We start from the raw sequence: 143,315 nt of genomic DNA, 5'->3' as shown, positions 1-143,315 counted from the left end.
TGTTTCTCTCTCTCTCTTTCTTCCTCCCTCCCCCCCCAAAATAAAAAAGAAAGAATCTTAAGAAAAAAAGATGGGGAAAATAAGGCAGGGGTGGGCAAGAGTAGGTTTACATAATACAAATAAATAATAATATAAGAATAAACTTTCACACTCTCACAACTGTAAACCTTTTGCCCACTCCTGTATAACCCAATGCATGGGCTTGATTTGACAATTAAATGAATACATACACACGCATACATGTATGTGTGTGTGTGTATATATATATATGGTGCTTAGAACAATGTCCGGCACATAGTACACTTCTAAGTACTTGTTCAAGAATGTTCCAAACCCTGGGTTACAACTATATTCTATGAATCTAAGGGAATCCTTGGATCTCATAAGGAAAACTCAAGGACAATAGCCAAACCAGGCTCGGGTGACTCTACCCGCCTAGCAACAGAATGTGGCGAGCGAGGTAGGGGCAGCCATGGACATTCAAAACCTAAAACAGTGAGTAAAGGGCTACTGAAGCCAGACGGGTTCCAATCCTGCCTCTATAACCAGTGAGGCAGGTGACTTTGAGCAAGTCACTCCTAAGCTCTCTGCTCAGCTGACTCCTTTGTAAAGAGGCTATCACAGCACCTACCATACAGGTTGGCGAGGAGTAAATGGAACCATCTATTTCTTAGCACAGGCAGCACACTATTCTTATTAGCTCTGTCACTCGGCTCATTCACACATGGTCTCAGGGCATCCAAATTCTTTCTGCTCTTTAGGCCTCAGTTTTCCCATCCTCATGCCTCGGGTAGAAGAGGGAAGAGCAAGGAGAGTTAACCTTTGCGGGACACCTATCCTGAGGTCAAGAGACGTCTCTGTTGTTAGCCCCGGCAGGGGCGGCTAGACTCAGATCAGCTGGATCTGGTTCCAAATTCACTCACCAAGCTGCTTTTCCTCACCAGTTCCATGGGAAAAGCCCTTCGAGAGCTATCTAGATTAAAGCCATACCCTTTGAAACTCAAGTTTCAAGAGATAAAAGATCCCCTGGAGTGATCTCGCGTGCCGCTGAAGTCCCAGGAAGACACTTTTTAACTAGCGCTTGGGACAGTGATGCCCTTCGCACATTTTAAAAAGAACCACGACCTTCAGCTCCTCCCCCGCAACCCGGCCCCCAGCTGCGAGAGCAACACCCCCCGCCCGGCCAAATGTGCCTGGCCCAGCGCCAAGCCCGCCCAGGGTGGGGGCATCCGCGTGTAGAGAGGACGAAACCAACGTATCCCAAAGCTTGGGGTCCTTGGCTGACCTGGCGCGGCTCCCGAGGCTCGGCAAAGGCTTCTTGTCGTCTCTTCCAAGTTCCACTTTACAGTCGGCTGTCTCTTCACCGGGAGTCCGCGGATGCTGATTTGCTCCGTAGGGTCCCAAGGCTACTAAGGGACACCCGGTGATACCAGGGGTGAGGCTTTACGGATACCGATTTATTGGAGGCACCTGGAGACCCAAGGCGGAGGGAACCTGGAAATAAGGCAGGAGTCCCCGGAAAAAAAGAGGCGTTGTAAGAATGGGATGTGGGGGTGAGGGCCGTCCTGGGACGGTAAGGACCAGATTCCCCCTGACCCGGGGCCCCCGCCCGTACCAGCCCCGCGGCCCTGCGCTACCTGTGCGGCCGCCGGCGGCCCGCGCGCAGTTCAGCGCTGCCCGCCTGGAGCGGAGCGCACACAATGAGGAGCTTTCAGACGTGGCTGCGGTCCCGGAGCCGGCGGGCGGGAGCCAGGACGGGAGGGAAGGAAGAAAGAAGCCGGTTGGCCCCAGGGTCCCGCTACCCTGCCCACCACTGACTGAGGGGCCACGCCTCGGGGGAGGGGCAGCTGCCCAGGGGCAGGCGTAGGAGGGCCCCGGAATAGAGGGGCACAGGTGGGCTTTGGGGGCTGCAGGAGGCGCAGTTTGGACGAGGATGTCAAAGGGCGCGGGCAGTCACCTCTCATCTCGCTAATTGACCAAATCAGTTGTCGCCTTCTGCAGTCCTGAGAAAGGAGGCTCCCAGGAGCAGAAAAAGCTCTTGGGAAGGAAAATGAATCTTAATCTTGCTCCTCCTCGCTCTCGGTGGCATCCTCTCAGCGAAGTGACTTGGAATCCAAACCGGCTTCCCACACCCCAGCCTCAGCCCTCAGCCAGGTCCAAGGCTCCTCGATGCCGGGCAGAGCTGGCTGTCTCCCTCCTCTCGTCCCCTCTCCGCTCTAGCCACCAGAGCAGCAAGTCCGTCTAAACACAGGATCCCTTTCGATAAATAAAGCAGATCCCCCCTCCCCTAACACACACAGATAACAGAGTGGCGTCCAGGCATCTGAAAATGACAGACAATTCTGACCTCTGGTAATCCGTGGTGGGTTCTAAAAGAAGTCTCTGCTGCTGGAGTATAGATTAGTGCATTCTTTCCAGAATGTGGCTTGGCAAGAAGAGTTAAAATCCTTAAGAACGGTCACAAGCTTTTGGAATTGGTAATTCCCTTCTAGGATCTATCTTAAGGAAATAAACCAGCAACAAGGATTTATATACAGAGTTCACAGAAGTGTTATGACAGTAAACAAAAAGTAGAAGTACTGCAAAAGATGAGAAAGGTATGTACCAGAATACCAACAGCGGTAACTTCTGGGTAGCAAAGTTACAGACAACTTATTTTCTTCATTTTTCTGTAATTACACATTTCCCCCAGTAGGCATTTAGAACTTCTCTGGTGAGAAAGAAACTTTTTTTAAAAGCATGAACATGAGAGAAAGAAAAGAGAAGGTAGAGGTTGTCTTACTAAACTTTCATGACGGGACCTAAGCGGGGCTTTAATGGCTTCATCTGATTCAAACAGAAACTGGATAATCTTTGGCAAAATTAGGGATTGCCCCCTCCAAATACTGAGTAATTTTCTCAGACTGACTTAGCTCTTGGTTACAGCTCAGTTGATAAAATTCTGTATATTTCTCACCTTTTCTTTCAACTACACTGTGTGATTCAGGTTGAGAAGCTACCAACATCTGATCTGTAAACAAAATAACATTCACCAGACACAGTTGTAATTTTCCAGCCTGTGGTTTCCACATGCCATGTGGATTCCACCAAAAACTCACATGTACTTGAGGCTGGACCAGAGGACTTTTGCCAAAGAGCTAACAAAAGCTCCAAGGTCTTTGGGCAGAGCCCTGGCAGAGCAAGGCTGCTGGTGAGTAACTCGGAGAAGTGTGTGCCACCTCTGCCCTCCCCATTCTTCCCCTTCCCCAACCCTTCCCCTCTAAAAAGCCACACGCAGCCTCCATTTTGAACATTTTAATTAGAAAGTTACAAAACAGCATGGTTCTTTATACAAATGTTGCATTAAAATAATAAAATGCAAAGCAATGTTTACACATCTTTATATGTCTTTCCATATCTCATTTCCTTCTGGTAATTCAGAAAATTCAGCAACCAATTTTCATTTAAATCTTAAAAACAAAAATTTTAGGCATATAAATAGGCTGCCCTAAATTTTAAAAGAAAATCAGAAGGGCCAGTGTTAGGATATTTATGTACTTGAATACTTCAAATTAGCTTTGTTTCCAAAACACTTACTTTGGCCAGCCTGAAAGAGAAGGTGCGTTGGAAATAACAACTGAATCTCCAAGGTAAACTGAGGCACACACCGAAGTGTGTTTGTGAATGGGCACGAAGCACAGGTCATAGTGGCTATGTCCTTCCAAAACCAGTAACATCTCCGGATCATAAAGCAGATCCATCTGTCCTTTTAGGAAACTGCATGTTTTCTCAGGACGGGAACAAAGAATCAGTCTTCTGTGCGCAACAAAGACCTGTCCCAGCACTCCTCTCCTGCAGACACTCGCTTAGTCATGAGCGTAATCTGGCTGGACTGCTTGTCACTGCGATTGGCCAGGCTGGACTGAGCTGCCGAGGCTGGCATCCCCTCATTCCCCTCGCTGCTCCCTGTGTGTCCTCCCCAAAGCTGCCGGCTCTGATCGGCACCCTGTTCCTTCGTCAAGGGAAATACAAGGAGCTGGGCTTCCCGCGAGCCCTCCAAATAAACTCTGTGGTTGTCGGGCAGGGAGCCAATACCAACAACAGGTCCTCTGTCACCCATGTCTTTTTCAGGAAGGGGGAGGGGCTGTTGAGTGGAAAGTGTCCAGGCTGTTGGGTGAGGGCCAGAGAGAAAAATCCTGTTGTTACAATCCTTGCTTCCCCCACTGCTGCTGAGAGGATTGTGAATGAAACAGCACTTCTGACTTCAGCCTGCTATTCCAGGAGCACAGACAGAGGGCAAAAGGCAGGGCAACGAGCCAGCCACATAAGGGCAGGAGAAAGGGCTTTTCAGCTGAGCTAATGACAGACGATGTCTGTTTGACTGCGGGCAGGTGGATGGTTCTAGTGTCCTCAAGTTGCTCACCCTCACGTGCATGCACACATGTGTTCGTGAGCACTCACACTCTTCTCTCTCCCCTTCTCTCCAATTCTCCAGTTAAAGGCCTCTCAGTTCTGGAAGTCAGAGTTCTGAATGGGAAATTGAGGTGCCCAAGAGTAGAAAGTGCTCGTGATTTGCGTACCTGCCATGAGAGTCCTGAAAAAGAGTAAAATGGTTTACAACTGGGGGAAGAAATGCATAGCATGTTTCTCAGTTCAAGAAAAAGTCTTTGCTGGACCAGAGACGGGACTCTCTCCAACATGTCTAAACTGATAGTAGCTTTCTCCTGAAATCCAGGTCTAAGGGGAAAAAAAAAAAAAAGCAGGAAGCAAATTACAGCCTTTGGGAACCCTCAGACCTTTCCACAAACTAGTCTCCGATGATTTTGAAAGGCACTTAGGAGATATGGAATTTGTGTAGGGAAAAATTAGAAAGAACTCATCTTTGTCTCTGGTAAGAAAAGCACACATGCTGATACATGTCCATGGGCTCTTTTCAGAAGGGTCCTCAGATGGCAGTTCTTAGAAGACAATATGAGGTAGCCAGGGTCCTGCTTAGAGTTTTCGGTGATGGTCTTCTTATGATAAGTGCTCCTTACACAGCTCTCCTTGGGGCATTGCTGTTACAGGGATTGTGGTGACCACTTGATTTTGAAACACAAATCTTTTTATTCTTTCAAATATCCAGAGGAAGATAAGTAGGATACTGACATACTGGATCCAGGCAAACTTTATAATTTCCCAGAATCCTGGTAGATAAGTATATATAGTTAAGGAATCTCATATGACATTTTCTAAGTAAATGTTAAAGTTTAGACAGGATATGGCAAAATGTTTCAAATACCTTTAAGATAAAGGGGATAATAAAATGTTATTAGGACATACATATGGATGATTCTGACCTAGAAGAACTGCTCATGAAGGAATAAAACAGGAAATGAAATTTTTCCCCTGTATAAACAACAGAATTGTTTGTGTGGGGCTACAATGCTGTAGCAATTTCCCATCTAAGACTTCCCACATGTGTTTCTTCTTGGGACAAGTAAGGAATCCATTTTTCTTTTTTGAAACTGAGCTACTGTTGTCTCCCTAACAGAAAGGATATGAAATGACTTCCACGGGGTATCGGATGACAGCATTAACCACAAACGGAGCTTCGGCGGCCCTTCCCACCAGCCAGATGGGGTTGGGGTCAGTCAGGATGGTGGTAACTGCAATACAATCAGGAATTAGACAGAATATTGAGGGCTGTGAAAATACTATTTTGACCTCTCAGGAAAACTCTGTATTTCAGAACTCATCTCAAGGAAAGGATTCAAAAGAAAGTGAAACTGAATGTGAAAGGTGGCTCATACACTATGTGTTCAAATACTTATCAAAATGCTTATGTTAAAAAAGCCTGGATGCTCAATGTCACTAATCATCAGAGAAATGCAAATTAAAACCACAATGAGATATCACCTCACACCTGTCAGAAGAGCTATCATCAATAAATCAACAAACAACAAGTGCTGGTGAGGATGTGGAGAAGAGGGGACCCTTTTGCACTGTTGGTGGGAATGCAGATTGGTGCAGCCACTGTGGAAAGCAGTATGGAGATACCTCAAAAAATTAGAAATGGATCTGCCTTTCAACACAGCTATCCCTCTTCTTGGAATATATCCAAAGGAACCCAAAACACTACTTTGAAAGAACATGAGCACCCTTATGTTCATTGCAGCATTATTTACAATTGCCAAGCTGTGGAAGCAGCCCAAGTGTCCATCAGTAGATGAGTGGATAAAACAATTATGGGACATTTACAGAATGGAATACTACTTGGCTATAAAAAGGGAGAAAATTTTACCCTTTGTGACAGTATGAATGGACCTAGAGAACATTATGCTAAGTGAAATAAGCCAAGCAGAGAAAGACAAATACCATATGATTTCACTCATACATGGAATCTAATGAATAAACTGAACTAACAAAGAAAATGGGAACAGACTCATAGATGGAGAGCAGGAAGACAGCTACGGGGGGGAGGAGGTGCGGGGGTGGAGGGATTGAGTAAAAAGGGGAAAGAATTCATGGACATGGACAACAGGGCCATGATTGCTGGAGGGATAAGGGGACTAAGTGGTAATAGAAAAAAATACAATAAAGATTAAACTAAGAAAACAACAATGTGGAAACAGTCTATATGTTCTTCTGTAATTCTTGATTGGCTAAGCAAAGGAAATCTACGCTACCACTAAAAATAATACCAATTAAAATTTTGTAGCAGCATGGGAAAATATTTATATTACAAAGTATATAAAAATAAACTGGATCCGAAAGTGTCTCTAAACTATGATAGCAGCTGTACATACATAAAAAGATTTGCATACAAAGACAGGAAGGAATAAAGAAAAAAAACTCAATTTGTAGTTTTCTAAGTTTAGTCAATGTGTTTAGTTTTAAAATTTGTTTTTAAAATAATGCTGTTAGTGTATTACATAAAACCAGGAAGAAACACTGGAATTGCCGTCCCCCCCACTTGTTACATGTCCGTGTGGTATCCATGATGTCTGGTTGCCAAGCTACACTTTAGTGCCTTTAGAGAAAACCTCAGACAATCAGCCAAACGAGTGAAGTCGAGCATATGGGATGGCCTAACAGCCCCACCTCTGTAAGGCACAGCACACCCTTCCTTAGAGCCAGAACCTTGGGTGCATCGCATCTACTCTCCTAATTCAACTGCTGACATGGGGTGAGTCACTCGCCTTCCCTATTTCCATTTCAAAACTATGGACAGTAATTTGCCTTTTTTAAGTAAGTGTGGTAAAGGGAGCACCTCAATTCAGCTTCCATTTAAAAGAAAGGAAACCCATCAAACCAGTGGTGGGGTAAATATGACAATTAAGCGGCACTTACCTGCTGAATCATAGAAGTGGGGACAGGGTAGAGTGTAGGTCTTTAGGTCAGGAGGAAAAGGACAAATGCTGGTAGCCTGTTTGCCTCCCATCACTGAGTATTCACCGGTTTTGACATTTTCATCAAGATAAGGGTTCCAATTCTGTGTTTCTCCAGAGCCCCCACCATCCTGGAAAATCCTTGACAGATACCCAAATAAAACTTACTCACCATTCCTTTCTTGATAGGCAGCAACAATGTGGGTGAGGTCATAGTCATAGGCAAAAGGGCTGGTCCCGTTGATCACTGACACCTGGGATACAGCAGGAGGACCAGGTATGAGCGCTTGAGCAGCTTCTTCTCAGGTCTGTCTGTCTTCCTGCCCACCAAAGCAGGTCTCAGGGACTACCTTCTTGTTTTTGGTGGCCTATTCCAGTATCAACAATCCTTTCTCCAAGGATGAACCAACTCTTTCGCAATTATTTATTTACTCTCAATCCTTCTCCTTGTGGGATGGAAACAGGGGTCAATATCCACCTTTTATAGGTTTTATAGGTTTTAAAGCTATTTATAAAATACCTCTCCATTCCAATGGGAGAAATAATTCCTTTAATTTTTAAAAATGGACCGTATTTTCTGCCCTTGTTGGTGTGGCTAGGTTGGTTGGGGCATCCTCCAGTAACCGAAAGGTTGCAGGTTTGATTGCCAGTCAGGGCACACACTTCGATTGCCCAGCGGGCCACATATGGAAGGCAACCAATCAATGTCGTTCTCTCACATCGATGTTTCTCCCTCTCTCTCCCCACTGCTTCCCCACCCTCTAAAAGCAATGAAAAAATGTCTTGAGGTAAGGATTGAAACAAAAATAGACCATATTTTCAACTCCCTTGTCTTTCCTTACTCTTGTCTGGATGCTCACTAATTTATCTCTTCTAAATGTGGATTTGGAAATAAGATGAAGTGCAAAGAGTGAGTATATAATCCTATAAAGAAAGCAACTTCCTGCCCTCAGATATCATATTCCTGTTGACATAACCTTCAAATAAAAAGTGATATGGGTTTCTAGGTGAAGACAGGACTTAGAATGCTGAAAACTTAGGGGATGCATTAAAAACATGTAAAAACAAACAAACAAACAAACAAACAAGAAAAGGTTCCAGTCCAGGATAGCAAGAAAGGAACTTCCTGAACTCACCTCCTCCCACTGACACACTGAATCCACAGCTATATATGGAGCAATTCCTTCTGAAAGAAATCTAGAAACGAGTTGAGTGACTCCTACACATTGGGCAAATGAGGAAATACCATCACCCACACCTAAACAATCTTAGCACATCCCGACTACTAAAAACAAAGAAGGCATCTTGGACAATGACAAAGGTTTAAGAGGAACCAAGAGCTCCGGCTGGGCTGATTGGTAAGATTCATTTCCTACATTAGACCACTCCACCAAGACTGGGAGAGAGGGATGTTTTATCTAATGCACAGAAACCAGCACAGAGAGTCAAGGAAAATGAAGAAATAGAAAAATATGTTCCAAACAAAAGAACAAGAAAGAACTCCAGAAATAGACCTTAATAAAATGGAAATAAGTGATATATCAGATAGAATTCAAAATCGCAGTCACAAAGATGCTCACTGAGGTTAGGAGAACGATACATGAAAAGTTTAAAAAAAAAGACACTGTAAGAAAATCACAGGCAAATATAGATGCAAAATCCTCCACAAAATATTAGCAAACCAAATTCGATGCCACAACCAAGTAGGATCTATACCAAGGATGCAAGTATGGTTCAACATCCACAGATCAATATATGTGATACATCACATTAACGAAATGAAGGATAAAAATCATCTCAAGAGATGCAGAAAAAGCATTTGATAAAATTCGACATCCATTCTTAAAAAAAGCTCTCAATAAAGTGGGTACAGAGGGAATGGAAACATACCGCAACATAATAGAAGACATCTATGATAAGCCCACAGCTAACATCATAATGGAGAAAAGCTTCTCCTTTAAGATCAGGAAGAACACAAGGGTGCCCACTTTCACTGCTTTTATTCAGCATAATACAGGAATTCCTAGCTAGAGCAATTAGGCAAGAAAAAGAAATTAAAGTCATTCAAATTGGAAAGGAAGGAGTAAAACTGTCTGCATATGACACAATATTAAATGTAGAAAGCCCTAAAGACTACATCAAAAAACCTGTTAGAACTTATGACTCACAAAATCAATACACAAAATCATTTGCATTTCTATACACTAACAATAAAGTATCAGAAAGAGAAATTATGAAAAAAATCCCATTACACTGTATCAAAAAGGACATAAAACATGTAGGAATAAATTTAACCAAAGAGGTGAGAGGAAGATCCTGTACACTGAAAACTGTAAGATATTGATAAAAGAGACTGAAGAAGATACAAATGAATATACAGATATTCTGTGCGTGTGTGTTAAGAGAATTAATGCTATAACGTCCATACTACACAAAACCATCTACAGATTCAATGGAATCCTTATCAAAATTCCAGTGGCATTTTTCACAGCTATAGTAAAAACAATCCTAAAATTTGTATGGAACCACAAAAGACCGCAAACAGCCAAAGCAATCTTGAGAAAGATCAAAGCTGCAGGCATCTAACTTCCTGATTTAAAACTATATTACAGGCGCGGGGGCAGCAGGCCCGCTTCTCTACGTGGGCCGCGCGCGCGCATACCAAGTGCGGGTGGCCTAGGGCGCGTGTAGAGCCACCCGCCGCAGGCCTGGGCCAGACGCCAAAGCAGCGGGGTCGTTGTGCTGTGAAAAAGACATCGGAAGCCGCCCTAGCGACAGCAGGTGCGGCCTCTTTAGCCCCAAGCGCTGGGCGAGTCTAGGCTCGCACCTAGCCCTTCCTGGACCTAACGCCAAGCAGCGACACTGAGTGGGCCTCCAACAACGGACCGGAGCTGCGGGCAATGGCGGCGTCCGCGGCCTCCGCAGCCTCGATGGCCGTGTCCCGGCCCATAAAGGGGATCCTGAAGAACAAGAGCTCTGCGATTTCTTCTGTGGTGACCTCCAATGAAGAGCAGCCCGGCAGGAGTGTCGAGGAACAGAGGAAAAAGTCCCAGAGGTGGGATGAAATGAGCATCCTGGCGACATATCACCCAGCAGACAAAGACTATGGTTTAATGAAAACAGATGAACCAAGCACTCCGTACCATCGTATGGTAGGTGGTCATGACGATGCAATGGGTGACTCAGAAACCACTCAAGCCCTGACCCCAGACAGACTGGCTAAGAAACTGGCTGCTGCTGAGGGCTCGGACCCCAAGTATCGGGTACATGAACAAGAAAGCAGTGATGAAGACTGTGACTTCTCACCTGAGGAACAAGGTAAAAAGTCTTTATTGAGTGCCTGCTGTTTACTCTTCTGTAAGTGCTCAGGAGGAAATGTGCACGGGGGAGAAAAGACCCAGCTTCAGGAAACTTCCACACCAGCTATAGAAAAAAAGCGACAGTTTGAAATGAAAAGGAAGCTTCACTGCAATGAAGGACTGAATATTAAATTAGGTAGGCAATTAAGTTCTAAAACCCTAGATAATGATGAGGAAGATGAAGAAATGTCAGAGACTACAGCTGGAGAAAGTATGAATATGAAAAAATCAAATCAAGGATCTACTACGGGTGACCAACTGCAAACCAAATCACAGAGTTCAATAGAAGAGATTTGTTCAACACTGTAATTGTCTGATACAAACCCTGTTACTATATTATACTGCTTCTTGTTCTCTGCAATTCAGGACTTAAGTACCAAAATGCATACCAGTTATTATATGTTGCCAGGAATTAAATAGACTAATTAGACTGGAAATGCCTAATTGATACATATATTCTTGTGCCTAGTACTTCACCACAAATACAGTATAATATCATCACTCTAAAACTGCACTACTTTCGTAAGAACACTGGTTAATTTGTATAAGATATAGTTTTTTATGCTTGGAGGTTAGTATCTTGGGGAGGGGGAGAGGATCTAATTTATTTTCTTCCCTTCTAGATGTGATAGCTCTTATAAATTTTTAAGTCAAAATCCAATTGGAACAACAGATTATAGAGGCTGATAAATACTCAGTCTGAAAACTATTTTAACACATGTCTCAACCTGATTTATCTATTTAATTGAAAAGGATGATTATAAAAGTTACTGTTGAATTTTCAGGCCTAATACCTTTAAAATTCCTTCTGAATTTCTTTATGTTTAAAAGGAAAGACTGAATTATTTCTCATCAAAACTAGCTTTATTCACAAATAAATTATCAGGTTGAACTTGCACTAATGGCTGCTCTTTTTTTGTAAACTCGATTGGCAGACTTCAGATCATTTAAAATAAATGTAATTATAACATAGTCTCAGCATTCCCTTTATATGCCTGTCCTAACCACCTGCCTTTGTTTCTTACTTCTTTCCACATATACACACACAATAGTTCTTTACCTTTATAAAGGGGCATGAAGATTGTCATGACATTAGGAACCCTTCCCTCACATATTGTATCCTTTACTCAACAATGAAAATCTTATTTTGACTATCAGTGCCTCTTTTTTCCTACTAATACATGGACAAAACAGACTTTAATAGCAGCAGTACTATAGACAGGAAATATAATTCAACTCCAGGATTTCTACACTACTTTGATTTACAGCTTGCTAATTAAATTGCTATTACCAGTTGATTGTTTGACTTAAATAGACCTTAGGAAACAAGTGAGATTCTTTGGCATGATGGGAAAATTGGGTGTAGGCAGTGGTATGATAATAGTTCCTGAGTGTAAGGACAGAAGTAATCCTGAACACAATTTAAGAACTTTAATCCCTACTTTAAGGGAATATGATAATGTATGCTAGACAACTGTACTGTATTCTAACACAGTAAGGTTGAGATTCTTTTTTCTCCTGAAATGAAGTGCAGTTCCTGTGTATCTTGGTTTACTAATAATTTATTTTTAGTCAATTATTTGTATCTTGATTTTTTGATAGTACGAAAAGAATCTATTATATGAACAGACTTTTAAAATAGTTTCTGTATATTATATATATGAAATGCTTTTATTGAACAGCTTATCTTCCACTTGCAAGTTTATAGAAATATCAATATGTCAAAATAAATAGAAAGCGAGGAGGGAAAACTATATTACAAAACTATGGTAATCAGAACAGTATGGTATTGACATAAAAACAGACATATCAATGGAACAGAATAGAGAATCTAGAAATAAACCCACCAATATATGCTTAGTTAATTTTTGACAAAGGAGCCAAGAATACAATGGGGAAAGAACAGACTCTTCAATAAATGGTGTTATGAACACTGGACAGTCACATGCAAAAGAATGAAACAGGACTCCTATCATACACCATACATACAAATCAATACAAAATGGTTGAAATTTCATTTAAGACCTGAAACTGTAAATCTCACAGAAGAAAACGGGGTATGCTTCCAGACATAAGTTCTGGCAAAAAATTTTTTGTATTTCATACCAAAAATACAAGCAACAAAAGGAAAAATAAGTGGGACTATGTCAAACTAAGAAGCTTCTGCACAGCAAAGGAAACCATCAACAAAAATCAAAAGGCAACTTACAGAATGGGAGAAAATATTAGCAAATAATATATCTAATAAGAGTTCATACCCAAAATACAGGGTCCAGCAGAAGTAACACCTGCTTGAGTGTGGCTGGCAGGGTAATAACGTAGATGTAATAATTTACAGTTTTAATTTGAACACTTCACCTAAAATGTCATCTGGTGTGCTTGAGTGTGATATTGTAATGTTATAGAATTACATGCTTATGATTTTGTAGTAATGAAGGGACATTATTTGTGCTGGACCCTGTATATAAAGAACTCACACAATTCAATAGCAAAAAATAAAATAAATAAATTTGCTTTTAAAAATGGGCAGAGGAATCAAATAGGCATTTTTTCCAAAGAAGACATACAGAAGGCCAACAGGTACACAACAAAGTGCTCAACATCACCATCATCAGGGAAATGCAAACCAAAACCACAATGAGGGATTACTTTAGGACACTTACCAAAAAGACAAGAAATAACAAGTGTTGGCAAGGATGTGAGAAAAAGGGAACCCTTGTTCACCGGTGGTGGGAATGTAAGCTGGTGCAGCCACTATAGAAAACAGTGCAGAAGTTCCTCAAAAAATTAAAAATAGAGCTACCATATGATCCTGAAATCTCACTTCTGGGTATATATCCAAAAGAAATGAAAACAAGATATTGAAGAGATATCTGCACTGCCATGTTCACTGCAGCATCATTTACAGTAGCCAAGATATGGAAACGACCTAAGTGCCTATCAACGGATGAATGGATGAAGATGTGATATATATATTCATACATGAAAAAGAAAGAAATCCTGTCATTTGCAACAACATGGATGGATCTCGAAGGCACTATGCTAAATAAAATAAGCCAGATAGAGAAAGATATATACTGCATGGTATCACTTATATGTGGAATCTAATAAAAAGTCAGACGCATAGAAATAGATTAGAAAATTGGTTGTCAGGTGCTTGGAGCTGGGGGCAATGGATAAAGGGTAAAAGTACAAAGTTTCAGCCATAAGATGAATAAAGTCTGAGGATCTAATGTATAACATGATGACTATAGTTAATAATAATATATTGTATAATTGAAATTTGCTAAGAGAGTAGAACAAAATGTTCTCATACATATACTAAAAAAGATAAAGATGTGTGGTGATGGATGTGTTAACTGAGAGGAATCCTTTCACAATGTGCACATCTATCAAATCATCATAATGTATACTTTAAATAGCTTACAGTTTTATCAATTATACCTCAATAAAGTTGGAAAAAAAAAAAAAAAGCAAAGACCACTTCCAAGCTAAAAAGAGTGCCATATTAAGTTTTTATCTTATAGTCCTCCTTTTTCTTTTCTTTTTTTTAACTTACATTGATTGTAGCTACGGTGACCATAAATCCTACTTTGAAACGGTCCTGCAATAACTGATAACATCCTTCTTTCCTTTTCAAAAGTAGCCCAGCCCAAATTATACAGCCCCCCTTGGGGTATAATAAAAGTTAGTCATAATGAGTGTTTAGATGCATGAGTTCTGGCCTCAGACGGACAATTCATGGTTCTGTTACTCTCACGCTGTGGGACTCTGGAAAAATTAATTATCCCCTGCCAGTCCCAGTTTCCCCAAGTGTAAAACGAGACTCCATTCTTTCAACAAATATATCTGAGTACTTATGATATGGCAGGCACTGTTTAAGGCACTGGGGTGAAAGTACAGATGTCAGTATAGCATAGATGCTGAGGGAGACAGCAAAAAAAAAAAACAACAAACAAACAAAAAACAAAACTGAAAATATATCTTTAATATTTCCGGTGGAAGAAAGTAAATCTAGGTAACGGAGAAAGATGGTGGAAAGGAAGTGCCTGGGAAGGACTGTGTTCAGAGACATTTGGACAGGGAACTGAATGGAGTGGCAGATTAAGCTATATGCATCCTTGTCAGAGGGAAACGCAAGTGCAAAACCCTTGAGGCAGCAGCCGCTTTGTGGCACAAAGGCCAGTATGGCTAGAAAGGAGCGGAGGGGAGAGTGACAGGACAAGCAGCTGCAGAGCTGGGAAATGCAGAGTAGACTTTTCCTGGGGTTGCTGTGATGAATAAATGAGATGATATATTTAAACCTCTGAACTCAGGATTGACATATATTATGTGCTCAATAATCAGTCATTAGTATTATTTTTGAAATGTTTTACATAAACTGTAAAAGATCACCTGCAATATGGTGTGTGTGTGTGTACATATCCAAAAGCAATTAAGTATTTGGTTCTTAGATAAAAACAAAGATTTTCTTCTCTCTTTCTAGATGTAAATACAGGCATGTCTGTCTCCATATTTTGAGAATTTCCTCAGAAATCCTCTTCCATGCCCCTAACAAGAAACACTATTTCCCATTTCCATTTTTGCCCTCTTCAAGAAACTGATAAACACTGACATGTAGAAACAAAGGAGATGGACCAGAAGCATCCTTACGTTGTATCGAACATCTAGGCCACTGTAGCTTAGGGGCTGCTTCTGCTGCAGCCTTAGGTCTCCGTTCACATATAACTGGGACCCCGGAAGAGCAAAGGAGGACTGGAGAAATGCCATGCTCTGCATCACGAATGTAGACATCCTCTGAAATCATTAGAGGGGGAGACAATATCAATTTCGGTCAGACCTTAAGGGCTCTGGGTTCTAAGCGCCCACCTGTCTAAGGATGAAGTTTAGTGGTTACTCACATACCTGGTTTAGCTATGTAGGAAGCATTCTGCACAGAATGCTCTGAGCTGTTAATAGTTTGTACAAATTAATATGACCCTAATGAAACACATTTAATCTGCCTAAGTTAAATCCCAAAGAACACCTCAGAAAAGAGCCTTTTTCTACAGTGTGGGTTTTCCTAAAAATCAGAAAGAAGGCTCTGATCTATTAAAAGACAAAAGGGAGAGGATAGGCTTCCCTCAGGAATTGACTCACGTGCAATTGGTAGGAGAAAGTCAAGATGAGTTGCACACCAAGAACATGCTCCGTGGACTGCAGCGGAAGCTCCAGTTTAAAATGCAACATGTCCATTTTCCCATCCTGGTTCCTGTCTTCTTCTCTAGTCTAGGAAACCCAAAGAGGGCCAGTGACCCTGGTCCTTATTAAGTCAGGAAGAATCCACATCACAGTTGTGAATACAAAATGACCCATTGTTCTGCTATACACAGGTATTATCTCCCTCATCAAAAGAAAGAGAAAAATAAATATGTATAAGTGGATCAATATTGGGAAAAGAGACAGAATCTTCATACTTCTGCTTCTCATTTATTTAAGGGCCATGCTGATTGGGGAATTTGAAGTGGCAATAACAATAAACATCTGGATGGCATTTTTCTTTTTGAGTTGTCTCGTTTGACCGTTTTTTGTTTTCTTGCTGGCATCTTCTGAGTTTGTATGGAAAATTTAAATAGCACATCAGAATTGACTTCTGCCCTAGCTGGTGTGTCTTAGTGGATTGAATGCTGGCCTGCAAATCAAAGAGTCACCAGTTCGATTCCCAGTGTAGGGCACATGCATGGGTTGCAGGCCAGGTCCCCAGTAGGGAGCATGCGAGATGCAACCACACATTGATTTTTCTCTTTCTCCATCCCGTCCCTTTTCTAAAAGTAAATAAATAAATAAATATTTTTAAAAAATTATTGGAAAAAAAAATTGTATTCCACTTGTCTAGAAAATAAACTAATACTAATAATTTTGTATTCCCCAGACTCAGCAAAAACAAAAACAAAAAAAGAAACAAAAACAAACAACCCACCAAGCTCTATCTATACATCCTTAAACCACAAGTGTCGTTGCTTCAGATTCTTGATGTTGGACCACATCTCATTACTGTCAGCACTTTAAAGCCTACTGCATCTTTTAGTACCAATCAATAAAATGAAAAAAGCAACTCTGGAAAATCACTATGCCATTAAAACTACACAGATACTTTATAAATTATGGACATGAAAAGTAGGGAAAACAGATCTTAAGAGGGAAAAATACTAAATTACAGCTCATAAAAACACTGGTACCCAGTCTTGATATCTACAGCCTTGTCTCATAGTGATCCTAAAACGACTAGAAGGAAGGGATGGTTACTGACATGTAGTCACTGCTTCCTTGACATGATTCCTTGGCACAACTCTGGATCTTGTTGCTACAACTGATCCTTTTTCAGTGTACGTTCCCAGAAGGATTTTACTATGGAGTATCAGCATTCCCATCTGAACTCTCCATCTACTGATTCATTTTTATTTCCACCAATATCATTATGCAATGAAGAGAGTCTTTGTTCTTATACAGATATCTGTTTTCAGAAACTTTCAATTATTTCTTTCCTTCTAGACAATAATGTCCTTATCCTAGGACTTGTATAGAGAAACCTGCCCTCTCTCTTCTGTTGGACACTATTTTCTCTGTCCTGTTCCATCAGCTTCACAGGTGCAGGGGAGGGATATCTGTTACCAGGGATGATGATCGAGTTACTGAGGCAATTGTGTATTAGCAATTATGATTAGAATAGAAAAGAGGCTGCCTTGTCTTTTCATGAATCTTCTTCAGTTGGTACCTGGGAAGACTTGGAAGACAAAGTCGACTTAGCTCTCTAAAATGATCTCCATCTTTTGGATCCTTAGTGTTAAACAGAAAGACAAAGATTAAATGTCAAAAGTGAGGATAGTGGCCAGGAGGGAATTCCCAGAAGAACACAGACTCCAACACAGTGTGTGATGGAGAGAAAAGCAATTCATTTGACTTTGAAAATAAGTCTAAGCTAAGCAGAGCAGGCATTATCCCTGTTGTATAGAAGAGAACATCAAGGCTCAGGGAGGTGAAGGGATTTATTGGGTATGGCTAGTAATGGTAAAGATAGGACTTGAAACCACATCTTTGACTTCCGATCTGGTTCCTTCCAGAGCTAAAATGTCCAGACAAAACAAAGCAAAACAAAACAAAAACAAAAAACCAAAACAACTCAAGATGTTGGGTGGGACAAATATTTTTGCAAAAGCCAGCATCAAAAGTATAGGTCTGTATACTTGCTTGTGCACACACTTTGACTCCAAGTTCAGAGAAGACAGAGGTCTGACATAGCACCATAATGAGCATCTACTTGTTAAGTTCACTCATTAATCTGTCAAGTATTTTTTGAGGACCTGCTTTATGCCAGGCACATAGTAGGTGTCAGGAATATAATGGCAAATGAAATAGACCAAGTTCCCGCCACCACCCTCCACCCCCGGCCAAGGGAGCTTATATTGCCTGCCATGGAGGCAGACAATAAATCAATAACCAAGTAAATACATACCAATATTAGGTTATGATGAGTGTCACAAAGAAAAATGAAACAGACTAAAATTAGAGAATCATCAGTATAAATATTTTTTACAGAAAATATTCAAGAAGACCTGACTGTTGGAAACCTGAATGAAGTGAAGTGAGGAGGCATGGAAATATCTGTGGAGGGGTAATCCAGGCTAACAAAGTGAACATACACTGAGTAAAAGTGGGTCAGTGTTTAAGACAGTGTTACCAGGCCAGCGCAGCTGAGCAGGAATGAGACAGAGAGCAGTGGATGAAGAGGGTCACAAAACAGCCATGGGGGTAAGAGAGGAGGCAAACGGTGCATCCCCCACAATGACCTATCACCAAGTTAGAATCTCACTCCTTTAAGAATGGCAAGTTGGGCTACATGTCTACACTATTACTTATTAGTGAAATCAATGATCTAATTCCATTTAGTTCAAATCAATTTTAATACATGGGCATCAGCTATAAAGGCAGGCATTCAAAGAGTTAATACTTCTTTAACACAAGTTCAAGGTTATTCTAAAATCAAATTGGTGTGTCTGGCTAAGATAATTCATAAATCATACCATCACCTTATTTCTGTAAGGTATATGTGCAATTTGGAACAATGTTTATATTCACTGATTGTTCCATCTGATCCCACTGCATATCCCAGGAGAGGGATATTCTTATTAGTAATAATAAGAGAGGTAGGTACTACATCATGTTCTTTATGTAGACAGTTACATTGAGGCCGAGAGAGGGTATGGAACCCAGTGACAGAATTGGGTCTAGCATTTAGGTTTGCTGACTTCTGATTCAGTGCTCCTCTGTAACAGCCCACAAGAACCATAATTTCAAAGATTTTTGATGGTTTAAGGAGGATAATCCTTTCTGTAAAGGATTATATGAAATCAATATTAATATACTACATAGGATAAATATAGCCATTGTTGTATTTAGTCAGGGCATATCTGTCTACCTATATGAATCAGAGAAACAGAAACCAGCCCTGGTTGGTGTTGCTCAGTGGATTGAGCACCGACCTATGAACCGAAAGGTCTCTGGTTTGGTTCCTAGTCAGGGCACATGCGTAGGTTGTGGGCCAGGTCCCCAGCGGGGGGCGTGCAAGAGGCAAGAATAGCTATATCTCTCACACATAGATATTTCTTTTTCTCACTTTTTTCCTCCCTTCCCCTCTCTAAAAATAAATAAATAAAATCTTTAAAAAGAAAAACAGAAACTAAAGTTATTTTAGTGGAGAACTAAAAAGGCAAAAGGGAATGCTGTGTTAACACAGAGCAGGTAACCGCAGGAAGCAGCTCTGGTGCCTGAGGCTGGAGAAGGAAGGGAAGAAGCTGGCATTACCGAATGGAGCTGGGACTCAGTCCTCAGGAAGGGTTTCCCAACTGGCTCTGGTACTTCCAGAGTCTGGAGGAGGAACCCACTAGAGGGAATCAATAAAGCTGGAGGAAAGACTTACTCCTTCCTGTTTGTAATCACCCCAGCAATGGTCCTTCACCCTGACAGTGGCAACTGGTTGCAATTTTGTTTTTTCCTATTCCCAGAATAAGGCTCATCATGCCTCCCTCTGGCCGAACCTAACAGGGAGTTAGTGGACAGAGGAAAATGCATTTTTCAGCATCTCAGCATGAGCATCACAAAACAGAGGGATAGGAGGGTGGATTTGGAGCTGAAACAAAACCTAAAATCAACACACCATCTAACTGTAAGAGTTGCTGTAAATTTAAGGAGTCTAATTGTTTCCAGACATCCTGACTTGCAATATTTTTCCCATCAAGGATTCTACAGGATCTCATGATTTGTTTTCAAACCTTTCATTCTTTTGAGTCATATTCTTTTATTAAAGGTTAATTTCCTAGTTTATACCAGTGTTCATTTTACGATATAGTTGTCATCATTGAGTGTTCCATTTTTTTTTCTTTTTGTGCTGAAAATATTCTGGGTCTCCTGCAAAGTAGGGACCACTATTTTGGGGCTCCTAGACTCATTGAATTCTTGCTACCTGTATTTCAATGACTCTAAGATATATATCATCAATTATAAAATGCACCATTATTTTATGTACCAGTAAGGAAAAATAATTCCAGTTAAACCATGACAATGTTTCTAATCACTTATTTATTTTATACTTATTCAAAGAGCTGTCAGTGTGCTCTCCCCGTATACCCATACCTTTCCCTTCCCTCTCTTCTTCCCTCTCAGGTGTGCTTCTCCTAAATTCTAAACAACCCATGAGACTTGCAACCAGGGGAGAAGCAGCAGTTCAGCCCCCAGGCGAACCCCCTGAACTTGTCTCCAAGGCCCCTCTTCTCCGACTCTCCAGGGAGCTGGCAGCAGCCCCGCCTCTGCTCCCTTCTTTCCCATAACATTTCTGAGAGCTGAAGCAGAGCACCACCTAGTCCTTCTCCTGTGCTTCTTCTCTCCTAAGCCCTTTCTTATTTCACTGTTCCCAGCTTTAATAAACATACTCTCAAGCTGAAAAAAATAAAGAGCTTTTAGACTTAGGCATATCTATATCAGATATCATACTTATGCACACAGAAAATTATAAGGGAAACAAATTGATCCAGGGGTTCCTAGAACTTCTTTATATCATAATTCTTTTGAATCACTTTTTGACTCAATGATATTCATACTTTTCTATGCAATTTTGTCCTTTGTGCTTTCAAGCACATTGGTGATAAAGCATTTTAAAAAATTTCATAAAATCCATTGGTCCGGGCTCTTGAGCAGGCTTTAAAATTATGTGAAGCTAGCCTATTTTGAAATGCCTCTTGAATCATCTGTTATCCACTCTCCATTTGGCTCTTAGGGGTTAAAATAATAGTATTTTACTATCTTACTATTTTGTCACTTATATCTCAGTAAAGCTGAAAACAAGAATGTTTTACCATTGTCTCTGGGGTTTTCTTTCATGTTGCTGAAGTCCCTTCTGAAACCTTTAGTGCTGTCACTTTTGATGTTTGCACATGTGTAGGCAATGCGGACTATGCAAAGCCTGTCTCCTGGCCAACAGCCATCCTAAGATAACATGGACAGGAAGACACACTCTGATTTGAGATGTAAAAAAAAAAAAAAAGAAAAGAAAAAAAAAGGTGCCTCAGACACATGGATTCTCTACTCATCTTCCTATAGTCTTCAGCCCCCATATTCTCAGATGCCTTAAAGAGCCAAGTCAGCATCATTGAGAGAAAAGATCTAGCTGTGTTTTTTCTTTTCTCATTTCTAACAACAAGAAACAACTTTTAAAGCATTAAAAACAAAGGGACTTTAGAGATGCTGTCCCAGGTGAACTGACCAAAGCAGAAGCAAGGTCATTTCTGACTTGAGGTATTTTCCCAAATTAGCAACAGAAAAGCTAATGCTTTTCTCAGCACTTAGTCAAACTTTGATCTCAAACCACTGCTTCCTTGGCTTCCTGGCTGTTTCCCGGTTGGGCTGCAGTCAGTCTAGGTTTATGGTCAGAGTTAGAAAAGTAAAGTATTTTGTTGCAGTAAGGGTTAAGAATTTAAGATATGGAACAAGAAATCCTTGAGCTCAGCCAGGAAGGTGGCAAATCAATAACTGAGAAAGACTATAGATGACAAGGTCATGCGTTACTTACAGACACTGGCCAAGAATGGAAGGGGGAAAAGACTAAGAAAAATGAGCTTTGGTTTTGTGTTTTAGAGTGCAAAATTATCTGGTATTAAAGAGGATTAATACTTCTGGGCACCATAAAAATGAGAGGTAGTCTTTCCCTGACCGGGTAGCTCAGTTGGTTAGAGCATGGTCCCGATACACCAAGGGTGCAGGTTAGATGTCTGGTCAGGGCACAGGCAAGAATCTACTAATGAATGCATTAATAAGTGGAACAACAAATTGATGTTTCTCTCTCTCTGAAATCAATAAATACAAATATTAGAAAAAAATACAATAAAGATTAAATTAAAAAATTTTTTTAGGTAATAAAAGGTAGTCTTGGCTTTGCATATTTAAAATTAGAACACGTACACACCAGAAGCAGGGGAACATGGGCAGTGCCTCAAGGGAGCAGTTTCTGGTTACAGAGATAAGAGGCCAACTAGCAGTCCACCTGGGGAGTCAACCAGTTGTAGTGCATGAACAAGTGAAAAGAACAAATAAGAAAAACCTAACGCTAAGTACTTGTTTTTAGGATTATTTTAAGTTTTCATGGTTATTTCTCAGACTCAAGTAACCAGAAGAGCATGATTGAGAGGAACACACAAATGTCAAAACAAACAAAAACATTGCTACTCAAAATTTAAAAGACAGGGAATGCTAACCTAAAGTGCAATTAATATGTTAAACATCTGTTTGTTTGGAATTTTTAAAAAATGCTTTTGTTTTCACTTTGGGAAAGGAAACATGCACATGGAAGGTAAACATAGTTCCATACTGGCCTTTCATCCAGTCACCCTTCCTCAGATGCATTGTAATCTCAAATAAGAATAAAAATGGGCAACATGTCATGATTAGTGAGAAGCTATTGAAAGAAATTAATCTCCTACTCCACTTCTATTTTTGAAACCAATTTAAAAGTCCACCCCCATGGCAAATGTTTTCATCTCATTTCAGGCATTCTGTTGACTTCCCACAAGAAGAGGTAAAAATTTCATTTTCTTCCCAGAACAATCCAACACACACACACACACACACACACACACACAGACACCCCCTCCCCCCCAAACAGAGTTAAATTCTCATTTGACTATGTAAGTCCTATTCATGACTAATTACCTTTCTCACTTATTTCTTAGTTTTTACTTCTCTGGAGTTAATAATTATTTTACTTGCTTGCTTAGTTTTCCTTGTACTTACAAATTTCAACAAACAATCTCTACTGAAATTCCTCACAATTTGATCTCTATTCAAAATCTTGTTTACTGCAATATTCTAATAGTGAAAAAGTGGAAACAAATCAAATATCCACCAACAGGGAACTGGTCAAACCCATTATAGTTCCATATCATGAAATACCTTGTAGATCTTAAAAATAATAAGGTTGGTTAAAAAGTATTGATACATGTATCGAACTGAGCCTTTAACTTCATGTCATTAGATATATCAGGAATCAGAAAAATATAAGAATATTTAAAGTAATTAGAAAGAAGTAATCTGAATCACACTTGGTTTGTAGTTATTCATGTAACTAATCAAATTTACGTTTCTCCCCATTTTATTTGGTTGCTGGAAAAAATTCTGAAAAAAATTTTTTTTCAGCTACACAAGTTTGTCTTGCAGGCCAATCATCTCACGGATGTTTACAGAGATTCAACTTCAGAAGAAGGAAACCAGAATTTTCATACTTCTAAAGGAAAACGTTTTCCAAAAATGAGCAGGAAAGGAGTGCTTGTAAAGGAAGCACTCACCTGAAACGAATACTAAATTATAGACAGTTAAATGCTTCATTTTCATCCTGGACAGCTGCAGGATGGAGCAGCATCTAACGAGAGAAGCCCAGGGAAGAGAGAGGGCAATTCTGGGGAGGTGGCTTATCCAATCAGGGCCTAGGCTTCCCGGTGTCAAGTCTGCAAAAAAATGTCTGCTCTTTCCGTTCCGAGTGTTTAGATGCACAACTCCAGCAACACTACGGGGACAAGAACACCGCTCGCCCTTCACGTCTCATAAAGGAATTTTCGTAACCACCCTTCTATCAGGCCAGGTGCATGTCAATGACAGGAGCTAGAAACAGGCTGCCCCAGGCTTCTAGGCAGCTTGGGGAAGTTTAATGAAACAAGAGATTTACTTCCCAGTAAGTTAAGCATTTGTTCACAACTTACCGTGGGTCCGCGAACACTGAAGACCTAAGCGGGGCTCTCCCGAGGCCGGGCCCTTCGCCCCCCCGCCCATCCCTCCCCCTACCCAGTCTCACTGAGCAGCTAGGCCCCGGAAGGAACCACGCACCGAAACAAGTGGGACGCGCAGGTGATCCCCCTGCAGCCGGTTGAAGGCGGGGAACGTGCTCCAGGCGAGGAACCCGCCGTGCTCGGGTCCCAGGAGGGCCAGGAACAGCACCTGGTGCTGGAAGCGAACGGTCGGCTGCTCCTCGTAGCTGCTCCGCTTCAGCCAAAACCCTGGGGTAAAAGAGGGCGGGAATGTCAGGAAGGCCGGCGCGAGTGCAGCGGGACCGCGGGAGCTGCGGCGCGCACCGACCACGGGGCAGGCTCACCGTGGCTCCGGAAGGCCACCAGCAGCGGCGGGATGTACGTGAGCGCGGTGGCCAGCAGCAGGAACACCGCGGCCTTGGAGCAGAGTCCTGCGCGGTAGCCGCGCTCTACTGGTTGAGAAAAGAGCTCGTAGAGAGCCATGAGGGCAGCACAGTGTGCGTTCGCCGGCTTTCAGACCCCTTCGCGGTTGGGGTGGGACAACCAAGTTTGGCTTCTCCTGGTTGCCATAGCCTTGGTCGCCACGGCAACCAACCACGCAAAGAACGGAACCAATAGCAAGGACGCGGGGCCCGGGCAGGGTTGGAACCAATGAGGGGCGGTGCCCGGGGGGCGGGGGGGGAGACGCTCCACCTCGCTTTACACGTTGCGTGCGTTTCCCCAAAGGCTAAAAACAATGTTTCTCTGCGCCAAAATCGTAGCTGTCGTGTTAATAGTTGCGTAAGGTAAGTTTTTCATAAAACTTGACTCCGAGTAAATATTTATGTGTCTCGTTAAGTATGAATCAATGGTTAAGTCTAGAGTTCCAGCACACCTTACATTGCAGAAAAGCACACAACATAAACGTGTCCACGGTCTTGGACCTGGTCCTGTGCTAAGGTCAAACCCAGGTCCCTTTGTCTCCAAATTTTCTGTTGTTTTCACTATATTCAATAGCAGCACAGACAGTGAAACAGGACATAAACCTCCCAGTTCTTTGTAGAATAAAGAATAATTACTACACAGGACTGTTACACTTTGTTAACCTGTTGGGTACAAGCTTGGCTACCGACTTTAGGGGAAGCTGTGGTCCTCCCAACAATTAACATTGGCTTATCACTGAATTGAGTGCTCCCACCTCCTGCTCCAAATCAGTATTTCGAACATGGCAGAAGGATTTTCTTTTCTTTTTTTTTAAAAAAAACCATGGTTCATATCCAAGTTCATCAAAAGGTCCTGAAGGATCACATTACAGTGCCAAGAGTGTGAGGTTTGCACTTATAGTGAAGTCCAGTAGTTTATGTTCTTATTTTGAAGGCAACCTAGAAGTGGCTTTTAAATGAAGAGAACAGCCAGATCCTAACAGAGAGAGAGAGAGAGATCAAGACATGCCCATCTGGAAAAACTGTCCGGGATCCATACGACAGTCCAAGATGACAATGTCATCAGCCAAAAGATGCTTTTAACATCCGGTCTAGTACTACTCATTCTTGCTTTAAAACTTTTCTGGGTGTCAACACAACTCTTATACACAGCAATTGTATTGATTAAATCTTATGTTATTATTGTGAGACTATTTTGTATCTGTGCTTTAAGTGGATGACTTTCATTTATTTAAATAACCATTAAAATAAGATTCTAAAATAGATGGTTCCACTGTAATCTGAGAGTGACTGTGCTCTGGAAGAAGTGTTTGCCTTCAAAGCTCCTTCTTTCAGCAGAAGGAAACACATATTGTAGCTAGTGTTAGCTTAGTCACTGCTGAAACAGGAAGGTGACTGCTAAGAATTTAGGTGTATGAAGTGCTTCAGCCTCCGTGAGATACCATGAGCTTCAAAAAACTATTTAACAATATTTACTCTCTGTTGCCATGATTTGAGGAAGATAGTCTTTGTGGTTTTATTTCAGTTCTTCAAGGCAGAACAGTAGATTTTTAAAAAAACTGCTAAAAATCTTTATATATTGTGCCATTTTCACGCATTCATGACTTTTCAATTTCCATATCTGTCATTGTCTTGTGTTTCATACAATTTACCTCCAAGGACAAAAAGAGTTGTTTTCTTAAAACTACACATTTTAATCATATTCTGTTCCTTTCTAGATGCTCCCATTCAGGGTCTTTTGAATCAGTTTAGAACTCCTGAATGTTTACTTCAAGGCTTTCCAGCATTTCTTTTACCTTGGCATTTACCTATATCACTGAACCTGTGGCCTCCCATTTTCCTCTTCTTACTCCAGCTTTTGTTTCTATCTGTTCAGGAAAGTTTATTCTTTGAAAAATGCACCCTTCCCAAAACAAATTCACACTTTTCTCTGAAGTCTTTCTCAATAATCCTCCCTTGGCTTTGTGTCAGCCCCATTGCCCTAAGCCATCCCTCAATATCCATGTTCACACACCTCTCCAAGATTTGAAATTTATTCTGTATGTTTTATAGGTCTGTTAATGTGTAAATTGCATATATTCATTATCCTATTTCTTCTCCTGACTCACTTCTTCAACTAACCACCCCCTCAAGGAAGGCATCCAGTGTCCTTAGGACATTCAATAAGCCAAATATAATTAGTCAGTAGGTAAAGAAGGTGATATTATGAATATATATATATTCATACACATATCAAGGCAGGTCAGAGAAGCTGGTTAGAATGGTGAACTGGAAAGAAACATCATGAAAGCAGGTAAAGACAGAAAATAGACAATGCACATTGAAATCATCAGGTGTCATGCCTATGGATTGGTGAGTTCCTGTGAGAAGTGTACTAAGCTCTTCCATGTTCAAGGTGGTGTACACATGCTTTGGGTTAGGACACAATGACCAGCTCTGTAAAAAGGGTTTCAGTCCAATTTCTAACTCTTCCACTGATTCACTCTCAGATGGTGAACAACTATTTTCATTCCTCAGTGCTTAATTCTATTTGCAAAAAATGTATATTTATATTTTTCACTCACTCTGTAGCTAATTCCATCAATTCAATAACTTCAAATACTTCTCTCCTGAATTTGAGATTCATAGATCCATTCACCTACTCTACATCTTCATTTGGATGTGTTTCTTGGATATCTTATACTTAATATATTCAAAACAAAACTCTTAAAAATTTTTTCTCTTTTATTGATTCTAGAGAGAGGGAAAGGGAGGGAGGAAGAGAAGGAGAGAAACATCAGAGTGAATAGAAACATCAATCGGTTGCCTCTTGCAGGTGCCCTAACCAGGCACCAAGCACTGAACCCACAACCCAGCCATGTGCTCTGACTGTGAAATTGAACCAGTGACCTTTCAGTTTGCAGAACAACACCAAACCAACTGAGCCACACTGGGCAGGGCCAAAACAAAACTCTTAATTTGAATTGGATCCTCAAGTTGAACCCACCCTATTTTAGTAAATGGCAATTCCATTCTTCAAAACATCTTGACTTTGACTTGTCTCTCACACCTCATATCCAATTTATCAGCAAATTTTATCAGCTCTACCTTCAAAATATATTTATAGAGTACAATTGCTTCCCATCACCTGCACAGACACTTCCTTGGTTTAAGCCATCATTTTTCACCTAGATTATCACAATAGCCTTTTAAAAATTGATTTTGGAGAGAGAGAAAGGGGGAGACAGAGAGGGAGAGAGAGAAATCAATTTTGTTGTTCTACCTATTTATGCATTCATAAATCAAATATAAGGTTGATTCTTATATGTATCCTGACCAGGGATGGAACCCACAATCTTGGTGTATTAGGACAATGCTCTTATCAACTCAGCTCTCCAGCCAGGGCCTCACAATGGCCTCCGGGCGCTGCCCCTTGCTTCCATCCTCAATCCACTGTAGTCTACTGTCTACACAGAAGCTAGCCTGATCACTTAAAAAGGAAAGCTATATCAGGTCACACCTCTGCTTACCATGAAATTAATCCAAAGATCAACACTGTTTTGTTCTAGATCTTTTAATCTCACCTCCTAAGACATTCCCCTTGTTTATTCAGCTCCAGCCACAAGGGGTTCCTTCCTGCTCCTGGAATATGCCAACCACTTCATCTAATTAGCATTCTATCACACCATCACTCTCTAGTCAGCAACAGTGTTTTATTTTTCTAAGCAGCACCTATCATTACCTGAAATTTATTTTTTGTCTTGTTTCACTAGAATGCAAACTCCATGAGAGCTGTTTTTCCCAACACCTAGAACAGTGTTGCTATATACACAGCAACAGTAATATTTGGTATGAAATTCAAAGGATTTTTCACTTCTTTAAAAACTAGCAAGCAAACAAAAAACCATTTTGGTTGCTCAGAAACACAATTTTAAAATAACAGAAATAATTTTAGAATGAAACTAGATTCCACAGCATCTATCAGGATTTCAACTGCAGGAAATGATGACTGATGATGTTCAAACATACAGGCCTTTCAGGTGCATCAGAATCACAGGTATGTGGCAAGGATCGTGTGCCCAATTAAGTGAATATTCTTGTTACATATTCACCAGCTCATAAACATATGATGACCTAGAGCAGACTGACCAGATGACTTGGCTAAGAAGAAAAGAATGACATCACTGGAGATCCTGAAATCTCAGGCACATGACACATACACATAGAGCTTAGGCTGTGATTCAGAATCTCGCACTGACTGCTAAGGAAGCCCATTTATGAACAGCTATCAGGATAATTCTCCAAGTCTGAAAGTCACCTCTAACTCCTCTGCCTATTAAGGTTAAGGGGTCTTTTTGTAATCAGTATGTGATATTACAGTTTTCAAATGCATGTCTGATAACTTTTCTTAAATGTTTATTCAAACACATATTCATGAATAAAGGAAGGAAACTGGATTTGTTTAAACCCAATTTCTAGACCCAAGGCAACCTATCATGGCTGTCCTTAATACTGAACCCCAGGACTGTCGTCGGTACTCCTCCCCACGGTCCCGCATGGAGCCCCCACCCTGTTAATCCACACAATATTCTCCAGACTGTCAGTGCCCTACCAGGGGTGTCCAACCTGTGGCCCAGGGGCCGCATGCAGCCCAGGACAGCCGTGAATGTGGCCCAACACAAAATTGTAAATTTACTTAAAACATGAGGGGATTTTTTGTGATTATGTGTTGCAATGTATTTAATGTGTGGCCCAAGACAACTCTTCTTCTTCCAGTGTGGCACAGAGACGCCAAAACGTTGGACACCCCTGCACAGAACCCGTCCCTCCCGCATCATTAATCACCAGAGACCCCTTTTCTGTCATTCATACCAACAAAATCCCCCTCTTGTCACTGATGCCCCCGTCAGATTTCCCTCACGAACACTTCTCTAAACTCTATCCTGTCAGCCAGACCTTCAAACACCCCTCCCATTACCAACGTCTACCGAGACACTACTGCTATTACAATTCCCTCACATAAGCCCCTGGCGCCCCCAGGGTACACCCCACGACGCCCTCTCTAGCCTTGCTTCTTTGCGAGCGGCCTCCCCCTCTTGGCATCGCGTCAGGGGGAGAGGCGCCGGAAGCCCCGCCCCTGCCGGTTGCTAGGCGCCAGCAGCCGGAAGTCCCGCCTGCTGTGTAGTCGCCGCCGCCGCCGCCGCTGTCGTTGTTGTTGTGGTTGGTGCTCTGAGCTCCGCGGCTCCGAGAGCCGGCTGAGTCCCTTCCCCGCCGCCGCCATGAAGTGGATGTTTAAGGAGGACCACTCTCTGGGTGAGCGTCGGGCCACTGGCCGGGCGGTGGGAGCAGGCGCGGCTGGTGGCCCCCTCCCCCACTGGGGCGGCTCTGGGCTGGGCCGGGCAGGGCGGATGCTGCTCTTTGGGCCAGCGTCTCCGAGACTCCGGTCCCCCGACGGCCGCCCGCAGACCCCGTGCCGCCTTCGGGAGACCCTCCCGGGAGCCAGGGGACCAAGGAGCGAGGCAACTGGGACGCTCGAACGAGGGTCCGGGGCGTGTGTAGGTCGCGGGGGGAGGAGGGAAGTGGGCCCGGGAACCGGTCGGCGGGCAGGCGCGACTGTCATCCCTGTATGTTTCTCCCACAGAACACAGATGCGTGGAATCCGCGAAGATCCGAGCAAAATATCCGGACCGGGTTCCGGTGAGTGGACTCCCCGCCCCTTCACCTCACTATCACCTCTATCTTCTAGTACTCGTGATAAGGCCCAGACCATTCAACAGTTGACAAGTTGAGGTTCCAGTCTCGGTTACGGTAGCAGCTGGGTCAGATCGGATTAGGGGTTGCCCGGGCCCGAGCCTGAGGGGCCCGAGCCTGAGGGGCCCGAGATGGTGCTGTTTAGGGTGCTTGAGCGCTCAGTCTCCCGATCTAGGCCAGTGAGCTGCCTGAGTCTCTGGGCTCCCTCGGCAATTATGTAAGAAACAATATTCTAGGACAGGGCAACAGGTCACTGCTACTTCGGGGAACGGTGATGGAGAGGGAGACTGTCACTTTGGTCTTGGAAGTGGTAACTTTAGTCTCAGGACAGTCTCACGTTTAACTTTGAGCCCCCATCTTTACCTGACTTCTAGCTCGCTTTTCTCACTCTGACCCTGTTATCCTTTCCTGACCAAAAAACCTGAGAAGCCCCTGAAAACCCCTTGTCCCATGGTTTTCTCTGAGTAATAAATATGATCTTACATTTCTCCCATGGTAGGGGAGGTGATTCCTATAATCCTTACTGATTTTTAAAGGTTGTCAGGTTTGTTATTGTAGCTCATTGCTTGTGAACACTTTCTTTGGAGAGGGGGCAGGAGGGACAAATTTGAAACCTGGTTCAGAGAGAAGCTAACAGGCCAAATGAAGAGCTGGGCTCTTGGCTGGCTCGGATTGCCAATTCCCATTAGTCCATCCATTCTCATTTCCTGTATTCCTAGGGATCTTAATTCCCCTGTAGTGCAGATCCATTCTGGGGTCTTGGAATTACAAGGCTGCAGAGAAAACTCCCACAGATAATCCACCGTTTACCCAAACAAAATGTTCAAAAGCTTTGTATTAAAGGCTGTTGTTTCTCTGATGCATGCAGAGATCAGGGATGAGAAATATAAATAGTTGACCACAGAAAAGCACTTACTGTTTGCCTATAACACATTTATATTGGTTCTTAACTCCAGAGTGTGTGGTTTATTAAGTCAAGGGCATATTTCTTCATGTTGTGCAGCTTCCCACCCACCTCCTTGCCCACACACTATTTTCCTCAGTTCCCTAACAATTCAAGGCCAGAGCCTCACAAAGACAGGACAAATCCAGTTCTGACCTCTCTTTGCTTTTCCAGGTAATTGTGGAAAAAGTCTCAGGCTCTCAGATTGTTGACATTGACAAACGGAAGTATCTGGTTCCTTCTGACATCACTGTGGCTCAGTTCATGTGGATCATCAGGAAAAGGATCCAGCTTCCTTCTGAAAAGGCAATCTTCCTGTTTGTGGATAAGACAGTCCCACAGTCCAGGTGAGGGATGTTTACTGGTATTGGCCATCTGCTTGGCTACTTACAGAACTCAAAATTTTGGAGGTCTGAAAATTCTTATGGGTCCTGACTAGAAACGTGGATTTTGTGCTCCCTAACATCAGGAGCTGAAGGAAAATAAGGTCTGTGATATGGGAGTGTACTTTGGGTTAAGAAAATACACTGCTCATTTTTCAGCTCATTTCATCTTGAAAACAAGACCTGGATTTAAAAAAAAAAAAAAAAAAAAGGATGAAATCCAGCCTTAGACCCCCAAGAATCCTTGAAAACAGTTGATGGCTTTAACTAAGGCCTAAGCCACTAGTAGAGCTGTAGCCTGAAATGGTTTTCTCCAAGTGACTCATTAACTAAGTCCTGTCATTCTCCACCAGGAGCTTGTGTGCCTTACTGAGAGGTTCAGCTTTCGTTGATCACTCTGCTTGCTTACTCTCCAAACTTAGTCAACTCCGCAGCTGTGAGAGTCCCTAGCTGCACCTGATCTTCAATACGCTAAAATGGCTGCTGTCCAGCAAAGGGCTCTGAGGTCTCTCTACAGACTTAAGCCTCTGTTACTGCCATCTGTTCTTACTGTCAAGAGTCCTGACTGGACAGAGGAAGATGGACGGGCTCAAGTCTAATTCCCTGGTCCTTTCCCTTATTGACTGAATACTTCTAGGCCCTGTGCCAGATGCTGGCCCCCTCTTCCCTGAGGGTGAGTTCCTGGCTGCATCTCATCTTTGTGACCTAAACTAAGTTTCATTTATTTTGTTCCCCCCTCCCGCCCCCCAAAGTAGTACTTCTAAAAGCTAAGACTTTCAGAAGCCCTGGGAAATAGCCTAATGTGGCCCAAAAAATGTTCCTTTTGAAAAATCCTTGAAAGCCCCAGAAGAAGTCTAGGCCATATCTTAGTCCTTTCCCTCTGAAAGGTAGAAAACTCTTTTTTGATCTCAAAGAGGTTAAATCTTCATATCACCTGCAATTTCTGCAAGTCTTGGTGACTCTGTTTCCTCCTTCCTGGAGGTGGCTTCTTTAGTGGGAGGAAGTAGGTGACTATGACCTGTGGCACTGAGTTTATTTCCTTGGATTCTGATCCTCTGATACTTAAAGGAAATGAAGCAGGTTTCTGGGGCCATTATAACGACTCAGTGTTAATCTTGCCATTAAAATGGCTGCAAATTTTAGCTACTACCCCCTCCTTCCATTATCCCTGAGATATAAATAGAATTGGAAATAAAAAGTGATTCTCAGGGCAACAGAGGCTACTTCAGGGCCATTTTCTCTCCAACCTGGTAAGAACCTGCCCGAAAGCAGATTTACACCAGTGATCCAAGTCAGAATTTTAGAGTCACTGGTGAGGGCCACTTTGTCCATGCCCTCAGTGCCTTTGGCCCCAGTTAATGACCCCTTGCCCCACACTTAAAGCAGCAGTGTTTTGTTTAGGGTTTGTTCTTAAAAGACACATTTGTTTACAAACAACAGGCCTGTGACATCACGGGGCTTTATGCAAATACTGATCACCTGATAGCACAAACGGAATCGCCACGGGGTCTCCTTCCTAAAGCTGGTGTGTGACTCATCTGCTCCCTCTCCTTCCCCAAAGCAGTTTAGCAGCCTTTTTCTCAGTGCTTTCCACACTCCTTAGGGAAGCCCAGAGCCTCTCTCAGCCTTCAGTTAGTGCTTGCTGCCTTCAGAGAGCCTGGGAAATGAGCTGAAAAAGGATGAAGTCAGCCCTACGGGAGCCTTTCCCCATCTGGTAACAGACAGGTCTGCACAAGGATCCCTTATACCTGAGGCTTCCGTTACACCTGCCTTGGAGCAGAACTTTGAGAGAGTGTTCTGAACACAGGTGATCACCCTGTAGAATCTTGTGATTATTGTTTTGTATTAAAATGTTGATTCTAGAAATAGAAGCAAGTCCCTAAGAGTTTTACTTCCTAAGTTCTTTCTGAGTTCTGTTTTTTAAAAAGGGGCAATCTCAATTACCTTCTCACATTTAGCATTGGAAAGTTAAATTCTCTCCCTAGGTTCTTGCATCCAGGATCAGGCCAAAAACAAAAAGAGAACTGTGGGTTGGTGCAGGCAGAACCTGAGAAAGCACATAAGTTTCCCAGTCATGGCATTGGAGGGGAACCCGCACCTGGCAATGGTGCCTACTTTTGGGTCTTTGTTTCGATTTAGAACACAGACAAGAGTCTTGTTAATCCCGTTTTAATAGAAACAGGAGTATATTATTAAATAAAATGTCTCTAGGATGTGATAATTTGAGAATGTTACATTGGTAAACCTGTGCTGTTTAACATACGGTATTTAGTGGCTTCTGGATCTTAAGGAGATACTAAGTAAAAGGAAGTTGTGATGCCTTATAGTCCTTTCAAACTATGTAGAACTGTGCTTAAATCAAGCACTTTCCATCATTTCTGGGTAAATACGTCTTCAGTAATGGGGTTTATTTCAGCCAATGAACAAGGTTTATTTATATCAGAAAAATCTGATACAAGGAACAAGCAGTGATTAATTTTCAATTTTTTAGAATCTCGGGAGTCCTCATGGTCATATTACCTTTCACTTTGAGGCCAGTGTCTTTCCAGGATCCACAGCAGTGCTCATTGCCCTCCCACCTCTCCCACCTGTCCTCCCCCTGCTGGAAAAGAGACAAGTGTAGGTCCAATGGAAACACATGCGCTTCAGAGCAGATGGGTAGCCAGGTGTGCCTATCAGTCCAGCTAATTCATGAGTCAGGCTGGATCCCACAGCCTCCATGACCTGACCTTGGTTGGGTGAACAAGAGAAGGTTCTGCAGGGAATGGGCATCCACACAGTTCTAGGTCAGTCTCCCAATTTATAGGCTGTTGAGTAGCGTAAAACTAATGTTTTCCTGAGCATTCCTGGATATGGATTCCCCAGAAAGCTCTTGGTTAGTTTGTTTGGATATGTGACCTTGAATGGGGCAGTGGGAGACAAGGTTTTAAGGGGCAATTTAGGTTCATTCCATTCAGTACTTCAAGGTCCCACCACACCTTAGATTGGCTCCATGGCCTGAATCTGCCATTGGCTTTTCCCATTTCTTTCGTCATCAGACTCAGAGCTTGGAAGGTGGGGAGTACCCCTCGTCCTCAGCAGCACCCTTCTGGGATGAGTGCATGTAATACTGGAGGCCACCTTTGGGTGTCTTCTGCAACCAGTAGCTTAGGCAGGAAGCCTTGGAGTTGAAGTGCTGTTTGTGAGCTGTCAGGCTGTCCAGCGAGCCTGTGCAGATTAGTCAGACACACACATCAGAGCCAGCTCTGTGCTTCGGGATCCTCAGGCGTTCCAGCAGTGGGCTGCTCGGTGCTGTGTGGCACGGCCTCTGCCAATTCTGAGAGGGAAGGTCATCTTGGAGGCTATGGAACGTGTCTTAACTGACACAGCAGCCTTCTGCAATAAGACTGCCTGCTGACTATTCGTTCAATGGGACTTAAAACCTGTTTTAAAAAGCTATATTTGTGACCCAGCTCTTTTTGGCTCCAGGCCAAGTTACTCTGATTCTGTATGGCCTGGTACTACTGTGCTGTTTTCAAATCATCCTGCACAGATGTGCCTGTCTTCTTTCATGGTATCCAGTGAAGCTTCGAAATCAGGCATTCAGTCAGGAGCTGCTGAATGGAGTGTCTAGCTCTAGCATTGAGCATTGTTAGTTTTCAAGTTCTGCCAAAGGGGTATCCTGAGTATAAGGATGCAGTGCTACTGCCAACTAAACTTTCCACACAAAGCTGTGTGACAAAAGGAGAACAGTGAGAGGACTCTTGAAGTCATTAGGCACAGCCATCTTGTTGTCAAATTACAGGATCTGAAGGAGAGAGTGCTAAGAGCTGGCTACTCACTGTGTGATGCAGAGGCTAGCTGCAGTGGCCTTACCTGGGACTTCTTAGAAATGCCACGGGCCCCGCCTTGGGCTTCTGGTGATTATGTATGCACATTTGTTTGTGTGAAGAGCACTGTGTAAGGAAGATCCCTGTAGAAGGTGCAGAGATGCTGACACTGGGGCATTAGATTTAGCTGTGTATGTACTTGGAGGTAGCATAGGTGGTGGTAAGAATGTCTCCTGGTTTTGTGACCTGGGGTAAGTTATTTAACCTCTCAGCCTCCATTTTATCTATGACCTATGGATTATGATAGTAGTTGCCTCTTAAGATTGTTGTGAGAATAAAGAGTTAATGTATGTATGTAATGCACTTAGAACAGTGCTTGGCATGTCCGTGTTTGTTGTTACAGTTAGGATTTTTATGATCAGCCTCCGTAGCTGCTATGGCATTGGCTAAGCAAATTTAAAAAAAAAAAACCAAGCTTTATTTTAAAGACATTGGAATCCAAAGAGAGGAAGTCTCGTGATTATCCCCACCTCCTATGTCAGAGTCTCAGAGCCTCAGAGCCTCCTGCCTTAGGTGGTGGTGGTTTCAGTGGTCATCATTCACTGTAGACAGAATAGAGAGTCTGGTGTGGGACACTAGTGTTTATAAAGCTACTCAAGTATTTCTAATTCAGCAGGTCTTCCAGCTTGCTAGGAAAGCAGTAGAACTTAGTCTGTCAGGTGGAAGCAAACTTGATATAGGCACCAAGGGGTGGCTGCCTTTGAATTGCACACAATATCTGTTACTTCTGTGTCCAAACCCCAATGGTAATAGTAGTAGGGAGGTGGTAGGGACAGGTCTCATTAAGGTCACCCTAGACATTTGGACAAAATGGGGCAAAGGGAGTTGTGGTCACAGCTGTAGCTATTTTCATCCTAGCCTCATTCTGAGGAGTGTCAGAGAAAAGTGGAGCTCCTTGGGGCATTCCCAACCACCAGGGTAAAAGTCTTGAGAGACTCAATTACTTGTTCAAGCCCTTTGCTCGTTGCTCCACTTCCTGTCGTGTTACTCTGTTTCCTGATCACATGTCTCTTAAAGATAAGCATCTTAAAACAAAACAAAACAAAAAAAGGACAAGCATCTAGCCCTGGCTGGGTAGCTTGCTTGGTTAGAGCATCATCATACACCGAGGTTGCAGGTTCGGTCTTGGGCCAGGACACATATGCGACTCAATCAATTAATGCATAAATAAGTGGAACAAATTATCTCTCCCTTTCTCTGTCTCATTCACTCAAAAAGGTCAATTTAAAAAATATATTTGAAAAAAGACAAGCATCTATCTTCCTTTGGCAAAGGGACTGGTTCTCAACCTGGATACACGTGAAATTATTTTTAAAACATGCCGGTGCCTGGGTCCTACATCTCCAGAAGTTCTGATTTAATTGGTCTGGGGTGGGTTTTATGCATGGAGATGTTTTTAAAGCTCCCCAGTGTTTCTGATGTGCAGCCAGGGTTGAGACCCACCATTCCAGGTGTTCTCATGAGCAAGGGTTCCTCCCTTTATTCACTGCTCCCCAAGTCCTCGCAGATTCCAGGGCAGTGCTGTGGTCAATAGGAATGGCATGCAAACTACATTTGTAATTTTAAGTTTTCTAGTAGTCACATTAAGAAAGAAAAAGAAATGTGAAATTAACTTTAATGTTTTATTTATCCAGTGTATCAGAAATGTCATTACACATAATCAAAATTGAGATATTTTATATCCTTTTTTTCATAGTAAGTCTTTGAAATCTTGTGTATGTTTTATACTTACAGCAAATCCCAATTCAGTGAGCCACATTTCAAGTGCTGAATGTAGTTAATGGCTACTGTATTGAACAGTAAAAATATGGGACATTTCTATCATAGCAGAAATTTCTAGCAGACAGTGCTGTTCCAGGGAGTCCCTATTTTACAAATTCCAGGTTAAGAGATCCTCACAAGGAGCACTGTTTCATTGCACAAGATGCTGATGACAGGCTATTTCGTATTCATACCCCCGCTTTGTTACTTAATAATTCTTATCTACCCACACAGGCAACTGGGCTGAGCTTGAAAATGGGTAGGAAGAATAAGAAAGGAAAAGCTCCCCTTTACAAATGTAGCCTGTGTCCCTCTTTACATGGAGGTCCCACACAGCCTGCCAGGAGCACAGCAGCAGAGTGGGGCAGTCACTGCTTCACCAGCCCGAGGCCCTGGACCCCTTGTTATGCACACCAGTGGCCCTTCTTTTACTGAGTCCTGCATTTAGTGTCTCTGTGATCTGTGCAGGCTAGTGACCTCTGATGTCTCTGGCTGGCTCTCAGACTGCTGCTACTTTACTGCTGGTTCTGGTCAACCTTATCACTCATGGTTGCACTGATTTGCACATGTCTTCGACTCCTCCTCATCTCTAATAGTACAGTCAGTGGATAGAGCTCATCCGGGGTTCCAGGTGTTACTAGTCTTAACTCAAGCTGGTACAGCTCAGTCTCATGACAGAGAACTAGAGTAGCTCTCCTCGACTGCAGTCTGGTTTATGGCTTAGGGAAAGCCAGCTTTCCTACCCACATGTTTAGTTTGAACAGTATCTACTTCTGGAGGGTTCTTGAGGAGGTTGGGCAGGGCTTCTTTGGACCCCAGATACAGTCTGAGAGATGTTTGCATTACCTGTGAGGAAAATAACTTGGATGACGCTGACACAGGTCTCTGGGACACAGGGTTTTTGGTGAGGGTGCTTCCACTTGTACTTACATGTTAGGTACAAATTAGAAATAGTAATAAATCAGCCTGAGGCAGGAGGTGGCTCTGTGAACTCTTCCTTTCCTTAGTCCTTTACCCATACAGGGGTGGGCCTCGTAGGCTCTTAATTTTGCTTAGCTTTTTTCCCCTGGCCCTTGGCATTCAGAAAGCATTCTAAATGTACTAATCAGTGAAGGCCACTCAAAGAGCTAGGTGGAGTTGGCCTCTGAAGGAGTTACTTTGTGTGAGGGGGCGTGCAAATGGCCTTGCTTTGGGGCAGGAGAATGGAGATTTGATTCTAGTCTTATGATTCCCAGAGGCCTAATTTACCTTAATCTTTTGTGGCTCCAATTACCTTCTTTACGACAGGAATGTAGTGCTACTGAAATCTAATTTCTTTTTACCACCTACCACCAAAGGTGTGGGAGAGAGTAGCTAGTTTGAGTAGTCAAGTTTCTATCCATAAGTTTTCCTTCTGCCAACACCTAGACTCAGTAAACAAAACCACTTCTCAGTGGTTTTTTTTCCTTTTAAAAACTTTATTTCAACATAACTATGCTTACAGAAATACACTCATTGGTTAATAGAATGCAATTTAAGTTTAACTTATTTTACATGATTTGGACCAAAAACTTGGTTTAAGCAGTTAAAAAAAAAAAAGGATTTGCAATCAGGTTTATTTTTCATTTACTACAGATGTATATGAAAGATTCTCTATCAAATGCTGCGAAAGCAGGTGGCAAGAACCTTGAGAAATTAATCCTTGGTTTGTTTCTGAAAAATAACATAGATTTTTCTGAAAGAATTTATAAATTAGTGCAAAAAAACAGTGTTGCAGTGTTTCAATGCCAGTTTACAAAGTTCATTAACTAATGGATGCTGAAAATGGTAGAGAGAGCCAATGGATACATGTTCAATGCTGTTTTTGTTTTTCTTTTTCAAGCTTAACTATGGGACAACTTTACGAGAAGGAAAAAGATGAAGATGGATTCTTGTACGTGGCCTACAGTGGAGAGAACACGTTTGGCTTCTGAGAGCCAGTGCTGGGCTAGGTGTATCGTACATGCTTGTGTATCTTGTAAATAGGCGGCCGTTTTCAGTTACTATACCAGATCCTCTTCATATTAGACCTATTAGTGCATTTGTAACTGGATTGATTTCTTAATATATTGGAAGGTTTTTGTTTCCTTAGACTAGTAAATTATCATACAGAGTTTTATTTTGAGTTTTTCTTTCTGTGAACTGTCCTCATGGCTATACTCTACAGAGGTCTTGTTCCTCTGGGAATCATATTTAATGAAGGTATTTCCATATTGAAGTGAGATAGGTGGGGCATTAAAGCGAAAGGAGGGAAATGATGCATTTATTCTGGATTATGTTTGAAGTGTTAGATGGCTAAGTATTAAAAGCATCCAAATTAAATCCTTAGCAATCAGAACACTTGCTTCACTAGATTTTGCCAGCTGCCAATCGGTTGGACTGAGCTAATCTGTTCCTCTTTCTGAAACTATTAAGGTAAATAATTAATAAAACTTCCTCTTATGAAGGCATTGCAGTGTGACCATGTCCTTTATTCACCAACTTTTAGATGTGTCAGAGAAGTAGCTCCCATGCCTGCCAGGCCAGGAGGAAGGTTTGTGGGAACATGACAACACAGCCAGGAAGGAGGAGCAGTGGCCGGTGTCATAAAGAGGGACTTTTTTTTTAAAGTGGTTAATATGTTCACATGGTTTATAATCAGACCTCTGTAAAGAAGGTACACATTGAGAACTCCCCCCATTGTCTTCTGACTACCCTAACCCTATACCTATGGGAAACTACTTTTACTGCCTTTTTATTTCTTTTTAGTATTTGTTCTTGGAAGTACAATTAAATACAAATATATATTCTTGTTTTTCTTACACAAAGGGAAACACATTATATAATTATGTATATTTTTTTTTCGTTTAACCTTTTATTCATTTCTACAGCAAACTGTATTGAGCTGTGTGGATATATGATTATTACTTAACAAGTTTCCTATAAATGGCATTTGGGTTGTTTGCAATCTTTTACTGTTACATACAGTGATAGAATGATGTCTATATACATATAGTCTTCATATGTACCTGTATTTGTTTAAGGTGCTGCTCTTCTATCCCTTCTTTCTAAAAATCAAGATTTAGATTTTTCCAGGCCCATGAGTTTTCATGATTTTCTAAGAGGAAATGCTAACTTCCTAAATCTTTCTCAGAAGATACATGGAATAAAGAAACCATGTATCACCCAGCAATCTAAGAACATGTAGTTAAAATGACTGTCAAATTTCTACTGGGGAAGAAACAAAAACCTTTAGTTTCATCTTCACCAAATTATATAAGCAACCCGTCAAAGCTCTCTGTCCGCTTCCCAGTTGGGATCAGAAGAAACATTCTTGTCATAAACATCTTCTTGGTCTTTCCCAAACCTGACCCAAGAAGGACTGTGGTCAAAGTAGGAACAGAAACTGACCTCTGAGTGAGCAAGGTGAAGGGGAAGGAACAAGTTCTGTGTTACAAGGAATCTTGTTGGCAGTGACATAACACCCAGCTCAAACTGGCTTAAGCTCTAAAAAGGCAATTTATATTTCAGCTGTCAAATAAGGATGGTTTACTGGCTTTAGGCATAGCTTGAACCAGAGACCAAATGATAACATCAAAACTCTTTATCTCTTGGTTTTGTTTTCCTCTCTGTTGACTTCATTCTCAGGCAGATTCCTTCCATGTTATGGCAAAGGTGGCCTCCTCAGCTTAGCAACTCCAGGAGAAGGAAGAACATTTTTTCTGAGAACAATGTCAAAAGTCCCTGGGAGGACTCTGGCCTTGCTTGATGTACTAAATAAACAGCCCCCTGCTTGGGGGAGGGGCTGATGGGAAGGAATGGTGACCCCCTTCTTAAGCATGTGATCAGAGTTATTCAGATATGAAGGAAAGACAGCTTAACAAAGGCCTTTTGACCTGTTTCACAACCACAAGCCCACAAATGTAACTAAGAAGAAACAGAGTGAAGAAGAAAATCAAAAGGCAAGTGTCGTTGAAGCCAACTGTGTTTTTCTTTTAAAAGTAGTTTATAGTTAGCATTTATTGAGTACTAAACTCACTGGGATACAATGATTTACATACATTATCATGGGTGATCTTCCAAAAGCCCTCAGAAGATAGTGTAATTCCCACAGTCATACTGCTACCAAGTGGCAGAACTGAGATACCAAACTTGAGATTTAAGAGGAAAGACAATATTGGCAGGTTCATATTTTGTGATATTTATTTCTATTTACAATGTGCCCCACCCTACGGACACTGAGGTACAGATATGAATAGAGCATTACCCCATCCTTCAGAAGCTTAGGGTCTGGTGATAAACCAACACATGAATAATTACAAAGCAATGTAAGTGCTATAATAGTATTGGAACAGAGGAGAGAATAACTCTTAGCCATAAAACTACTGAAGAAATCAGACTTATCTGTAATATCAATCAATCAAAATGGATTTGTCAATCTTGCCTGTAAAATGCAATATCTGAGTGAAAGATTTTAAAAATTAGTAAATAAAATTCAGCGGTATACTTAATCATCCACAGGTAGAACTTAGCTCAAGAATGGGTTACATAGTTCATCATTATGTCTATTAATATAGTATACCAAATTAACAAAGGAGATTCTATGATATAGATGAAGGAAAAGCACATGAACTAACTCAAAACCCATTCATAATTTTTAAAAAACCTCTTAGCAAATTAAGACTAGAGGGGAACTTATTGATAAAGAATTCATAAAAAAATCTACAGCAAGTGTATATATTATATAAAGCTATGGCAAATAGGCAGTGTGGTACTGACATTGGGATAGACAAATCCACTGGATGGAACAAAATCCAGAAATAGGTCTGTGTATAAAACATGTCAGAGGTGCATGACAAATCAATAGGGAGATGATGAACCAGTCAACAAATATAAATGGTACTGTGAAAATTGGTTACTTAACATGGTAAAATTTAAGACGCATTCCCATTAAAAATAGGAACTAAAGGAGGAAGTCTGAAGGGTGAGCTTTATGGTGTGTAAATTACATTGCAGTGAAGCTGTTAAAGTCTGTCGCTGTTTTTATTGAACACTGTTCTGGCATAAAACCAATACAAAAGAGGAAAAGTAAATTAGCATAAAAATCAGAAAGGAAGACTGTATTTATATGCAGACAATGGTAGTCGACATAGAAAAATCCAAGAGAATCTATAAAAATTGGAACAAAGTTTAGCACTGTTGCTGGATACCACATCAGTTACAAATCCTGATGATGTTTCTACATACCAGTTGTAACCAATTGGGGAGTATGTTAAGAATAAAGATCTCAATAGGAGAAAAATTCTATAAGCATATAGGAATAAATTTAATGTAAGGTATGGAAGACCTTCATGAAGAGAATAACCTAAATAAAAGGAGAGATATACTGATACACCATATTCAAGGATAAGAACAACCAATATTGTAAAGATGCATACACCCCCAGATTAATTGAGTTTAATGCAAGAAGGGTCTGATAATGCTAGAAGCCATCCAAAAGAGCAGAAGGCCAAGAATAACCAAGAAGTGTCAAGAAAAATGAGCTAGGGAGACATAGACATGTATTTGCAATAATTAAGACTGTGCCATATAACAAGGGTCCCCAATCCCCAGGCCACAGACTGGTAGCACAGCAGGTGGTGAGCACTGAGCAAGTGAGCAAGCAAAGCTTCACCTGTGCTTACAGCCGCTCCCCATTGCCTGCCATACTGCTTGAGCTCTGCCTCCTGTCAGATCAGTGGTGGCATTAGATTCTCAGGAGTGCAATCCCTGCTGTGACCTGCGCCCGTGAGGGAGCTACACTGCACACTCCTCGTGAGAATCTAATCCCTGATGATCTGAGGTGGCGCAGAGTTGGTGATGCTAGCACCGGGGGGAGGGGGGGGTCGGGGGGGGGGGTGCGCGCGGCTGCAAGTACAGATTTCATTAGCAGAGAGGTTTGACTGCACAGAGACCATAATAAATCAATTGCTTGCAGACTCATATCAAAACGCTATCAGTGAGTAGCAAGTGACAAGCCGCATCTGGTGGCAGGCTTTATAGTGGCAAGTGAGTCAATCTACTTCAATTCTACAGCTGCATCTGGTGGCAGGCTCTTCGTCAGAACCCAGCAATTATTTTAGTTTGCATGTGGCCCACCCATTATTTTATTTACCACTTCTGTCCACGCCTCTTTCCCACACTGCGCACTTGTCTCAGTCACAGTTTTGGTAAGCCCACACGCTAACTCCAGCCAAAACGAGTGAAAAACAAATGTCACTGGAGAGCTTCTTTGAAAAGGCGGAAAGACCCAATGAGGAAGACTGCTGACAAAAACAAAGTTGCCTTTAAAAGAAAATACTGAGTGTGACTTAAATTTTGGGTTCATTGTAGCAGGAGATCCTCTCCAAGCCTGCTTTGTATAATATGTGGCAACCAGCTATCCAATGAAGCCATGAAAACTTCGAAACTGCTTCAACATGGAGACCTGCATTAAAAGCCAAGCCTTTGGAGTTTTTCAAAAGAAAAAAAAAGTGAACATGAGGAACAGAAGCAATTATTGAAGGCGATGACTTCATCAAATGTGTCTGCATTGAGAGCACCATTCTTAGTGGCTAACCACATTGCTAAAGCTAAGAAGCTCTTCACTACTGGGGAGGAGTTGATCCTGCCCGCTGCTAAGGACATGTGTTGTGAACTTTCAGGAGAGGCTGCAGTTCAAAAAGTGGCATTGTGTTCCTCTTTCAGCCAGCACCATAACTAGACAAATTGATGAAGTAGAGGATATTGAGGCACAATTGTTAGAGGATTAGTGAGTCACAGTGGTACGCAGTCCAGGTTGATGAGTCTACCAATGTTGACAACAAGACAACAATGCTTGTTTTTGTACAATACATTTTTCAGGAGGATGTGCATGAGGATATGTGTACTTTTGTTGCCAACCAACACCACAGCTGCAGAACTATTCGAGTCTTTGAACGATTACATATCAGGCAAACTAAATTGGTCATTTTGTGTCAGTATATGCATAGACGAAGCGGCTGCCATGACTGGATGGCTTTCTGGTTTGCTACCTGGGTCAAAGAGGTCACTTCTGAATGTGAGTATTCGCACTATGTCATCCCTAGAGAAATGCTGGCTAGCCAAAAAAATGTCACCTGAACTTAACATTTTGCAGGATGTGATTAAAACTATCAGCCACATTCAACGAAGTACCTGCCCTTAACTCACATCTGTTGGTTCAACTCTGTGAATAGGTGAACGCAGAACACACACGTCTTCTCTTATACACAAAAGTGAGATGGCTTTCTACAAGTAGACCACTGGCCAGAGTTTGCGTTACAGGAGCCACTCCAGAGATTTCTATTAGAAAAACGGTCACCACTGGCAGCACATTTCAGTGACACAGAATGGGTCGCAAAACTTGCTTACTTATGTGCCATGTTTAACCTGCTCAATGAACTCAATCTGTCACATCGGGGGAGAATGACAACTGTGTTCAAGCTGGCAGATAAAGTGGCTGCATTCAAAGCTAAACTGGATTTATGGGGGTGATGCGTGAACACTGGGATTTTTGACATGTTTCAAACAAGAGCAGAAACATGAAAGAGACTGAGCCAGGGCTTGCTTTCTCCCAGCTGGTGCATGATCACCTATCTCAGCTTTGAAAAGAGTTTGAGCACTTCCCAACCAAAAAGACCCCTGACCTGGGAAGGAATGGATCTGCAACCCATTTGTGAATAAGCCAGATGAACTGACTTTGTCTGTGCTAAAGGGGATCAACTGCTTGAGATCGCAAATGATGGTGGCCTTAAAAGTACATTTGAGACAAATTCAAATTCCCATACATTTTTTATTAAAGTCAAGGTGGAATATCCTGAGATTGCCACAAAAGCACTGAAAAGCCTGCTTCCATTTCCAACATCCTATCTTTGTGAAGCAGGGTTTTCCGCAGTGACAGCCACCAAAATGAGATTTTGGAGTAGGCTGGACATAAGCAACACACTGGGTGTCACTGTCTCCCATCACCCCCAGATGGGATCGTCTAGTTGCAGGAGAACAAGCTCAGGGCTCCCACTGATTCTACATTATGGTGAGTTGTATAATTATTTCATTATAGATTACAATATAATAATTATAGAAATAAAGTGCACAATAAATGTAATGCACTCGAATCATCATCCCACAAATACCTCCCACCCCAGTCCATGGAAAACTTATCTTCCATGAAACCAGTGCCTGGTGCCAACAAGGTTGGGGAATGCTGCCATAGAGCACAGAGAGAAATAAACCAGGGAACACAACAGAAACCCAGAAACAGACTCCCATTTAAAATATAACAGCGATGGCATGAAAATCAAAGGGGAAATGATGAACTAGTTAATCCATGATTCTATAATTGGTTATGTATATGAAAAAATAGATTCCTATGTTGCATCATGCCTAAAATAAATTCAAGGTGAATTAAAGATCTAAATGTAGAAAAATCAAAACTTAAAAAAATCTGAAAGGCATGCCCTCCTTGGGGCATGCCCCGTTGAATCTTATTTTTGAGTGAATTTTCTTTCTCCTAAACTCTAAGGAACTGCGAGACTTGCAACCACGGGGGAACAATGGGCGGCAGCAGCTGGTCCCTGGATTGACCCCCTGAACTTGTCTCTGAGGTCCCCTTTCTTCCGACTCTCCAGGGAGCTGGCAGCAGCCCTGCCTTGGCTCCCTTCTTTCCTGTGACATTTCTGAGAGCCAACGCAGCCCACCTCGTCTCTCTCCTGTTGCTTCTTCTCTCCTAGGCCCTTCCTTGTTTCACTGTCCCCAGCTTTAATAAACATACTGACAAAATCTTCTAAAAATCTAGAAAAAATTAGAATATCTGTGACCGTGGAGTAGGGTGATCGTTCTCAGACAAGATACAAAAATACAAAAATAAAGGAAAAGATTGATAAATTTAAGTACGTTAAAACTAAAAATCTTAAAGTAAAAAAAAAACTTGTATATAAAAAAGGTACTATAAACAAAATTAATGGAAGCCATAGAATGGGTGAGAATGTAGCAGCTGTCCACCAAAAAAAGAATTAATATTCAGAATAAAAAAAAAAACCTCTCCCAATTGAAGACAACATAAAATCCTTAACTTCACCGAAGACTACGGAATATATTGTACATTGCACTGACTCTAGAGTGTGCCTTTCACAAACACTACAATGTGAAGAGTGCCCCCTAGAGTTGTGCACTGTACAAACTCTACATTAAAAGATACAAACTTACATTATATTGTTGGTGGCCCTGTGAAAATGCAAAGGCAAGTAAACTATGGGATATCATTTCATACTCATCAAATTGGCTGAATAGAAGTTACAACATAAAAAATGTTAGGGAGTATGTGAAGCACCCGGACTGCTGTGAGTGTAAACTAGTACCATCGCACTGGAAAGCAGTTTGACAATATCCACTAATGTTGAGATTCAGATAACCCACATCCTAGGAAATTCCTTGCCTAGGTATACACCTTAGAAATAGCCCTACCCATGTACCATACATGTGCAAGAAAGATCACGGCAGCCTGGTTTGTATGAGCAAAAAATTAGAAACCAACTAAATGTCAATTAACAGGAGAATGGAGACTAGACATATGGCATATTCATACAAAGCAATACTATAGAGCAGTTAAAAGGAATGCCCTAGACCTACACTTGTCAAACATAAATAAGTCTCCAAAGTGGTGCTGATGAATGAAAAAAGCAAGATGCAGAAATATATTCAGCATATCATTTCTATAAAGTTGAAAACCATCAAAACAATTGTACGTATTGTTTATAGAAACAAACTTATGTAATAGAAGTATAAGCCATGCAATTCAGGATGATGGTTCCCTAACGGAGGGAGGGGAGTAGTATCAGGGAGGTGTAAATGTGGGATTTCAAATGCAACTAGTCATGTTTTATTTCTCCAGAAGTAACAACCTGAAGCAAATAGAGCAAAATGTTTACTGGTATTGTGTGGTGGGTGTTATCTTTTCTATTGTCATGCTTGAAATATTTCATAACTTTTTCTTTTATGTTACACAGTGATAATAGAGATTGGGTCCTTCTCAAAGAAGATCACCTGGTGCTCCATTTCTCAATCCCCTGAACCCCTCGGCCAAGGAGAGGCTGGCTTCCACTTCCCTGGCCCCGCATTTGCGGAGGTTACCAAAGATAACCTTGTCCCCCAAAGGGGAACAGAAGGATGACAAGGTTCTTAGTTCTTACCTTATTTCTCTCGCTTTTAATGTATTCTACACTTTATGTTACTCCCTCCTTAAAGCTCCTTACTGCCTTCTTCCTGATTTTCCTCGGGCCTCTTTCGTGATCGCACTCCTTCCTCTGCCTCTCGGCCGGCTCCTAAGCTCTCTATGCTCCCCAGGGTTCAGTCCAGAGTCCCCTTTTTCTTTTCATTCTATATATATTCTCTCTGTAAGATTTTACTCAAATCCATGTCTTCAAAGATTTCCTATAGAGAATCCAAAATCTCTACCTCCAGCCCATCTCTCTCTCCTGAGCTCCAAACCAAGTCCCTCCAAATGCTCACTTGAGGTCCTTTATCCCTTGATATCACAGAAATCTCAAACTCTGAAACAGCTCATTGTCCCCTGCCTGCATCTCCTGCCCCACAAGACCAGCTGCTCCTCCTCTCCCCCTGCACGGCACCACATTCCACCCTATTACCCACACAGGTCTACAGCCAAAAGCCATCCTTGTTCTGCTACACTAGAAGTTACGAATTGAAGGCCTGTCTGTATGTGGCTCCCAGATATGTACATACAAATCTAATTTTCTTGTTTGTCCTGAAAAAATTTGGAAGATCTGACAGCATTGGATGGAATAAAATAATGTCTCCTCATTGGGTAAGGAATACATTTCTCAGTTCATTTTGCCTCCTTTCTTTAAGGTTCCTACACCTAGAAATATTTGGGTTTGCAACCTTTGCACCACAGTTTATGTGCTATCCTTTATTTTATAACAGAATTTCTCCAAATTATATGCAAACAAAATACTAAGCCAGGCTGGCCCTTAATTTTCATGAAAGAGGCAAACAGCTGGGCTGCATGATCTGCCTGTGTCGGCAGCCATGAGTGAACACAGTTGTCTGGAGCCGCTTGGGACTGTGCTGCTGCTCTATCACCCCAAGGCCTTGTTCTCCTGCTGCCGGCTGACTTCCCAGCCCAGGAGGCTTTGCTATGCTAGGATAGAAGGGCATTCACAATGGCACTGGATAAGTGAAGAACAAAAGTAAAACGTGAAAATACCAACTGGAAAGGCACTCACTGGAGGTCAGGACAATTACAAGTGGCAGCAATAAAAAAAGAAGTTGATGAAACCTTGGGGTGGCTGGTGAATATACATCGAGAAGAACTCTTCTTTGTCTCAATTATCAGCATCTAATTCAACAAAAATGGGTGAACTAGGTTGTGTGCATCTATTGCTAGGCAAAGGTTGGGTTGCCGGGGGTATAGTTTCTCAGAGATTTCCTGAGAGGTTGCACATAAAGGTTTTGCTCTTGAACCGAAGAAAGATGCTGGAAAGGGGCTGTTGTCAAGGGGGATGGTTTCACCACCAAGGGACCCACCGTACCTCTCCCCATGGAGACACTGTGGGTTCCGCTGCGCTTTTCATTCTCTGGGCTGCCTGAGCAAACAGCCATCACTGTTTCCATTGTGAGCTCTCCTCCTTCTGGAGCCAAGCCCAAGTTCAGGGAACATGTGTTTGAGACTACCGTTTGGCAGCCTGGCTCCTCACTTGGAGCGACTTTCTGCCTTTGCCTTTTCCCCATCAAGACACGCTCCTGCATTTGGAGGTTGAAACGCAGTGCTGAACACGCTTAGTTCTAAAAGCTGCTTCCTAATCCTGCTGGCTCATTGGGAACAGAGACCAAAAATCCACACCCAGATACAGAAGCCAGATGACTGAACTAAGATAAGAATTATTTCCATCCTTCCTTGCTGCAGACATTACTGAGGTCACATGTGTCTCCATGCGTCAATGGGCTCAGTTTCCTGGAGAAAATTACTCTTTTGTCTTATCTACCCCGTTAAGAATTTTTATGAGAAGTCTTGCCTCACAGTTGAAAACATTGAACATCCTGATAGTTGGGACCTTATTTTGTAAAACAGGTGACAAGTTAGAAGTCAGAGATTAAATACTTTCCCTACCCTCATATAGGTAGTGGCAGAGTTGGTACGAGAAACTAATTACTTGAATATACAGACTATAAGAGCTAGGTTTTTTTCTTTTTTTATATTTTTAAATTGAAGTATAATTACATATAATAAAATGGACAGATTTTATAAGTGTAGAGCTTAACACATTTTCACAAACATTTATACTCATGTACTCAGCACTCCAATCAAAACAGACTGTTTCCATCATCCTAGAAAGTCGCCTTGGGACTTTTTCCATTCAACCCCAATCTCCCATCGTCTTCCACCACTGCTTTTACTTCTATCCCCTTGGATCAGTTTTGGGGCCCCACTTTTAAGAAATGAAAATTGAATTCATGCAACTTTGCCTGCAGCCTTGAAGTGTCTCTTTGCAGAATTTTCCTCCCACTTTTGGACCACAAGTACTACTTAAGCATTGTTTTATATCCCTCTGGAAAGCCTTCCAGGAAGTCAGCATTAGTCCCAGTATAGACCCATTAAGGTTTAAAGGAATTCACATTTATAGGTTATGAAGGCCAATTATGACTCCTCGACATGTGATAGAAAAAGAATTCTTTCTGGACAATAGAGTTGCTTCCTGCAAAACATCTGCCTTCTTGCCTCTTACTGTAGCCAGCCACTCCTTTGGGGTAACTGCCTTTGTTTCTATGGCAAGAATTGCTTGAGTCCTTGAAAGTGAGCGCATGTGCATGCATCTTCCTACTTGGAAGCCATTTCCTGGTGTCCATAACCCTCCTGCCGCAGGGACTCCTCTTAACAGCTCCTCTGACTTCCCCAGACATCACAGGACAGTGGTGGCTGAAAATGTAATAGCCAGCAAGGGGACTGAGAAACTGGAAACCGGGTTCTACGAACTGGAAAACTTGGAGTAAGGCTTGCTCAGAGAGCATTGTCTGGAAGCCAAAAAATGTGGCCGAGGCCCAGGTGAAGGCAGCCTTCCACGAGCCACGGACACGACCAAATCAGACGAAGTTTGCTTCTCTTTTCACTGGAGTGCTGGCTGCCAGACGGGGTCATTTTCACCACAGCAGATTTGTCTCCCCAGACGGTGAGCTAATGCTTGGCACTGGCAAACTCCATAAAAAAAAGGCATTTAACCCCAAGCTTTGAGGAAGAAATGACTACATGGAATATATACACAAAATTAAAGCAAGCCAAGTTGTAAAAATTCTAACAAAAAAGAATAAAAATGATGTGATGCACACACTCACTACATTAGAACCCACTTGGGAACACAGAAGCAGCAACGCTGAAAGTGTAAACTCCCCCAAAAGAGCCAAACTCCCGATGACATTTTGTTGGTAAAGAGCTAATTCTGTGGAATTATAAGCAGCGCTGCCAAAAGCATATGGTGAGTCCCTCTCTCCTATTCTTTTGAATATTTTCTGGTGTTTCTACAGTTTAAAAGAGGGAAACATTTTTTCACTTTTTTAATTCCTAGAATGTATTTTTAAAATAAATATTATACTAACATGGTTCAACATTTTAAATTTATTTTTTAAAGATTTTGCCCTGGCTGGCATGGATCAGTGGATTGAGTGCCTGCCTGCGAACCAAAGAGTCACTGGCTCAATTCCCAGTCAGAACACATGCCTGGGTTGTGGGCCAGGTCCCCAGCGGGGGGTGCGTGAGAGGCAACCACACATTGATGTTTCCCTCCCATTTTTTCTCCCTCTCGCTCTCTCTAAAAATAAATAAGTAAAATCTTTAAAAATATATAAATTAAAAAATGGAAAGAATAGTTATGCTGGGGGGGTGGAAACAGAGGGGAGAAAGTAGGATGGAAGACCTTTCTAAATGTATCATTTCTCTTCTTCTTTTTGCCTAATAACTGAAAACAAAATGAAACCAAATTGACTGCAGATTTGAAACAGTAACTAGAGAAGAACTATTTCAAGTAACTTTAAAACACTCACAATCCTTAGACCAGGGTTTCTCAACCACAGCGCTGTTGGCATTTTGGGCCAGACCACTCTTTGTTGCAGGGGGGTGTGGCCCTGTGCACCACAGGATATTTAGTACCCAAGGATCAGGTGAGCTTCCCTGACTGGCAACACTTAGAACGTGCTGTTACACTTTGTTGCTGGGAGCATTAAGTGCTGGGTAGCCAACTCCACTGGAGTGTTGTAACATATAGGAGGAAGGGCACACTGTGGCACAAGGAGCAACACCCGGAAGCACAGGGAGCAACGCGGAAACTTGGGCAAGAGCCTTTAATGTGAAGGGGAAGCAAGGGGCAAGACCAGGTGAGCAGGCTTGAGATTGGCTAGTTTGACTAATTTCAGTGTACCCTGATGCACAGAAGCTGTTCCTAGTTTTCTGGTACCTGTACCTGGGGTGATTAGGGCAGGTGGAAGGTGGCCCAGGGTATGATCCCCCAGAAAGGAGATGTTTGGAGTATGGGCCCTGGATTGGTTGGTTTGCATAGAAAAGATGCGCTCACAGGTGAGTCATTTACTATCTTTAGGGCTGGGCTAGTCCTGTGAGGGGCATTCTCTCCCCAGCTGGAAAGGCCTCTGGTGCCAAAGCATCAGAAACACATGGTTAACAGAGAGGCGACAACTAGAAGCTCATACCTGCTTTCTCCAGGACTTCGCCCACATATCTTTCCCTTGTGCTGACTTTAATTCTTTCACTGTAATAAATAGTAATTATAAGAGCTTTTCTGAGTTCTGTGAGCCTGTCTAATGAATCACAGAGCCTGAGCATAGCCTTAGCGACTCTGACACAGCTGCTAAAACCATTAGGTGAAAGGGTAAAAGGGAACTTCATAATGGGATAGATCAGGCTAATACCATTGCTTAGCAACAGCAAGTGGGACAACCAGATGTTTTGTTCTTGACATGATGCAACAGAAGTATGCAGAATCACCTAAGAAGTATTTGTGTCAAATGAACTGAATCTAAATATAAATCTAATCAGGCCTCTCCATATGACTGCAAATTTGTAAGAAATAAGAAATATGGGGAACTAAGGAACATGTTATAAACTTTGGAGGAAATGTACAGCTAAACCCAGGATGGGGGAGATTCCACAGAACAAATGACCTATTTGTTCAACACATAAAAGGAGAGTGAACTGTTATAGATTTAATGAGGCAAAAGACAAATAATTCAAATGCATTGTGTGGGCTTTGTTTGGATCCTAATTTAAACATATCAATGGTCAGGACATTAAAAATTTTTTTTTTGATGGATGTAATGGAATAAAGTTACCATTCTAGACATGATTTCTAGCTCATCTTTTTTTTTTTTTTTTTTAAGATTTTATTTATTTATTTTTAGACAGAAGGGAAAGGAGGGAGAAAAAGAGGGAGAGAAATATCAATGTGTGGTTGCTTCTCACATGCCCCCTACTGGGGACCTAGCCTGCAACCCAGGCATGTGCTCCGACTGGGAATTGAACCAGCAACCCTTTGGTTGGCAGGCCAGTGTTCAATCCACTGAGCCACACAAGCCAGGGCTCTAGCTCATCTTAAGAGTATTTTTTTCCATTGCTCAAAGCATTCTTTTATAGAACCTTCTATTAATCTTGTCATGGTGAAACCCAACCATTGCATTCTTAGAAACATCTTATAAACTGCTTTCCCTACTTCTCCTCAAGGGAGAGAACTGGAAGAGAACCTAGTCTGGTGAAACGTCCTACCTAAATGTTGATTCTTCCTTAACAACACCAGTCAAGGAGTGTGTAAAAGCTGTTTCAGGGTCATTGAAACCCACCTTACACAATGACCTTACACAAGCTCATTGATTTCAAGGACTGTGTTGATCTGCCAGTCAGGCAGTTAGCAAACATTTGTTGAATACCTTCTATGTGTGTATGTTGTACTAGAGGTAGTGATGCATAAATGAAAACATAGAATAACATGGAGAGTCCAGAAATAAATCCTTGCTTACATGGTCAATTAATCTACTATAAAGGAGGTAAGGATGTACAATGGGGTAAAGACAGTCTCTTCAATAACTGGTATTGTCAAAACTGAACAGATACTTTCAAGAAAATTAAATTAGACCATGTTCTTATACCATATACAAAAATAAACTTAAAATGGATTAAAGACTTAAATGTTAGACTGAAACCATAAAACCCCTAGAAGAAAACAGAGTGGTAAAGTCTTTAATGTTGCTCTTGGCAACATCTTTTTGGATATATTTTGTCAAACAAGGAAGCAAAAGAAAAAATAAGCAAATTAAACTACAACAAACTAAACTGTTTTTGTACAGTAAAGAAAACCATCAACATAATAAAAAGACAATAAACTGAACTATGTCCACAAATCCAAAATATATAAAGAATTCATACAACGTCAAAAACAAAGAAACAACCCAATTAAAAAATGGGCTGATGACCTGAACAGACATTTCTCCCAAGGGGACATACAGATGGTCAACAAATGTATGAAAAGATGCTTGATGCCACTAATCCACAGGGAAATGAAAATTAAAACTCACACCTGTCAGAATGGCTATCATCAATAAATCAGCAAATAACAAGTGCTGGCAAGGATGTGAAGAAAAGGGAAGACTTGTTTGTACACTGTTGGTGAGATTGTAAATTGGTGCAGTCACTATGAAAAATAGTATGGAGATTCCTCAAAAAATTAAAAATAGAGCTGCCATATGATCCAGCAATTTCACTTCTGGGTTTTTATCTGAAGAAAAGAAAAACACTAATTCAAAAAGATATATTTATCCCCCTGTTCACTGAGGCATTACTAGTTAAGCTAAGATATGCAATCAACCTAGATGTCCAAAAATAGGTGAATGAATAAAAAAGATAAGATACACACACAGAGGAATATTTTTCAGCCCTAAAAAAGAATGAAACCTTCCCATTTGTTACAACATATATGGACCTAGAGGACATTATGCTAAGTGAAGAAGTTCAGACAAAGACAAATACTTATGATCTCACTTTTAATGTGGAATCTACAAAAATGAAACAAACAAAACAGAAACAGTCCCATAGAGAACAGGCTGCCGTCTGCCAAAGGAGAGAGGGTGAAGGAATGGAAATGAAAATAATTAAAGGCTGTGGTGGGCATTAAATTAATAATATATGTTAACTGACAAATATTTTTTGATGACCTAGTACATTCCTAGGGCTGTTTTAGGCATGCAGATAAGCTGTAAATAAGACAAAGTTCTCATCTTCAGGGAACTTCTGGCCAAAAGACATTTTTGAGACAATAGAGGAAAACTGAACACACACTGCAGAGTAGATATTAAAAAATTATTGTTAACTTTTTTTGGGTGAAATATAATGGTTACAGCTTGCTTTAAAGTGTTCCAAGAAAAAAAAATGAAGGGGAGGTGGGGAATAGATCAGATAACAGCATAAAGCTAGGTGAGGGGTACATGAGGTCCACTAGTTTTTGTATCTATTTAAAAATTTCTATTACAAGTTTTTTAAAAAAGTATTTAAAAATTAGAAACAGTTGTCAGTAAAAACACATAATCTAATTAAACATGAAATTTTAGAACCTGCCAATATTGCAGAGATATGATTTTAGGTAAGATTCTAAACTTAGGCTTTAAAAGATTAAAGTAAAATTAAAATGTAGAAATTTGATGTCTAATAACCATTTTTAGCTCTTGAGAAAATAGGCAGAGCCCACGGTGAAGCTGTCTTTCATCTGTAGTTTTCAGAATTTTCCCAGCCTCTGTTCTTAAGTCTAAATTTAGGGGTTGTTTTATATTTAGATTTTTTTTTTGGTGCAAATTTGACAAAATTACCATAAAATTTAGGGATAAAAATTACCTCCTTATATTCTCCTATAAATCTTTATCCTTTGAAATAGAATCTCATAAGAGAGTGAGGCATAATCTTTTGTGGATAAAAGTTCCTGCCAGTTGACGTATCCTCACTGCTATTATAACATGGGATTAGGGGTCAGGCAAAGGATCTCTCTGATTAAAGTGGCATGTGGGAGAGCATGGCCTTCAGGCAGTGGTGTTTTTACCTTTCTTTCCTGCTATGTAACAGGATTTCTTATAAAAAAAAAAGTCAAAGATAGCTTGTTATGACAAACTATCCTTCTGTAGTTTTTATTTTTAAATAATTTTTTAATAATTTTTTAATATTTTTAATAATTTTTTAAAGATTTTGTCTATTTATTTTTAGAGAGAGGAAAAGAGAGAGAGAAACATTGATGTGTGATAGAAACATCCACTGTTTGTCTCTAACATGAGCCCAACCAGGGACCTGGCCCACAACCCAGGTGTGTGCCCTGACTGGGAACTGAACTGGCGACCTTTCGGTTCACAGGCTGGCACTTGATCCACTGAGCCACACCAGCCAGGGCACTTCTGTAATTTAAAAAAATGTAAGAAAACACACATACAAACTTGTATGTGAATGTTCACAGCAGTACTATGCACAATAGCCAAAAAGTGAAACAATGTTCATCAACTAATGATTAGATAAACAAAATGTAATATATACATACAACTTATTCCATACAAAGAAATAAAGTAATGATTCATCGTACCAATTCATGTTACAACATCATGAATCGCAAAACATTATGTTAAGTGAAAGAAGCCAGCCACAAAAGATCATGTATTATATGATTCCATTATGTGAAATATTCGGAATAGGCAAATCTAGAGACAAAAAGTAGATTACTGCTTGCCCTGGGGTTAAAGGGCCTGAGGGGAAAAGGGAAGTTTACTGCTAACAAGTACTCTACAGAGTCGAACAGTGTTCCCCCAAATTCAGAACAAAAAATATTTAAAAATTGATTGTGGCGATGTTTGCTTTGTACAATCTGAAGAAAAACCAGAGTATGTTTGCACAACTTGTTGGATATACCAAAACTACTAAAATGTATACTTTAAATGGGTTACTTTTATGGTATGTGAATTATAACTCAATAAAGCTTTATATTAAAAAATATTTAAAGCTATAAAGAAATGCTGAAGAACTGACAAGCACCTTGAGTAATCTCAACATGGGGAGCTTTTACTGTCAGGCAATAATTTAGGGTGTGAAGAGTTAAATACTAGATGTTAGTTAAACAGGCTTGGTTGCTAGATCTGTTGCTGATTTAGTCTAAGGACTTTTGGCCTTTTAGACAGTACTCTTTCCATTGAAAGTCACAGAAAACCATCTCAAACAGGCTTTCTCAAAACAATAGGAATTTATCTCATATAATTGAAGTCCAGGGTGGGCACTAGCATCAGGCATCTGTTTCGTTCTGTTGTCTTCATTCTAAAGCTGGCTGTCTCTATGTGGTAGGCAAAGTTCCAAGAGTATGTGGCTCTCCCAGCTCCTGATATGAGGGGAGGGGGAATCTTTCCTGATATCTCTTGCAATAGTTCCAGGACTGGCCAAGGCTAGATAGCTCACATTCCTGGGGCCAGGAATAAGGTTTCCTTCAACCAGGTCTCATGGTTGCATGGTTTCCCATTGAGTGGGAAAGGGTGGCTCTCTGAAAGAAGAAAAACTGGGTATATAAAACATATGTCTGCTGTGCCAGGCAAAGCTCTAGAACTTGCAGAGATTCAAACATTATCTCAGCCCGCTATATACTTGCTGAATTAATGTAGTAACACACAAAAGAGAGCATCACTTTTAAAGTATCCTATTTCAAATTCTTATTCCACAATTTTGAGAAGCAATAAAACACAAGTTAGGAAGGATGCCAAGGTCAATAGTGAGATGCCATTTTAGCAGTGAGCTGCTTCAATCAAGTATAGATTGTTCCACGTTCTGGAATTCCATCCCTCTTACACAGAAGAGATATGTTGCTCTGGTAGATGGCAGACTTTTTGTCCTGATTCAGCCACAACAAAAGCTAATGCTTGTCCAGCACAAAGGAAGAAGGTGGTCCAGCAGGATGGGCTGGAAAGTACCTTGCTACCAGTAAGCTCTTTGCAAACTTTCCCTTCTCATTTAAATTGGTGATAATCTGGTGGGTTTCTGATCCAGGATCCAAATGCATGCTTCCGGAGTGTGCTCCAGGCTTCCTGGTAAGCAGATGCAGCCTCCTTGTACTCTTGGTATGTCTCTAGCTTCTGCATCCTAATGCACACAGTACCACCAAGCAAACAGTTTCTCATTGGACAGCTCACCACCATGGACAACAAGACACCTGAGCAATCAGCTGGACAGATTCATTACAAGAGACTTAAGAACAAGAGAATTTTGGTATGCTTGCTTTCCTAGAGAGACTCTATCTCCTTTGCAGGGAATTCACTACAAAAGAACATGGATTAAAACAGGCAAGAATGAAAAGAATGCTAGTTTTGTCTGGTCCTGGTGAAATCAGGTAAAACAAAAATAACTATCATTTTTTGGTTGAAAGTTTTCTAAGTGTGTATGATTTCCACCAGAGGATACAGCCATTAGAAACTTCTCGACTGCATTTTCCCTAACAAAGCAAATCACTTTTCATTTCATCCATACTCTCCTCCTATGTACCGATAGCCGACCCCGCTCCCAATCCCCTAGTCAGCTCTGACTGCTAAAAAATGGCTGATATGTTGAGTACTATTTGTAATACTTATATCTAGTTTTAAAAGATTTTCATTGCAACAAAGACTCCTCTCTCTTTTGACCACACTTGAGTCAAGCTCCTCCCAGCTCTCTTCTCCACTTGGACCTTCAGCTCTGTCCTTGTATCTTATGGTTGAAGAAACTGACACTCATGTCTTATTGATCCAATTTTATCCTGCTTCTTAGCTCACTTCAGCAGAGCTAAGTTGCTATTTGCAGCAAAAATTGATTTCAGTTGCTTGATCAATTTCCTACAGCGTTTTGTTGGTTAATGGGTGGGATCTATACATATGACAATGTTAAACCTTACCTGAGCCCCGAGTTCCTAAAAAACAGCTGAGAAATCTCCCTGCCACCCTCCGTGTTCTGGGACATGGCTGACTGCAAACAGCTGTCCTTCCTCATGACTTAAGACTCATGGATGCCCCCATTGTTTACCTATCACAATGCCAGACACAGACCCTCCAAATTCTCATTCTTTCTCCCATAACGATTAGCTGAATTCACTGACCAATCTTGACAACATACCTGCTAACTTGACCGACTCTTAGTTACATGTCTCTCCTTATCCCAGGCCTCAGAGCGTTGATCACCCTCCTCCTGAGCCAGCCTCAGAGTGTGTAACAACCCCTTAACAGCCCCTCCTGAGAACCAGCTGACAGCAAGAAGAGACAGTTCCTGTTCAATTGTCCTGTCACACCACTGGCTCATCTCCTCCCCCCACCCCCACCCTGCCCCTCCCTGTTCCAGCTGTTCAGCCTCATTCACCTCTCTGTATAAAAGAAAACCCCTTTCCATTTGCCCTTTGAAAAACTTACAGAGCTGCTGATTGGAGAGTTCTTGCTACTGCATTCATCTCCTATTGCAATAGACCCCTCTTACTACAATGATCCTTTTGAGTGAAGTCTCTCTTTACTTAAGTCCAGATTTGTTTTTAATACACAGACTGTACAGAAACCCACCCAGTTCCAGTTTGATTCATTTTCCTAGACAAGAAACAAACAAACTGACCATGAGTGACTGGAGGGCATCAGTACTAACCACAGCATATGATGGTGATAACAGTGGCTAGCTGGATACTCCTCTGCTTCCCCATTGCTGTATAATAAAGACTTTGGCTGGTCTTTGTTACCAGTTCCTGGGAGGGAACCTCTCAACCTTAGAATTTCCCAGGGGATAGGACTGTCTTTGTTATTCATGGTGGACCCCTCAGATCATCCCTAAGTTTATGTTTAACAAGGTGACTCACAGTGGCCCTAGAGAGTTTCAGGATGGGGCAGGCCATGCCAGAAAGACCAACCATGAGATTGGAGACTTGGAGCACCAAATCACCAGTATCACCATAACCTCGTAAGATGGGAGGAGGAGATAAGGTTGAGTTCAATCACATCATGTGAACTACAATTCGATCAATCATTCTTATTGATAACCTCCTCCCTGCCACCTACAACTCTGAAGCTCAAGTCAGCTTCCTGGTTGGTGCTGAAAGAGTGATACATCCTGAAACTTTGAGTTTGGGACCCTGCCAGACCTTACCCTATGTGTCCTTTCTTTTAGCTGGTCCTAGCTTGTACTCTTTACAGTCAAAGGTAATTGTAACTATAGTGCTTTCCTGAATTCTATCAGTTGTTCTAGTGGATTGCTGAACCCGAGTAGGTAGTGAAAATCCCGAGTTTGCAGTCAATTGGTCAGAAGCGTGAGTGACTTGGGGCCCCCAAGCCTGTGGCTAGCATCTGAAATGAGGGCAGTTTGTAAGGACTATGCCCTTTATCCTGTGAAATTTGGCCCAACTCTGGGTAGTCAGTGTCTGAACTGCACCCACCCACCTGAGGTGGTTTTATAGTTCTCTACATTCCTGTTTGGAGAGTGATTTCAGTCATGGAGTTGCAGTTCACAACCACTGATGTGAACAAAAGAAAAAGAGACTTGAGCCCTGGCTGGTGTTGCTCAGTGGACTGAGTGTCAGCCTGTGAACTGAAAAGGTGGTTCGTTTGACTCTTGGTCAGGGCACATGCCTGGGTTGTAGGCCAGGTCCCCCGCAGGGGGCGTGCAAAAGGCAACAGGTGGATGTTTCTCTGGCACACGGATGTTTCTCTCCCTCTCTTCCTCCCTCCCTTCCCTGCTCTCTAAAAATAAATAATTTTTAAAAAGTAATAAAAAATAAAAAAATAAAAATAGATAATAAATAAAATCTTAAAAAAAAAAAGAAAGAAAAAGACACTTGACATTCCTAACTACACTGCTCTACAAGCGCTCATATTTCCACAATGCTTTCTGTCTGACGGCAAAATGAAGGGAGGGCCTGGAATGTTCCTAAACCCAATTCTACCCTTAGTCTCTTGTGACTTTGTACCACCAAACTACCTGTCCTCCACACCTCAGATCATACACGAGTCTGCAAGCAGAGCCATGGGAATAGAAGAGCATGTGGTCAGGAATAAGTGCCCACTGGCCTGCTGAAACACCACTCCTGCTTAAAGCCTCCTGCTACTCAGAGCCGGAACTAAACCAGAAGTCTTCCTAAATATGAAAAAACATTGGTCAATACCATCACCTGAGGGAGTCTGGCCACTTGTCCTCTGAAATACTGCTTAGCAGCTTCTGGAACGATCTAAAGAGTTCCACTTTGCTGATTCGAGATCTGTTTGGAAAAAGACGAAGAGGATTTATTAAGTGTTTGCTATGTACCATGTCCCTATCAAAGATAGCAGGCTTCACGAGGTTTTGGATGTGCCTGAACCCCATTTTGGGAGAAAATCGAGACCCAAGGGTCTGATTAGGTCAAGGCACAAAAATGAATCTCATCTTAAGAAATGTCATCAGCATGAAATCATCAAGGTGACAGGTTCAAATGGGATAAAGGCAGAGGTGAAATTACTAAATTCCCCCCAGGATACCTATCAGCCATGTTGGCTAACTCCTTTCAGGGGAGCTGGCCCCTTAGGTAATACTACTTAGAAGAAATTAAAAGCTTTGTTTCAGAAGCCTGAATGCTTCGACTTGTATATAGTCCAATTCGATGAGCCATCTAAGGCAGAATCTCCAAACTACCTCTTGGGCATTAAGGACCTTTGAAGGCCAACCTATTGCTTCAAACAACAAGCTTCACAGAAGTCACTGTTTGGAACAGTGAAGAAAGTGAGTATGGATTCCTTACCAGCCCACCTGGGCCTTCTTGGTTTGGCCCATCCAGGTTGGCTATGGCCTGGGTTGTATGCGTGCCTCTTACCTTTCCCTCATATACACAATGAGCTGATCTAGGAGTTGGGAACTGTTGTGTGTGCCCACAATGTATAGTCTCACTTTTACACACCATACCCTTCACTGTCTTCACAAATTGTACTATCAGCTTGGACACAGTGGTCATACCAGTACCTATGATATAAAGGGTGGCACAGTCTGCCAAGAAACTCCCTTACTTGGCTGGTACCTAGCCTTCTGAAGGAAGCACTGCTTAAAGCAGAACCCTGAAGCCTCACAGGCTGCTCTTTCCTGGGCCTTAATTGTGGTAAGTGGTTGTTGGCACTCAGGAACATAAAGCTGTTTTAACATTTAAAAACCTCCAAAGTCAAAAAACTAATGGAACTCATTAACAGATTAAAGGAGAAAAGTAATATAACTATAGAAAAATGTATGGAGAAAAATCATTTGTTAGAATTCAACATCTACCAAATGAATTAAAACCTTTTACCAATGAGGACTAAGTAAGGTATTTAAATTCACAGAGGGTATCTATAAAAACCTACAGCAAATATATGTCCTTAAAATCATGAATAAGACAAGGGTCTTTCTATTAGTGCTTTTATCCAACATTATACAGTAAGACAAGAAATAAAAGGAATAAGGATTGAAAAGCAAAAAACAAAGCCATTATTTGCAGATGAGTGTGGTACTGACAGTTCTAGCCAGCAGAGTAAGTCAAGAAATGAATGGAATGGAAGATTAGAAAGGAAATACTACTTGCAAAAGATTATCTATATTAAAAAATTCCAAAAGAATTCCCAGATAAATTAGCGGAATAATAAGCATTAGTGAAGCTGCTGGATACAAAAACTGCAGCAGAGAGAAACAAAAAACTGGTTGTGATAGCAATGCTCAGAAAATGAAATAAAAATTACTTTAAATAGCATCTACAACAGACAAACTGTAAGATGTTGATTCTTGCCTCCTGGAATTCATGGGTCTGTGCAACCTCCCTGCGCCCCTCACCCTGAATGGGGCTGACCTGTATGAGTCTGCATGTTAGGAGGCTGCAGATGCAGTGTGACTTCTGAGGCTAGGTCATAAAAGACACTGTGGCTACTGCCTTGCTCTCCTGGATCACCTGCTCTGGGGAAAGCCAGACACTGTGTTGCAAAGATGAACACTGGTAGCCTTACGGAGAGATCCAAGTTGTGAGGAACTGAGGCACCATGCAGACAGCCAGAGCGGACCTGTCGGCCACATGGGTGAGCCATTTTGGAATCGAATCCTCCAGGCACAGTCAAGGCTTCAGGTGACTGCAGCCCTGGCAGGCATAATGGCCTGCCACCTCGTGAGTCCCTGAGTCAGAGTTATCCAGCTAAGCTCCTCCCAAATTCCTGACCCACAGAAACTATGAAACAATAAATGTTGACTGTTGTTTTAAGCCCCTAAGTTTGGGGGATAACCTGTTATACAGCAAGAGATAACTAATATAACATTTAAGGAATAACTCTAATAAAAGGTATGAAAGATTTATATGAAGAAAATTAAAGTTTACTGAAATATATATACATACATAAGAAGACCTAGGAAAGCTATACATATATATGTAATTTTTAAAAACATTTATTTATTTTTCTTTAGAGAGAGAGGAAGGTAGGGAGAAAGAGAGGGAGAGAAACATCAACGTGAGAAACATCGATTGGTTGCTTCTCATCCATGCCCTGATAGGGGACCAACCCGGAACCCAGGCGTGTGCCCTGAAAAGGATTCAAACTGGTGACCTTTCACTTGGTGGAATGACACCCAACCAACTGAACCACACAGGTCAGGGCTGTAATTCTTTTTAAAGGTTACACATTCACATCAATATTTCCAATCTAGCACTGTCTTTAACATACTCAGATATACTTAAATTTATTTTTTAATCCTTTCATCTTTTATAATCCAATGAGCCATATAATGATTATCTAGGTTGTTTGGTATGTGGACAGAGAGGGGAAGAGAATTTTCTACTTTAGGGCAAAGGAATTTGCCTATAAGAGGCAGAGTAAAATTAAGCTTCTTAAAAATGAGGGTTCTGTTATCTCTTTGTTGGTAAAACACCCACACACACACGATTTAAATAAAATAATTCCTGCCCTCGTTGGTGTGGCTCAGTGGATTGAGCGCCAGCCTGCGAATTGAAAGACTGCCAGTTCAATTCTCAGTCAGGGCACATGCCCGGGTTGCAGGCCAGGTCCCCAGTTGGGGGCATGGGAGAGGCAACAAACTGATATATCTCTCAAACATTATGTTTCTTTCCCTTTCTTTCTCCCTCTCTTCCTGTCTCTCTAAAAATAAATAAATAAAATCTAAATAAACTAAAAAAATAAAATAGTTCCTTTAGTGTTGCACTAGTATATTAAGTGTTTCTAATACCCCAGTCTGAGTTCATATTCCCTATAGTTCTAAAGAAGGTGGTCCCTGGATGTCAGCATTCAGGAATGAGCAATGGGAAAACCCGGTTTCTTCCCAGCAGTTGCTGGTCTTTAGAATAAAAGTAACTGACTCACAAATAATATGAAGCATTATTTGACAAATGAAGAGAAAATCAATCTTAACAAGACATCTACTGCAAGCCCTGCATCATGTTAGAGGCATTCTCTTTCATTCAATTCTCACAACAGTCCTGGGCAATAGATACTGTTGGTTACCCTTGCTTTATTGCTGCAAAAACAGAGGCTCAGAGAGATAATTTTCCCAGGTTCACACAAGCAGGGAGAAAGGAGGCCAGAAACTCCAAAGCATCTACTCTTTCCAAAATATACCTCCTTCCTGTATGGAGTTTGCCTTCTAATTGGAGAGGCATCCACAATGTGCCAGAGACCTCAGATCATCTACTCCGAAATCCTTCTTTTACAGATACGAACACACTGAAGCCCAGAGAACAACTAGACCTGTTCAAAGTAGCCTGGATAGCTGGAGACAGAGCAAACAGGAGGACAGCAGGCACGCCCAATCGCACAGAGAGCAAAGGTGCATTGGGAGAGGCTGGAAACCATTACGATGGGATTTAAAGAAAAGGTTGTAATTATGAGCCAGAAGGGAGCAGTGGCTGAGCTGAGTTTTTAACATGAAAGAGGGTGTGGATTTATAGTGAAGGAGAGCATTTTAGACTTAAGCAAAGCAGCAAACCAAAACCACAGTCGGAGGGTAGGGCCCGTGTGCGTAGCTGCTAGCCTGTCACCACAGCTCAACAGGAAACACGTGGTCCCCATCCCTCATGACCTGCTCTGCTCCCACAGCCTTGGTCCCCTGAGAGGTGCTAACAGTGTTGTGAGGCCAGGAAGGCACATAGGGAAAAATGTCCAAAAACCTCTACCCACAACATTTTCGTAAATATTACTCAAGTCAATATGCTAGGCCACCAAGGAGTCAGGCCAAGTCTGCCACTTAGGCTGTTTGAAAGCTGGTTATTGGCTATAAAGAATAAACCTTTTTTTTTTTTTTTAAAGTCTAATAAGATGTAAGTTGTCATTGTTTGGGTTGAATCAGGCTAATAAACATGTCAAAAAAATCCATCTGTGAAATTCAATTATATCTCTATAAAAGCATAATACAAAAAATGGAAAATCAATTTAGAGTGAAAAAGACAACCTATAAATTGTGGGAGCTCTACAAGTCACTCAGTACAGCCCAACCCAGACTGAGATGAAAATGCCTTTGGTGGAGAGGGCCACACCCCACAACCCCTCCCACCTCAGGCTATTGCAGAACAGTAGATGAGACCAGCTGAGCATTTCGCAAAAGAGGAATCAGTATGATAGATGCATAAACCTCCAAACACACAGCAATGAAAACTGTCTCATGTCCAGCAGCTCTTGAGTTCTACACTTCAGCAAAAGCCAATTTGAAGGTACAAGGTCCTATTCCGATGGTGCCCCTTTTTGTCAATGCAATCATTATGGAGCTTTATAAGAGAATCTTGGGTTCCAACCTTGACCTACTAAACCAGAATCCCTAGTAGAAAAGCCCAAGAAAGTATTCTTTTCAAAATCTCCCCCAAAATAGTGCTGGAATGACAAAGAATGAAGTTAGACCCTTATCTCATACCTTATGGAAAAAGTAACTCAAAATGGATCAGTCATAAACATAAGAGCTAAAACTGTAAAACTAGTAGAAGAAAACGTAGAGCAAATCTTTGAGACCTAGGATTAGGCAATGGTTTCTTAGATATGAAACCAAAGGCACAAATTGCAAACAAAACAAAACAAAAAAGATAAAATAGACATCAAAATTTTAAACTTTAAAACACTCAAACAGTGAAAAGACAACACACAGAATTGGAGAAATTATTTGTAAATGTGTATCTAATAAAGGACTAGTGTCTAGAATGTATGAAGAAATCTTGCATCTCAATAATAAAAGATAAATGAAACAATTTTTTAAATGGGTTAAGGCCCTGGCTGGGTAGCTCAGTTGGTTAGAGTGTCATGCCAATATGCCAAGGTTGGGTTCAATCTCCAGTCAGGGCACACACAAGAAACAACCAATGAATGCATAAACAAGTAGAACAACAAATTGATGTCTCTCTCTCTCTCTCTCTCAAACCAATAAGTAAAATTTTAAAAAATGGGCTAAGATCTGAATAGATATTTCTCCAAAGAACATATACAAATGGCTAATAAGTATGTGAAAAGATACCCACATCATTAGTTATAAGGAATATGCTAATCAAAACCGCAGTGAGATAGCACTTCACACCCACTAGAATGGCTTCAATAAAAACAAAACAAAACAAACAATAGTATTGTAAATGATGAAGGATAACTGAAACTCTCATACATTGCTGGGGGAAGTTTTAAAATGGTGTTGCTGTCATGGAAAACAGCTTGGCATTTCCTCAAAAAGTGAAACCCAAGGTTATCACGTGACCCAGGAATCCCACCCCTAGGCATGCAGGAGAGAACTGAAAACAGTCAGGTGCTCTCCCTCCTGGGAGCACTCCGAGTCTTTCCCTTCCTGGTCTTCTTCCCCCACAGGCCACTCTGAGGGATCCCATCAGACTTGCAACCAGAGGAACAATGGGGAGCGGCAGCTTGCCCCTGGTTAACCCCTTGAACCTGCCTCCAAGGTTCCTTTTCTCTGACTTCGCAGGGAGCTGACAGCAGCCCCACCTTGGCTTCCTTCCTTCTCATAATATTTCAAGGGAGCCAACGTAGCCCACCTCGTCTCTTTCCTGTTGCTTCTTCTCTCCTAGGCCCTTCCTTGCTACACTGTCCCTAGCTTAAATAAATGTATACTCAAAATTTTAAAAAAAGTCTGCTCCAAATCTTGTATACAAATGTTCATGGCAGCATATTCGTAATAGCCAAAAAGTGAAATAACCCAAATGTCTGTCAATGGATGAACAGATAAACAAAAGGTGATATATTCATACAATAGAATATTATTTAGCCATAAAACAGAATGAAGGACTGATAAACGCCACAACATGAATGGACCCTGAAAACATGCTAAGTGAATTAAGTTAGACATAAAAACCCACATAATATATATTCCATTTATGTGCTACGTCCAGAATAGATAAATCCATGGAGATAGGCTATAAACAAGGGTTGCCAGGGGTGGGGAGAGGGAGAGGTGGAGAGTGACTGCTAATGGGTGTAGGGTTTTCTTTTGGGGGTGATGAAAATGTTCTGGAATTCGTGGTGAGGCTCAAGCACACCACCATCTCCGTCTGCCCCAGTATGCTGTACCTGGCCTGAAGGCTGCTGATTCCCTTCTTTGTTGTTCCCTGTGGAAAGCCATTGGCAGTGACATCTAACGGCTGCTCAGGTACTGCACTCCAGCTGATGGCTATGAAAAGATAAGATTCTAGGGTTAAAACTATTCAGTTTTCTGTAAGTTTCAGAGGTGTTTTAATAAAAATATCTCCCTGCCTTTGCAGACCCACGAGAGCTGGATACAACGTCAGACACAATGGCTGTCACTCTGACACAGGGTACAAGTGGTTTATTCGTGATTAATCAACATCATCATCATCATCCTAATCACTGAGCACTTATGAAACAGAATTTCTCATTTAATTCTCATAACAATCCTAATAAATAAATGATATGTTTATCTGGAGATGACTAAATTGAGGCTGAGGGAGAATAAGTAGGTTGCCCAGGGTCACACAGAACATGAACTTGACACAGTGTGGGTGCCTCCAGAGCCCACACTGTTGACCGTTTGGGTGGTATACTGCCTCCCCAGGCTGGGTATACGCCACTCCATGGTCTGGGGAAAAGTTACTCCAGGGCAAGTGGAACCTGGATCCCTTACCTGCTCCGCAAGGAACAAGTCGGCCTGGGCTGTCAGCCCTTTTTGTCTGCACTGCACAGCGGCTCTGCTCAAACAGTAAATCTGACTGCTGTATTTTTACTTCTTGAACTCCAAACCCTTTGGGTAAAGCTGAGATATTCTGACACCTAAATGTGAGGGGAAAATGCATTCAGTTTAGACTCACTCCTTGAGAAAGAGAATATCTAGGATTGTGGACCCCATTGCTCTTTCTGTGTCTCAGTGGGAGGCAAAGGCCTTTAGGCGTGTGTGGATTTGTTTATTTATGGGGAGGGAAGTACAGGAGAGTGTGAGAGAACAGAATCTAAACCATATGAAACTTATGGCTGGAGGAGGATCTCCTCCCGTTACTCTGAAGTGATAACTAGTTGAGTTACCACCCCTCAGTGATTTCATAACACCAAACTCCATTCTTGATATCAGTTTTGAAAGATTTGAAAACCTTAAGAAGAGATACTAATTTGTTGGCATCTGCTTCCTAGGGAATCCTTTAAACACACCAGAATCCAAAGTTATCCTATAACATAAACCTTCACTTGCTTCCCTTGTATCTTTCACGTAAACTCAGTGCCAATACAATGCTGTTTTAGACGTGAGCAGACAGCAATTTAAAAGTCTCAGGACAGGGAAAACATGGGAAACACAGAAAACATCTTGGGCAGAGTGGTTAGGGTTGCTTTCATTTTTTTTAAACCCCTTTATGGGGATATAGTTTGTATACCAAAAAATTTGCCCATTTGAAGTCTAACGTTCAAAGTTTTTTTTAGTACAGTCACAGACTTGTGCCAAGTATCAGCACAGTCTAAGTTTATAACGTTTTCATCAAGCCAACAGAAACCCCGCACCAATTAGCAGCCACTCCCCATCCCTTCTCCAGCCCCCAGCACTCATGAGTCTTCTCTCTCTCTCTCTCTCTCTCTCTCGATTGCCTATTTTGGTTTTTTCATTATGTGAAATCATGCATTGCGTGGCTTCTTTCACTTGGCATAAGATTTTCAAGGTTTATCCATGTTGCAACAGGTATCAGTCCTTCAATTTTTGTGGCTGAGTAACATTCCACTGTTTGGATATACCATATTTATCCATTTATCAGTTGATGAACATTTGGGTTGTTTCACTTTTGGGCTACTATGACTATTGCTGCTGTGAACATTCACGTACAAGTTTTTACGTGGATATGTTTTCATTTCTCTTGGGGATGTGCCCAGAAGTGGAACTGCTGGGCCACGCTCTGGGGCCGCTTCCTGGAGCCGGCTTCAGGGGTGGTCGCTTGACAGGCCCACAGGCTTCCCCTGGCCCTGGCTTCGTCCTGCCCTCAGCTCTCACAGCATTCACTGGGTCTGGCTGCCTTCTTTAGGAAGGCCACACTTGAGCGGTCATCCGCTGTCACTTATCTTTTCAAAAATTAACAGTAATGTCTGAAGATTAAAAAAAAAATTTAACAGCAATATATGTACCCTGTAGAAAAATTAGAAAACAGTAATCACAAAGAAAAAACTACCCATCCTACACCAGAAGGAAGATGTGTATATCCTCCTACAATTCTCCTATATGCATATGTACTGTGAGACCAACACAAACTTATTTTATGTTCTAAATTGCCCTTTAAACTCATAGAGAGAGAGAAGAGTAACAGCTATGGGGGGTGGTTTAGGGGGTGGAGGGGTTGAGCAAAAAGGAAAAAGGACTCATGGACACGGACAACAAACAGGGTGGTGACTGCAGGGGAGAGGGTCTATAAGGGGGATAAATGGTAATGGGAGAAAATACAGTAAAATAAAAACAAAATAAAATAAATGGCTCTTTAAACATGATGAGCATCTTACCATATTAAATTTATTCAATAGGAGTCTTAACAAAAACTACTTGATCTATTGCTGGCCATTTTAGTGGTTTCCTTTGCTTTTTTAAAAATGACTTCACACAAAGCTAAATGTTTGAATACTTCCTTAATTATTCCTTTAGGACAAATTCCTAGCAGTGGAACTGCTGGATCAAAATGCGTGGATATTTCTAAGGCTCTTTGGACACCCTCTCAGGCTGCTTCTTGGAAAGACTGTTCCAACGGCTCCCTCCCTCCCTACCCTCTCACCTCCCAGTTAGCGCTCTCCACATGGCCTCCTGGCTGTACGGGCACTTCCCGATGACCACTGCTGACAGGTAGATGGGCTCTTCTAGAAAGTGCATCAACAGTGACCCCTGGCATCCGAGGACATTCCACCGCGCCAACTTGTCACTGCAGGACATGGAGCAAGTCCTGTCTCCCCGGCCGGGCTTCACGCGGAGCAGCCCCACCCGGTGATACGCAGCACCAGGCTTCCCCGAGTCTCCAGCTTCCCCAGGCACACACTTAGCTCCAGTTCTATAAACATCCACCACTTTGGCACCACTGGGGGCCATTCCAGCGGCAGTGGCCGGTTCCTCTGAGGTGAGATTAGAGCTGCCGACTCTTGGTAGGACTGGGCTACTTTCCTGATCGCCAGAACTCTGAAGGTGAGCCTCACCGTTGGCAACTTTTCTGGCAGGAGTCCTGGGCTGAAGCCTCATTTTTTTGGCCACAGGACTGTCCAGGTCTTTGCATTTCCTTTTATCTTCAGTAGCTTCCAGGTTACCCCTGGCTTCTACTGATGGGTTATGGGCCCAATCTCTACTGACAGGACAGCATGGCTGATCTTCAAACTCGAGCATTGGAATGATGGAGGCATCCCCGCCTACAGGAGAAGAAACTCCTTAAACCAGTGGTTCTCAGAAGTGAGACCAGCCACAGCAGCATCCCTTGGGAACTTGTTAGAAATGCAAACTCTTGGGACCCACGCTAGACCTGCTGCATCAGAAACTCTGGAGGTGGTATCCAGCAGTTGGTGTATTAATCAACTCTCCAGGTGATTCTGATGCAAGCTCAAGTTTGAGAACCATTGCATTAAAACAAAGCTCAATATTATTCTTCCAGCTGATCTGAGATGAATTAAGAACACTTGCCCAGATTTCCCTAATATGAATCATCTTGTTGATGACTCCTGACCTTCTCCTAGACTCAGTGAGTTAGAATTTTTGGAGGGCAGGGATCTGGAAAACTGAATATTTTAATAAAGATCCCAATTCTTAGCACAGGAAGTTTTAGAAACACTAGTTTAGACCAGGGTTTCTCAAACCTCTGCATTATTGACATTTTGGGCCAGATAATTCCTTGCTGTGGGGTCTGTGCTGTACATTATAGGATATTTAGCAACCTCCCTGGTCTCTACTTGTTAGAGTAATAGCAGTCCCTAGTCTGACCATCAAAAATGTCTCTAGATGTTGCCAAACGTCCCCCTGGGGAACCAATGGTTTAGAATAAGCAGTTTGACAAGTGCATTTTGTGGAATGTTATCCTATAAGATGCACTGGAAAACAAAAGTGGGTGGCTGATTTCATGGTTAAGATATTGGGTTGGCCAAAATTTCCATAAGATGGCTTTAGTAGCACTTAGTTGTCTATAAATTCATTCGAAACAATTTTGTTAGATTGTATTTTGACAGCTGTCATATCAGCATGCATTTTTTAAAAAACTTATCAAAATTGGTGAATTTTTGTGTAGTCATTTTAATACTGAAGATGGAAGAAAATAAAGATTTTCAGCATATTATACTTTATTATTTCAAGAATGGTTAAAATTCAACTAAAATGCAAAAAATGACTTGTGTAGTGTACGGAGAAGGTGCTATGACTGATCGAGCATGTGAAAAGTGGTTTGCAAAATTTCTTGCTGGGTGTTTCTCACTGGACGATAATGCTCCACAGTCGGGTAGACCAGTTGAAGTTGACAGCGACCAAATTGAAACATTAATTGAAAACAATCAATATTATACCACACAAGAGATAGCCAACATATTCAAAATATCCAAATCAATAAAGTTATTGGTGAAAATGAAAAATGTGTCTTTTATTTTATGGAAAAAAACCATACAGACTTTTTGGCCAACCCAATAAATTTGGTAAACAATGTTTACAACTTCCCCCTCTTGGATATGTATGTGCATATCCTTAAACTCTGCAGTAAATCACACAGCTGGTGTTTCCCTGCACTGGTTTAGGAATTTCTGACCTATCCTGTGCTTACAGGGAATCAAACAAACAAAACCCAGAGCTTAGTAAAAACCACAGCTTCCTGTTTTTCAAACACTAACCTAATGTATGTTGCTTTCCTAAAATATGTGAATAATACATCTGTAGCCTTATAATCAAAGAGTGGGAAAGGCAAGCGATGCAGACGTGGGAGTGTTGCCAGAGAGGCCAGCTGGCAGATTTCCAGAGACCTCACAAGGTGACAGTGACTTTGGAGTATTCACCAGGGCTCGCCTCCCACTCTGCAGGCTCAGAGATTTGATCTTGACAGATGCCTGAACTCAAGAGGCTGACTCATGCTAACAAAACTCATAAATAAGAGTCTGCAGTAGCTAATCCATGCACCAAAGTATCAATTAGTAATGAGGAATAAATGCGAGGACAGCCAGATAATCATGTTCTTTATGTAGTGTTCTTTCTGCAGACAAACCATGGGTGAACATCCCATTTAAAACAATTTTTTTAGCCCTGGTTAATGTGGCTCAGTGGATTGAGTGCCGGCCTGTGATTCAAAGAGTCGCTTGTTCGATTCCCAGCCTAGGGCACATGCCTGGGTTGCAGGCCAGGTCCCCAGTAGGGCGTGCACGAGAGGCAGCCACACATTGATGTTTCTCTCCCTTTCTTTCTTCTTCCCTTCCCCTCTCTAAAAATAAATAAATAAAATTTTTAATTTTTTTTTTTTTAAATGAGCTGGGAAAGTTACATCAGTACTTCTAGATTTTGATTTCAAAGGCCAGTAAAATTTCGAAAGGGTTTTAAGATCAACAGAGGGTGGTCAACTTTCTATTTCATAAAGTAAGATCTTTAAAAATCCCAGTTGCAATTATTAAAAATGATTAAACTCTCATAAACTTTAAATGACCAGAAATTAGCTCTTTGAAAAATTCACTATATAGTAGTGATTTTTCTTATCGATCAGTACACCTCCACAGAGCAGTACCAGCCTGTGGATATGTCGTTTGATTAGGCAGCAGTCAGGCTAGTTTGATCATCAGATTGCAACTCTCTCCACAATGTGACCAGTGAATCAGCCAGGCCCTGGCTGTTCAAAGTGTGGTCCACAGGCCAACACTACTGGCACCAACCATGAGTTGATTAGAAATCCAGAACCTCAGGCTCCACCCCAGAATCTGGATCTAGATTTTAACAAGATCCCTGGGTGATTCATATGCATGTTACAGTTTGAGAAGCACAGAGTTAGGAAATATCCTTTGGTCCTTGGATCAGAGCACTCACCACTAAGAACACTGTGGATGATCTCTGCCTACCTCTGTAACTCTTTTTCAATAGACTTATTCTTTCTTAAGCTGTATTATATTTTTGATTTATGATTAAGTCTTGACAGCTATTCTGTCTCTTACAGTGATTATCTATCTCTACCTTAATCGCACATATTACTCTTAAAGTTTAATACTCAGTGGACAATCTTATGTCATTATTTCAAAGTTTTTTTGGGTGAAGGAATGTTACTGCCATCCCTGAGTTATTGTCTACAAAGGGCAGAAATTATTCTTAATTTTCAAGACAGAAAAACAGGATAGAAATAACTCTGTGTAGGCTAGGTCTGATCTTCTTGCCTAAAGCAACCACAGTACTTAAACATCCCCTTATAATTCATCAAAATTTACCTTAACCAACCATGACTGTCAACATTCCCTAAAAGACTCTATGAGTGTAGGGAAGGGACTACTCATTCCCTGCTATGTACCCAGTATATCATACTGTCCCTGACAAGTAGTAGAAAATATTTGTTGAATGAATGAATGAATGAATAAAGTGAGTTTGGGCATCTGGGTCTTATTGTTGGTTTCAGACCTAGTGAAGTTTCAGTTTTAGGTTTCCCAGTCCTGACTGGGAACTGAGAAGTGAGTGAGCCCCCCTCCCTGTAACACCCCCAACCCTGTGTTTTCTCGGCAGAGAAATGATTAGGCATACTGGCCTGTTCACAAAGATGCACTGTTGCCCGTTGTAGCTACACTTCAGCCAGAAGCACTTTTTTGAGAAACATGTCGATGGATAAGACCAACATAAGGAAGAAGATTATGCAACATTAATCCACAGGCTTGGATATACTTACAGGGCGTATGGCTGGAGAAAAATACAAACGACAGGTCTGGTTTGAGTTTCCACAATCCTTTCAGAGTTCCTGGCACAAAGATGCTATCCTCCTTCAGGGCAGCCGCCAAGTAAAGCTGATGAAGAAGGTACCTAAATGGGTGCAGGATGTTATCAGAATGACCACCAGTCTCTATGGTAAAGGGGAAGATTATGGCTGGGTGATTACTAAGAAAGAAAGATCTACTAAAGACCAATAGGATTGATAGTGATTTGGAATTATGAGAATGATCTAGACCAGTGATTCTCAAAGTGTGGCCCTTGAACTGGCAGCATAAGCATCATCTGGAATTTGATAGAAATGCAACTTCTCTGGCTCCTCCCTTGAGCTGCTGAATCAGCATCTCTGAGGGTAGGCCCAGCAATCTGGATTTTAACAAACCCTTTAGGTGATTCTGATGCACATTCAAGCATGAGAACCACTGTACAGACCAGTGCTATTCCAAGTTTAGTTCACAGGCTAACAAAATCAGTTTAACTCAGGAGCTTATTAGAAATGCAAACTCTGGGGCTCCCAAACCAGGCTAAATTGGACTCTCTGGGGATTTGACCTTACCTTTGGAAACTCCTTCTGGCTATGACCTCTGCATGGCTATCATTGAGGATGTCTCCTGTGGCAAAGACAAGACACCAGTGAAGAGGTATGGAACCTGGAGAAGCTCTGGTGTTTAGAAGCAGAACGCAGCAGTTTCCCTCCTCCAGCACCCAGGGTGGCCATGTAGCTCTGGGGGGCTTTGCCAGAAAGTATCACAATCATTAATGGCAATGCATTTATAGAAGGGTTCCTCAGCTCAGCACTGTTGACATTTTGAACCAGAAAATTCTTTGTTGTCAGGGTCTGTCCTGTGCATTGCCGGATGTTGAGCAACAACACTCCTGGCAGGCCAGCAGCATACTCTCCTCCCAACCTTCTGACAACCAAAAATGTCTTCAGGCATTGTCAAATATTCCCTGAAGGGCAAAACCTCCCTTAGCTGAGAACTACTAATTTATAGGAAAATCTTTATCTGGAGGACAGGGGTCCAGATCTTTTGTGCCCTGGTACCACACTCGTGCTCATAGTGATGCAGTCCCATGGAATTCAATCCATAGTGGTCCTGGAGCAGCTTCCTCATATACAGGAGGCAAAGCTGGGAAAATGGAGGAAGCAAACTCCAGGAGGCCTCTGTTCACGGAAAGCAGAAGGTGAAGATGCCAGATCTCTAAGGAATTTCCACATTCTTTGTGGTGCCGAAGTCTCCATTTAATTCAAGATTGCTTTCTGGGGCTTCAGCAAAGTAATGTGGATTAGCTAAGACCGGGAACTTCTGGTTTGAGCATGACGATACTGGCCAACTTTCAATCCATTCAGAAAGCGTGTTCCTGGCAGCCTCTGCTTGCACTGTTTATTTTGATTCTTTAGGTGGGTTCTGTCCTTCCACCTGGAGTGACAGCCAGTGAGAGCTGAAATGTCGGCTACCTCAAAAATATGACCCCTTTGCCCTGAAGAGGAGAGGAAAGAGCAACAGGGACACTGTTTCCAAAGCTCCCCAGACAGGCACTGCTTAGGCCCCATGTGGGCTTACCGCTCTTCCTCATTTTGGACTGGCCAATGCATTTTGTTCCTGTTCCCATTGAGACAACTTCCTTTGTCACTGAGGGGATAAAGAAAAACAAATCGTTAAGTGAGCTTTCAGAAACTGAATGGTCCCCAGCCCTCAGGTTTAGTAAGTCTGCACATTCCTCCAGACTAGACTAGAGCATTCCAGTAGGCGGACCCATCAGAGAGGACGACTGCGGTTCCAGTAGGGCCGTCTCCCGGCTTGACGCACTGCGCCCCCTGGCGGAGGTCTGGGGAACATGCCCAATATCACAGTTTATACCTGGCGAGGACTGCCCCTGTAGAGCCAGCCATGTGTAATTTTACCATCTCTGACAAGGAGAGGGAGAGTTTCAAGTAGAAAAGGACTCACCTTGCTCCTGTTCGTCACGGCAGTCACAGGGCTGGCCACCTATAGGCTGTATCTTCACCACGGCTGCTACCAACGTCCATTCACGGTTGGGTTCGGGCTTACCCTGCTTGGGCAGCCTATTCCTATAGTGCTCGTAACATAGGCTTGCAATCTCATTTGGGGTCCACATAGTCTGAGTTGGTGCTGAGACCCTAATCAAAAACCACAACCATCAGAAGTACAGGAGCCTTTCCCTTCCTTCTCGTCCTCCCCAGCAGGTGTGCGTCTCCTAAACTCTCAGGTACAAGACTTGCAACCATGGGAACAGTGGGCAGTGGCAGCTTGTCCAAGGCTAAGCCCCTGAACCTGTCCTCAAGGGCCCCTTTTCTCTGACTCTCCCGTGAGCTGACAGCAACCCTGCCTTGGCTTCTTTCTTTCCATTAATAAGTGTACTCTCAAAAATAAAAAACAAACAAAAAAAGCACAGAAAGGAGGACCAATGCACGATGCTACACCCTGGCACCAGTGTGCTTCAGCAGGCTTTCAGATGTAGCCCAACCATGTTCATACTGAGTTTTCTCTATCTGAAACTCCATGCTAATTTTCTCCTACTTCCCTGCATTTTTCATCTTTAAGGAAAGATCAAAGAAGTCCCAAATCCCACCAATCCCAAAAGAGAGCCTATTTCTTCTGTTTTTTAATCCCCCTTTACAGGAATTTTGTTTTTCTCTTTTCTCTCCCAGATTGGTTCTTCACACCTCCCTGTAGGAAATCTCCCACTGACGCCCCTATCAGGAAAGCAACCCTTTTTCTCTAATAATGTTTTTTATGAAGCAGAGGGGAGGAGTGACAGAGCCCAGTGGTTTCTCACTAGTCAAGTGTTCTCATAGGAAATTTTGAACAGCGTGGGCTTGAGTAACCCTTTCTGGGTTCCAGTTATGGCTTTGCTTATATTAACTGTGTGGAATTGGGTAGATAAATCTGTGTCTGTTTGTCCATCTGCTAAAATAGGGATAACAACAGTATTTAATCCATGGGGTTACTGTGAGGATTAAATAATATTTATAAAAAGTAACTGCTGCCCTGGCTGGGAAGCTCAGTTAGTTAGAACATTGCTCCAACAGGCCAGGGTTCTGGGTTTGATCCCTAGTCTGGGTACATATAAGAATCAACCAATGAATGAAAAGATCAGTGGGACAACAAATCAGTATTTCTCTCTTCCTCTCTTTTTCTCTAAAATCAATTAAAAAAAATTAAAAACTGCTATAATATTGAGAATTCTTACTGTCAACTGTGATTAATATTATTAAAAAGAAACACTGATTTCCCTGATTGATTTGCCCTGAGCTCCTCGAAAGGGAGGGGCACTGAAATGGGTACATAAAGCCATGAATACAAACCATTGAACAGGTCAGACCTGAGAGAGGCCTAAGATACTTTGCCAGAAACTTTTCCACTCTTGACTGTTGACTCCATTAATGACCTCATTTGGACTCTAATGTATGAAAAGCTTCTTGGTAGAAAAAGGGATCATATGGTGATCAGGACAAAGCTAAACGTTTAAAAAGGAAAAAGACTTAGTACTGAGTCCCAATGCATGTACCTTCTGAAACCTGATGTTTCTACAATAAGCTCCATACCTTGTGTAAAATAAACTACATAAGGAGGACCTTAGACCAGTGTTGCTCTAATGGCCATGGTGGACTATGTAAGCGGGCCAAGATCTAAGCCTGTTAATCCTTCAAGACGTGGAGGAAAAAGGGGTCGCATACTAAGCCTGACAAGTTTAGGGGAGGCCTGCATAGCGGCTTTACAAACTCAGAGACCAAAAGTAGCTACATAGATGGTCTGTACACAAAAATTCCTAACTAAAGCCCTGACTGGTGTGGATCAGTTGAGCATCACTCTGCAAAGCAAAATGTCGCTGGTTCGGCTCATGGTCAGGGCACCTGCCTGGGTTGCTGGTACCATCCCCCGTCAGGAAATGTGCAAGAGGCAACCCATTGATGTTTCTCTCTCATATTGATGTTTTTCTCCCTCTTTTTTCCTTCCTTTCCCTCTCCCTAAATTAAATTTTAAAAACTTTAAGAAAAAAAAAGTTTAAAGAAATCCTAACTAAAAGCGAATTCTAGTGGGTAGTAACATCCTAGGCCTGGAGCTTCCTTGACAGAGTTCAACCTTTACCTTAAGTGAAACTATTGTCTTTTTGCATCTAAGATAACATACTTTTGAAATATCGGAGTGCTCTCATTTTCCAGAACCCCCTCATTGTTATCTTGTTCCCCATACAACAACTCTATGTGCTATAAGTGTTAAAATTAACTATGCTGTACCCACCAATGTAAAAACTATGTTTCTTTTGCCTTTTTTATCCAACCCCAGATTTCCCTGCTTAGCCTTCTTCAGTCCCCTTAATCTACATGAATTTCATGTAACCCTCCTTATGTCTCCTTTTATTCTAATATATAAAATAAGCTGCAAAACTGCCATTCTCCAGAGTATTTTCTCAATCCACCATGATTTTGCTTCCTGGCAATGGTCAGTTTGGCTCAAATAAGCTTATAAAAATTCCATGCAGGTCTGGACATTTCTTACCTGAACAAAGCTTACATCAAAACACTAAGGACAACCAATCACAAACAGCCAATTAGGCTTTAAGCTAGAGCCAATTAAATAATTTCCTTTCTTGTTTATGCACTTTCTGTCTTTCCTCTAGCTGTGTCTGCGGAGTGCTCCAAACCACCTCTGGTTTGGTGCTGGTGGACTGATATTGTTTTATGCTCAAATAAACTTTTGAAAATTTTATTATGCCCTTTTATTTATTTTTTAATAGGTCACACGTGCAGGCCTGTTATTGCAATAATCGGTCACGGAAAATCAGACCACAGTGATTTAAAACAAAGATGTGGCAGGAACTGACATAAATTGTTCCTTTAAAGTCAGAGAACAAACCTAAGTCTTGCATCTATTGGAGCAAAATAAAAGTTTGGGAGATGCTAAACTCCTCCATTTGGATTTGCCTCTCATTCCCAGGGGTGAGGGGGGCGGGGAGGGAGGAGCCAGCTATCACAGGGCAGTATATTTTATGAAGGCAGATACTCAGGGAACCAACTTGTAATGAAACCAGACACATCACAAACCATTAATAGCAGCCAAGGAAGACGGAACTTGCTAGAGGAAACGTTGACTCCCTAAGATGAAGCACCCCAGAACTGTACCATCACCTCATTCACGTAGTTAAGTCTGGATGAGTATGCACAATGGTTGAATAAATGTTTTTGATATACCGGGTCCACTAAAATTCAAATCCACTCTCTCCTATATCTTGAATAGCTTCTTCCAGTGCAACCATTGGCTCAAACAGACCTTTCCCCAGAAGACCTATTGTTATGACAATTGCAAAATGCCTAAGAACCTATTTCCTTTTCACATGAAAATTAAGGTAGGTCGGCTGCCAGCGGGGTAAAGAAAGGACTTAAGCAATGTAGAAAGGACAGTAAACGTACTTCCCTCAAGGCCCCTCAATACCCTGGGAAGTGGCCCCTCTTCTCGACCGGCTGTAGAGGTCTGCGCTGGGGCCCATCCGGCCAGTTACACGAGCGACTCAAGGTTACAAGGCAGCCTCTGGTCCATGAAGCAGAGACAACGTGCGTGCCTGCCTCCTTGGCTTTTGCGGTATGCAAATACCCCGCGCTCGCGCTACACGCGGTGTACGTTGGCACGTCCTTGAAAGCAGCATCACTTTCCCACGTGCCGTGCATCGTGGGTAGCACGGTCCTCAACTCCTCCCAGAAGCCCCAGAGTCCCCCACCACATTCCGTTGCCCCCCATCGCGTAAACCCACCACCTCACCGATGCTACCCGCCCACCTTTACGACGCGCGCTCTGAAGGGAAGGAACGGAACCCCGGTAGCGTAGGGAACGTGACGTCACAAAGAGGCTGTTCTTCCAGGCCCCACCCCCAGAAGTGCGCAGTGATCGCTGGCTCTTGTAGTCTTTCTGCGGGGAGGTGGGTGCTTGGTGCTTAGCGCCCTGCGGCTTTCGGAGCTGTGTGTAGGTACCGATTGAACGGGCTGAAGGAAGCTGACTGCGTGGTAAGACATGGTTGAAGTAACAGTAGAATGATACCGTGACTTGGAACCCTAGTCTGAATTTCTGTATAAAACAGCGCTGTCCAATAGAACTATAATATGAGGCAGGTATGTAATTAAAAATTTTCTAGTAGATATATTTTAAAAAGTCAAATGAAATAGGTAAAACTAATTTTAAAAATATATTTTACTTAACCCACTATATTATTTCACCGTGTAATCAATATGTTAAAAAATATTGAGGCATTTTACATTATTTTTGTATACAAGTTTAAGAAATCTGCTGTGTATTTACACTTAGAGTACATCTTAATTCGAACCAGCCACATTTTAAATACTCAATAGCCACATGTGGCTAGTGGCTACTGTATTGGACAGCGCTAGAGTAAAACCTTTGGAGTGCCAGGAATAGGCAGAATAAGCTGTTTGGATTGTTCAGGAGCCTGTACAATATCACAACTGTATAGCTCAATTTCTGAAGATGAGAGAATTCACTTTTCTTGTTAGCTCTCAAAAGTTAGACAGAATTCAATTTACTTGACCCCATCCATCTCTCTAGTTTAGGGACAAGGACCAGAGGCCTCCTCCAAGTCTAAGGACCCTGATCTTCATTTCTTTCTCCATCTTTCATCTGCAACTGACTTCCCTCTTCTGTCTTTAAAAAAGAGCTGATTCTGGCAGGAGAATCATCTTCGAGGGTTGTCTCAGGGATTGGGACCACCACCAATCTAGTTGCAGAAGTTAAAAAAGTGAGTCACCCTCCTATTTAGGCTGAGTCACCCTCTCTTAACCCCAACTTTTGCCTTTTCTTGTCTTTTCCAACTCCAGTTCTTTTTCAGAGAAGCCAAAATGCAAGTGTAATGTCAATTCCCTGCTTAAGTATTTCAGTGACTTACCAGTGCTTAAAGATAAATCTATTTTTCAATTATACTTGACATACAATATATTAGTATCAGGTGTACAACATAGTGATTAGACAATTACATACCTCTTAAAGTGATCACCACTATTCAGCACTCTTAAAATACAAAATTCTACAGCAGGGCTCACAGTCCTGCATGCCCAGCCCCCTCCTGCCTTACCTGATGGTGTCTGTTTGAGCTTCTGTATTCTCCTGGCATTGCCTTCTCCATGCTCCTTCCTACTACAGGGTCTTTGCACTTGACACACTATGGAAAGTCCCAACTCTCCTTTGATTATCTTCCCTCAGATGTCTGACCTAACGTTCTCAGGGAAACTTTCCTTATCTAGGTCTGTTAGTTTCTCGATGCCCCAAGGACCTTTCCTTCAAAGCATTTACCAGAGCTGCCAATTTATACATTTTTAATTGTTTATTAAATGTCTTTCTTACACTTCTAGAAGCTTGATGAAGCTTGGGACCATACCTTTATGTTCACCCCAGGATGGCAGTTAGCAAACTGTGAGCCTTCAAATGTGTAAGGGGGTAATGAAGACTTTATAATCCTTCTAGCTTTCATCCTATTTGCCATTTTTCCTGCTGACCTCACGAACAGTGGTAGTTGTCTCCTACTGCATCAGTTCTATCCCTAGCCTTCTTGAGGCCAGAGAGCTGGCTTCTGCCCGCAGCCTACTACTGAAAGGCTTTTAACACTTGTGACCTCATTAATCCTTATTGCCTTTTCCAATGGTCCACATTGATAGTACAATGTTGCCTGAGTCCAGGCCCTTATCTTGACCCTACACCTTTTCCCTTGGTGAGATGATTGTTTTCATTGTACTTAACACCACCTTGCTGAAGGATGTGACAGGTTAAAGTTTCTCCTGAAGTGCCACCTGGCTATCTACTATCACTGCCAAGCTTGCCTGGACCTTGTGCTTATATAACAGCAAGAGGACCAGGTGGTCACCATTGCCTGAAATACTCCTCAGTTAGGTAATTCTGCATGCTTAGATCATTTTATCAACTAAACCTGTGAACATTGTTTTGCTGAGGTACAGAAGACAAGTCCATTGTTGTGTGATTCATCAGAAAAACGACCCCCCCAGCTGCCTCCCCGTCAGGGATCGGGGACTCCATTAAAACAGTAGTGTCTCAGCAATACCCTTGTCATCCTTGAATTGAGCTGAAAATAAAAATTCTAGCCCTGGCTGTGTGGCTCAGTTGGTTGGAGTGTTGTTCTATGCACTGAATGGTTGCCAGTTGGATTCCCAGTCAGGGCATGTATCTGAGTTGTGGGTTCAATCCCTGGTTGGGGCACATGTGGGAAGCGGACCAGTCGGTTTTTCTCTCTCTAAAAATCAAAGGAAACATGTCCTCAGGTGAGGATTAAAAAAAAATTAAAAAACAAAATTCTAGACTGACTATTCAACATGCCATTGCCATCCAATGTCTAACAAGCGTGTCAATCTTAACCAAATGCTCGACCTTCCCTTTCAAACCTGGCCTTCCTCAGTTTTTCACATCTCTGTAAACTTAGGGCAACTCTACTTTTCAGTTGTTTAGGCCCAAAACCTTGAAATCATCTTAGACTCTTTCTCACAAGCCACTTACCAGCAAATTGTGCTGACCTCAGGAACACAGGCAGGGTCCAATGACTGGTAACTGTCTCCATTACCATAAACCACCCAGTCTCAGCCATCACGCCTCCAGGCCCACTGCATTAGGCCACGTGGTCTCCCTTTCACCATTGCTTTTCACATGCTAACTAGGAAAGTCTTTAAAAATACGCTCCTTTGCTCAAAACCTGATAGCTCTCCATCTCATTCATAATAAAACACTCCTCTGCACGGTTTATAGGGACCCTTGTGATCTGGCCCTTCACGGATCATTTGCTCATCACACCAGAATCTTTGCGCTTCCTCAAAAACGTGGTCCTCTAGTCTGGATTGCTTTTTCCTCAGATCTCCGTCTCTAGGTTCTCAGTTACCTCGAAGAGGTCCTTGCCTGATTACATATTTAAAATAGCACTGCCCCATCCATCTCATTCTAAAATAGCACCCCTGTCTCCTTACTCTGCTGTTTATCCTAGTATGTACCAGTACCAGAAACAGTATGTACTTACTGGTCTCATTTGTCTGCTCACCCGTCACTGCCCTACCCCCCTGCCCCAATAATGTAAGTTCCATTAAAGCAGACTGTTGTTCACTGCTGAGTCTCTACATCTCTAATCCCTTTGAACAATACCTTGTACATAGACATTAATATAAATTTGCTGAATAAAGCGGTATAATCCTAAACCTTCATTAGGCCAGCAATCTGAGAAAAAAGTTGACATTCCACAAAGGTAAAATAAAATGATGAGGCAGGAGTAGAGATAAATGGTTTATTTGGTAACAAGGAATAAAATAGGAATCCTTAATTCCTTTTTTCTCTCTGATGACTGAACTGCAATAGTCAAGTGGATAGCAACATACAAGAATTCCCTTGCAGTCCTTCATTTTTTGCGGAAGTGCAAAGGTGCCTGAGTTATGTGACTTGAAGTTATCGTTTTCTAGACAGAAGTGCCAGCTGTTGTGCTTTCCAATGTATTAGCAACTGCAACATTTTCCTTCTTGTCTTCAGGTTTCATGGCAGGAAACAGAAGTACTTCCTACAAGAGATAAATGCATTTTGAAGCTAAGAACACTATTTTTTTCGCAGCTATCTACCCATTCCTTTCGCCTCTGGTTGTTACAACAAAAACCCAGAGATTTGTATATCCCAGCTGAATAGACAGACGTGTTCTTTAATTCAACTCAGTTCCTTTCAATTACAGGGGATAGAAAAGAACGCATGCATAGCACTGCCCAGGGCAGAATGTCAAAACAATCAATATACATGAGGGTTCTCTGAAAATCTGACTTCCTCATCTATAAAAATGGGATTAAGAACGCCGTACACCTTAAAGGGTGGACTTAAGTTAAATGAGATAATACATATAGAGAGCTTAACATGTTTCTTGAATCCTCAAGAAATGCAAGCAATTAGTGTTCCTTCTGCCTCAAATCCTGTAAGATTAGATGCTCTGATCTCCTGCCCGCAGCGTTGCATATAAACTCCTTTGCTTGCTCCTCCCTCCAGCCCAAAGCCTGCTCTTATTCTCCAGGCCCCCCAAGTCCTGTGTCCAACACAGTGGAACTCTCCGGGCAGTGTGCGTAGAGGGCTGCTGTACCTTGATGTTATTGGAGTCTGTGAGAAACATGGTGACTCGGTCAATGCCCATACCCCAGCCAGCTGTGGGGGGCAGCCCGTATTCCAGGGCAGTGCAGAAGTTTTCGTCTATGAACATGGCCTCATCATCCCCAGCGGCCTTGGCCTAGAAGAGAAAAGGAGGACCAAACAGTGACACTATTCTGGGCTGCATCATCTCTCAGTGCCTGCATCATCAGGTTCAAATACTCAGAGGGATGACCATTCCAAGGATGCTCTGGACACCCAGCACTTCCTGGAAACTGGGTTTCCTAGTAAGTCCAGGATGGAGCCTGGAGGTTAGGACTGATGAAATCTACCTCAGAACACACGCAAATTTCTCTGAAATGAAAACAGCTCCACTGCGTGGGGCTCTGTGAGCCCAGAGAGGCTGATTTTCAGACTCTGATGATTCTCAAGTGCCCTCTCATTTCCTGAACCTGGTTGTCAGTGGCAATGTTAGTGCAGGATGTCTATGGGGTCTTCATCTTCATTAATCTGTATCTGCCTCTTACCCCCACCCCCGAAGCCACTTCACTAAATGTACCACTTGAGAAAAATTAAGTGCTTGTTAGGCAAATATATTTTCAAGACAAGTGTCACACTCCCTACACAGAGATCATGCCTACAGCTCCTCTTATGTGGAAATTCTAGGGCTAAACTAGTCAAGTGCTCAATCTTGAAATGTGACTTCCTCCAGTGAAGCCACTGGCTTTATCCTTCATTTCCGCTGAAGTCACCAAGAGATGCAGACAATGACAAAGACCTGGGTTCAAGGTAGTAAGTACTGACAATGATGAAATACATGCCTTTGCTCACTCTCCTTCCTTACCTTGGCCTGTTCTTCGAAAAGCTGCCGCTGCCTCATGGGGTCATTCAGCTCAGTGTAGGCATTGCATATTTCCTTCTTCATGACAAAAAGCTCAAAGCGCTCAGTCAGACCCTGTTTAGAGCGGTGCCTGGGGATAAGAGATTAAAGGGGAGGTTCACTAATAATCTAACACCTGGAACAAACATTAAGAGTTCCTGAATTCTAGTTGACTCAAAAGTGTTACTGAAGCCTGCATGCATTCTCAGCACTGAGTTATTTGGTACAATAGTGAGGAGGGTTAGAGAGACAGGCAAGCTCTCGTTATCTTCACAAGAAACCTGTGTGGTAGACATTACACTGAACTGTACCTCCTGTAGTCATGTCTTCTGCAGTCCCTGTCACATGGACTGAGTTGCCCATATGACTTGCTCAGTCATATGGGACATCGGCAGAGGTTTGATATGTGTTTGCACACTAGGGTTTATCCTTCTGGAATGCTCCCTCCTAGAACCCAGTTGCTAGTAAAAAAGCCCAGGCTATGCTGTCAGAGAGGCACATGTGGAGGAGAAGAAAGCTGCCACAGCAGAGTTCCAGCTGAAGGAAGGCACCTGAGCTACCCTCGCCAACACTACACAGAGCAGAGAGACTACTTCCATGCTACCAAGTTCTGGGGTTGTCATGCAGCAATAGGTAACTGACACACCAGGCTTTATCTTACCATTTTGCCAAAGGGCTCATTATCTGTGGGTGATCACAGATGAATGTAGGATTGATGCATGTCACTTCCAGGAACTCTCCAACAAGCTTAGTGAGAAAGAAAAAGAGAGCTAGAGACCCTTTCTGAGCAGCAGTTTTGATTGTTCCAGTTTAGGTGGAAGAGGATCCACTTCTACCCACACCTGAGGCTAGGGGGATTTATCTTGAACCCCTCAGGATCATAGGAGATAATATCCGTAACTATTCTGCACAGAAAGACTTGTTTATTCTCTTATCTCTAGTTCGCCTTCATAAGGAGCAGGGGCTGGCTACCACTGGTTGAAGGCATGTACTAAAGTGCATGGCCTTTTACCTTGTCAAGGAGCCTGGCTGTGGTCCGAGGTGGAGGGCATTCAACACCTTTCGCCACACAGATATCATCAAGAATTTTGCGAGTTTCTGTAATACAAATGTAAGGGTTAGAAGACGTTTTTGCTGCCCCAGCAAAAAAGTATACAAAGGTAACAGTGTGGGAAATGCTAGCACTGACTGTCTAATTCAGAGCTAAACAGGAAAGGGGGACCTATGACAGAGGAGTGTGTCACTTTACCTTCACCTTACCTTCAGTTTCGAAGAGGCTGGTTTCTGGCAGCTTCAGGCCCAGGGCTTTCTCAAGCTCTTCTACCATGCTGATTTTCCGGAAGGGTGGGGTGAAGTCAATCTTGTAGGCTTGGCCCTCTGGGCCATCTGGATGGTAGGTGACCTTGAAACCGCCTGTAATGTGCTTTACCATCCCTGGGAAAGATACCTCATTTAAGCAGGACCCAAAGGAAGTCCTGAAAGGAGCACACCAGTCCCTCAAACTTGTGTGAAAGGCAAAGGAAGCAGGAAGGGTCACCTGAAATCATCTTCTCTGTGATTTCCATGAGGTCATGATAGTCTGCGTAGGCCATGTAGAACTCACAGGTGGTGAACTCAGGATTGTGAGTCATATCAATTCCTTCATTCCGGAACTGGCGTCCAATTTCATAAACCCGGTCAATGCCCCCAACCACCAGCATCTAATAACACAGGGTATGGTCATGGTGGTTAATCTTAATGATGCTAGAAAGTTTCTGTCTACACAAGCGACAATTTGGTTTTTATAGCTCAGGCATGACCTCAGGTCCTTTCCTAAATGCTGAGTACCCTACTCTCTTTAGGCCTTTGTAGTGGATACTCATCACTTATTTTGGCTGTCCAGGACCTCTGAATATTGTTCTTTTGTCTGGGGTGTTCCCCCATCTTGTGAGTGAGCCTCCCCAAGAAGGAAGCCTCTACTGGGGTTAGGATGCAGACACTTGACCGAAGCACCTCACCAATCAGAAACAAGTGTGAGACTTCAACAGGAAGCTCCTGAAAGATGTAGGCTTTGCACAGAATTCCTTCTGGCCAAGGGGGCCAGAGAAATCTAGGTTTTAGAGGTGCTAACTACAGAGGTCCTAAGGGCAGTGACCTGTGCCTAGTTGCCAGGGTTATGAGGTGTGGTAACTATGCCTAGTGGAAAAGATACTGGGTTCTCCATGGGATGGTCTTAGAGCAGATTCAGAACCCTCATCATGTGGTCTCCAAGCCAGATTCTTTGATCCTCCCGGAAACTGAGCTTTTTCATATATTTTAATGTTTTTCTTTTGCTTAAACTAGCTGTAATAGATTTTGTTGTCTGCAACTAAGAAGCTTGAATGAGTCTTCAATATTTACTCTGGTAATCTGAAGGTAGTTATTTTGAACTTCTAGAAAGAGATTATTCAAGGAGAGCTATAAAGTATAATGGAAACCAAAGTAGGTTGGAAGGACCTGTACACCTAAGAAAGATAATCCCTTTGCCCTCTGACCTGCAACACTTTACTGATCTTGTAGAGAAATTCTGTAACACTCACAAGCCCGACGAAGTAGAACATTATCCCGGCTGTTCTACCCTCTCTAGTCCTCTTATTTCTGACTGCACCTGTCTAGAATGGTTTTCCCGCATTCTGCTTCTCTAAGGGAACAGGGCATCTTCTTCTTGATTACCTTATGGTAGAGTTCTGGAGCAATTCTCATATATAAATTCATGTCCAGCTCATTGTGGTAGGTGATAAAAGGCTTGGCCACAGCTCCCCCTGGAATGATGTTCATCATGGGAGTTTCAATCTAAAGGACAGGGAGAAGCATTTCTTAGGAGTGCTCAAACCAGAGGCCTTTGGGAAAGCGTATGTTATATACCCAAGTAAAAGTTAAGTTCAATAGTAATGTGCAAGTGCTTGACAAAAAAGTAGAGATAGCTTGACTTTCCAAAATAGTTTCAATTTCTATTAATATCAAACACCACTACCATAGTACAACAGTTCCTTGAATAACATTTTGTTAATGTTAATTATAACATTGAGATGCCATAGGAACTTAACTCTTGTTTTCATCAATTAACCTATGGTAAAACTGATTTCATTTTATATTGTTTTGCCTGAAGTCACAGAATCTATTGATGATGTTAAGGGAGGATTTACTGTACCATAAACTTTCATTAGCTCTAAGTGGGAATCTAAATGGGGAAAAACCTTTCTTAGGTGCAATTTATTAAATTTTCAGTATTTATTAAAAATTTAACTGCTTATATCCTTTGACTTATTCTACTTCTAGAAATTCATCCTACAGAAACACTTGCACATGGGCACAAAGATGTTCATTAAAATATTATAGAAGAAAATCAGCAGCTTATAGAAAGAGACACATGCAAAGGGTTCAGAATATATTAGGTGGGGGAAAAAAACCCCGAACAGGTTCATCATAACACATATACTGTGACTTCATTTGTTTATTTATTTTTTAAAGTGTATTTATTTTAGAAAGAGGAAGAGAGAAAGAGGTGGCCGAAAGAGAGAGACAGGGAGGAAGGGAAGGAGTCGGGGGCAGAGGGAGAGAGAGACATCAATTTGGTCTAGTACTTTTTTTTATGCATTCATTGCTTCTTGTGTATACCTTGACCAGGGACTGAACCCGCAATCCTGGTGTATCAGGACGATGTCCTAACAACTGAACTACCTGGCCAGGGCTGTGACTTCATTTATGTTTAAAGAAAAAATAAAACCCTTCCAAAATGTGTACCCCAACTACAACGTCCATTGGTATATATGTATATATGCATAGTAAATGGAAAGGAAGAATACATATCAAGTGCAAGTTTGGGGAGGGGAGTTGGCTGGGAGAAATAAAAGGGGACTTTCAGTTTTGCTTCTGTTTACTTCTTTATTTTTTGAATTTGTTCTATAGTAACATGCACTCACCTTTCTCATACAATTAAAAAATGTTTTAAAAATGTTTTTCCTGCCCTGGCTAGTATGGCTCAGGGGACTGAGTACAAGCCTGCAAACTCAGAGGTCGCCAGTGCGATTTCCAGTCAGGCCACATGCCTGGGCTGGGGGCCAGGTCCCCAGTTGAGGGCGTGCGAGAGGCAACTGACTGATGTTTCTCTCTCACAATGATGTTTAAGAAAGAAAAAAAAGTTTTTCCTAAAAAATATATTTTTTAGTTTAAGTAAATACAATTTTTTTTAATGCTACAGAAAAGCAAAATGAGATGATTACACATTGAATGTGGTATCATTACTGTGTGGATGGCCTTATACTGCCTTTATCTTAGAAGTCAGGTCCTACCTTCCTAATCACGGCACTAAATAAATGAGGTGGTAAGGCAACACTGGCAAGAAAGGGGACTTTTCATTGAGCATGAAGGATATTGACACAGGACATGCCTTAAAAAAGGGAAGGGAAGGAACAGTAAGAAGCAAGCATAGCAAGGCACCCTATCATGTCAGGAACTCTCCATCACCTCTAGGAATCCCAACTCATCCAAGAAACTTCTTATATATGTGATGATCTTTGAGCGGATGATAAATTTCTGCCTCACAAAGTCATTCAGGATCAAGTCCAGGTATCTCTGACGATATCGTGTTTCCTAAACCAAAAGTAACAGAGATCACTAACACATCTGATTCAATGGTACGATAAACGACAGCTGGGAGGTCACAAGAGCTTACCTTGTCTTTGAGGCCAAAGTGAAGATGAGGTAACATATGCAAGCAAGGCGACAGCAGTGTGATCTCATAGGGAATGATACTCAGCTCTCCCTTCTTGGTTTTCCCAGGATTCCCCTGAACTCCAATTATGTCTCCCCGACGCAGTTTGTTATTGATACGAATAAATTCTTCTTCTGATTTATAATTCCTGAGGACAAGAAAAATGTAATTCAGTATACAACATTCTAAATTAAAACTGACCACTGGTTTACTCTGGAACCCTCACTAAACTCTTAATGCCTAGTTAATGTGAGCCCAAGAAAAACATCAGATTCAAGACAAACTATTAAATATTAAAAAGTATTATCTTCCATTTTCAATTGCTACACAAGCCAAAAGCAGTCATTATTTTCCAGGTGATCACATGGCCTTTTTATTCTCTCTTCACCTTTACCCAACTGCATCCTACTTCTTCTCACCCTAAATACCAAGGAGAAAAGATGACCACACAGGACTTTGTCCCCAACTTCGTTGCTCTGTTCCAACCTAGAAACCATGTAATTGGATACTTCTGTATACCTGGAATTGGCCATGACTTGCAACTTGACCCCCTCTCCCCGAAGGTCATAGAAGATGAGCTTTCCCCCAGATGCTCTTTTGGCATGAATCCTACCTAGAAAAAGAACAGCAAAAATATTGACCGATGTCAGTGCCAAAAAAGTCTCCATCTACATTTTTGTGTGTCTGGGCAAGACAAAAACCAGAACTATTTGATTTTAGCCAGAGGCCTAAGCCCTGCCTTTGTATTCAAGACAATGTTGGATCCCCATTCCAACCAGTTAAAGATGCGAAGGAAGATCTGATGTTACAGATGTTCACTGGATTCCTAGAATGTTGGCAATGTTGGTGGCAGCACGGATTTTTTTGGATCTTCCTGAACTCTCACATAAAAGTAGAAAGTACAACTAGACAGACAAGGCCAAAAAGCCACGGACAGAATTTACAACAAAGTTATGTGGAAAAATATTCCTAAGAATCCCAAAATATAAGCAACGGGGCAAACCACCAAAAGTCCCAACACCTCAATGTGGACGTTATGGGGTGTCCAATGTGTTTCAGAACTGGAACTCTCCCAAATACCCGCAGGTATTCACTGGAAAATGTGGCAGGCTAAATGGAAGATAGCAGTCAAAACTGGGAGGGAATCTGCCTACTGCCATATGAGTGAGTATAATGGGCTGCATTAGGGGATAGGGGATGAGGCCCTTTAGTGTAGCCTGCAGGAACACTCTACATTTAACAGCCAGGGGTCCCTTCTAGGACAAAGCCCTGCAAAACTGAATAAAACCAGGGAAAACATTCAAAGGAGAAAGAAGGTCCAGCAAAAATGAAGGAGAAAGGGAACCTGGAAATCTCAGAAAGCAAGCTGCTATACTTCTGAACATTTCACTAAAACCACAGAAGAGGGAAGCCAGTGAAGTTGGAGTCTTCCTACCTGCCACCTTTAAGGAAATGTCACTCAGATGGTCCCCAGGCTGCAGATGACTGTATTCTTGGATGAAGTGAGTCAGTGAGATGTCTACATGGAACTTATGTGGGTATGGGTCTTCCCCAGTAACCTTTAGCTGGTGGATTGCTTGGCTGCGGATCTTGTAGTATTGCTATTTAAATACAAAAAAAAAAAAAAAAAAGAAAAAAAAAGAAAAAAAGAAAATGCCTTTGAGAAGCTGAACCTGGGCAGACCAGGGGCCCATCTGGTAGAGTACTGTATTCTGCCTCAGAGTGGCCCCAGTACACTGAGGTTTCTTTAACTGCCCCCACCCCAATAACCTTAAAATCACAGGATTGGATATGGAGTGAGATTTGCACTCAAAAGCAAGATTCAACAAATAGAAAAAATGGAGTTCTGTCTAAAATAATAAGCCTCATTGGTACAGGTGGCTTTGGTTACCCGATCTGTGGCCACATCTGCGTGGTGAGTCACTTCTTTCCCACTTTCTCACCCATGTCAGACTTTTCCCTACAGCAGGCCCATGGGGCACAGAGGAAGGCAGAAAAGGAAAATTCTGTACCAGGGGTCATCACACTTCCTCTGATGCAACCATTCAACCCTGCGACTTCGGACATTTGTTAAAAAGTGGGCATAATACTTACCTGGCAGGGGAGACACTGTGATCAAAAAGTGGGCATGGCTGTGTTCTAACACAATTTTATTTACAATACTAGGGAGGAGAGATGAGGGCGAGTAGATTTGGCCTGCAGACCACAGTTTATCAGTCTGTGGTCTAAAGTATACCCTAGCCCATCTTTAGGGAGACACTTTCTCTGGGGCTGCGTTAAGGCCCAGCCAGTTCCAAAAGGAAGATCAGTCAGTCACTTAGATGTACTAGATTCTCCGAAATGCTTGTTGCCACCTGATGAGGAAAAGTGCTCAAGGCCTGTCCTGTGCTTTTAACCAGGTGGAGTGGCAGGCTCTCCCTCATCCTTTTGCAGTGACTTAGGGTCAAGTGCATATTCCAGCCCCTATTTTATCTTCTTAGTCATTGGTTCCCAGGGATTTGCCAGAAGCCCCATCAAAAGCCTCTGTGTGCCCAGCCAGGGTGGCGGTCCAGGGGACTCACATTTGGGTCCAGGCCCTCCTCCTCGGCACCCGCATCACTGTCAGTGGTGTGGTTGGTGGCAGCAGCATTGGCCTGACTTAGTTGTTTCTCACTGAGCTCCTTCTGCTTGGCCTCCTTCTCTGCTATTTTCTTTTCAGCTTTCAGGCGCCTCTTTAGCTCACTGTTGGGAAGATGAAAATGTTCAATGTGATAGTTGCCTGAAGAGTCCTCTACTATGTTCTGCTCCATAGCCACTTGTCAAAAATGTGATCAGCTTGGGGGAAATGCTCTTGCTCAGTTTTCCACCCCCACTTCTAGTCTCTTGGTCACTAAACTCTATACCTAAGAGAGATACCTACTTTCTAGTCTGAGGTCCATGACAAAAAAAACAACAACAAAAAAACACACCCTCCTACATATCAGTTAATAAGCTAATTAGGCTAGGAAATCCCTTGAGGCTAGGTCACCCACCAAGTCAGTGGTAGAAGGCATTTTAGTTGTCTAGTATCTATCCTTTGTAGAATATGAAGTTCCATGAGTACCAGACCTGATATGGTAAGGCAACATCTCCAGCCTGCTACCCCTCCTGACCACTCCAAGGAGTGGACTAGTCTGGAGTGGGAAAGGGTGGCTTTTCAGAGTTCAAGGAGACAATCCACTGATAATTTCTCCCTCAGCATTGATCAATGCATTGACAATGGCCTTCAGCATTCATTAGTGCCCACTGAAGCCTGGCTCTGACAATAAACTGGATAGAACAGTATACAAAGTGGCATAGCATAGCGGGTAATATACCATTTTGGAGCCAGACTTCCTGAAACTAAATTCTGACACACCTACCTATAAATTATGCGATCTTGGACTAGTCACTTAACTTTACTCCATCTTGTAAAATGGAAAACAGACAGCCCCTACTCCCCAGTGTTATTTGTGAGGATTGAGATAATGTATGTAAAGAGACGACCCTGTCCCTAGCATACAGTAAGCATGCAAATGTGAGCTCTTACAGGTGTCCCTCACTCTCTTACCCCTTTACTCTCTCTACTCAGGACGGAAACCTTACAGCTTTGGTCAAATTCCTCACTACTCACTCTTGGCACTTGTCATCTGAGACTCAAAAAGTAATGCAATTCACATTAACTTGGTATCTCTTATGATCTGAAACTTTGCTATGTGAACCCAGAAATCAAACAGATTTGGGTCGAGAGAGATCCCCTCATTGTTCAAATAAAATTGATCATTCTTTTAAATCATCAGTGTTAATAGTGTGCCAAGCCTACTGTGCTATAATTCAGTCCGGGATCAGGTAGTCCTAGTTTTTCCTAGCATTAATATAATAAACCCATTCGACTATGTGTTGCTCTTTAAATCAAATCAATCCTAAAGATAATCCCAAAAGGTCCTGGTGATGGAAATAAGACTGGAAACCAAATTAATCTCACCAGCAAATTCCAGAAAGACAGGAAAGGGAAAACATCCTGAACCAAAAATTCTTTATTCATACAAGGGGTTTGTTTTAGCATTGTTCTAGAGTAAGAACCACAAGTTATCTGAAGAATTTAAGGACAGGAAATGTGAATTTATTAAAGAGAAAATGTGAAAGGAATGTTTTTTGGTAGTAGGGCTTTCTGTTTCCTTAGCAACTAGGCCAAAGACTTAGCCAGAGGCTTAACAGAAAGGACCTAAGTAAGGGGAGGACTTTTGCTCCCAGAACGACAAAGAAGGTAATGGGCACCAACCTTCTTTTATTAGAAAGTGGCTTGTCCTTGTGAAGCGCTGTGAAAGGAGCAAGTGGACCCAGTCGCAGCTCCCTCTGCCCCCACTGTGCCCAGGAGGTTTGGCGCAGGGACCCCCTAACAAGCCTTACAGCAGCTTGCGTCAACATGGCAGAACACCCTGGAACTAATGATTACCACCACCTAACAGGAAACACAGAGATGCGGTGTCAGATGGGACAGACAGTATATGTAAATCCAACCAGCACTCCTACTCTTATGGGTTGGGGGAGGGGGAGGCTGCAAAACCTTTTACTGTCCCATTATACTTAAAGGACAGCAACCTCTAACACTCACTCTGCTGCAACTGGAACCAACAGTTTTCTCAGTCCTGGCTATGGTAAAAAGACACATATCAAGGGTCAAAAGTCAACAGCAAGTAAATCAATAGCTTACAGATAGAAAGGATCAAAACATTCTCGAAAATGGGAGACAGGATCTAAAGCAGTGTTTCTGAAGCCCCTGATGTGGTTTTCTTTCTTGGCACTGGAAAGCACATAAAATGTCACTGTCAACTGCAAACTCTAAATGAAGCTAAAAGCAAGCCACACAAAAGCACCTCTGAGTCAAGGTAAAGACTTGTTTGGAGCTCTAAGAATAAGGCGGAAAGGGGAATTTCGGGAAGGGTCTTAAACTGCACTATGGTTATATGTTAATACCGGAAAGGCGACAGAATTACAGGGATCATGTTCTTACTGCACTCAAACAAACTTGGCCATTTATTTGGAAATGAGTCACCTGACAGGCAGCCCCAAGTCATATTTTTAAACTTAGAAAATAACTGGCACAAAATGGTGCTCACTAAAGATTCAGGCCAAGGAAGTTCCAAAAAGAATAATAGAAGAAAATATCAATGAAATTATTTAGCCCATGGTCACTAGAGAAATACGTACTATCAACAGCAGAGTCTTTTAGACAACGTGAGGTATGGGGCAGTCAGTATAAAGAACTTGGGTTGTGGAGGTATGGGAGTCTGATTTCAGATCTCTGCTTCAGATCGATGATAGACCAGACTTTAGGTATGCACACTTTAGCAATGTAGGTAATCACCCAGAGTCTCAGTCTATTAAATTGAAAGGTGGACACTTGCAAGTTTATTATTGAGATTAGACAAAAAGTATATATAGTTCCAGCACAGTGACTGACACATAAAAGCTGCTTTAAAAAGTGGTAGCTATGGTTAATCTAAGAAAAGTCAGTAGAAAGGAACTGGCCAGTTTCCTCAATTTACCTTTAAATCATACTTTCAACTGGAGGCCGTGCTTAGGAGGTATCTGTGATTTACAAGCCTAAAGTTCAATTACTGATTTAACAGATTAAAGGCCAATCTTCCCAAAGGCAGAAGTCAAAGACCGGGTTCCAAACATTAGAGATCCATCAGACATGCTCAGGACAACATATTAGGGTGTTATCACACCATAAACTTAGGTATTTCCTTTTTCATTTTTTTAAGAATATTTACAGAATAAACCCAGAGACACAAAGGAAACATCAATTTTTATTAGTCGAGTGCAGTTCCATCAGGGCTCAGCAAGAGAATTGAGCCCTAATGCACTAAAGCAGCCATTACATGTAATGAATTAACTTCTCTTCTATGCCTCTGGAATGGTTCTATTTATTCTATGTACCATCCTTGGGAATACTGAGAAAAGTCACTCAAATCACTGTCAATGTTCTGTGAAGAACCCTGGTTAAGAGAGAGTGTAGTATGTAGAGAATATATGACAGTTAAAAAGGTCAGCTAATCTTGATTTATTTATATTTACCTTTACATTCCAAGGATTTGGGGTGATTAACGAAGTTATACCCAGCAATGCTAAATGCAGCGTGGTGTACCCTGCTGTATAAGAGTCCCTGCTGCTAGACATTAGTCACTCCCTCAATACTCACAGGCCTTTTGAATAACCCATGTGGATAGGATAAAACTGATTGCTTTAACATTGAGTTGGCTACAAAGTATGTTTAGTTTTTTCCATATGTTGGTTCTAGTAGTGCTTAGTTGTCTTTAATTGTGTTTGAAACAACTTTTTGTATTGTGACAGCTGTAATTAAAAAGAAAAACTGGTGAATTTTTGTGCAGCCATTTTAATACTGAAGGAAGAAAATAAGCAACATTTTCAGATTATGCTTTACTATTTCAAGGAAGGTAAAAACCCAAGTGAAACACACACACACAAGATTTGTGCAAGGTACTGAGAAGGTGCTGTGACTGATGGAACATGTCAAAAGTGGTTTTGTTAAGTTTCTTGTTACTATTGCCATTTTGGCCAAATAATTTTTTGCTGTAGGGCTGTCTTATGCATTGGAAGATATTTAGCAGCGGCACTGGCCTCTATCCACTAAAAGTCAACAGCAGGAAGCCCACAGACTCAAAATGTCCAAATCAATAAAGTTATTGATGAAAATAAAAAATGTCTTATTTTACAGAAAAAACTAAACGGACTTTTTGGTCGACCCAATACATAAGGTTCATCAGAATAGCCTTAGTGAGACCAAGGAAAATTAAGATCTTTCTGGAAAGCTAGTGTATTTAAATTAACATTTCTCCAGCCTTCTTATTGGGGCGTTGCTCAATATTAAAAGCATTTCTCAGAACGACTGTTTCACCTTCCTATCACCTCTCAGTTCTCGGCCGCCTTTTTTTTCTTTTTCTGGAAAGGAAACCACACCTACCAGCTGAGTTATGGAAGGGAACCCTTTTTCTTTTTCTTATTGTTCAATTACATTTGTCCCTATTTTCCTCCCATCAACCTTCTCCTATCCCAGGAGTCCAACAGGTGGGGACTCCACCGGCCCCAGGCCCCGTAGCACGTTGGGGCATGTAGTCTCCGGGCCTAGCGGCTAAGTCCCGGCAGGTCTGCACCCACGAGAACCAGCAAAAGGCCGCAGGCATAGCCGCCTCGGCCGGAGCCTAGAGGCACTTCCTAGTCCGGACGTGCCAGCTGCAAAGGCCTTAGGGACCGCAGCGACACTTACTTTTTGCTCAGTTTTTCCTCGCCACCGTCCACATTCACTTCAGGTCCCTGCACCGTGGCCATGTCTCCCGAGGCCCAAACTGAAAGGAATCAGAAGCGTGCCGCGATTTCCAGGTCAAGGTCGGAAGCCCCGCCTCTTCCGGGAAGAGGGGGCGGTGCTCGGTGCGCTGCCGCCGCGCAGGGTCGGCGAAGTGTGCCGCCACGCAGGGCGGCGCAGGGGCAGTAGTCGCGGCTTCGGAGCCGCATCTCAGCTCACTCAGGTCTCAGTGCGCCAGACGCTACTTCTCCCGGTTTCTGGCATCAGCTATGGCGGAGGCAATGGATCTGGGCAAAGACCCCAACGGGCCCACTCATTCCTCGACTCTGTTCGTGAGGGAAGATGGCAGCTCCATGTCCTTCTATGTGCGTCCCAGTCCGGCGAAACGCCGGCTCTCCACGCTCATCCTGCACGGCGGCGGCACCTTGTGCCGGGTGCAGGAGCCTGGGGCCGTGCTGCTGGCCCAGCCCGGGGAAGCGGCTGTCGAGGCCTCGGGCGACTTCATCTCCACGCAGTACATTCTAGACTGCGTGGAGCGCAACGAGAGGCTCGAGTTGGAGGCCTATCGGCTGGGCCTGGCCCCGGGAGCCGACCAGGCACCAGAAACGAAGCCCGGGGCTCAGGCTGAGAGCGCTGCCGCCGAGCCAGAGCGGCAGCAGCTCACGGGGCGGATCGCCTTCACGGATGCGGACGACGTGGCCATCTTGACCTATGTAAAGGAAAATGCCCGCTCGACCAGCTCTGTCACGGGCAACGCCTTGTGGAAAGCGATGGAGAAAAGCGCGCTCACTCAGCACTCGTGGCAGTCCCTGAAGGACCGCTACTTAAAGCACCTGCGGGGCCAGGAGCATAAGTACATGTTGGGGGACGCCCCAGTGAGCCCGTCCTCCCAGAAACTCAAGCGGAAAGCTGAGGAAGACCCGGAGGCTGCCGATAGCGGGGGTGAGGCCTGCTGCTGCGACGTGTGGCCCCTCTACCTGCACCTGTGTTGGTGGCGGGTCGTCTCACCCCCTTCCTGTCTGGCGTCCATTTTGGCTTCTTTGGTATCATCCTCGGGCCCCTCCCCTCTGTGACATCGGGGTAAAATCGCACCATTTCCTAACTTCTTCAATTTCCTTTTCCAATAACCAGGATATCGCCGTGGTTTGATATTCAAATGGTACAAAGAGTCCTATAAAATTCTCTCCTATCCACCAGCTAGCTGTCCAGTTTCCTTTCCCAGAGGCAATGTGGATAACCAGCTTCTTGAGTGTGTTTTAAAAGTTATTTCAGAGACTCATCCTACTTTTATCTTAATACGCCTAGTCATCCTCTGTCACCGTACAGAGTTGTTGTTATTACTTTTAGAGAGCGGGAGGGTGAGAAACGTGGAAGGGTCGCCTCTCCCACGCAGCAGGTGGGGGAGAGCGAGCCCAGCAGTCCCGGGGCGTGCCCTGCTTGGGAATCCAGCCTGTGACCCTGTCTGCGCGCACCAACCCACGGAGCCACACGGGCCAGGGCCAAAGTTACATTATTGACTATATTGCCTATGTTAGCGATTTTCAACCCTTGTGGGCGCGCTGGTGTGCCACAAGAATTTTTAAAACAATTTCTGACTAGTCAGGGGCACTGACCTCTTTTTCCCTTTGTGAAATTAAAAAAATGGCAACAGCCAACAGCAATAGCCAACGAGTGTGAATGAATAAAAATTACATCTATTTTTAAAGTTATTATTTGCTATATTTAAAATAGAAATTAAGATATAATTAAAATATATTTAAATTTGTTACATTTAAAGTTGTTTATTATATATAACTTAAAGTTATATATACCTATTATAAAATTATACTATATTTTTACATGGCACATGTAAACTAATTGCTAAACTTAGTAATAGCCACAGCAATAGCCAATGGGTGTGAATGAATCAAAATCATACCTATAATTAATTATATGACAAAATATATGTATATCTATAATTGTAAAATGTAACCTTTTGGTGTGCTGCAGAATTTTAGTAATTAGTTTACATGTGCCATGAGATGAAAAAGGTTGAAAATAGCTGCCCTGTGCTGTACATTACATCCTGGTGACTGACTTTTGAACCTCTTAATTTCTCTCATCTATTTCGCCTGTGCCTCCCGTTCCCCTCCCCTCTGGCAACCACCAATTTTAAAAAATATTTCTCTTATGTTCAGGTAGATTCAGTATAAACCATTTTAAAGGCATGCCAGATCAGTTTATTTTCATGTTTTGGTTTAATTGCACATTCACACAAGTGGGTTCTGGTCAATTGGAAGTTGCTACCTGGTTTCATGGGTGAAGTGAGTTTTTAATGCAGTTGAATCGAATATTGAGATTCAGGTGTGGTTAGTACTCAATACAAAGCTTTTAAGATGCTTCCTTTTACCTAATAATGGCTACTGACATGTCAAATTGACAGACTCCCCCCCTCTTTGTTTTTTTTAAAGAGGCATGCTTCCCGCTGTCCCCCCCCCCCCCGCCCCCCCGCCCCGCCCCTTCCCTGCTTTTCCTTATGTGACTATTCCTTGTAACAGTTGAAGTCTGGGGAGGTAAAGTCTATTTCTCCTGTTCAGTATGCATAGTAGGAATTTTGTTTTTGGTAAAAGTGACATTTCAGATTTATTCATCCAACAGATATTTGAGTGCCAGACACTGTTATCCTGCTGGGATGTAACAATAAGTAAAAGTCCCTGTGGTCATGGAGCTTAACATGCTAGCTGGGAAGTGGTAAGTGCTATAGAGAAAAATCAGGGTAAAGGTTGGGGAGGAGGTCACTTTTTGTAGGGTACTTTTGTAGGGAAGGTTACTATGATAAGCTGGTATTTGAGCAGCAACCAAAGGAAATGAAAGTATGCCAGGTGGTTATCTGAGAAAGTGTTCCAGATAGAGTCAATAAGTGCAAAGGCCCTGAGGTGGAGATCTGTTCTTGGAGCAACAAAGAGATCAGTTTGGCTGCAGTGGAATAAGAATTCCTGGAATTCTCTGAATTCTAGGAGAGAGGACAGGGCTGGGTGTATGGGTGAAGTAGATCCTGTAGGGACTACTGGCAAGCTACTTGTGACTTGGGACAAAATTAGCCTAGATCCACCCAACTCAGAATGGTGTTTTGATGATTAGATATGTAAATGTAAAAATTAAAATCCTAAAGTGACTAAGAATAAATGTAAATTTATTTTTTAATATTAGCTTGGTGATAATCCTGAAACCAAGAAGAGTAAGAAAAAGTTTTCCGTTTGATTACTTAACATTAAAAGCTTCTCCTGACAAAGTCAGAGGGCAAACTGGAAAAATAGTCTCAATACATTGCAACGGAGTTAGTTTCCTTAATGTCCAAACACCAGAAGTTAATAGCTAAAAGAAAAAAAATAGTAGAGAAATGAGCAAAGGAAATGGAACAAGAAGTTTCCAGAAAAGGAAGTAAATGGCCAATAAACAAATACAGAAATGTTGTTATTAAATAAAAGTAAATTAGATCCTGAACAAAGGACCAGATAACCCATGTCTGGACTTCTGACCTGTGGAAACTATTAAATAATAAATGTATTGTTTTTGTCTTTTTGTTTGTCTTTTTAAAAAAATAAAAGGAAATCAGAGCAAGGAAATATCATATTTTATGTATCAAATTGGCAAAAATTAACAAAATGGATAAAGTTAATAAGGTATATGAAAACAAGTACACTCCTACATTAATAGAAGGAAATTGGTACTATTTCTTTGGAGGGCATTTTGAAAACATCTAACGAAGTTTAAATTGTATATTTCCTTAAACATGGCAATATTGCTTCCAGGAATTTATCCTACAGTTATATTCAGTGTACATAGAAAAGAGTACATAGTGAAAAGTGAGTCTCCCTGCTACATACCCTTTCCCCTGGTTCCTCTCTCAGGCGGCCACTGCAACCGTCCTTGTTATGGGTCTTTTTTGTACGTAATAAGGCTAACGCACTAGAATTCAGTTCTGCAGTTTGCTTTTTCTTAACTTAATGCTAGATCTTGAAGTCTTTGTGTCCGTGCATTGCTTTGCCTCATTCTTTCCTTATTGATTGCATTTCATTATGTGATTGAACCATAATTTGTTCATTTATTGTAGAAAATTTGAAACAAAAGTAGTATAATGAACAGCATGTTCCCATTACCCAGCTTCACCTAATTATAGTTGATGGTCAGTTTTTTTTATATCTATTCCTTTCAGTCCCCTCTTTTGGAATTATTTTGAAGCAAATGCCAGATATACCATTTTATCTATTTCAGCAAATATCTCTAAAAGATAAGACTTAAAAAAAAGTTTATATAAAGAAAATTGACTTATTTTTGTTTATAGTTCATACATTTTAAAAATTTATTTTTTATTGTGGTAAAATATACATTACATAAAACTTAACCATTTGGCCAGTTTTAGGTGTTCAGTGGCATTAAGTATATTCATACTGCCAGGCAGCCATCACCACCATCCATTTCCAGAACTTTCTGATTTTCTAAAACTGAAACTGTTCATTAAACACCAGCTTCCCAGTTCTTCCTCCCCCCAGCCCTTGACAAAGAGCATTCTACTTTTTGTCTATGAATTTGATCTCTCTAGGTACCCTATATAAGTGGAATCAAACAACATTTGTCCTTTTGTGTCTGGCTTATTTCACTTAGCATAATGTGTCAGAATTTCACTTTTTTAAGACTGAATAATATTCCACATGTCTATACCACTTTTTGTTTATCTGTTCATTCATTGATGGACAATTGGGTTGTTTCTGTCTCTTGGCTATTGTGAATAATGCTGCTATGAATACAAGTATAGTAGTATTTGTTTGAGATCCTGCTTTCATTTTTGGGGCGGTAAAAATCCAGAAGTGGGATTGCTGATTCATATGGTAATTTTATATTTAATATTTTGGGGAACTGCCATACCATTTTGCATTATGTGTTTTAATACGTGTACAGATTTTATATCCAAAAATCAGGATACAGAACTGTTTCATTACAAAAGACTCCTTCATTCTGCCCCTTAGTAGTCTGTTTTTGTTACATGGAAAAGAGAGCAAACTAAAATTCTTGGAGAACAAAGAATAAAGGTGAATCAAGAGGATGTTTAGCTTTAGGGGGTCTTTGTGTTGATGGTATATGGTAGATTATGGTATATCCCTTCTGCCCAGACCTGTCTTCACTGGCTGGGAGAGCTGCCTTGCCCAAAGTCCTGTCATTTCAGGGTGACTAGTGTCCAGTGGCTGATCTCTATACAGCTGTAAAATCTTGGCTCCCTTGCCCCAGCTGGGTCAACTCTGAAGGACCTTTTTAGCTTCAGTTGAGGCCTTGTTGGTACTCTTTTAGAGCTTAACCTTTATCTGCCCATCCTGCTTCTCTTCAGTGGGGGTTTTCCCAGGCACACTCCCTAATGAATGCCTTACATAGCAACCTTCATCTCGGGATCTGCTTCCCAGAGAACTCAATTTATTCTACAGTTTTAATTATCAAATTCATCAATACAAGGCAAAAATAAATTAAGTTTGAAGAGTATTTTTATTTTACATATCAGAACCTAGAAAAATTATCACTGGATGGTAAAACTTTTCAGAAGCAAGAGTAGAAATTATTGAGCATGCATATGTTATGTTTTTCTTATCTTTTTGATCAAAAACATGCCTTCTAATGGAAAAAAAATACAGGCTCACCTTTGGTCCAGAGCTCACAAAGCATGCGTTATATATTTTTTTGTAATAGAGGCCCATTCTAATCTAGTGCTGTTCTTCTCTGTAATAGAACCACAGAATAAGAGAACTCCAGATTTGCCTGAAGAAGAATTTGTAAAGGAAGAGATCAAGGAGAATGAAGAAGCAGTCAAAAAGATGCTTGTAGAAGCCACCCGGGAATTTGAGGAGGTTGTGGTACGTTAACTAGATTTAACTGATTTTTTTTTTGTACTCCCATTCTTCTTTGAAATTGGTCATCCCATCTACCCTTTTTATACACCACAGGCCTGGAAGGTAAGAGAAGTTTAAGATGGAACAAGAGTGGAAAGTGGGACTGACCTAGGTTCTAGGCATGTAGCTTTTAGTTTTTGGCAGGAGAGATTGAGTGGGTGAGAATTAAAAAGTTGGGGAGAATTACTCTTAAACAGTATAAAGGGTTCCATTTTGAGTACTTTGATCTCAGTATATGTTTTTCAAAGTTAAGAATGGGTTTACCTTTTAAAAATGTTTTTATGCTTTATTAAAAGAATAATTTTACTTTTAACCAAGCAAATTTAGCTTTTTGTGTCTTTAGAGCTTTGTGGGAAATTTTTAGCTTTTCTACATTCAGTCTATCTTCTAATACTCTGTTGGAATCCCCTGTTGAACCACTGTTGTAGAGAAAGGCAGGGGCCGTAAAATAATGGGGAGTAATTGGGGAAAAAAAACAACAAGCCAAATTATATGTGCATATCTTCTCCAAGAAAAAAGATCTTTTGAATTAATTTTTTTTATTAACACAAAGAAAAATGGTTAGGCTTCAGTGTAACCCAGGAAAATGAAGTAATTGGTAAGAGAAGGAATGCGCAGACATTCAGGGATTTTTGCCTTTTGTAATCTGAGTTTTATTATTTGATACTAGATTCATTTTCCATAAATTTCCAGATGCTCTCAACAGCTTTCAAACATGGCCTACATAGGTCTCTTCTCATGTAACATGCTTTGTAATGTGCCTAAATCTAGTATAGCTTGCAGGCCCGAGTACAGCATGTTTTTTGAGTACTTATTATGTGGAGTCATTGGTAGGTACTAGGGATGTAATGATAAGCAAAACATACAGTATCTGTTATTAAGGAGCTTACAATCTGGGAAAGAAGCCATACTTTTAATAGTCTAATACAGACATGTACACATATATATGCATATATGTATTTTTTTTCATATTTAGTGTAGCTTCAAATGTTTTATTGGAATATCATAGTTAATTATACATATACATACACAAATATGTGCATGTGTGCACACACATGCAGTCCACCTGCACACACACTCTTCCTTACCCCATTGCACGCGCATGTGCACGCGCACACACACACACATCCAAGACAAATAAATGTAAGACAGAACATGGCATGTTAGAGGAACTGAAGGAAGTCTAGTGTGATTGGAGTACAAAGGACAAGGAGGTGGTAGTTGGGAGAGACCAGATATTATAAGAGTAAGAGTGTAACTGTGTAATTAGACTGGTTTTATTCATCACTTCCTCTAGGTGGAGGAAAGCCCTGATTTTGAGATACACATAACAATGTGTGATGATGATCCACCTACACCTGAGGAAGACTCAGAAACACAGCCTGACGAGGAAGAAGAAGAAGAAAAAGTTTCTCCACCAGAGGTGGGAGCTGCCATTAAGGTCATCCGGCAGTTAATGGAAAAGTTTAACTTGGATCTGTCTACAGTTACACAGGCCTTCCTAAAAAATAGCGGTGAGCTAGAGGCTACAACCTCTTTTTTAGAGTCTGGTCAGAGGGCTGATGGGTATCCTATTTGGTCCCGACAAGATGACTTAGATTTGCAAAAAGATGATGAGGATACCCGAAATGCATTGGTTAAAAAGTTTGGAGCTCAGAATGTAGCTCGGAGGATTGAATTCCGAAAGAAATAATTCACAAGATAATAAAGAAAAGAGAAAAGATGAGGCAGATGAGGTGGTAAAAAAAATTTTGTGACCATTGAACTTCAGAGATTCTTATATTGGAACTTAGAAACTTGTCTTCTGACCAATGTCGTCATTACTCTGTGAGTCCTAGATTTTGTAGCTACGCAGAGTTGTATAGGGGGATAAAAATAAAAGATATTTGGATATATTTAGATCTGTCCCTGGCAGTATCAGTGTGTTTCTGAAAGGAAAATATAAACCAGAGAGAGGTTGGTCTACATAGTAATCTTTTTTTGGAATGGAACCTCTACTATACTGGTGACAGGAACTAGTGACCAAGTCAGAGGAGATTTAGAAGACAGGTCTTTTCAGGAAGTATGAATAAAGAGCCTCCTATCCTTTGGCTGAAACTCCTCTAGATTGTGATAGATTCTAAATCAAGAATCTAGAATTATGGAAAGATTTCATTGCCAGCCCTTGAACGTGGACCATCCCATACCCTTGTATCCCCTAGGGAGCTCTAGTTTCTAAACTGCTTTGAAAACCCTACGTTTCCTTTGCTAACAATATTTGGGGACCCTGCTCCTTGGCTGTTCTTTCGAGTCCTAACAGTCAAGTACCTAGCTTGTGCTGCTTTAATTACCACCCAGTTTTGTTTAAAATACACACAAAATCCTACAGAGTCTCAAGAACAGTCTCACTTGGATATTAGTAATATGTTTTTATTTATTGAGGATAGTTTTGTGCTAAGGCTGTGTTAGATTAAAAAATTAGTTGGTTGACTGACTCCTCTTTGTTGTGTTGCTTTTGTTATTGAAAATAAATGGAACTTTGTATTTGAGTCTCCAACAAGTGTTTAATTGTATTCACAAAAACTTTAAACACCATAAAGGAACTGACATTTTTGCCTATTATTAATTAGATGAATAATCAATAAAGCACTTCCATTTTGGAACTAATAGGCCATTAGAAAGATGCGAATTCTTCTGGATGGAGCTAATTCTTCTGGAAGGACTATGAAAGATGGCAAAACACAGTAAATTGCTGAGAGCCAAAGGGAGAGAAGCCAGTCAGGAACAATCAGGAACCATGAGGTGTGTAACAGGAGGTGTCAGTGTGCTACTCGTAGGCAGTCACCATTCCAGTACATACCACCAACAGAAGTCCTGCAAGCACCTGCTTGAGGCTTTCTCTCTCCTTGAAGTGCTGTGGATTGGCTGGCTTTCAGCTAGTGGTACATGGGAATTTAAGGATGTATACTCTGCTTCCTTGCTGACCAGGAAAATGACACAACTGAAGACGTATTTGAAAATTACCCCATGCATGAGTTGGATAATGGTTTTCATGCCATCTTTCAAAGGTCCCCAGTAGACATAAACATAGTTCTTCGCAGTGGTAATTGGTTTATGAATTCATTCTGCATAGGCCTCCTTCTCTTGTCTCACATCCCCCCTCCCTACTAGTGCATCCTTGAAGCATGCAAGTTCTGTCTTTAGAGTCTGCTTCTGTGGCTTCTCAGCCTAAATCAAAGTGCTTAACTTTTCCATGTTTCTTAGTATGTTGGACGGTAAACGATTCCCAGTAGTAACTAGCTCGTTACAGTGGTAATTCTTAAATGGGAATGCTTGGGTGGTGGGCATTTGATGTCATCTAGAATATCTATACCATAATAAAGATACCACAGCATACTGACTTTACAGGACTAGAAATTACAGTTTTGTCAAAGGCGAAAAAGGGTCTGGTTTATTTATTACAACCATACTCCCAAGAGGTGTTTAAACCAAGCACACACCAACTTTTAGTGCTCGGAATAAACTACTAACTTTCAAAATACCTGGTTTTATAATTTCTCTGGTCATTTCATTTCTTGGACTGGGAGATATATGTGGGGAAATAATTATGAGAATTATTTTTGGCAGCACAGATAATAAGCAAGGAAACAGTTGGATCTAAATGGTTAATGGCATTGAGCTATGGCTGCATTGACTCCCAAAGATAAGCTGTTCAAGTCCTGAAGTTGGGATACCTCTCCCTTGAGTTGGGTTCTTTTTTTGACTTCATGAACCAGAGCTCACTTTTCTGCTTGTGCCTTGGGAGACATCATTTCTTACTTATTGGGCCTTGCTTACTGTTCTCCCCCACCACCCCACCAGCTGACCCCATACTTCAGCTTTTGAAATTTTCTAGGCCTTAAATAACTTGTACAACTTCATTAGTGAAGTATTACACTAATGCTTCATTAGTGTAAGAAGCATTTCCTTTTCATCTCCCTTTTCCCTGCAGCAGTGGGTTTTGCTCCTGGTCATTTTCCTCTTTTTTCTATTCCTTTTAAGGAGAGCAATTGAGTTGTAAAAGTTTAAGGTGCAGACCTGGCCAGTAGCTCACTTGGTTTGAGCATTGTCCCAATATGCCAAGGCTGCAGGTTGATTCCCAGTCAGGGAGTGTACAAGAATCAACCAACAAATGCATAAATGATTAGAATAACAAACTGATGTTTCTCCCCACCCCCCACTCTCTCTCTAACATCAATAAATAAAATAAAAAAAAAAGTTTAAGTTGCTGTTGAATTGTTGTTATTCTCGTTTTTGATCTAATGCTATTTGCTGGATACATGCCCACCTGCCTATGTGAGTAAGATGTATTTAGTTGCATGTAACAGAAAACAAGTCAAAGGACTTGAAACCATAAGGGGATTTATATCTTGTGTTTATAACAAGAAGTCCTCGGGTAGGGTGTCTTTGGGGTTCTGTTTTTCTCCTTTGCCATTTTTAGCTTATCTTGTGGGCTGCTCCCCTTGTGGTTGAAAGGTGGCTACTACAATTCCAACAGCAAAACAGGATTTCCTCCAGGTGTTTTCTTGGTGGGCAACCTTTCCCAGAAGCCCCTCCCAGATTTCTCATTGGCCAGAATTATGGCACATGTCCCTTCCTAACTCTTCCTGAATGAAATTGATTTGGCAGAGATAGATCAAGGCCTATCCTCCTTGGGCTGATTGTGTAACCTTTCCTGGGAAGGTGGCCTGAAAGGGGAGGGTGGATAGCCAAACAAAAGTCAGGGAGTTAGGGTTTTTATTTTGCTTCCTAAGCATACACAATTACAGCAAATACGATTTATGCTTTTCCATCAATAATCATCACCTTGAAACCTACTCTGCTTAACTTCCTGGTCTCTTCCTCTTAGGGTTTACAGCTTCCACTATAGTTGTGTCTGTCAATAAGGAGAGCTTTCCCTAGTTCTTTTGATTTTTCTACCTGCAGCTTTCAGTTTTAATAATTTACTAGCGCTGGGATCTTTCTGGGGAATGTATCAGGTGTTGTCTGAGCTCATCACTTGCCACCTGGGTCTGCCTCAGGCATGAGGTCATATATTTGTGTGCAAATATTTGAAGAGCTCACCTGGGCTCTGCAGAGAACCTTGCTGATGATTATTCTGTCTGATGGTTTATGTATTTAATTGATAGCTATTGTCCACAGTGCAGAATTAAGTAAATCAAATTATCTTCTAACATTTTAAGCCAGGCAGTGGAGTCTCTGGCTGGGTAGCCCAGTTAAGCAGTGTCCCGATACCTTGCTGTTGGGGCCAAACACCAAGGTTGCGGGTTTGATCTCCAGTCAGGGCATGTACAAGAAGCAACCAATGAATGCATAAATAAGTGGAAAAACAAATAGATACTTTCCTCTCTCTCAAATCAATAGGTAAAAATAAGTAAAACGGGCAGTGAAAACTTTTTGAAAATAGTGTCTTATACCTTTTAAAGTAGTTAAAAAAGGAAGCGATTAGATTGGGGTGGCTTTGGTACCATCGTAAACAAATTAAAACTTAAGCCAAAGCCAATGCACTTGAACCTAAGAAAATGAAATTGAAAAAGAGGAAATTTGGATACACCGACATACAGGGGATGTATACACACAGGAAACGCCATTTAAGGACACAAGGAGAAAATGGTCATCAGCATAGCAAAGAGAGGCTTCAGAAGAAACCACACCTGTAGACACTTTGAGCTTGGAATTCCATTCTTGAGAAGTGTGAGAAAATAAGTTTTTGTTGTTTAAGCTGCTCAACTGTGCATGATACCAAATCAACACTGTCAAATAATTATATCAGATCTTTTTTTCTTTTTTGGTAGATTAGTGCCACTTGCCACTATATGTGTCTGTGTGCATACATATGCATGTGAGTTTTATTTCCTAGGTGATAATGAAAGTACAGTTAATACTAGGAAAAATAACTTGGGCTGAATGTAATTTGATGACAGAAATCGATACTGCAATATTCTGACACTTGTGCTTTAAAGTATAAACATCTAGAGATACTCTTGCACATAATGCACTAGTAAGGATGTCTACATGTATATATTGAACTCATTCCATACCATCACGTGGGAAGTAAATGAACAAAAGAATGCAAACTGATAAAATGAACAAAGAAGAAATACTTTTCAAAGATACTTTTATTGTATCAGAATAAACCCAAATATGCCTTCATACACCAAAATCTATTTTTAGAAGTTAGTATTTCAAAAGAAGGGGAAAGAGTGAGGACTTCCAGTCAGGGTGGAGATGTAGGTAAACATGGCTCACCTCCCCTCACAACCACATCAAAATTACAACTAAACTACAGAATCACCATCACTCAGAACCATCAGAAATTGAGTTTAATGGAAGTTTGACAACTACAGAATCAAAGAAACCACATCCATCACACCAGTAGGAGGGGCAGAGATGTGGGGACATGAAACAGGCAGGTCCCACACCCATGTCTGGTGGATAAAAATTCAGGAGGGATTTTTCAGGTGTGAGGAGTCCTAGCCCCACACCAGGCCCCCCCAGCCCAGGGTTCCAATGCCAGGAAGATAAGTCTCCATAACTCCTGGATGGAAAATCCAGCAGGGATTGAGTTGGTGGAAGAAGCTTCTGGAGTCTCAAGCAGTTCTTAAAGGACCCACACGGAGACACTCAGACTCACGCCCTCTGAGCTCCAGCACAGGGGTAGCAGCTTGAAAGGCACCAATACCATATGGGGAGAAGCTGGAGTATCTGACATTGAGGTGAGAGCCAGGGCATAGCTTTGCCCAGACAGAAAGGCAGATGGGGCCATTGTACTTTTCCTGAGGCGCCCCCGCCCCCGCCCCCGCGCCGCCCACCCCAGCTGGCAGGTGTTATATTTGAGACTCCATCAACCTGCCTAACACTGTAAGCACCACTCTGGAGATCCCCTGAGGCTCTTCCCCTCCCAACTAGTGGGCCCACTCAAGCTGTTAATAGTGTCTTTTCCATATGAATGGCCAATGGGCATGAACAAAGGTGTGGGCATGGCCTGAGGGAGTTGGGGGTGCCTGGTGGAGGGAAGCAAAAGGGGAAAAATTGGGACAACTGTAATAGCATAATCAGTAAAATATAATTTAAAAAAAGAAAAGAGGATGGTTTTCCAGTTTTTAGATTAACCTATTGTTTATAATAAAGTGAATTTTATGGAGATATATAGATTATATAGAGATATATATCTATATATCTCTATATATACATGTATGTGAATATATATGAAAAACCTAAAAATCTCAAATAATGAGCATTAGACCATATCAATGACTATGTGGTGTTAGTATATTTTCCTTGTAATTTGGTATATTAGTGAAAGGAAAAATATACATGAAAAATAGTATTATGGATCTATCCTATCATGTAATCATTCCCTTTTCATGGTTCCTAATTCAAACCCTCAGAGCTTCAGGAAAAAACTCAGTTTTATGAACTTAGATTAGGAAATACCACACCTCTTCATTTTCTGCATGACAAACTAAGTTTGCCTTCTCATTTTGCCGGAATGGAAAGAAGTGTCGATGTGTCCCTTGTAGACCTGTTCTCACTTGGCTTTCGTTACAGTTTGTAGATATTCCAGGCACAGGAGGGTGTGGTGATTACGTAGAAGAGGTCACATTTGTCAGTAAAATGCTTTTGTTCAGAAGGATTCAGCAGATGTGTCCACTGCCTCATGCTCAGGGTACTTCCAGAGCCAGTATGGTGTTTGGAAACAATCCTTTATTCAGTGAAGTGAGTACAGAAAATAACCACTGCCCACAACACAGAGTAAAACCTTTATTTGGGTTTCCAAGTGGTTTCTCCTCCCCCCTGCATTAGTCTTGTCTTGAACAGGATGACTTAATTATTTGTCATACTTTAAATTGCACTGATCCTGCCTCCAAAGACAAGGGACCTGGACCAGGTTCCGTGAGAATGATGCCATCTTCCGTCTGAAAACGAGCTTTGCATCATGTGGAGCAGAGCTGAAAATCTTCACTGAGACACAGCTGGAATCCTGAAGTGTCCTTTTCCTGCGATTAGGACTCAGAAAAGGTGGTACCTTTTCCTGAAAATTTAGGGACTGTAGAAGTTGACCTAAAGGCTTGAGGTTTCTAACTGACAGTGACCAGAGGGAAGGGGGAAAGGGGTCATGATGAAAAGAAAGGGAAGGGTCAAATCAAAAAACATGTATAAAGGACCCATGGACAAAGACTATGGGGGAGGGGAAGGATTGAATGTGGGGAGAGTGGGTAGGGCAGGGGAGAGTAATGGGGGAGAAATGGGGACAACTGTAATTGAACAATAAAAAAAATTTAAACACAATAAAGGCTTGAGATTTTTACATACTGTTGGTGCAATTGGCCAGGGTGATGAGATGGTTCTCTAGCTGAACTTGTGTGGTGTGTGGGTCAGCGTGTCTCTTCTTGAGGGTCCCATTCTGCAGTCAGAGCCTGGCAGCACCTATCCCACCATTGCATAATGTGAGGTGCGTCCATCTGATCCAGATCCTGTGATTGATGTTTTTTGTGTTCAGGATGAGGCTGAGAATAGCCCTTCAAGTGTAGTACTTCTGTAACAGCCTGCTCTTTGAGATTCTGGCATTTGTTTTTGTTCTGGGGCCAGAAAGTAGTGTGAATATTGGGGAGGTCCCCATCTGGAGACAGCGATATTGGCATGTGGTTTGTAAGTGTCAGAGTAGAGGGAGAGTTCTCTCCTCCCTGCACAGCCTGCATGGGCTATACCATCATGACACTTGGTCCTTGTCTCACACAAGGGACAAAGGACATATAGGATGGGAATAGAGCAGGTAGAGATGTTTGGTTCTTGCTGAAAGAATTGGAGGAAGGAAAATGATGAGACCAGCCTGGGGGAGTGGACAGGTTGATTTGGTGCTGCTGAACTGTCACATCTGGTGTTGCATTTGGGCCATCTACCTAGGAATAGGCTTACTACTTCTGCTGTGCTCTGGGTATAGACATCTTTGGTCCTGAAACCACATGTAAGTGAGGAAAATGGGGAGACATGGGCATCATAAGACAAGCAATTCTGGCTGTTTCTCATACTGTGTAAGACAAAGGAGTATTAATATAGGCCTTAGTATCAGGACGGTTATATAGATATAAATAAACATACAACCCAACTGAAGTCCTAACACACTAAGCAATAGATGAATTGAAACTGGATAAAAGCTCATGTTCTAAAATCCCTTTAATTACAGTAATGGATTAACAAACAAGTACTCTTGACCAAGGTGACATTTTTCTCTTCTTTGCTGATCTGTCCATAAGAATAGAATACAAGAATCTTATTATATACACCTGTATAAATCTGAACAAGAGTTAGTAAGTCTTTGAGGGTTTCTCTGCTGATAAGCCTATGATTGTGCTTCCTAGTATGAACATTTAACATATGTTAAACCACTATACCCATAATTTAGGTAGAAGGAGTTCAATGGGGGTGATTTTGCTCTTCAGCTGAACACACTTGACATGTCTATAGATTTTTTGGGGGTGCCACAAATGGCGAGAGGGTACGAAAAAGATAGGGACTTTTTGTGGAGAATTTGTACACAACACGTGGAATCATTTTTACTCTCAACGGGACCCACTGAAGAAATGCATTTGGATCTGTGGGTTATTGCCTTGAGTGGGAGGCTGATGCTGGCACTGTTCCTGGGTTTGGTCTTTTCTTAAGGACCATTCAGACCCCTATTTTTTCTGTTTTGCTCTGTAGTTTTTAAACCAAAACTGTGGAAGAAGACATGAAAGTCATGTAACGTAGTCTGTATCATTGCAAATATCAGTGTAATTAAATAAAACTGATTTGATCAACTGTCATTGGGATAATATGCAAAAGAAAAAGGTGATGTATTATCCTAGGAATAATATAACTATTAGCATACAGTTCAAAACAGCATACAATCTGCTGTTAGCTCAAGTTAACACTTCTTTTTTGGTCATCCTCATGGTATCCCAAGTAAATTTCCCTGATTTAAAAGATACTGTTAGTTCTCTTAAAGGAAATCAGTCTTTCTCCTCCAATCTCTCTCTTACCGCAGGTCATCAACAGTTAAATATCTTCTTGGCCCCCATTACTTCTTCATAATATCATTTCATAATATGCGATATGTATGGATGTGATCTTGGAAAAGAATTTTTTTAACTGGGTAGTAGAATTAGCTACAGTCAAGACTGAACCAACATTTGTCCATATTTCCTTATATTTTATCCCATAGTCAGCAATAGATAAGAAGACTCCTAGAGATCCTGTATACCTCTTTGTGAAATTACTGTCACTAACATAAGCAAGTGAACTCTTTGCCTGTTTTGTCATTACTGGAGTTTCTAATTATTGCTGAATGTTTTATTTTTATAATTTGATAATTTGTGATGATTTAGACTATTAGTGACAACCAGTATCCAAGGAACCACTCATATGTCAGGTGTTGTGCTAAAAGGTTATATCTGTTCTCTAAAGTAATTAATCAAAATATATTTAGATAAGTTTTAAGCACAGGTGGAAACTGGAAACTAATGAATAAATTAGTGAACACTATGGCAGAGCCAACCTCATCCTTACATTGTTTTCTGGACTTTACTGTCTTCCACGTCGGTTCCAATGGGCTCAGTATCTTTTATGCAAATTAATAATTGGATATTCCCATAGGATGGGATTTGAGTAATCTGTCTCCTACATCCGGAACAAACGCATGAAGTAAAAAGAAAAATTTTTTTCCCCCATCACCTCGTCAGACTGAGGACCTTATAACAATGGCTTATTGGAGACTATATATTTGGTACAAAAATCTGAACTCATTATTTTCCTCTAAAAGCACATTTTGTCTTCATTGCTTTAAATACTGTTTCACCCAGTATAATTGTGTTGTTTATAGCTATCTTCTTGCTGACTGAAGAAATCCAGCTTAATTTCAATTTTACATCACTAGTCCTATTCAGAATAATTCAGTATGGTATTTCATACACTCCTGTTTATGAATCACATTTAAGATATTAATTTCAGAAAGATTTTATTTATTTATTTTTAGTGAGAGGGGAAGGGAGGGAGAGAGGGAGAGAAACATCAATGTGTGGTTGCCTCTTGCACACCCCCTACTCGGGGCCTGGCCTGCAACCCAGGCATGTGCTGACTGGGAATCCAACTGGCAACCCTTTGGTTTGCAGGCTGACACTCAATCCACTGAGCCACACCAGCCAGGCCTAAGATGTTAATTAAAACAAAATAAAACAAAACAAAACAAAAACTGGTCTGAAAATTGGGTATTCACATGAGCTCTTGCCCCATATTTTCCTCATAATTACATATTAATCATTATTCTGCAGTATATATTCCAATACTTAATGATACAATATTGTTATCATAGTGATCTTATTTCCTGTATTTGCTGAAATTGATTTAAATATCCCTTATTGGGAGAGCCTGGGTCAGTATATTCTCCTTCCTCCATCAGTGAATGTACGTACCCAAGCAATATTTCCCACACTAGTAGAAGATACAGAGTTCTTGTCCCTTTTGTTTTTAACATTACATAACAGGAAAAACCTTCTGGGCAACATACCTAACATGAGAGAATTGCCTGACAGTGCTGAGCCCAGATTGTCTTTTTACCTTGACTCTGACAGTTAATGAAATAGAAGCCTAATGCTTACCTGAATGCTATGCACTGGAATGCCAATTTCCTTGGCCAACTGTTTTCTAGTAGCTACATCAGGGTAAGGGTTTTGTTCAAACCATTTTTGAAGGATGTCCTTTTGACTCTGGTTGTAAACAGCCCTGTGTTGCCAGGTTGCTTTTCGTAATTTGCCCAATGAACAGAAATGTGAAGTATGAAGAATGCATTTATGGATCAAAAACTGTGTGAACATATGTCCTATGTTTATTTCAGGTTGAAAGCCTTTAGGACCAATGATTATTCTGTATTTTTACTTTAGGGATAGAGCTAAAGTCATGCTAAGTTAGAGACGTATAGTTTGGATATATATACAATAGTAAAAAATTACAACCTGTGGTCTGAGTTACCAAAGGAAGAAGTTACTGAAAATCCACAAAACTACATGCAAAGAGAATAGCAAGCAGTAGGACCTAGGAAAACTTATGAAAATGCATGACACAAGTAACACATTGAAAAAAGTAATAGTTTACATAAAATACACAAAAACTGCTACTTTTTGATAAAAATATGTTTTGGTAGAATGAAATATAAAACATTAAGTATTCCAGCTCTGACCAGGTGGCTCAGCTGCTTGGAGCATCATCCTGTACATCAAAAAAAAAAAAAAAAAGAAAAAAAAAGGTTGTGGGTTCTATCTCTGGTCCGGACGCATACCTAGGTTATGGGTTTGATCCCCAGTTGGGGTACATTCAGGAGGTACTCGATTGATGTTTCTCACATCAATGCCTCTCTCTCTCTCTGAAAATCAGTAAATGTATATATCCTTGGGTGAGGATGAAAAAAAATTTAAAAAATATTAGGCACTCCATACATATTTTTCTTCATTTAAAGTGTCAACTTTAAAACCGACAACCCACATTTCAGACTCATGGCTATCTCTTAGGTATGTTGCCTACAAGGTTTTTCCAGTTGTATAACATCTTACATTTAAAATTCCAAGCCTCCAACTTTAAAGCACCTATCAATCCCCTGATGTAACATATCACTGTAAAACACCCCTGGCTTCTGTAATTGTGATTGTGATTTTAACCTTAATAAACTCTGGAAAATATATGAAGCATGCAGTATTATTAAAGAGGAGAGCAAAAAGCAGATGGCAACTTACCACTTGCAGTGCTGTTCAAACCCATCTTGGGAAGAGGTACCTGGATTCCACAGAGACAACAGTGGGCTACTAAGCAGCTCTCCAAGACACAGGGTTTATCAATGCTGAGGATGACCCACCTGTTTCTTAAATACCCTTCTATTTAATCCTTTAAATATTTCACACATTTAGAAAGAAATCTGAAGTAATCAGGTTAAAAGGCAGTACAGATACTACCAGGCAATTTTATATCTATCATCTTTCCAAATATGACTTAGAATTTGTGCTCCTTAGTTTACATGAATACATATTTTTATATATAAACATTTTTCTTTATAATGTTTTAGACTCTTGCTTTTTAATTTGTTTTTGGCTTGACAATACTATTTATAGTGTTATATCGATATCCTGACTTCACATTGTATTTTTTCTGTTTTCTTGGCTCTTACCGACACATTTCTTTCCATTGTTGATTATATGGTTTACATGTCATCTTGGTTAGTCTATACTCCACAGTTATTAAGAAAACCCACTAATCTAGGTGTTGCTGTTAAGGTATTTTGTGGTTTGATTGAATTATAGCATCAGTTGGATTTACTTAAGGTGATTGATTATCCTTGATAATCTGGGTGGGGCTGATGTAATTATTGAGTTTTAGGAGTAAAGCTTCAGTATTCCTCAAGGAAATGAAATCACACCGTTCACAGCAGCATGCTTTCCTGCCAGAGTTTCAGCCTGCCCTTCCAAGGCTGAAACCTCATTCTTACCTATCCAGGTCTCACAAGTGTTATAAGCCATTTCCTTATAATAATGTCTTTATATGTATGTGTCTGTGTCTGTGAGCCCACACACAAGTATAACTTCACTAGTTTCCTATGCAACTTGAGTTCAGGACACTCCTGATTCTGTTTCTCTGGTTGAACATTAAATATAGAGGTTATTGGAGTGGTTCTCTAAGAACAGACTCATATGTATATTTGTATGTATTTATAAATATATAAATATAAATAAATATTTGGGTGACTTGACCAAGCAAAGGACCATAAACCATGTGACATTGTTGCTGAGGTCAAAGCAAATATGAATTGGTAGTGGAAGAAAATAGTTAATACCAGCCACTACCATTTGACCATTTGCAGAAATGTGGACATACTAGTTATGATAAACTTGTTATGAATCTGAATATATACATACAGGATATTTTTTGTTTTCTTTCTGCTGTTATCCCATAATGATCCAGTATAAGATCTATTTAAATCACTGTATTTAAGGAGTATCAAAAGAGAAGGATGCAACTCACTTAAGGGTGTTGCATTCTCTTTAGGGGAAAGGATTAGCATGTTTCTATTGTAGACAGGATAGCTATATGCCATTAGGCAGAAATATCACTGTTACTTTCAAATAAATGGAAATTATGGTTTCAGGAGAGGTGTATGGTTTATAGATTGACAAGGTGTGACAAGAAATGGTCACTGTTATGTGTTCATATGGCTAGACTAGAGATCTTTGTTATTCAAACATTCACCTAGGTGTTTCTGTGAAGGTATGATTAAAATCCATAATCACTTGACTTTAACTAAGGGAGATTATTCTATATAATAACCAGGATGGGCCTGAGTTAATCAACTGAAAGGCCAAAAGGAGAGTGGAGGCTTCCTTGAGAGGAAGAAATTCTGCCTGTTAGTAGGTGCTCATGCTCAAGAGTTCAGCCTCTACTATGAATTTCAGACTTGCCTTGCTAGTCTCCACAGTCATACAATTCAATTCCTTGCAATAAATCTCTACATGCTATATACTGATTCTGTTTCTTTGGTTAAACAGTTGAACTCTGCCTGATACAAGCACCAAACTGTTTATTTTGAAATGGTGACATTACAGGAAATAAGTATATATGTGGATTTGTCTTGAGGACAAGCCATGGGTAATGGAAAACTTCATTAAATTCTAGAAAGATAGCAACTCACATTATGACACTAAAGTTTTTGGTAAATCTATGTCAGCTGTGAAAACCTGGAAGGTAGAAAATGGTTTAAACCCTCTTGTGAATTGACTGAAGGATAACAAATATCTTTATCATGACTTATATATTCTTGGCCACTAGTGCCTGGGAACATCTAGGAAGAAATGTGCTCAGAAAGGAAAGTGTTTAATAAAGGCATACTCTATCACTATTAAAAAGAAATATATTGCCTAACAGGAAAAAGGGAAGGGGATAGAAATAATGCATGAATTACAAGGTAAGGTATACAGGTAGATTTTACACTCAAAAAAAGAAATAAAAACTTGGAGACACACTTTTCTAACAAAAATTTTACATGTAGTTAAGAAAAGCAAAAATCAAATCTGCATTGTGGCTTAAATCCTTTAAAGCAATAATTGCATTGAAACTTCTACTAACAAATCATCCCTGTATTATTTAAGAAAGCATTCCTGTAAACTGCCACAGGGAAAAAAAAGGTGTGCTATTGCTACAGACAACTGATAAGCTCAGGATATTTTAGTTAAGATGAGAGATAGAAAAATTAGGTGTAACAAACTGGGGGAATGAGCTAATTACGTCTGGAAATAAGTGCAATCAGATGGGTTAATTGGTCTTTATTTGTGTGTATTTTCCTTTATCAGTGTATCTGTATACTATTATTGGAAAATTCACATGCTTTAAAAGAAACAATTTTTTTTTGGATAAAACAGTATTTTGTGTATTTCACCTTCTTGGATGATAAATACCTAGATGGTAAAACCCCATGAGAGCTATAGCTTCTAATGCCCCTATAAATGAGACCAAGCAAAGGACATCTAAGGATTCAGTCTGTACTTCATCTAGGAAGCAGAAATTGACCTTAAGGAGGGGAAGAGCATTCTTGTTAAGGGGAGCTTTCCCTCAAAACATGTATCCAGCTGAAGCTTGCTACTGCTAAGTTCTAGTGGGTGCAGGATCCCTCCTCTTTTTCCATATTATGAGAGGATGTATATTACATGGACCTAGTCCTTGTTCCAACTGGCTCACAACATGGGCTTTTGTTCTTTGAAAACTTGAAGAGTTCCTTTTGTTTTTAAAGATTTTTGTCATTTATTTTTAGAGAGAGGGGAAGGGAGGAAGAGAGGGAAACATCAATGTGTGGTTGCCTCTCATGCGCCCCCTACTGGCGACCTGGCCTGCAACCCACGCATATGCCCTGACTGGGAATTGAACTGGCGACCCTTTGGTTCTCAGGTTGGCACTCAATCCACTGACCCACACAAGCTAGAGAGAAAACTTAAAGAGTTTTATCTGGATCGAGTGTGAGTGGAGGCTTTGGGTGTGGAAAATCATATTGTGCCTGGTAGAAAAGGGTAAGATTATTTTGTGTGCTTTATGGATGGAAGCTAATAATTTTGACCAAATAGAAGGACAATATATTTTATAGAGGCCAGATATTTTGTGACTATCCTTGTGACACCAGCCCGGTCAGGCCACGTCTTCCAAGGGGATTATATTTTCCAAATTATTGATGTCAGTCTTCGCCTTGTGATTTTTTTCAGCCAGTGAACTATGAGTGGATTTAATGAGGTAGTGTGTACTGTCTCAGCGGAATCCTTCATCTTTGGGGCAATTGTTTTCTCACTACCATGAGCCTTCTCTGTCCTAGATAATGATCCCATTAACCTTAATTCCAATAATCCATTAATCCCAGAAGGTTGTGTGAGAAATAGTCATGCACTGCTTAACAATGGAGGATACATTCTGAAAAATGTGTCCTTAGGTGTTTTCATCATCGTGTGAATGAACATCAGGGAGTGCACTTATGCAAACGTAGATGGCATAGCTTATTCTATATCTGGGCTACATGCTATACCACCGTCTACATGCAGTCTGTCATGGACCAAAATGTTGCAATGTGGTGCATGACTGTAGACTTTGGTTGAGGTAAGTCATTAGTGTTTGGATTTCGTTTATCACCATGACATAATTGAGATTAAGTTGATAGATACACAAATTTGCTTTTCGTATCTCTAAGCTCTATGACCAGAGTTGTCTTTATTTTTAAACAAGTATATGAACAGCCCCTGAAACCCATTTGTTGTAATTTTTATTTCCCTCCCTATTTTTTTAGCTGCAGTAATTTTTGTAAAATTTAGTAGGGCATGAAATCCATTTTTGAAATAAAAACTTCCAAGAGACCGTTTTTGTCTCAAATGTGAAGCCTAAGGGGGTACTAGTAAGACAAGATCCATCAAGTTAAAAGTCATATGAGGATGTTTGCTCAGGTGGTCACATGATGTGCAGAACATGAGGGGATCTCCCTGGACTTGGGATGCTGAGAATGTGGCCTGCGCATGGAAGGAAAGAGGGGATCTGTCCATTTTCTTCATCCTGAAGAAAACTTTTACTTGTCCTTTAGGAAGAAAGGATACGAAGGGGTAAAACAAAGAGTTTTCTGGATTTAGTTATCCAGATTCTATTTGTTAATTTAAAAAATGAGGACAGTGGGGCTGCCATCCTGCTCAGTGCCCTGTCCATTTACCACCACCACCTTTCTACAGCTCCACAGCGCAGGACAGGAGAGCATCACCAAGCTCAACAGCATTCCCCTCAATAGTATGGGGTGGAGTTGGTGGCAGCAGTGACATGGTTCAGTAGCCAGGACTTGCTGAGCAAGGGCAGCTTCACTTACTGCTCCAACTCACCTGTCATAAACCTTAGGTGGGTGGGGAGTGGAGTCCAACCACTGCTCCTGTATTGATAGTGACAAGTAGCCTTGTCCATGGCCAAGCCCCGACAGGAGAGATGGAGGCAGTGGACACCTTCCAGCCAGACTTATCTGGATATCCCCACCCCAATCTGCAGTGACTGAAGGGATTTTTCTGACCCTTTCCAGGGGCTGCCTACCTGCTACTGAGTTCTTTGCTGATCTCCTCAGTCCTCCGTGGTTTGGCAATTGTGACCTTTGCAGAAGGACCGTATTTTAGGATTTCTACTTATGCCAGGTGATTTTGGGGTGAGTGCACAGAAACTGATATTTTCTCTGGATTGTGTGCTGTCGTGACACAGGGATAATTCTATGACTGGTATTTTAATAAGTCTTATCTGTAGGGAGGGAAATTTGAGTAGGGCTAGAATTGGGAAGAAGCAGCTTTTACTCACTTGGTTTGGTTGGCATTTTGTGGTTTATACAATGCTCCAATTTGTCTGTGTTCAAATAGGATCACAAAGTGATCTTGTTTGTGCCTCAATCCATCAGTCAGAGGACTTGTCTGATGTTAATAGTCCATAAAAACATTTATGTTGTGCAGAAGAACACCAAGATACAACTGAGGCTACTAGGCCAGTTCCTGGATCTCAGGCATGGGTTTACTCTTTCTCATACGTTTCGTTGAGGAGTGGGTGCAGGAGGTGAGAGCTGCTGGGTCCACTGTGGTGTTTGTTCTCAAATATGGGTCTATGTTAAAGGTAGAAGGAAAAAAAGAAAAGCATTGTCTGACTATACCGGAGCCACGATGAGCTGGATGGAGAGGAGGGGAACCTAGTCCGGTGGCATCAAGGACCTTCTGCAAAGGGAAGGCCAGCACCCAGGCAGCCAGGGAGCCCTGGACCATAACCCTGAGTACCATACCTCCTTTCCGTTCTCTCCTGCCGTCTGACCCCTCTTTACCTTCCCTCCCTCCCTCTGTCAGGAACAGATGTCACTTTCCTCCCAGCTCTCCATCTGTCCTCCATCTATTGCCATCCCCTCCCACTCTCACATCCCTCTCAGTCCTAGAAAATGCTTAAATGTGAGAGCCACAGGGCTTAGTGCTGGGAGGGGCTGAGGCTCCCTCACTGCCAGACAGCAACGTGGAGAGGGCGAGAGGGTAGAAAAGACTGAGCAGTGACCCCACATTTGTGTGCCACAGTGACTATGCTATGGCACATCTGAGAATATTCCAGAGAGAGAGCAAAGCTGATATGAAATAGAAATTTCATTCATGGAAAGCATTTTGCATAAAATATTCACAGCTCTAAAAAAGTACTTTAATTCAGGAAATATGAAAATATTTTGGCAGATACCCTGAAAATAAATATTTAAGTCTTTGATGATTTAACAAAATAAAATGACACTCTGCACACTGGATCCAACAGGAGTATGTGTGTGTGTGTTGGGAGGGGTATATGTACATTCCTTTGATAAACTTTGGGTGCCAAGTTGACTACTGAGTCATCCTCATCTGTGCATGGTGAATTGATCTTCTTAGAGACAAATTTCCTCATGGGTTTACAGTGTATCTTTGTGAAAACAAGTGTTACTCATTCTTTCTTGGGATCTGAGGAATTTATTTCTCCTCCAGGAGGGCACATTTTCTATTTCTCAGCTTTTAGTCTTAAGCTCTTTACTTAAGGAGAAAAATGACAAGGAAAGATGCTGGTAATTGCTGAATGTTAGTGTATGAGATCTCCTTCAACTGATGAATGGATAAATAAAGTGTGGCTTATCTATGCAATGGAATATTATTCAGCCATCTACTGAATGAAATACATGCTGTAATGTGGATGAACTTTGAAAACATTATGTTGAATGAAAGAAGGCAGACACAAAAGGCCACATGTTGTTTGATTCCATTCACATGAAATGACCAGAATAGACAAATCCATAGAGAGAGAAAGTAGGTTATCAGCTTCCAGGGGCTGGCAGGAGGTAGAATGGGGACTGGCTGCTGATTGATTGGGGATTTCTCTACAGAGATGATGAAAATTTTCTAAAATTAGTGATGTTAATGGCTGCACAACTCTTTGCAGATCCTAAAAACCACTGGATTGCACACCTTAGAAGGATAAATTTTATACAAATAAACTATGTTTAAATAAAGCTTATTAAAAAAGAGAATAACATAAAAAGGTAGTGTAATAGAAAGGGTCATGGAATGTTCCACCACCTGCACAAGTAAATGTGTGGAGAACACTTTCCAAAGACAATAAACTTGCAAATTTTTCAAAATTAAAGTGTAAGTTAAAGTTGCACACTATTGTGAAATGCAATGCTATTAGTATTAATACTTGTCAATGTATTATATTGACAGATTGCATATCTTAGATTCAAATAGTCTAGTTGATTAAAACTTGACTACTTATAAAAAGTATCTTTGACTAGAAATATTTTAAAGCATGCATTTAATTTTGTAAATAATTTCAATTTTTCAAATGAAGATATTAACAAATACTGGAAATTTTGGAAGTATAGGTTGAATAATATGATCTGGTTATGTTGAAAATGAAAAGCAATTAGCCCTGGCTGGTGCAGCTCAGTGGATTGACCACTGGTCTGTGAACCAAAGTGTTGCTAGTTTGATGCTCAGTTAGGGCGCATGCCTGGGTTGTGGGCCAGGTCCCCAGTTGGGGGTGTACAAGAGGCAACCACACATTCATGTTTCTCTCCCTCTCTTTATTCCTCCTTTCCCCTCTCTCTAAAAATGAGTAAATAAAACCTTAAAAAAAGAAAATGAAAGGAAATTAAAATAGAACCAAAAAGCATCCATTCATTTTCAAGTATTAATTTTCTCTTTTTTCAAACAGAAAATGGCATCAATATAAAGACTATCATTTTATTTATTGGCCAAGATATATTGCATATGATTCTATATTAGTATTAATGATAAACACAAATTATTGCCCTAAAATATTTTGAAAATATATTTTATAATCACATATATTAGTAATAATATTTCATTTGAAATGAAGTTTTATTCATCAATATTTTAATAGTAACACATAATTATATTGCTAAAATAGAAGTCTTATTGTTAATAATTATTTCATAATCCAATATCAATAATATGAGCTCAGATGATACAATGTTAATAAAATTGGAATTTATGATCTTTTCCACTAAAATGCTCAATTGTAACTAATGTTTAATATTTTGGTTAACTATTCTATCATTAAAACTGTAATTATTACATTATTTAAAGTTACCTTTCTATTTTAGGTGTTTTTACACCATTCTGGTTTTTCACAATCTTCATGCTACTTTATTCTTGATTCTCAGATTTGATCAAGATATCACTGAATCATGCTGTTCTAAAATCTGAGGCCTCTCACTGCTGGGTGCTTCCATTGAAGAAATAGAAGTATATTTTCCTATCAATCATACTTTATTTCTAATATTTGAATTAAGAAGTTCAAAGTAAAATGTGAAATTCCCAAGAATATGAACTACAAAATACAATGGAAATGGGTACATATAGAATATATTTCTTCTCATTTGATCTTGGGATCCCTTTTCAGAACTGTTTCATATGCATGTGATCATAACATACCAGCAACATTTCCCCATGAATAATTCAGTTAAGCCACCGTGGCTGGAATGCTAGTGATCTGGGGAGACAGTGGGAGACTCTGGGGAACATGTTACTGAGGCTAAAACCTAGAAAACTTGACATAAGTAGCCAGTACCTTTATAATGGTATTCAGATTTTAAGATTTCCATGACTACCAACTTTTTTTTCCCCAATCCTCACCCAAGGACATGCGTATTGATTTTAGTGAGAGGAAAAGGGTGGGAGAGAGAGAGGAAGAGAAACATCAGTGTAAGAGAGGAACATGGATTGGTTGCCTCTCCTATGTGCTCCAACTGGGGGCCAAACCCACAACCCAGTCATGTGCTCTGACCAGTGATCAAACCCATGACCTTTCGGTTGACAGGACAATGCTCCCACCAGCTGAGCCACACTGGCAGGGCTTGACTACCAACTTTTATGTCATGTCACATCTTCTTACCTTTAACCTTGATCTGTCATAACACATACTTCATTGTCCACTGCTGAGAAATAATCTAGTGTGGCACATTATTCGTATTCCTTAGAATATAACATCCTATATATGAGTATGAAAAATATATATACATTTACACTTATTTTTAGAATGTTTATATATCCTGATAATGTTCTGTTATTTTGTGTAAAAAAACACTACTTGCCTTTCTGAAACCTGAAGTGTTAATATTCTGTCAGTTGGAAGGAATATAAATTAATTATCTACCCAAATAGGCCTCAATTCTAAAACCTCTCTTTTTTTCTAATTTTGTTTTTCTTAGTTATTCATGTATCTCCTAGTCCACTGAGGAAGTACAAAAGTGTTATTAAAGAGAATGCTCTGATCTGTTGACACTCAGATTCCATTCTTTTTTGAAGCTCCTTGGTTAGTGCAATTATTTAATTAACAGAAAAAAGATTTTTTTGTTTCTTAGAACAAACTATAAAATCATGCCGAATAGTTTTCAATTTACTCTAAGGAATGCATATTCATTTGCTACATGCCTTTCCCCCCAAATCCAAGTCTAAGACATTTCTAAGTTGGATTCAACATCATTTCAAAATTCATAAACTTATGCCTACTACATCAGGAGGAATAAAAGCTAAAGTTACAAAGAATAACAGATTGCAAATAGGATAAAAAAGAGATTGGTCGATGCAATGCCCAGAACAGTGAACACAGTGTCCAGATCTTGCTGGGAAATAACTTGCCCGGACCTGTGTTGGGCTTGTGCTGAATACCAGGTTACTCAGGCACACACTGAGGGACCCTTCAGGTAACTCAATACTCAATGATATGTCCACGAGTAAGGTCTTATTTTGGGGCACATCAGAGGTTCAGAGGGTCAGGTCGAGCCTTCATGGGCGCTCTGTGTAGGTGGAGGCTGTATCAGGAAGCCTCCTGGCAGAGACAGTTCTAGAGCACCACCTAGGATGAAAATACATCAACTGATGGAGACCCCATATACTTGGGTTAACTGAGAAGGCATTTATAAATCAAGATGATCAAAGAAAAACTACAGTCATATGACCTGGCAAAGTATCACAATACAACTAAAGCCTTACAATGTTTCTTTGGCTGTGGGACGAGGGTACTTTCTCCGGGCTATTCCCCCCAAATAACTGTGTAAGTTGTATTCAGAAGTGAATGAACTGAGTACAAACACATTGGAATATGGTGTGTAGAATCAATAGTAGTCTCATTCACCCATGGCCAAGGTCAGAGACTTGCACTACTGCATGCCTAATGCTCATCCTCACAAGAGTGGGAGATAGTTTGTATTTCATAAACTTGAGCAACAGAATGCATTTACTCCAGGCCCCATCTTATTTGGATCAGCCATTCTCAAGGACCTCAGGGTCATTGGGAAGGTGGCCTGCTCTAGCCCAGCTGCTGTAGTTTATTGTCTCTGCCTATGACTTGGTTTACCTGTGCACCAACAATGCTGGGAGGGTTGAAGGGCAGCTGTATTTCCACAACCTTGCTTAATAAGACTCAACAGTCCCTCAGTGGTGAGAACAAAGGTAGGGGTCTCCAAGGTCAAGTTGTGGCAGGCTGATCCTCAGCGGGGTCCTTGTGCCTCCTGGCACAAGGGGTCATGTGCCCTTGCTCAGTCCTGGTGGAAAGCAGAGTTCTGGACTGTTGGTGGATGTCAGCTCCACTGTCGCTGGGCTGGCCAGTCAGTGGCTGAGGATGGAGATGGTACTCTGGGAGCATGGGGAGGTTGACATCTTGGCTGAGGTCCTTTCCATTCCCAAGATAAGACATGTGATGGGGAGGGAGAGTGAAGGACATGAGAACAGAGAAGGGAATCAGAGGTCCTAGAAAATATTTCACCATCATAATTTTGGCGTGGGCTGACAGAGGAGTTCTGGGTGTGGCTTTTTAGCCCGAGGAGGGTGAAGCACCTTGTGGTCTCAGGGTTAAATTAAATCTGGGTTCAGATTCCTTTCTATGCTTCCAAATAACTTCATTTCACTACACTCTCATCACTGAGGTGTGCATCCTGAAAGGCTGGTTCTGAGAGATGTTAATCAGGATTATGGTGGGGTGGGTGCCATAGGGGAGAAATGTGCAAAACTGGGTTACCTCTGGAGAACTCCCACTGTGCATTGGTAATCTTCTTGTAGAGCTGGGTTCTGAGGCTGGGGGCCGAAGGTGGCCAAATGGTCGGGTCTCCTTGGCACTATTTACACACTAAATCCACGATGAATACTGAAGGAAGTAATGCTTGGCCTATAAAAGTTTTCACAAACTACTTTCTTTTTCAGTCAAAAATAACTTAGTTGACTATATTAGTCTTATAACTAGAATTAATTCAGCTCTTGGCACAGAGGAGCAATTTTGTGTTTCAAATCTTTCTAGGTGTAAGACCACTCATGATAAAATCTTACTAGTTATGGGATCTTAATAAACATCCATCACTGAAATGCAGTGTTTATACAGTCTAGAAATAGAAGAAAAGGAAACAAGTCACTCACCTAATTTTTTTCCAAGTAAGATCTATTTATGAAGCACTATCTTAGAAACTGTAATTTAATTGAACTTCAGTGTGAGCAAAATTTGAGCAAATATACAATTCCTTAGCAACAGTAGTGAAAACAATTACAAAAATGTCCAAAATTATATCAAAGAGAAAAAATATTCCTGTTTCTGAATTAAATAGTAATGATGAAAATATTCTATCTGTGCTATCTGGAAACCAGATAATATAGAAAAAATTATCAATATAATTTATATTTTACACATTGAACATTTGTAAAGTACAATAATAAACATTATAATCCTATTAATTCTCCAACTGAGATATTTTGCAATCACTTAAAGAGCAGGAAAGCAAAGGAAAAGAAATCAAAATTATTTAAAGAAGCCAAAGTTCTTAGCCCTGGCTGGGTGGCTCAGTTGGTTAGAGCACCGTCCTGATATGCCGAGATTGTGGGTTTGATCCCTGGTCAGGGCTCCTACAACAATCAACCAATGAATGCATAATTAAGTGGAACGACAGATAGATGTTTTTCTTTCTTCCTCTCTCTAAAATCAATAATAATAATACTATTGAATATTTTTTTAAATTGGGGCTTGCATTTCAAAAGTCTTTAACTTTAACATTTTATTTCTCTAGTAATTCATTTTAGTAAAAATGCACGAGTTTGCAATAGATTTGAAATAAAGACTGAGTTTGCCCTTAAAAAAAAGAGGAAGCCAAAGTTCTTGTTGTGATTTTGATTATTTTAGTGAACTTGTTAACAAGAACAAAATACTATCATTTTACTACCTACAAATACTCAGAATATCTTGGAAACACTTACGTTGGAGAGTCACATTGAACAATCTACTGTTTTAGAGAACTAAGAATTACAACCCTATCAATTTTCCGTATGGAATGGTGTGTGTAAAGCTCTGCGGGACACCAATAGCCAGGAGTGAGGCAGAAACATCGCCACACTCTGCACTTAAAAAGAGGCTCAAACTCAAATGTTGGTGATACTGGATGGTAACAAATCAGTGAATGTGTGTACTGTAAGCAGGGCAGTTGTAGAGAAATCACTCACTAAGATTTACCTGTTATTATTTCAGGGAAGTTCCCAAATGTTTTATTCTAATACTCCCTAAGGTACTCAATCATATTTCAGTGGTAAGCCTCCAAATCTTTTGTCAATGTCCAGAAAGGATCCCCTTGGGGTCTAACAGGGATCACGTGTGTTAGTGACCTTCTCAGTCTTTCTCTACCACTCGCCGTGAGCTGGAATTCCCCCTCCACTATTGGTTTCTTTCACCCCAGGGACAGTTCTTGCTGTATGGCACTCCAAGCTTTCTGCCGAGCCACTCTCCTCCCATGGCCCCATTAATGGTTGGATCTGTCCCTGAAAGGTGTGCTCACATGCTTCCAACCTGCACACACCTGGCCCTGGGCCTATGTCTATTCTCAACTGCTGTGGTCCCTCCTCCTGAGTGAGTGATGCTTACCGTTGCCTTCCAGGAATAATCCTCACACCCTCACTACTGTGAAGGAGGCAACAAGGCAAACACAGTTTAAATACAGAAAACACTTATTTCAGACTGTGGGAAGTGAATGGGATTTGGGGTTAGAGGTTCCAGATTCAGGGCCAAGCATGTCTTTAACTTAGTTTGTGACGACAAAAAGAGCAGTGTATTTGTAGGGTCTGCCACGTCCCAAGAGTTTTACATAAATTCATCTCACGTAACCTGCACAGCAACCGTTGTCTATGCTGGAGTTGAGGAAGTTGAGGGGACGAAGAATTAAATTACATGTCCAAAGCACCAAGCTAGGAAGGTGCAGAGGTGGAACTAGTTGCCTGGCAGTCTGGCTTCAGAGGCTGAGCTGTCAACAACTGTGAATATTGTGTGATTTGGAGCTCCTTTGAACCTCAGTTTTCTCATCTCTGCATGCAATGCCTTTCTTCTGGGATAGCCATAAGGGGTTAAATGAGATAACATGATGTAGGGCAATATGGCGCTCTGTGCTTTGTGAATTGCATGTCCACAAACATCGTTATTACACCCAGAAAGACCTGGTAAGTGCCTGCACTTTTCTGCCTCTTCAGCAGGGACTGTCCAAGCCAGTGAAATGGCCTGGATTCCCTGAGGTCCAGTGGCTTTTCCTTTAACACAAATGCACCCAAGCCCCTTGCTATTCACCTGTGGTTGAGGGGTCCAGAGGTCACTTTGCCATGTCTCTTTCCTCAGCATCTCCTTTCTCTTTTTCCTTAGCATTGGAATTCCCAACCATTTCCATTCCCCATATTAATGTGGAGTTGTAGGACTTCCTGTCATGAACTGACCTCAAAGGAGCTGGCCCATCACCCATGTGCAGTGGTAGATGCCTGTAAGACAAAGCTGGGGCTCCTCCGAAAATGTGTGGGCAGTGGGGACTAACAGCCAGGTAAGGAGCCAAGGAGGTATCCATAGGTTTTGGGGTCCTGTACTAAGAGGCCCAGAACTGCCTCACTTTGGTGTTTAGACAGGTCTGAGGTGTCAGGTCTTCCCACTGGATTCATTTGTTCATCTCTTCCTCAATTCCCCATATCCTTAATGAGTGCCTGTCATGCGCTAGGCAGGGGAGAGGGCTCAGCGGGACTAGGGCCTGCCTTAACAACCTTTATAATTCAGAGAGAAATGCAGACAATACATGGGGAACAAACACGGAAATAAAATGATTTCAGAGAGGATGAGTGCTATGAGGCCATAAATAGGCGAAGAAATGGTAAGCTTAGTCACTAGCCTGCAGTGGTCCTAAAAGGACACTTTAAGAAGACAGGAGCAGAGTTGGTATCTATATGAAGGAGGCAGCACCGGTCTGGGGAAAGGTGTGACAGAGGAAATAGCCAGTTCAAGGCTCTGGGGAAAAAAATTGACCTTGACTTATTAACAGGACATGAGGAAGCCCTTCCCTAGTGGAAGGCAGAGTTCTAAACTGTCCATGGATATCAGTTCTGTCACTGAGTGGGACAGGCAGTGGCTGAGGATGGAGGTAGCAAGAGTTGACAGCTTGGCTTCTGGGGTCCTTTATAACACCAAGTCTAGGGGGATAGAAGATGTGATGGGGACAGAAGGTGAAAGACACAGAAGAAGGTGATCAGAGTCCTGAAAAAAAAAAATCTTTGTTACAGTCATATTCTTGCCATGGGATGGTCTGGCGGAATAGTGCTGGGTTTGACCTGTGAATGTGATAGAGGTCCACCTTGTGCACCTTTCAGAGTTAAGATTAAGGTTGTATCTTTGTTGTTGCAAAGTATTTTTTAAAAACTTTTTAATTACAGTTTACATTCAATATCATTTTGTAATTGTTTCCGGTGTACAGCATAGGTCTGATATTCATATACTTTACAAAGTGTCTCCCCTGATATTTCTTTCCAGTATCCACCCAGCACTATACACAGTTACTACAATATTATTGACTGTATTCCCTATGCCGTACTTTATATTCCTGTGACTTTAGTAGTTACCAATTTGTACTCTTAATCCCTTCACCTTTCTCACCTAGTCCCCCAACCCCTCTTCCCTCTGGAAACCATCAGTCTGTTCTCTGTCTATGAGTCTGTATCAGTTCTGTTTGCTCACTCATTTTGTTCTTTAGATTCCACATATAAATGAAATCATGTGGTATTTGTATTTCTCTGACTGACTTATTTCACTTAGCATAATGCCCTCTAGGTCCATCCATGCTGCTGCAAATGGTAAGATTTTGTTCTTTTTTATGGCTGGGTAATATACCATTGTATATATTTACCACAGCTTTTCTTATCCACTTATTTGCTGGTGGGCACTTGGGTTGCTTTCATATCTTGGCTGTTGTAAATAATGTTGCAATGAATATAGGGGTGCATATATTCTTTCAACTTAGTGCTTTGAATATATACCCAGAGTGGAATTGCTGGGTCATGAGGCAATTCCATTTTTAATTTCTTGAGGAACTTTCATACTATTTTTCATAGTGGCTGCCCCAATCTGCATTCCAGCCAACAGTGCACACGGTATCCTTCTCTTTACATCCTTGTCAACATTTGTGGATTTATTGATGACAGCCATTCTGACAGGTGTGAGGTGATATCTCATTGCATTTTTAATTTGCATTTCCTTAACAATTAGTGATGTTGACAGTCTTTTCATACGTCTATTGTCCATCTGTATGTCCTCTTTGGAGCAGTGTCTATTCAGGTCCTCTGCCAATATTTTTCTGGTGTTGAGTTGTTTGTGTTCTTTATAAATTCTGAATATTAACCCCTTATCAGATATATCATTATATCTTCACCCATTCTGTAGATTGTCTTTTCATTTTGTTGATGGCTTCCTTTGCTGTGAAAAAACTTTTTAGTTTGATGTAGTCTCATTTATTTTTATTTTGTTTCCCTCGCCTGAGGAGATATAGCAGAAAAAATATTGCAATGAGAAATGTCTGAGATTTTACTGCTTATGTTTTCTTCTAGGATTTTTATGGTTTCAAGTCTTACACTTAAGTCTTTAATCCATTTTGAGTTTATTCTTGAGTATGTTATAAGAAGGTGGTCTAGTTTCATCTTTTTTTGCACATATCTGTCTAATTTTCCCAACACTATTTATAGATTGACTCTCTTTAGCCCACTGCAGGCTCTTGCCTCCTTTGTCAAATATTAATTGACCATAAAGACATGGATTTATTTCTGGACTCTCTTTTCGCTCCATTGATCTATATGTCTGTTTTTATGCTAGTACCATGCTGTTTTGATTACTGTGGCCTTGTAGTATTTGTTTGACATCTGGTAGTGTGATTTCCTCTAACTTTGTTCTTCTCTCTCAAGATTGCTGTGGCTACTTGGGGTCTTTTGTGGTTCTATATAAATATTGAAATATTTGTTCTAGTTCTGTGAAATACACCATTGGTATTTTGATAGTGATAGGGGAACTCAAAAGTTAAAGATGTTAGCCTTAGTTATAGTTATAGTTGCTAGGCTTAAGTGATTAATGAATGTGGAAAGCCGTTATTCCAGGAACTGGAATGCATGATTTACGTGACTCCAGGAGGTCAACAAGCAATCCAACCTTTGTGTCCCAGGGGGTCTGCAAGTGATTGAGTTGGTATCTGAGCAGTTGTGTTCCATGGAGGGATGCAGATAAAGACTTCTTGATCAGCGATAAAGAAATACTAGGAAAATCACCAGTCAGATTGCAACCCTCAACTCGTACTTGATTAATGTTTTTTCCAAACCTCTTACCCTCCCTTTTCTTCTTATAAAAAAGTCAGCTTGAGATGAGATGTTAAGAGGGTTTTTAGGGTACATAATCTGCCATCTTTTCAAATTGCCAGTATGTGAATAAAGCTCCCATAAAGATTCAATCTTTGTCTCTGTTCATTGGTTCTGGTAGTGACAGGCAGCATGAATGCTGACTTCTCTGGTTTCAATAGGAATTACATTGAATCTATAGATTGCTTTGGATAGTATGGACATTTTAATGATGTTAATTCTTCCTATCCATGAACATGGTGTGTGCTTCTACTTATTTGTATTGTTTTCAATTTCTTTCTTCAATGTCTTATAATTTTCCAACTACGGGTCTTTTACATCCTTGGTAAATTTATTCCTAGGTATTTTATTATTATTTTTTTGTTGGAATTGTAAGTGAGATTGTTTTATTAGTTTCCCTTTCTGATAATTCATTATTGGTGTATAAAAATGCAACCGATTTCTGGATATTTATTTTGTATCCTGCTACTTTACTGAATGCATTTATCAGTCCTAGTAGTGTTTTCTGTGGAATCTTTAAGGTTTTCTATATATAGTATCATGTCATCTTCAAATAATGTCAGCTTTACTTCTTCCTTTCCAATTTGGGTGCATTTTATTTCTTATTCATGTCTGTTGTGGCTAAGACTGCCAGTACTATGTTGAGTAAGAGCGGTGAAAGCAGACATCCCTGTCTTGTTTCAGATCTTAAGGGAAGTGCTTTCAGTTTTTGCCCATTGAGCATGATGTTGGCTGTGGGTTTGTCATATAAGACCTTTGTTAAATTGAGGTATATTACTTCTATTCCTATTTTGCTGAGAGTTTTTATCATAAATGGGTGCTGGATTTTGTCAAATGATTTTTCTGCACCTATAGATAAGCTCATGTGTTTTTTTTCCCTTTATTTTGTTTATGTGGTGTATCATGTTAATTGATTTGTGGATATTGTACCAACCTTGTATCCCAGGAATAAATCCCACTTGATCATGGTGTATGATCTTTTTAATGGATAGCTGAATTCAGTTTGCTAATATTTTGTTGAGGATTTTTGCATCTATTGTCATTAGGGGTATTGGCCTGTAATTTTCTTTCTTTGTACTGTCTTTATCTGGATTTAGAATTGGGATGATGTTGGCCTTGTAAAATGGGGTTGGGAGTTTTCTCTTCTCTTGAATTTTTTGGAAGAGTTTGAGGATAGGTGTTAATTCTTCTTTGAATGTTTGGTAAAATTCTCCTGTGAAGCCATCTGGTCCAGGACTTTTGTTTTTTGGGAGTTTTTTGAATACTAGTTTGATTTCATTAGTTGTGATTGGTCTGTTCAGATTTTCTCTTTCTTCTTGATTCAGTTTTGGAAAATTGTATGTTTCTAGGGATTTTGTCTGGGGCAAGCCCTGGGTGAAGAGTGGCTAAATTTGACCTGTGAATCCAGTCGGGCTCTCCTGTGCTCCCCCATTACCCACCCCGGGGCAGCTTTCAGAGTCAGAGTTAGGTTGCCTTAAAGAGTTGAGGAGGGTGAGGCAGCGGGGGCTTCTTCAGGGTTAAATCTGATTCACATTCAGGGCAGAAACAAAATAATCCACAATCATAAACATTGTAATCCATTGGTCTCCTTTTGAAATATCTGTAATCACCTTATATAATGGCAATAAAATCAGTAGAAAAAATCAAAATTATTTTAAAAGAAAATTAAAATAAAATATTTGCTGGTTTCCTGGATTTATTAGAACACTTGTTGAAAACAAACTAAAACCAGTAATTACTCTGCTTGCAAATAAAATAAAATGGAAGCAATTAATTTGGCGCCACATGGAAATAATCTATAAGTATGGAACATTATGTAGGAAGTATAATCCGATGTGGTTTTCATTTCAGACATTACATAATCATTAACTAGCAATGAAAATAAAATAGAAAAATTATTTTAGTGAAGAGAAAAAGAGAATCAGAACATCTCTTTAGTAAAGAGAATCAGAGCATCTTCTCATTCTGTAGTTGTAGGGTCAATGAAAGATGGGGTCAGCTCGGAGGTGACTCACTTGTTTCGAAGCTGTGTGGGCAGCCTTGGTGTAAAGACATATCTTGTGATTGATGGAAGATGGGGAGGGAGTTCGGAACCAGGTAAGGCCCTCCGTGGAGACTGTTCTGTGGACCAAAAAGGGGTTCTTTGGAAAATAACCTCATAGGATGATCTGATCATAAATTCCTAACTGGGAAGGTCAGGGTGGGTAGCCACGCCCCAGGCATATAACTTCTTTAGTAAAAGGTTTATCTTTGCCTTCAGCAAGCCCTGTCCACTGTTCTTGGGTATCCGGGTTAACACAACCTTAAAATGCCCCCTCTCAGATTCCTCCTTCTACTACCTGACCACCCTTTCAGATCCCTCCTTCTCTGTGTGCCCACCCTTAAGAGAGCACGTAATCTTGTTAATTGTCCTATAACCCCATCTCCACCTTGCTTTCTCCCACCTTCATGGACTCTTCCATAGGTCCCTCCTTAATTCCAAATGCATAAAAGAAAACGGCAGAACTGTCACTCTCCAGAGCATTTGAGATCTTGCTTCCCAGCAATTGTTGTCATTTTGGCTCAAATATATTCCTATAAAATTCTCTGCATGTGTTGAATGTTTGTTATGTTGAAACTTTTAGCTAATTTCTTCCTGAATTTCTAGAATGGGGGGAGACCGGAAAATCCTCTTTTCTGCAACTGCCCCTAAAGCCTGAACTATCTGATGTTTGACACGGAAAGGTGGAGGACCAGAGCATGGGCCAGTGGAGTTTTGATCCCATGATTTGTTGAATCAAAGGACAGTCCCAGCTGCTGCCTGCAACCAGGACACACTCTCGATCTGGAGAAAGCTCTGCTGTGTCAGGATGGAGCTGACCTGCTGGCAGGAACTTTTCTCTGGAGTCCTGATCCTGGGGAGGGACCCTGGATCTGATGCTGCTCTTTCCTTGGAGACCTGTACACCCGGAGGATGGCCTGGTGGTCCTCTCTGACCTCTGCCATATGTCCCATTGGCAACATCAGGGACATAAAGATATTTTTCAAAATCTTTCATTCTTCCTCATTTTTTCTTGTCTCAGGTATGATTTTTTTCTTAAGCTATTGAGGTGTCTCTTAGCCAGCAGAACTCTCAGCTCATTGCCATCAGCTCTTCTCTAAATAGGCTTTGATCATAACATGGAATTCTTTCAAATTTTCCAGAAAGAACTTTAACTTCTATTATATTTTGTAGGTATCTAACTCTTTGCATTCCTGGCTGGTCTTCGTATCTGGTTTTGAAGGGTTCTCCCATGTCTTTCTTTGCAGGGTACATTCTCTCTAAATCAGGTACCTGGTGAAAATTATTTTTTACTGATATAGTTCAAGGAGGACTTGACGTTTCCCCTGGAGCTGTGGGGCCTCCCTTTCTAACTGTGCCATTATCTGACTGCAGCGAAACTTCCCCAGTTTGGAGATGCATCATGTTCCTCCTACCAGTTAGTATGCAGTTGGTTTCTTTTTTCCTTCAAGAATTTTTAAATAAGCACTTAACTCAGCCACATCAATCATTGTCTTTAAAACTCCCTAAGACTCCCTTTGATTCATCTTCCACATGGTCTCTGTGTTCTGGTGAATTTGTCACATCCAAAGCTAAGCTCCCACCATCCATGTGTTTTCTCCAGGAGCAGAAGTCTGATCCTTCATATTCCACAATGTTTATCCAGAAGCTTGATCTGGCCTTTTTCTTGGAGTTTTGTAATATTCTTTTATTTTTTATGTAAATGTATTCCCTCTTATTTACTCATTTTCCTGATGGATTTTGAAGGATCAGCTACAGTGGCAGTTACTTGACTTTGGATTTCCTCTGCTTATATCTTCTATAAATTCAGCTCCTAAAATTGGCTTATTATATAACAAGTTAAATTTTGTATATGCCATGTACATATATTTCATTGTTTCAGTACCATTTGTTGAAAGATTATCCTTTCTCCATTGAATGTTCTTGGTGAAAAATCAATTTATATGTATGAGTCTATTTCTGCATCCTGTTCCGTTGATCTATTTATCTATCTTTATACCAATTGTACTGTTTTGGTCACCATGACTTTATATTAAATCTTGAAATCAGGTAGATTAGGTTCTCCAACTTTGTTCTTCCTTTTCAAAACAGGTTGGGTGATATTCATGAGCATTTCTCAGCCTTGGCTCTGTGGACATTTTGTACAGGATCACTCTCTCTGGGAGCTGCGCTAGTCCACAGAGGATGTTTAGCAGCATCCTGTTCTCTACCTACTAGATGCCATTAGCATCCTTCCTCACCATTACAATTAAAATGCTCTCTACAATGTCGGCATCATAGCTGTGTAAGATGTCCCTTGTTTTTGTTGTCCCCAACAATAAAAATTTGGCATACATCCATGGGCAAAAGTGCCTTTGTGGGAGCTGTGGGATCCAGCACCATATGCTAAGGGACTCAGGAGAGGTCTCATCCAACTGTGCATCGGGTAATAGGCAGACTGGCCGTGGTCCTTGTGGACACTGCAGTGACCTGTGAACCAGCCCCAGTTCCTCTTGGCTGCAGTCCAGGAGCCTCTGAAAACACTGAAGAGAAAGCCTCTGTGGAAGTCCAAGCTTCCAGAGCAAAAGTTCCAGCACACCATTGGAATAAAAGAGAAAAAAATTACAAAGTTTGGATGCACGAGAATGGATAAGAATAGCTTGACTTTACCTGTATCACTCCTTCCCCAAGGCAGCACAGTTTAGGGCCAAGAAGAGATCTTTTTTAGGGCTGTGATTTCTCCCATAGGGAAAAAGGAGGGCGTGTGAGTGAGCACCTGCTTCCCCAGCTGCGCAAGATGTTGCCAAAGAGGTTCATTCTCTCTTGCCCCATCCAGAGGACTAAATCATAAGCCAAGTGACTGGGAGGTGGGAAGAATCTGGGAGAGAGGCAGATGGGGATGCTCAGAAGGCATGAAATGGATGCGGGTCCTATCACTATGTCCCAGACTCCATCTACAGGCCTAACCCTGAGCTGCTAGGAACACCTCATCCGCAGATCCCCCCAACTGGTCCAGGTGCACCCCCAGTGCTCTGCATGCCTTGCCTGAACACACTGTGCAGAGCAGTTTTAGGTTTACAGAAAAAAATGAGCATAAACTACAAAGGGTTTTTATAAACACACAGTTTATAACATACAGTTTCCTGTACAATTGACATCTTGCATTAGAATGACACATTTGTTAAAAATGATGAACAAATATTGATACATGATCAATAATGAGTCCACTAGGCTCTCCCAGGTTCCTTTCCTTGCACTGTGGCCTGGGATCTCTTTGAAGGCACAATCCGGAGACAATTTTAGGGCTGACCTTGTTTGATTCCTGTTTCACAGATCCACTGTCCTTTATTGCCTGTTTTCCACTGTCTTGCATACCATTTTGGGGTTATTTTGTCTGTCTCTTTTTTTTTTTTTCTGGTGGGAGGAAAAATTTGTTCCCTGTCATTCCATCATGGCCAGAAGTTAAGGTCCTGCTACACATCTTTCAAACAGTGGTAACAGGATTATTTTGAGTTACTGTTTTGAGATGTACCACTAGGTGGCAGTATTATACAGCAAAGATGTTGTTTAGAAAAGGCACCGCACAAAGCATTTCTGGGTTCTTGAAAAGATACATGAAATTATGTATTTGGGGGAACATGGCGTCTTCCAAACTGAATGGGCCACCGCAGCGGCTGGGAAAAGTGAATTTCATAACTGCAAGCGGAAGCTGGAGAACCGAGCACAATAATGCAACCTCGGTCCTGATCTAGGGTAGCATGACTGTACGACAAAGAAGACTTTTGATCCATATATCATCATTAGGGCCAGAAACCTGCTAAAACTATTAACAAAGAGTGTTTCATTTGAATAGTACAAAATCTTCAGGGTGATGTTGCATGTGACATAATTAAAATAGGTTTGTTAAAACCTTGATCATTGTATTTTCTCAACTTTCATTTAATCACTAAACCTTTTAATAATATAAATTGGATGAATATTCTCTACAGTATCTACGACTATTTTTTGAACCTCTTTTAAGCCACTAAAAGGTCCAATGGTTGAAACTGTATTTCCCTGAACTATAAGGTAAGTTTGCTCAGAGTTCCAATGCTTTCGATGTAGATCCTTTGGGACCAATCTATCTTTATTTCTTACTAAAGAGCCTGTTTTAATGATGTTACGTGCAACATCATGTGGAAGATTTTGTACTGGTCATATGAAATACTCCCTTTGTGCACTGTTGATGGGAATGCAGACTGGTGCAGCCACTTTGGAAAGCAGTATGTAGTTTCCTCAAAAAAATTAAAAATGGAACTGCCTTATGGCCCAGCGATTCCACTTCTGAGAATATATCTAAAAGAATATATGTACCCCTATGTTCATTGCAGTATTATTTACAATAGCCAAGATTTGGAAGCAGCCCAAGTGTCCTTCAGTAGATGAGTGGGTAAAAAAGCTGTGGTACAGTTACACAATGGAATACTACACGGCTGTAAAATGAAGGAAATCTTGCCCTTTGCAACAGCATAGGAGAGCATTATGCTAAGTGAAATAAGCCAGTCAGAGAAAGACAAATATCATGCGATTTCACTTATATTTGGAATCTAATGAACAAAATAAATTAACAAACAAGATAAAAACAGACTCACAGATACAGAGAACAGACTGACAGCTGTTAGAGGGGAGGGGGATGGGGGGCTGCATGGAAACGATGAAGAGATTAAGCAAAAAATGGTGATTATCAGAGGGAAAGATAAGAGAGGATAAAGGGGCGATAAATGGGGATAGAAGGAGACTTGACTTGGGGTGGTGAACACACAATACAATATATGGATGATGTATTATAGAATTGTATCTCTAAAACCTATAAAATTTTATTAACCAATGTCACCCCAATGAGTTCAATAGAACAAAAAGGCCAAAAAGCAATAAACAAAAAACCAAATAAATATCAAATGATGCCTCATTTCAAATATGCTCTGAGTCTGATCCTGAAAGAATGCAATTTATTTGTAAATTTTAATAAAATCAAAATAACATAAAAAATTGGCTTAGTAAGCCCTTCCTTGGGAGAGCACGGCTGGGCCTTTCCCTCCCCCTTCTTCCCCGCTCCAGGCACCTTACCTTCGCCTTTCTGTCCCCTAAGCTGTAAGGGCCCTTCTTTTCCTTCCGGAACTTTTTTCTGGAGCCAAGCTGTCCAGCTGGTTCACTTCTACTACCTCTGTAACTTTGTAAATAAACTTTCTCTTATAATTTGAAAAAAAAAAAATGGCTAGTCATGAATACTTTCTGAAGGCAAGTCAAAAGAAATAACAGATAGTGGAAGCAGTAATGGCTAGACAAGCAGAAGCTTTCAGTAAGAGACATGAGGAAAGAAACAAAGTTTTTATTTCACCTAAAGAAAAACCAGTTGAGAAACCTAAGGTATCTTCTACTGAAACTAAAATTGACATGGCTGCCATCAAGAGAAAGATTAAGAAAGCAAAGAATGAGAAACTGGGAGCCATTAAAGCTGAAGAAATGAAGCTGAAAAAGGAAGCATAAGAAAAGAAAAAGAAATAATACATACACATACCCTCCACCCCAAACTGGAACTTGGTAAGCGATTTCCTTTTGTAAAGGATTTTGAGATACTGGGACACTAGTTGCTTAATGTATAAGAAGTAATTGATTACTTTTTTCTGAGTTTGTTTTGCTCTTTATAACAGTTTATATGGATACATACAGTTGTTCTTTATAAATTATTATATTCTCCATGTGTTTTTTAAAAATTTTGTACTAGAGAGTGGTATACATGTCTTTCTATACACTGCACCTGATCTATTCTAGGCAGACTTCGTCTAGCATGATTTTAGGAGTAATTGTGTAGAATGTTTATGTAAACATTTGTGAAATGTGGCTGTTGTAAATAATTATCCATCAAATTGAATGTCTGATGCCATTGGTTAGTCTTTAAATACAACTCCCAGCATTTGGTTTTGAGGAAAATAAATGCAGATTTTTCAGTGTTCCTTTTACTGATAACAACAATGGAAGTAATATATTTGGTATTATTTTGGGCACTACCAGTCTGTTTTGTTGAGCTTTGTTTTATTCCTATACATGTTATTGTGGAATTTTTACTTCAATGTCAAATTTATGAAATAATACATGCTATAGATTGACATGATTTATGATGTTCTCCTAACTAGGACCTTGTAGTGGAAATAATACAGTCATTAGGGTAATTTTTCCATCTTTAAATAGATTTTAGTGTATTTATGAGGGCACTGATTAACATTCATGCACATCTGGCACGTAAGACCCACACAGAGAAGAATGGTAATATGTGTCCTCTGCCTCAGAGGGCTCCTGTTATTGTCGGGCGACACGGATATGGACCCCCAATGACAGCTCTTTGTAACTCTGTTGGAGGTGTTTGGGGGGAGTCTTGGGGAAGCTTCACAGGGTAGGTGACCATTTATCAATGTTTGAAAGATGTGTGAAAACTTTCCACTCGAAGAAGGGACCAATAATAGCTCATCTCCAACAGTGCAAATATCATATAGGAGGAGATAGACAGGTACTCAAAATATCACATGGTTACCAGGAGTAAGAAGAGTCCATGAAAGAAGGATAAGAAAAGGGTTGAGGCCATACTGTAAAGGGCCAAATTTGCAACAGTTAGAGTTTGGACAGTACTTTTTAACCACTGGAGATTAAATGATAGTTTTCAATTAAGTGATTGATGTGATTGAAATGGTGTTTTAAACTAGAGCCTCAAAACTATTTTGACCACATAGGCTTTATAACAAAATGATGTTCTAGTCACTATCCAGTATATTTATATGTAGCTATTCATAAGTTATACATATGTAGTACTATTCAAATATATTATGTAGATAACAAAACATACAAAACTGTGAAGCTTGTGGTAATAAAGAAATAGTGTTGACAAATTTGATTTTTTTGTAGACTATAGGCCAGGTCTCATTAGATTACTGTTCTGTGTCATAATGGAGCCGATTTAAGTGGAATGGAAGATATTTCAGTCTTGGTGTTTTCTTGTTCACCTCAAGAAATGCGAACGTCTCAGTGAAACTCCACTATTTCTTTAAGCCATTAGTCCTTCAAATGAATATGCCTCTTTCACTCAGTACATTGAGTTTTCCAAGTGTAGCAAGGAGCGGCCTCACTTTTGCAGAAATCTTTATTGTATGAATTTATAAATTACTATTAATAAATTACATTGACTAATTGAAAGATATTACCTAAATTCAAAGAAGGTTTGTCTCCTAATATTAAGTGAAGTATTAAAATAGATATTTCTTGCCCTGGCTGATGTGGCTCAGTGGATTGAGCACTGGCCTACAAACCAAAGTGTTGCCAGTTCAATTCCTCGTCAGGGCACATGCCTGGGTTGCAGGCCAGGTCCCCAGTAGAGGGCGCATGAAAGGCAATCATACATTGATGTTTTTCTCCCTCTCTTTTTCCTTTCCCCTCTGTCTAAAAATAAATATATAAAATCTTTAAAAAATAAACATAAAATTATATTAAAAAGAGGTATCTTTAAAGTAATGGTTATAAATAATATATCTAGACCATTTGCAGCTAATTTTTCTTTCCGAAATTGCATTTTGGCCTGTTAATTCGTTGATTGGAAGATTGCATCCTTTTCCCCATTTCTAAGTGTGATGGTGATTATCAGCAGTTCAGCGGGATATTTCAGAATTCACAGTTCTTGAGTTCTGTCTTCCAGACAAAGTTGAAAGTGTGCTTTTTTTTTCATTGTGAAATATCAGAATTGTGGCCAGTGTTTAGGCGAATACCTTTACTAAGCTGAAATAGGGTTGAGCTACCACATGTGTGAAGGTGCGCTCACTAAATCTAATGGGAGTCTTATCAAAGCGGACCCCAGTGAAACCTACTGTGAGTTGAATGCTTTTATTGGCATGCTGATTTCTTACCTGGCCTTCAGACATCAGTTACTGGAATATTTCGTGTTCCCATGGTGTTCTCAATGCAGGAGCTTCCTGATCTTCCTAGGTTCGGGATGGCCTGATGAGCTGACCCACTCTGTGCATTTCAGTAAATTGTCCTGCCCCGTCACTTCCTGTCTCATTATTAACTGTATTTTCTCTATGACATTTACCAGTATTTGAAATGATCTTATCCTCTTACATTACGTTTACGTCCTCTTTCTCTTCACTCGAATGCAAAGCTGCATGAGTTCAGAGGCCCTGTTTTCCTTGTTCATTATCCTGTCACCAGTGCCAAGACAGGGCCTGGAACAAATTGAGTAATCAATACAAAATCATTTATTACGTGAACAGATGAACATGTGTAATAGTAGTGCCTGATACTATGTCTATTGTTATCATCATTATTATCATGAAGCATTTATTCAACAGAGTACCTAGAGTTAATAATACAGAGGTAATAATACAGTTTAAAATAGGAGGGTAGATCTCATATTGTATTCTTACCCCCTGCCCCCCAAAAAAGCAAAAACAAACTCCACAAAAAAACATAGGAAAAGTTTTGTTGGTAATAGACATGTTCGATACCTTGGTTGTGATGATGCTATCACGGATATATACATGCATATGTCCAAATTCATCAAAATGTGTATATTAAATGTGTGCAGTTTTAAAAATATATCCATTATATCTCAATAAAGTTTTTTTTTTTTTAATAGAAGGATTTGTTAAGCAGGACCACAGTGTTGTACAGCCCAGTGGGTTCTGTGTGGATGTCAAAAATCAGGCCCTGCACAAAACAGACTGAAGCCAAGAGGGAAAACGGGCCGTCAGAGTTGCTCCTGGATAGATTCCTGTACATTTGGAGTCACAAGGAGTCAACAAGGCTGTTTAGTTCACTAAACAGCCCCTCGGGGTAAAGATACCATGGGGCCCTTAGTACAAGCACTGCTTTACGGTAAACAGCATTCCAGGCAAAGAGCTCAGTAGCCCTTTCATTCTCTAAGATTCATAATCCCAGGAAGCAACTTTTTTCATAGAAACAAATATATACACAAAGTCATTTTTTTCATCAAATTTGGATTAAGTGCAATCTAACACTAATTTAGAGAGATAGTTAAATTTAATTGACTGATTTGGGTAGGATAAAATGGAAATAACTGTTGGACATGGTATTTAAATTTCATTACCTGAATTTCTTATAGCTTCTTTTCATATTAGAATTATATTTGCAAATACGGCATAATAGAAAGCTTTTCAAAAAGCACTTACTTGCATTTTCTCTGTAGGTATTGGTGTTCTGTTCAAGGATTGGTGACTTAGAAGGGTGTAACAAGATGAATGTGTCTCAACCTTAGAAGTGTCTCCAGCTACTGACTTTTTTTTCTTTCCCTTAGGCTGCATGAGGTGAATATAGAATATCATGCAGTTGAATAATCCGGATTGCTTTTAGGCAAGAATTTTTGCAATGTTATAAAAATTGAGATCTAAAAGGAAACTTAACCTTCAGTTCATTCTTTTGATGTATTTTGCCTGAAGCATGGTGCT

At 41.1% G+C, this 143,315-nt stretch overlaps 7 protein-coding genes across 9 annotated transcripts; 3 read left to right on the top strand and 4 right to left on the bottom strand.

The window, feature by feature from the left end:
* Positions 1-4,644: 4,644 nt before the first annotated feature.
* TMEM231 (transmembrane protein 231) lies at positions 4,645-24,549 on the bottom strand. The gene is made up of 7 exons (XM_054579171.1): positions 24,378-24,549; positions 24,113-24,282; positions 15,848-15,976; positions 15,362-15,505; positions 7,522-7,603; positions 5,522-5,627; positions 4,645-5,176 (listed from the first exon to the last, which is right to left on the bottom strand). The coding sequence occupies exons 1-7, from the start codon at positions 24,514-24,516 to the stop codon at positions 4,996-4,998; spliced, it is 951 nt and encodes a 316-aa protein (XP_054435146.1). The 5' UTR covers positions 24,517-24,549; the 3' UTR covers positions 4,645-4,995.
* Positions 10,250-11,017, top strand: LOC129075113 (protein phosphatase inhibitor 2-like). Its single transcript, XM_054579095.1, has 2 exons — positions 10,250-10,667; positions 10,779-11,017. Exons 1-2 carry the CDS (start codon positions 10,250-10,252, stop codon positions 11,015-11,017), a joined length of 657 nt encoding a protein of 218 aa, XP_054435070.1.
* Positions 24,550-29,593: 5,044 nt separating the features above from the next.
* On the top strand, positions 29,594-39,609 carry GABARAPL2 (GABA type A receptor associated protein like 2). The gene is made up of 4 exons (XM_054579170.1): positions 29,594-29,747; positions 30,076-30,131; positions 31,303-31,475; positions 39,003-39,609. The coding sequence occupies exons 1-4, from the start codon at positions 29,714-29,716 to the stop codon at positions 39,091-39,093; spliced, it is 354 nt and encodes a 117-aa protein (XP_054435145.1). The 5' UTR covers positions 29,594-29,713; the 3' UTR covers positions 39,094-39,609.
* Positions 39,610-57,203: 17,594 nt separating this feature from the next.
* ADAT1 (adenosine deaminase tRNA specific 1) lies at positions 57,204-79,002 on the bottom strand. 2 transcript variants are annotated; one of them, XM_054579013.1, is made up of 10 exons: positions 78,982-79,002; positions 75,497-75,687; positions 75,110-75,178; positions 74,101-74,155; positions 73,507-73,637; positions 69,418-70,036; positions 67,308-67,453; positions 66,737-66,836; positions 60,367-60,453; positions 57,204-57,338 (listed from the first exon to the last, which is right to left on the bottom strand). In XM_054579013.1, exons 2-10 carry the CDS (start codon positions 75,663-75,665, stop codon positions 57,206-57,208), a joined length of 1,509 nt encoding a protein of 502 aa, XP_054434988.1. In that variant the 5' UTR covers positions 75,666-75,687; positions 78,982-79,002; the 3' UTR covers positions 57,204-57,205. The 2 variants fall into 2 exon arrangements, with proteins under 2 accessions (XP_054434988.1, XP_054434989.1); XM_054579014.1 differs by lacking the exons at positions 74,101-74,155; positions 75,497-75,687; positions 78,982-79,002 and having other exon boundaries at positions 75,110-75,194.
* A 3,842-nt stretch (positions 79,003-82,844) lies between these two features.
* KARS1 (lysyl-tRNA synthetase 1) lies at positions 82,845-96,702 on the bottom strand. Of its 2 annotated transcripts, XM_054579167.1 has the most exons (15): positions 96,587-96,659; positions 93,575-93,754; positions 91,857-92,016; positions 90,731-90,896; positions 89,815-89,908; positions 89,257-89,443; positions 89,049-89,174; positions 87,255-87,374; positions 86,101-86,263; positions 85,824-85,997; positions 85,576-85,661; positions 85,225-85,310; positions 84,528-84,654; positions 83,679-83,822; positions 82,845-83,117 (listed from the first exon to the last, which is right to left on the bottom strand). In XM_054579167.1, the coding sequence occupies exons 2-15, from the start codon at positions 93,718-93,720 to the stop codon at positions 83,019-83,021; spliced, it is 1,878 nt and encodes a 625-aa protein (XP_054435142.1). In that variant the 5' UTR covers positions 93,721-93,754; positions 96,587-96,659; the 3' UTR covers positions 82,845-83,018. The 2 variants fall into 2 exon arrangements, with proteins under 2 accessions (XP_054435142.1, XP_054435143.1); XM_054579168.1 differs by lacking the exon at positions 93,575-93,754 and having other exon boundaries at positions 96,587-96,702.
* A 28-nt stretch (positions 96,703-96,730) lies between these two features.
* TERF2IP (TERF2 interacting protein) lies at positions 96,731-105,047 on the top strand. Its single transcript, XM_054579169.1, has 3 exons — positions 96,731-97,564; positions 102,377-102,501; positions 103,835-105,047. The coding sequence occupies exons 1-3, from the start codon at positions 96,892-96,894 to the stop codon at positions 104,228-104,230; spliced, it is 1,194 nt and encodes a 397-aa protein (XP_054435144.1). The 5' UTR covers positions 96,731-96,891; the 3' UTR covers positions 104,231-105,047.
* A 5,886-nt stretch (positions 105,048-110,933) lies between these two features.
* DUXB (double homeobox B) lies at positions 110,934-115,344 on the bottom strand. The gene is given in 5 exon segments (XM_054579100.1): positions 110,934-111,460; positions 111,463-111,528; positions 112,133-112,271; positions 114,192-114,339; positions 115,310-115,344. Coding segments are annotated over 5 exon segments (915 nt in total).
* Positions 115,345-143,315: the final 27,971 nt, after the last annotated feature.

This window comes from Pteronotus mesoamericanus, unplaced genomic scaffold (genome assembly GCF_021234165.1).
Source record: "Pteronotus mesoamericanus isolate MK-2021 breed Mesoamerican mustached bat unplaced genomic scaffold, CSHL_Meso_final contig_52, whole genome shotgun sequence".
Taxonomy (NCBI): Eukaryota; Metazoa; Chordata; class Mammalia; order Chiroptera; family Mormoopidae; genus Pteronotus; species Pteronotus mesoamericanus.
Note: the sequence above shows the minus strand (reverse complement) of the source record. Positions and strands in the feature narration are given on the sequence as shown.

Bases quoted from the DNA above. Each gene is read 5' to 3' on its own strand.
- LOC129075113 (XM_054579095.1), top strand. From the start codon at position 10,250: ATGGCGGCGTCCGCGGCCTCCGCAGCCTCGATGGCCGTGTCCCGGCCC. The intron at 10,668-10,778 runs GTAAAAAGTCTT...CACCAGCTATAG, and splicing joins CTTCTCACCTGAGGAACAAG to AAAAAAAGCGACAGTTTGAA.
- TMEM231 (XM_054579171.1), bottom strand. From the start codon at position 24,516: ATGGCTCTCTACGAGCTCTTTTCTCAACCAGTAGAGCGCGGCTACCGC. The intron at 7,604-15,361 runs GTAAGGATGCTT...GCTGTATCCCAG, and splicing joins GCCTAGATGTTCGATACAAC to GTGTCAGTGATCAACGGGAC. The intron at 5,177-5,521 runs ATATCCTTTCTG...AACTATATATAC, and splicing joins TACCCCGTGGAAGTCATTTC to TTATCTACCAGGATTCTGGG.
- GABARAPL2 (XM_054579170.1), top strand. From the start codon at position 29,714: ATGAAGTGGATGTTTAAGGAGGACCACTCTCTGG. The intron at 29,748-30,075 runs GTGAGCGTCGGG...TTTCTCCCACAG, and splicing joins TAAGGAGGACCACTCTCTGG to AACACAGATGCGTGGAATCC. The intron at 31,476-39,002 runs GTGAGGGATGTT...TTCTTTTTCAAG, and splicing joins AAGACAGTCCCACAGTCCAG to CTTAACTATGGGACAACTTT.
- ADAT1 (XM_054579013.1), bottom strand. From the start codon at position 75,665: ATGTGGACCCCAAATGAGATTGCAAGCCTATGTTACGAGCACTATAGG. The intron at 75,179-75,496 runs GTGAGTCCTTTT...TTATCCCCTCAG, and splicing joins CCGTGACGAACAGGAGCAAG to TGACAAAGGAAGTTGTCTCA. The intron at 57,339-60,366 runs GTGATGGTATTG...TGTGTGCATTAG, and splicing joins AAGTGGCCAGACTCCCTCAG to GATGCAGAAGCTAGAGACAT.
- KARS1 (XM_054579167.1), bottom strand. From the start codon at position 93,720: ATGTTGACGCAAGCTGCTGTAAGGCTTGTTAGGGGGTCCCTGCGCCAA. The intron at 89,175-89,256 runs GTAAGCTCTTGT...CTTTTGGTTTAG, and splicing joins ACTTTGGCCTCAAAGACAAG to GAAACACGATATCGTCAGAG. The intron at 85,998-86,100 runs GTGACCCTTCCT...TATCTTTCCCAG, and splicing joins CACAGAGAAGATGATTTCAG to GGATGGTAAAGCACATTACA.
- TERF2IP (XM_054579169.1), top strand. From the start codon at position 96,892: ATGGCGGAGGCAATGGATCTGGGCAAAGACCCCAACGGGCCCACTCAT. The intron at 97,565-102,376 runs GTGAGGCCTGCT...TCTCTGTAATAG, and splicing joins GGAGGCTGCCGATAGCGGGG to AACCACAGAATAAGAGAACT. The intron at 102,502-103,834 runs GTACGTTAACTA...CACTTCCTCTAG, and splicing joins GGGAATTTGAGGAGGTTGTG to GTGGAGGAAAGCCCTGATTT.